We start from the raw sequence: 122,611 nt of genomic DNA, 5'->3' as shown, positions 1-122,611 counted from the left end.
AGTGTGAGAGAGAGAGAGAGAGAGAGAGAGAGAGAGTGAGAGAGAGTGAGAGAGAGTGAGAGAGAGTGAGTGAGAGTGAGAGTGAGAGAGAGTGAGAGAGAGTGAGAGAGAGTGAGTGAGAGTGAGTGAGAGAGCGTGAGAGAGAGTGTGAGAGAGAGAGTGTGAGAGAGAGAGAGTGAGAGAGTGAGAGAGTGAGAGTGAGAGTGAGAGAGTGAGTGTGAGAGTGTGAGAGTGAGTGTGAGAGTGAGAGTGTGAGAGAGTGTGAGAGAGAGTGAGAGAGAGTGAGAGAGAGAGAGCGTGAGAGAGAGCGTGAGAGAGTGAGAGTGTGAGAGAGAGAGTGTGAGAGAGAGAGAGTGAGAGAGAGAGTGAGAGTGAGAGTGAGAGTGTGAGAGTGTGAGAGTGAGTGTGAGAGTGAGAGTGTGAGAGAGAGAGAGAGAGAGTGAGAGAGAGTGAGAGAGAGTGAGAGAGAGTGAGTGTGAGAGAGAGAGAGAGAGAGTGAGAGAGAGTGAGAGAGAGTGAGTGAGAGTGAGAGTGAGAGAGAGTGAGAGAGAGTGAGAGAGAGTGAGTGAGAGTGAGTGAGAGTGAGTGAGAGTGAGTGAGAGAGCGTGAGAGAGAGTGTGAGAGAGAGAGTGTGAGAGAGAGAGTGTGAGAGAGAGAGAGAGTGAGAGAGTGAGAGTGAGAGTGAGAGTGAGAGTGAGAGTGAGAGTGAGAGTGTGAGAGTGTGAGAGTGTGAGAGAGTGTGAGAGAGTGTGAGAGAGAGTGAGAGAGAGTGAGAGAGAGTGAGAGAGAGAGAGTGAGAGAGCGTGAGAGAGTGAGAGTGAGAGTGAGAGTGAGTGTGAGAGTGAGTGTGAGTGTGAGTGTGAGTGTGAGTGAGATGTGAGAGTGAGAGTGGAGAGTGAGAGTGAGGTGAGAGGACTTGCAGCCGTACCCCAGATTCATGGCTTGCAGGCAAGGCAAGGAACGAGAGAGAGGAGAGAAAGAACGACAGAGAGGACAATGAGAGACAAGAGTCGACTCGAGACTGGGAAGGATTTGCTTTATAAGCACGCCCGCACACACAGGCACGCACGCAGAAAGTGCGGAGACAGAGCAGCATAAAACAGGGAATCACGTACAAGAGAGGTCAGATCGACACACACACACACACACAGATCTCCAACGACCGACGGGAATTGGCACGGGAGGGGACACACACACACACACACACACACACACAGATCTCCAACAACCGACGGGAATTGGCATGGGAGGGGACACACACACACACACACGCACGCACAGTAAACACAAGTGTGTGAAACAGAGCACAGAGCCAGCGAGCTCGGACCATCCCAAGCTCCCGGCGGGTTTCCCCGGAGACCGTCTCCCAGCGACAGCCAGTCAGGAGGAAAGGAAGGCGGACCAGAGAACCAAGAGACGGAGCCTGCCCATTCTGCTGCCGACAGACTACGATGCAAAGGAAGACGCGTCTGCCCCCTTCGCCCAAGTCCCCCCCCCCCCAGGCCCACGGGGTTAACGCCCCCCCCCACCCCTCGGTTTTCGGACGAGGGAGACACTTGTGGAGGAAGTGTCACCATTTTACCACTTCTCCCCTTCAGCCTCCCCACCCCCCCAACCCGCATTCGGGGGGAGGGGCACGGGGGGGGGGTGGTTTATGTACCTGCCCCCCGGCCCCCCTCCAGTCGCTGAGGTAGCCCACTCTCGGTGGGGGTCACACAGCTTACTATTCACATGGAATTCCCTCTGCTCCTTCACCACCCCCCCCACCCCCACCAAAGAGCGGCCATTCCCCCCTCTCCACCATCCCCATCAAACACTCCCAGGGCAGGTACAGGGGGTTAGATACAGAGTAAAGCTCCCTCTACACTATCCCATCAAACACTCCCGGGGCAGGTACAGGGGGTTAGATACAGAGTAAAGCTCCCTCTACACTGTCCCATCAAACACTCCCAGGGCAGGTACAGGGGGTTAGATACAGAGTAAAGCTCCCTCTACACTGTCCCATCAAACACTCCCAGGACAGTGACAAGGGGTTAGATACAGAGTAAAGCTCCCTCTACACTGTCCCATCAAACACTCCCAGGGCAGGTACAGGGGGTTAGATACAGAGTAAAGCTCCCTCTACACTGCCCCATCAAACACTCCCAGGGCAGGTACAGCACGGGGTTAGATACAGAGTAAAACTCCCTCTACACTGTCCCATCAAACACTCCCAGGGCAGGTACAGGGGGTTAGATACAGAGTAAAGCTCCCTCTACACTGTCCCCATCAAACACTCCCAGGGCAGGTACAGCACGGGGTTAGATACAGAGTAAAGCTCCCTCTACACTGCCCCATCAAACACTCCCAGGGCAGGTACAGGGTGTTAGATACAGAGCAAAGCTCCCTCTGGGTATGGTGACTGGGAGGAGATGCGCGGTATGTGTGTGTGTGTGTGTGTGTCCTATACACCTCCCCTCCTCTCACACACGCACATGAAAGATTGGCGTCTCTCTGAACATCTTAAACCAGCGTCTACGGAAGCGGTACCCTGTATTAAAATGTGCTTTTATTTCAAATTTCCTTTCTGCAAACACTCGTCTCTCCGCTGGTTGTGGCCGACCGGATGCCTTGAGATTGTGGTCGCCGCAGTCCAGCGAGAGGCATCCGGCAAAAGTCACTAGCTGCCCACCTCCTCTCTCTTGTACCTCAGACAGCAGCACCTCTATTTACAACACACAGATACGTCTCGATACAGGCCAGACAGCAGTGGCGGATTAGCTGGACCTGTCCTTTGAAGAGCGGCGACCTACATTGGCTCCCGGTTAAGCAACGCCTCGATCTCAAAATTCCCCATCCTCGTTTACAAATCCCTCCATGGCTCTCGCCCCTCCCTATCTCTGTAACCCCCTCCATGGCCCTCGCCCCCCCCCATCTCTGTAACCTCCTCCAGCCCCACAACCCCCTGAGATATCTGCACTCCTCTAATTCTGCCCCCCTGACCATCCCCGATTCCCATCGCTCCACCGTCGGTGGCCGTGCCTTCAGCTGCCTGGGCCCCAAGCTCTGGAACTCCCTCCCTAAACCTCTCCGCCTCTCTCTCCTCCTTTAAGACGCTCCTTAAAACCGATCTCTGTGACCCAGATTTTGGTCGCCTGTCCCAATATCTCCTTATGCGGCTTGGTGTGAATTTTTTTTAGCTCATACGGGGCTTGGGACATTAAAGGTGCTATATAAATGTAGTTCTTGTAGTCTCCATGGTCCAAGGTGGCTGTGCTTGGTCGGTGGTCTCTGTGACTACCTTCCGTTACCCGGTTAACCATCCCCTCGTTGAATGCCCTCAGAGGGGGCTTCCACAGTACTGACGGGATACCCCCCCCCCCACCTCCTCTATATCAATCACCGAGGCACAACCTTTGCCTCCAGCACCCTTCCTCCGCCTCGCCTCGTCTCCTCAGGCACTCCCAGGGCCTCGAAACAACGGACGCCTCACCCCTCCGTCCCCACCCCCGAGCAACGGGACTGGCACTTGGGAGCGGAGCGGAGCGGGGCGGGGGTAGATAGAGCCACCAGGTTTGAGGGGGTGATGGATTGCTCTCACGGGACTGAGCCATGGGACAATGGCGGTGGCAAGGACATAGAAACATAGAAAATAGGTGCAGGAGTAGGCCATTCGGCCCTTCGAGCCTGCACCACCATTCAATGAGATCATGGCTGATCATTCCCTCAGTACCCCATTCCTGCTTTCTCTCCATACCCCTTGATCCCTTTAGCCATAAGGACCACATCTAACTCCTTTTTGAATATATTTAGTGAATTGGCCTCAACTACTTTCTGTGGTAGAGAATTCCACAGGTTCACCACTCTCTGGGTGAAGAAGTTTCTCCTCATCTCGGTCCTAAATGGCTTACCCCTTATCCTTAGACTGTGACCCCTGGTTCTGGACTTCCCCAACATCGGGAACATTCTTCCTGCATCTAACCTGTCCAGTCCCGTCAGAATTTTATATGTTTCTATGAGAGCCCCTCTCATTCTTCTAAACTCCAGTGAATATAAGCCTAGTCGATCCAATCTTTCTTGATAGGTCAGTCCTGCCATCCCGGGAATCAGTCTGGTGAACCTTTGCTGCACTCCCTCAATAGCAAGAATGTCCTTCCTCAGATTAGGAGACCAAAACTGAACACAATATTCCAGGTGAGGCCTCACCAAGGCCCTGTACAACTGCAGTAAGACCTCCCTGCTCCTATACTCAAATCCCCTTGCTATGAAGGCCAACATGCCATTTGCCTTCTTCACTGCCTGCTGTACCTGCATGCCAACTTTCAATGACTGATGTACAATGACACCCAGGTCTCGTTGCACTTTCCCTTTTACTAATCTGTCACCATTCAGATAATATTCTGCCTTCCTGTTTTTACCACCAAAGTGGATAACCTCACATTTATCCACATTATACTGCATCTGCCATGCATTTGCCCACTCACCTAACCTGTCTAAGTCACCCTGCAGCCTCTTAGCCTCCTCCTCACAGCTCACACCGCCACCCAGTTTAGTGTCATCTGCAAACTTGGAGATATTACACTCAATTCCTTCATCTAAATCATTAATGTATGTTGTAAATAGCTGGGGTCCCAGCACTGAACCCTGCGGCATCCCACTAGTCACTGCCTGCCACTGTGGGGGGAGTGCAGCATTCCTTCCCATTCCTGCCCCCACCCTCACTGCCTTCCCCCTCCCCCCCCGCCACTGTCAACCCCTCCAGTTGAACCTTGACCCCATTTCCTTTGTCTTTTTCCCTGCCCGTCCCTGGAACGTGACTCCACAAACTCAAATTCCCCTCTGGGTCAACGCACTTCCCCACGGCTGTCCCGAACTCCCTCCGTGTTTGGCTCGTCTCTCCTGGGAATGGGAACCCCTTCGCCTCAGAGAAGAGTCGACTCGCGTCCACTCCCTCCTTCGAACCGTGTCAGGAGGGATTATACTTTGCACCGGAGGCAGTTCCGAGAAGGTTCACTCGGTTGATTCCGGGGATTGAGGGGCTTGACTTATGAGGAAAGGTTGAGGAGGTTGGGCCTCTACTCATTGGAGTTCAGGAGAATGAGAGGTGATCTTATCGAAACGTATCAGATTATGAGGGGGGCTCGACAAGGTGGATGCAGAGAGGATGTTCCCACTGATGGGGGAGACTAGAACTAGGGGGCATGGTCTCAGAATAAGGGGCCGCCCATTTAAAACTGAGATGAGGAGGAATTTCTTCTCTCGGAGGGTTGTAAATCTGTGGAATTCTCTGCCCCAGAGAGCTGTGGGGGCTGGGACATTGAATATATTTAAGGTGGAGATAGACAGATTTGTGAGTGATAAGGGAGTGAAGGGTTATGGGGAGCGGGTGGGGAAGTGGAGCTGAGTCCATGATCGGATCAGCCGCGATCGTATTGAATGGCGGAGCAGGCTCGAGGGGCCGAATGGCCGACTCCTGCTCCTATTTCTTATGTCCTTGTGTAAGGCAGCCTGCTCAAAGTCCCCTCCCTGCCCGAGAATGCCAAACCACTTCCTCCTTTCCAGGATCCTGTGGGCTGCTTCTGCCAAGGGCGGGAATATCCTGGGACCGGATCACTCCGCTACTTTCTGATTGCTTGCATCATCTCTTGTACCCCAACAAGAGTGGGGGGGGGAGCCGGTTGGGTGGGGGGGAAGGTTTGCCCGATGTCCTGGGGGCCAACATTAACTCCTCGACCAACATCGCTGAGAAACAGATGATCTGGGTCATTATCACATCGCTGTGTGTGGGAGCTTGCTGTGCGCAAATTGGCGTTTCCCACATTACAACAGCGACTGCACTTCCAACAAAAGTACTTCATTGGCTGTAAAGCTCGTTGAGATGTCCGGTGATCGCGAAGGTTCGAGTTCATTTCCATCGCTCCACCATCGGTGGCCGTGCCTTCAGCTGCCTGGGGCCCAAGCTCTGGAACTCCCTCCCTAAACCTCTCCGCCTCTCTCTCCTCCTTTAAGATGCTCCTTAAAACCCACCTCTCTGACCCAGCTTTTGGTCGCCTGTCCCCAATATCTCCCGATGTGGCTCGGGGTCAGAGTGCGTCCGATTTACGCTCCCGTGAAGCACCTTGAGACTTTTCACGACTTTAAAGGCGCTATGTAAATGCAGAGTGAGCTTTACACTTTTCTAACTCAAGGGTGCTTTCGCTGGTCAGGAAGGTGTCTCAATACCGCCCTCCGACCGATGTATCAGAACAGGAATAGGGAGCATCGTCCGAGAGAGGGTCAGGGTCACTGGGCAGCTCTGTGATAGCCCCAAAGCAGGATGGGGGACTGTAGTTACGTGGGGAGACCGGAGAAGCCGGGGTTGTTCTCCTCGGAGCAGAGCAGGTTAAGGGGGAGATTTGATCGAGGTGTTCACAATCACGGGGGGGATTTGTTACAGTGAAGAAAGACTTGCATTTATATAGCGCCTTTCACCACCACCAGACGTCCCACAGCGCCTCACAGCCAATGAAGTACTATCGGAGTGCGCTCACTGTTGTAATGTGAGAAACGGCAATTTGCGCACAGCAAGCTCCCACACACAGCAATGTGATAATGACCCAGATCATCTGTTTTAGTGATGTTGGTCGAGGGATAAATATTGGCCCCAGGACACCGGGGAGAACTCCCCCTGCTCTTCTTCCAATAGTGGCCCCGGGATCTTTTACATCCACCCGAGAGGGCAGACGGGGCCTCGGTTTAACGTCTCATCCGACAGTGCGGCGCTCCCTCAGTACCGCCCCTCCGACAGTGCGGCGCTCCCTCAGTACTGCCCCTCCGACAGTGCGGCGCTCCCTCAGTACTGCCCCTCCGACAGTGCGGCGCTCCCTCAGTACTGCCCCTTCGACAGTGCGGCGCTCCCTCAGTACTGCCCCTCCGACAGTGCGGGGCTCCCTCAGTACTGCCCCTCCGACAGTGCGGCGCTCCCTCAGTACTGCCCCTCCGACAGTGCAGTACTCCCTCAGTACTGTCCCTCCGACAGGTCCCTGGAGTGGGAACCTACAACCTTTTGACTCACAGCTGTAAATCAGGAGGGACTGTTCCCGGGGGCAGGAGGGCCGGTAACCAGAGGGACACGGATTGACGATAATCGGCGATGGAACCAGAGGGGGAGACGAGGAGAATGTTTTGACGCAGCGAGTTGTTGTGATCGGGAACGCGCTGCCTGAAAGGGCGGTGGGAGCAGATTCAATCGTGACTTTCGAACCGGGAATTGGATCAATACTGGGACAGGAGAAATGTGCCGGGGCTGTGGGGAAAGAGCAGCGGGGGGAGTGGGACTGATTGGATCGCTCTGTCACAGAGCCGGCACAGCACGGGCTCGAGGGGCCCAATGGGATCTTCCTTTGCTGTGAGAGAGTCTGTGCAGAGGCTGATTAAAGGTGGGGTGGGAGTCGAGGTGTGATTCCTCACTCGATGCAGCGACGCAGCCAATCACAATCCCCGCGTCGTTCAATCTCGCTCACGGCATTGGCACCTGCTCCCCGGAACACAGGTTCAACTCTCGCCTCTCCCCGGGCTGACTCGTCCCGGAGGTTTAACTGAGGGGACAAACGTTCAGCCAGCCAGTGCCCCCTGCCTTCACGGTAAACCCCACGCCCTGCCCCCCCAGACCCCAACACGCTGAGGGGTCCCCTGCTCCGCCCCCCTCCCCCCCCAGGATAGTGAGATCAATCCCCCAATCCCCTCCCAACTATTCCGCAGGAGAGTAATCGCAACCTCAAATAATGTGTTGGCTCTGGGATACAGGGCTTCGATTCAACATCTATAAAGTCCCCAGCCTGTAACTCACTCCCGGGTATCTGTTACTCTATATATAAACCCCCCGAACCCCTCGATTAGATCCCAGCCTGTAACTCACTCCCGGGTATCTGTTATTCTATATATAAACCCCCCGAACCCCTCGATTAGATTCCAGCCTGTAACTCACTCCCGGGTATCTGTTATTCTATATATAAACCCCCTGAACCCCTCGATTAGATTCCAGCCTGTAACTCACTCCCGAGTATCTGTTATTCTATATATAAACCCCCCGAACCCCTCGATTAGATCCCAGCCTGTAACTCACTCCCGGGTATCTGTTATTCTATATATAAACCCCCTGAACCCCTCGATTAGATTCCAGCCTGTAACTCACTCCCGAGTATCTGTTATTCTATATATAAACCCCCCGAACCCCTCGATTAGATCCCAGCCTGTAACTCACTCCCGGGTATCTGTTATTCGATATATAAACCCCCCGAACCCCTCGATTAGATCCCAGCCTGTAACTCACTCCCGGGTATCTGTTATTCTATATATAAACCCCCCGAACCCCTCGATTAGATTCCAGCCTGTAACTCACTCCCGGGTATCTGTTATTCTATATATAAACCCCCCGAGCCCCTCGATTAGATTCCAGCCTGTAACTCACTCCCGGGGTATCTGTTATTCTATATATTTCTTTTGCAACAATGCGATTCTCTTCACACTAAAGCACCGTCAGTTCTGTAAGTACAAGCTTTTCAATCAAAACAATTCAGACACCAGATCGCAAATCGTTACAGTTTTGTTGTTGACACAATGAATACTTAATCAACCCTCAAAACCCCAGCACGGGATTAGATACAGAGTAAAGCTCCCTCTACACTCTCCCATCAAACACTCCCAGGGCAGGTACAGGGGGTTAGATACAGAGTAAAGCTCCCTCTACACTGTCCCATTAAACACTCCCAGGGCAGGTACAGGGGGTTAGATACAGAGTAAAGCTCCCTCTACACTGTCCCATCAAACACTCCCAGGGCAGGTACAGCACGGGGTTAGATGAGGAGATATTTGGACAGGCGACCAAAAGCTGGGTCAGAGAAGTCGGTTTTAAGGAGCGTCTTAAAGGAGGAGAGAGAGGCGGAGAGGTTTAGGGAGGGAGCTCCAGAGCTTGGGGCCCAGGCAGCTGAAGGCACGGCCACCGATGGTGGAGCGATGGGAATCGGGGGATGGGCAAGAGGGTAGAATTGGAGGAGCGCAGAGATCTTGGGGAGGGTTGTAGAAGGTTACAGAGAAAGGGAGGGGTGTAGAGGCTGGAGGAGGTTACAGAGATAGGGAGTGGTGTAGGGGCTGGAGGAGGTTACAGAGATAGGGAGGGGTGTAGGGGCTGGAGGGGGTTACAGAGATAGGGAGGGGTGTAGGGGCTGGAGGAGGTTACAGAGATAGGGAGGGGTGTAGGGGCTGGAGGGGGTTACAGAGATAGGGAGGGGTGTAGGGGCTGGAGGAGGTTACAGAGATAGGGAGGGGTGTAGAGGCTGGAGGAGATTACAGAGATAGGGAGGGGTGTAGGGGCTGGAGGAGGTTAAAAAGATAGGGAGGGGTGTAGGGGCTGGAGGGGGTTACAGAGATAGGGAGGGGTGTAGGGGCTGGAGGGGGTTACAGAGATAGGGAGGGGTGTAGGGGCTGGAGGGGGTTACAGAGATAGGGAGGGGAGGGTGAGGAGGGATTTGAACATGAGGACGTGAATTTTGAAATCGAGGCGTTGCCGGACCGGTTGCCAATGTAGGTCAGTGAGCACAGGGGGTGATGGGTGAGTGGGACTGGGTGCGAGTTAGGACACGGGGCAGTGAGCACAGGGGGTGATGGGTGAGCGGGACTGGGTGTGAGTTAGGACACGGGGCAGCGAGCACAGGGGGTGATGGGTGAGTGGGACTGGGGGCGAGTTAGGACACGGGGCAGTGAGCACAGGGTGTGATGGGTGAGCGGGACTGGGTGCGAGTTAGGACACGGGGCAGTGAGCACAGGGGGTGATGGGTGAGTGGGACTGGGTGCGAGTTAGGACACGGGGCAGCGAGCACAGGGGGTGATGGGTGAGTGGGACTGGGGGCGAGTTAGGACACAGCAGGGGGCACAGGGGGTGATGGGTGAGCGGGGGTGATGGGTGAGTGGGACTGGGGGCGAGTTAGGACACAGCAGGGGGCACAGGGGGTGATGGGTGAGCGGGACTGGGGGCGAGTTAAGACACAGCAGGGGCAGTGGATGTCAGAAATTCCTCCACCCCACCTCGCAACAACCCCACCGACCACGGCTCGCTAACTCTCCCCCGTCGTTCCCTGGACTAATCTTCAAGGCGGAGGTAGACAGATTTTTCAACGATAAGGGAAGTGGACCTGAGTCCATGATCGGATCAGCCATGATGGTTATTAAATGGCGGAGCAGGCTCGAGGGGCCGAATGGCCCACTCCTGCTCCTGTTTCTGATGTTGTGTTCTCCCGGGTAGAAAAATATCGGAGGGTGGTGAAGGTTGGCGGAGGTGCGGGGGAGGGCCAACAAAATGGCCGCTGGACTTGGCGGACAGGAAGCGTCCAACCGGGTGGCAGGAGGAGCCCATCGGCTTCTCCGATTGGGCGAGACCGGACCTTCCCGGGGAAACATCCAATCGGAGTCGGCTGACCCCCAACACGGTTTCCCACCGCCCCCCCCCCCCCCGCCAACCCCCCCGTAACCGTCGCGATTCCTGGGGTTCAGGGGGTGGGGCAGCGAAGAAGCAACCTTAACCCCCAATTTAACCCCCCCCCCTGCCTGTCCTTTACCACACACACACACACACACACACAAGCCACGAGCAGGCCTCCGGGCCTAGCGCGTCAGGAAAAGCCTTCGGCCTAGCATTTAGAGGAGCCGATTGAGAAAACTACAGCCAGACTTCGCGTATTCGGGTCGAAAAGGGGGGAATTATACTCGACACATATGCACACACAGACAGGTACAGAAAGAAAAATATCTCCGTTAAAGACCACAAAAACAGACAACTTAAGCGTTCATAAAAATAACTCAATAAATAACAATAAATTAGACGGGTTGTGGGGGAGCGAGGTGTGGGGCTCGAGAGAGGGAGAGGGAAAGATTTTCCCTCTCTCTTTCCCGGAAAACAATATTTTTAAAAATGCGGGCAAAGGAATAAATAACAGAGAACAACATAAACTGTGTTCAGATACAACAGGTCAAAGGTCAGTCCCTGGGTTTCCCCGCCAACCCTACGGCCTAGCGTTTCAGGCCTTGCGGCTAAGATGTCCGTTTCCAAGGCTCTGCTTCCGTGAATCGGGCCCTGCCCGCCCACCAGAACTGGGCCCAATGTGTGCCACGCATTCGATCACATTCCTCATGTAGAAAGTCAAGTTCGACCCCCGAAACAGTTAAAGTTTACTAAGTGCTATTCTATAATTCATGGCCGTTCATGGGATTCTCCCAAGTAATGATTGAACATTAATATACCATATCGCTCCAGTCACAACCATTTCCCTTCCCTAAAAGCTGTTTCCATCAAAACAACAGAGAGTGCATTATATTCTCCTGTACGTCTCGCTAAGTGTGGGGCTGCTCTTCCTGGGTTAGATACAGAGTAAAGCTCCCTCTACACTGCCCCATCAAACACTCCCAGGGCAGGTACAGGAGGTTAGATACAGAGTAAAGCTCCCTCTACACTGTCCCATCAAACACTCCCAGGGCAGGTACAGCACGGGTTTAGATACAGAGTAAAGCTCCCTCTACACTGTCCCATCAAACACTCCCAGGGCAGGTACAGGGGGTTAGATACAGAGTAAAGCTCCCTCTACACTGTCCCATCAAACACTCCCAGGGCAGGTACAGGGGGTTAGATACAGAGTAAAGCTCCCTCTACACTGTCCCATCAAACACTCCCAGGGCAGGTACAGCACGGGGTTAGATACAGAGTAAAGCTCCCTCTACACTGTCCCATCAAACACTCCCAGGACAGGTACACGGGGTCAGATACAGAGTAAAGCTCCCTCTACACTGTCCCATCACACACTCCCGGGTCAGGTACACGGGGTTAGATACAGAGTAAAGCTCCCTCTGCACTGTCCCATCAAACACTCCCAGGGCAGGTACAGCACGGAGTTAGATACAGAGTAAAGCTCCCTCTACACTGTCCCATCAAACACTCCCAGGGCAGGTACAGCATGGGGTTAGATACAGAGTAAAGCTCCCTCTACACTGTCCCATCAAACACTCCCAGGGCAGGTACACGGGGTTAGATACAGAGTAAAGCTCCCTCTACACTGTCCCATCAAACACTCCCAGGGCAGGTACAGGGGGTTAGATACAGAGTAAAGCTCCCTCTACACTGTCCCATCAAACACTCCCAGGGCAGGTACAGGGGGTTAGATACAGAGTAAAGCTCCCTCTACACTGTCCCATCACACACTCCCAGGGCAGGTACAGCACGGGGTTAGATACAGAGTAAAGCTCCCTCAACACTGTCTAGGCTGGTACAAGCCCATTGCTGCTTCCTGTATCGGACTCTTGGAGACACCCAGCAGGAAGTGAAACTGCAGCTCCCTCTATATAGCTCTCAATATCTTCTAAAAAAAAGTTGACCACTTCTCAACCGTGGTTTGCTCAAACGCCAACGCAGCTTGACGATGACGCAAGGCCCCAGGAGATCCCACAGCCCTCGATTTTGCTCCATTCCGACATCTTAGCGTTGACATCTGTTTAATGGGTTGACATGCATTGTAAACTAAACTGAGTGCCCTTTGGAGGGGGGGAGGGGGTGGCGGGGTGCGGGGGGGGGAGGGGGTGGCGGGGTGGTTCCGCCAAGGGCCTGCGAGTGGCCGCGCAGCCTCAAATCGTAGGCCCGATCTCGCCGGGGTGTCCCCTCTGCCCGACCGTAGACCGCAGAAGACGGGAAGCCATTGAGGGCACTCGGGGCCCTATTTGGTCTGTCGGGCTCGGAGTGGTGGGGGGGGGGGGGTTGTGGGAAGCGGGTGGGGGGGGGGGGTCAACTCCGGGCAGTACAGTAACAGCGTAGGCCGGGGAAAATCTTGCCCCCCCCCCCCCCCCCCTCCTCCACCACCAACACTCAGCAATATCAGCATGCAAACTCAGTCACATTCCGGCTCGGGGATTGTCCTGATGGTTGGCGGGGCGTTGCGGGAGGGGGGGGTCACGAATGTCTCTCTTCCCTCGAGTCCCGCACTTCCGAAACGGGGGTGGGGTGGGGGGCGATGGGTGTGTTCCCCTCTTCTCGAGTCGCCGCGAAGGTGCCGGTCAGAAAACAAGGCCTCAACCAGACCTGCGGGCCACGCCTTCCAGCACCGAATGTTGCCAGCCAGAGGTTCGCGAGAGAAAGAGCAAATCGTTTTCGCCCGGGACACAGTTGCGTGTGTTCAGTGGTCCGAGCGTCCGGCCGACGGAGACGGAGGCGGAGCTGTTGTCGTCACGGGCAACCGAGTCCCAAACCCTCCCCCCTCCAATCATTCCCCCCGCCCTCCTCGCCCACACTCGCCCGAGTCGTTCCCCGCGGCGGCGAGTTGGGGCAAGGTGGCCGCCGCGACCTGCGAACCCGGAGAGTTGAAAGGTCGGCCCCCCCCCCGTCGCCGTAGCGTCCCGGGAGAGCGGCGGGGGCAGGGGGAAAAGAAGCGGGAAATGAGTCCAAAGTCTTCGCCTCCTCGGCCTCGCCCCCGAGTCTTTGAGACGAGGTGGGCCCCGTCGCTCTCCTCCACCGCCATTCTCCGCGGGGAAGCTCGACGGTCAAGTCCGACCGACTCCGGTCACACCCGTTTGACCATTAGGGGGAACCCCCCCCCCCCCTAACCCAATGGTCAATAGTCAAGCCCAACCCCACCACCCCTGTACTTGGAAGTTGGATTAACCCTAGCCTGGGTTTACTGCGGCCATTGAGGCCCCTCCACTTGAAGTGGGGGGGGGGGGGGAAGGGACGGAGGAGTGTACTACTTTTCCAGTGCCGGGATAGGGGGTTGATTTTTTTTTTAAACTTAGGCTTCTATTGACGTAAGGCCTCAAATTACTCGCGAGCTTAGAGGCCTTGGGAGGCATCACAGCTTTGCCCTTTCCCAGTAAGGGGAGGAAGGGCGGGTGGGGGGGGGGGGGGTGGGCGGGCGTCGGTAAAGTGCGATCGGGCTGATGTAACAGCCGCGCTTCCCACCCTGGGGTACTGAGGCCAACTGAGATTGATGTCAGTCAGGGGGGTGGGGTGTATGGGGTGTGTGTGGCAGGGGGGGGGCAGTGGGGTGTGGGGGGCAGGGTGTGTGTGGGGGTGAGGGGTGCGTGTGTGATGGGGGGGGGGTTTGGGGGTGTGTTTGGGGGTCAGGGTGTGTGTGTGTGTGTGGGGGGGGGGAGGGGTTGGGGGTGTGTTTGGGGGGCGAGGGGGCAGGGCGTGTGTGTGTGTGGGGGGGGAGGGGTTGGGGGTGTGTTTGGGGGGCGAGGGGGCAGGGCGTGTGTGTGTGTGTGGGGGGGCGGTTTGGGGGTGTGTTTGGGGGGCGAGGGGGCAGGGCGTGTGTGTGTGTGGGGGGGCGGTTTGGGGGTGTGTTTGGGGGGTGAGGGTATGTGTGGGGGGTGGGTGGGGGGAGGGGTTGGGGGGGTGTTTGGGGGGCGAGGGGGCAGGGCGTGTGTGTGTGTGTGGGGGGGCGGTTTGGGGGTGTTTGGGGGGGTGAGGGTATGTGTGGGGGGTGGGTGGGGGGAGGGGTTGGGGGTGTGTTTGGGGGGTGAGGGGGCAGGGTGTGTGTGTGTGTGGGGGGGGTTGAGATGGGGGTGAGTGGGGCGAGGGGGCAGGGTGTGTGTGTGTGTGGGGGGGGGGTTGAGATGGGGGTGAGTGGGTCGAGGGGGCAGGGTGTGTGTGTGTGTGGGGGGGGCGGTTTGGGGGGTGTTTGGGGGGGTGAGGGTATGTGTGGGGGGTGGGTGGGGGGAGGGGTTGTGGGTGTGTTTGGGGGGTGAGGGGGCAGGGTGTGTGTGTGGGGGGGGTGGGTTTGGGGGGTATGCGTGGGGGATGGGTGGGGGAGGGGTCACTGTCCAGATTTGCTCCCGGTCCGTACGGCTCAGTCACATACCAGGGATCCCGTGGTGTTCATGCATTTATCTGCGGCCTGTTGACGACCGATGGGTGAAGGGTGAGGGGAGCTGGGGGGAGGGGCCGGAGAGCCAGATGCGGGTGATGCATGCAGCGGGTGACGTGGTGGGGCGAGGGGAGGGTGCGTGAGGAGGGGGGAACCTCGCTCCCCGGGGTACGACCTTTGCGCCGGGCCAGAGAATTGGCCTTGTGCCAAACAGCGGTGGGAGGGGTGGGGAGGGGGGGGCCTTCTGGGACACCATGGGGTCTTACGTCTCATGGGCTGGATATCCTCGGCCTATCAGGTAGCCCCACCCTTCCCCCTCCATACCCAAAACCCTTTTGGCAACTGTGGCGTAGGAAGTAAGAAGCAGTCTGAGAATCAGTAGGCTTCAATGAGCCCCATGTGACCAGGCCTCAAAAGCCCCATGTGACCAGGCCTCAAAAGCCCCATGTGACCAGGATTCAAGGAGCCCCATGTGACCAGGCCTCAAAAGCCCCATGTGACCAGGATTCAAAGAGCCCATGTGACCAGGATTCAAGGGACCCATGTGACCAGGATTCAAGGGACCCATGTGACCAGGCTTCAAGGGACCCATGTGACCAGGCTTCAAGGGACCCATGTGACCAGGATTCAAGGAGCACGTGACCAGGATTGAAGGAGCCCATGTGACCGAGCCTCAAAACCCCATGTGACCAGGCCTCAAAGAGCCCCATGTGACCAGGCCTCAAAAAGCCTCATGTGACCAGTCCTCAAAGTGCCCCATGTGACCAGGCCTCAAAGAGCCCCATGCGACCAGGCCTCAAGGAGCCTCATGCGACCAGGCCTCAAGGAGCCCCATGCGACCAGGCCTCAAGGAGCCCCATGCGACCAGGCCTCAAAGAGCCCCATGTGACCAGGCCACCGAGCCCCATGCGCGCGGGCCTCAGAACCCGTGGATGTGACAGTAGGCTTCGAGGGCGGACACCACGACGTACAGAAGCCAGAGGGCCACAAAGAAGAGGGAGGTGATGATCTTGGCTGTCCTCGGGCCTCCTAGCTCGCCGCCAACCTCGGGCCGCCGGCGGTACATCAGGATGGCCACGCAGACGAAGGCGAAGATGGTGAAGAGGGTGACGGAGAAGGCCAGGTTGCCGGGGTTGACGTGGAACTTCTTGCCCTTGCTGGCCCAGTAGATGGCGGCCATGGACCAAGCCAGCCCGATCCCCAGGAACACGTTGACCGCGTTGCTCCCCGTCACGTTGCCGATGGAGGCATCGGCGTATTGGTCCTGGATCGCGGCAACCTTGCTGGCAAATGTGTCTGCCCAGAGAGAGAGGGGGAGAGGGAGAGAGAGAGATTTAGAGCATAACAACACAAGAAATAGGAGCAGGAGTCGGCCATTCGGCCCCTCGAGCCTGCTCCGCCATTTAATACGATCATGGCTGATCCGATCACGGACTCAGCTCCACTTCCCATAACCCTTCACTCCCTTATCGCTCAAAAATCTGTCTATCTCCACCTTAAATATATTCACTGTCCCAGTTTCCACAGCTCTCGGGGGCAGAGAATTCCACAGATTTACAACCCTCAGAGAGAAGGAATTCCTCCTCATCTCAGTTTTAAATGGGCGGCCTCTTATTCTAAGACCATGCCCCCTAGTTCTAGTCTCCCCCATCAGTGGAAACATCCTCTCTGCATCCACCTTGTCAAGCCCCCTCATAATCTGATACGTTTCGATAAGATCACCTCCCATTCTTCTGAATTCCAATGAGTAGAGGCCCGACCTCCTCAACCTTTCCTCATAAGTCAACCCTCTCATCCCCGGAATCAACCGAGTGAACCTTCTCTGAACTGCCTCCGACAGGAGGCCATTCGGCCCATCGAGCCCGTGCCGGCTCTCGACAAGGGAACAGCAGCAGTTCCCACTCCCCTCGCCCGTTCCCCCATGGCCCTGCGAGTTTATTTTCATTCAGGTCCTCATCGAACTCTCTTTGCAAAGCCGCGATTCAATCTGCCTTCCCCCCGCCGCCCCACCCCCCCGCCGGCCCCGGCCTCTCAGGCAGCGCGTTCCCGATATCTTCAGCGAGGGTTGTTCCCCTTCGAGCAGCGAGGGTTGCGGTGGGGGAGAGTGACCAGAACGGTTCCCGGGGGGGATGGGAGACTTCAGTGACGTGGGGAGACTGGACAAGCCGGGTTGTTGTGCTTAAAAAAAAAAGCAAAGACTTGCATTTATATAGCGCCTGTCCCCACCACCTCCTCACGTCCCACAGCGCCTCACAGCCAATGAAGTACTATCGGAGTGCGCTCACTGTTGTAATGTGGGAAACGCCAATTTGCGCACAGCAAGCTCCCACACACAGCGATGTGATAATGACCCAGATCATCTGTTTTAGTGATGTTGGTCGAGGGATAAATATTGGCCCCAGGACACCGGGGAGAACTCCCCCTGCTCTTCTTCCAATAGTGGCCCCGGGATCTTTTACATCCACCCGAGAGGGCAGACGGGGCCTCGGTTTAACGTCTCATCCGAAAGACGGCCCCTCCGACAGTGCGGCACTCCCTCAGTACTGCCCCTCCGACAGTGCGGCGCTCCCTCAGTACTGCCCCTCCGACAGTGCGGCGCTCCCTCAGTACTGCCCCTCCGACAGTGCGGCGCTCCCTCAGTACCGCCCCTCCGACAGTGCGGCGCTCCCTCAGTACTGCCCCTCCGACAGTGCGGCGCTCCCTCAGTACTGCCCCTCCGACAGTGCGCCGCTCCCTCAGTACTGCCCCTCCGACAGTGCGGCGCTCCCTCAGTACTGCACTGGGAGTGTCGGCCTGGAGAGTTTTGCTCGGGTCCCTGGAGTGGGAACCTACAACCTTTTGACTCACAGCTGTAAATGAGGAGAGACTGTTCCCGGGGGGCAGGAGGGCCGGTAACCAGAAGGACACGGATTGACGATAATCGGCGATGGAACCAGAGGGGGAGACGAGGAGAATGTTTTTACGCAGCGAGTTGTTGTGATCGGGAACGCGCTGCCTGAAAGGGCGGTGGGAGCAGATTCAATCGTGATTTTCAAACCGGGAATTGGATCAATACTGGGACAGGAGAAATGTGCCCGGGGCTGTGGGGAAAGAGCAGGGGGGGAGTGGGACTGATTGGATCGCTCTGTCACAGAGCCGGCACAGCACGGGCTCGAGGGGCCCAATGGGATCCTCCTGTGCTGTTTCGACCTTCACAGTTTACGCGTGAAAGTAGCAGAAAGATCGGGATATTTTTATCTCAAAGCGTCAGTGTTTATCTCGTAAACTAGGGCAGAGTGTCCCAGGAAAGGTGTGACTTGCTGAAGGTGCAATTCTCTCCCCCACCTGCGAATGTCCTTCACAATCGCTGCCTCACAGTTCCACAAACCCTTCGTCGCCAGCACGCTCTCTCTCTCTCTCTCTCTCTCTCTCTCTCTCTCTCGCTCTCGATCTCGGAGGCGGTGGCGATCACTGAGGGGGGAGTATGGGTTCCGCACTGTCGGAGGGGCAGTACTGAGGGAGCGCCGCACTGTCGGAGGGGCAGTACTGAGGGAACGCCTCACTGTCGGAGGGGCAGTACTGAGGGAACGCCTCACTGTCGGAGGGGCAGTACTGAGGGAGAGCCGCACTGTCGGAGGGGCAGTACTGAGGGAGCGCCGCACTGTCGGAGGGGCAGTACTGAGGGAGCGCCGCACTGTCGGAGGGGCAGTACTGAGGGAGCGCCGCACTGTCGGAGGGGCAGTACTGAGGGAACGCCGTACTGTCGGAGGGGCAGAACTGAGGGAACGCCGCACTGTCGGAGGGGCAGTACTGAGGGAGTGCCGCACTGTCGGAGGGGCAGTACTGAGGGAGCGCCGCACTGTCGGAGGGGCAGTACTGAGGGAACGCGTCACTGTCGGAGGGGCAGTACTGAGGGAACGCCTCACTGTCGGAGGGGCAGTACTGAGGGAATGCCTCACTGTCGGAGGGGCAGTACTGAGGGAACGCCTCACTGTCGGAGGGGCAGTACTGAGGGAGCGCCGCACTGTCGAGGGGCAGTACTGAGGGAGTGCCGCACTGTCGGAGGGGCAGTACTGAGGGAGTGCCGCACTGTCGGAGGGGCAGTACTGAGGCAGCGGCGCACTGTTGGAGGGGCAGTACTGAGGGAGCGCCGCACTGTCGGAGGGGCAGTATTGAGGGAGTGCCGTATTGTCAGAGGGGCGGTACTGAGGGAGAGCCGCACTGTCGAAGGGGCGGTACTGAGGGAGAGCCGCATTGTCGGAGGGGCAGTACTGAGGGAGTGCTGTACTGTCGGAGGGGCAGTACTGAGGGAGTGTCACACTGTCGGAGGGTCGGTACTGAGGGAGTGTCACACTGTCGGAGGGTCGGTACTGAGGGAGTGTCACACTGTCGGAGGGTCGGTACTGAGGGAGTGCCGCACTGTCGGAGGGTCGGTACTGAGGGAGTGCCGCACTGTCGGAGGGTCGGTACTGAGGGAGTGTCACACTGTCGGAGGGGCAGTACTGAGGGAGAGCCGCACGGTCGGAGGGGCAGTACTGAGGGAGTGTCGCACTGTCGGAGGGGCAGTACTGAGGGAGCGCCGCACTGTCGGAGGGGCGGTACTGAGGGAGAGCCGCACGGTCGGAGGGGCAGTACTGAGGGAGCGCCGCATTGTCGGAGGGGCGGTACTGAGGGAGAGCCGCACGGTCGGAGGGGCAGTACTGAGGGAGTGCCGCACTGTCGGAGGGTCGGTACTGAGGGAACGCCGCACTGTCGGAGGGGCAGTACTGAGGGAGTGCCGCACTGTCGGAGGGTCGGTACTGAGGGAGTGTCGCACTGTCGGAGGGTCGGTACTGAGGGAGCCTCACCTGGTACTGATGTTCCCAGTGCCACGAATACGATGGCAGTGACAGAACTCTTCAGTCCGACCGTACAGCCGAAGTGTGTCGCCAAATCTCCCGTGAGCGCCGTCAGAAGTCCGATTAAGATGATGGACACCACAAAACAGGCCCAGCCATTCCAGTACTCCGTCGGAGGGACAAAGGCGAAGAGAACCTTCCAGAACACCGTGAGGAAGTGCATGATATAATCAAAGCAAGAAGGGAGCCGTTCCTCACTGCTTCCATCCTCATCGTCATCTTCACCTGAGGGACGGAGGGGATAACACGGGGTTAGATACAGAGTAAAGCTCCCTCTACACTGTCCCATCAAACACTCCCAGGGCAGGTACAGGGGGTTAGATACAGAGTAAAGCTCCCTCTACACTGTCCCATCAAACACTCCCAGGGCAGGTACAGGGGGTTAGATACAGAGTAAAGCTCCCTCTACACTGTCCCATCAAACACTCCCAGGGCAGGTACAGGAGGTTAGATACAGAGTAAAGCTCCCTCTACACTGTCCCATCAAACACTCCCAGGGCAGGTACAGCACGGGGTTAGATACAGAGTAAAGCTCCCTCTACACTGTCCCATCAAACACTCCCAGGGCAGGTACAGGGGGTTAGATACAGAGTAAAGCTCCCTCTACACTGTCCCATCAAACACTCCCAGGGCAGGTACAGGGGGTTAGATACAGAGTAAAGCTCCCTCTACACTGTCCCATCAAACACTCCCAGGGCAGGTACAGGGGGTTAGATACAGAGTAAAGCTCCCTCTACACTGTCCCATCAAACACTCCCAGGGCAGGTACAGCACGGGGTTAGATACAGAGTAAAGCTCCCTCTACACTGTCCCATCAAACACTCCCAGGGCAGGTACAGCACGGGGTTAGATACAGAGTTAAGCTCCCTCTACACTGTCCCATCAAACACTCCCAGGGCAGGTACAGCACGAGGTTAGATACAGAGTAAAGCTCCCTCTACACTGTCCCATCAAACACTCCCAGGGCAGTTACAGGGGGTTAGATACAGAGTTAAGCTCCCTCGACACTGTCCCATCAAACACTCCCAGGGCAGGTACAGCACGGGGTTAGATACAGAGTTAAGCTCCCTCTACACTGTCCCATCAAACACTCCCAGGGCAGGTACAGCACGGGGTTAGATACAGAGTAAAGCTCCCTCTACACTGTCCCATCAAACACTCCCAGGGCAGGTACAGCACGGGGTTAGATACAGAGTAAAGCTCCCTCTACACTGTCCCATCAAACACTCCCAGGGCAGGTACAGCACGGGGTTAGATACAGAGTAAAGCTCCCTCTAGACTGTCCCATCAAACACTCCCAGGGCAGGTACAGGGGGTTAGATACAGAGTTAAGCTCCCTCTACACTGTCCCATCAAACACTCCCACGGCAGGTACAGCACGGGGTTAGATACAGAGTAAAGCTCCCTCTACACTGCCCCATCAAACACTCCCAGTGCAGGTACAGGGGGTTAGATACAGAGTAAAGCTCCCTCTACACTGTCCCATCAAACAATCCCAGGGCAGGTACAGCACGGGGTTCGATACAGAGTAAAGCTCCCTCTACACTGTCCCATCAAACACTCCCAGGGCAGGTACAGGGGGTTAGATACAGAGTAAAGCTCCCTCTCCACTCTCCCATCAAACACTCCCAGGGCAGGTACAGCACGGGGTTAGATACAGAGTAAAGCTCCCTCTACAATGTCCCATCAAACACTCCCAGGGCAGGTACAGCACGGGGTTAGATACAGAGTAAAGCTCCCTCTACACTGTCCCATCAAACACTCCCAGGGCAGGTACAGGGGGTTAGATACAGAGTAAAACTCCCTCTAGACTGTCCCATCAAACACTCCCAGGGCAGATACGGCACGGGGTTAGATACAGAGTAAAGCTCCCTCTACACTGTCCCCATCAAACACTCCCAGGGCAGGTACAGGGGGTTAGATACAGAGTAAAGCTCCCTCTACACTGTCCCATCAAACACTCCCAGGGCAGGTACAGCACGGGGAATTGTGTAAGCAAGTGCGGTTAGCCTTTGTGATTGATGGAGTGTGAGGGGTGGGTTATGAGCTGAGGTAGCTGTGATAGGAGCCAGGGATATAAGTGCAGAAATTGCAAGATTGTTTAATTCAAGTGCCCTGACTGTTCAATCCCTCTGTGATCAATTGGCAGTGTAATGTAGCTGTTCAGTAATTATATTAATTTAATTAAGCAAATGTGCAAATGTCCCAGTCGTAAACTGCGTTCCCCAGCTCCCGACTCCCTCCCTCTTCCCAACTCCGGTCTGAGGCCAATCCACAATGTTCGTAACCTGGGCCTCACATTTGGCCCAGAGACGAGATCTCGATCACATCCTCCGCCCCATCGCCACGATCGCCCCATTCCACCCCCGTAACAGCGCCCCGATCCATCACAACCCCGTCCCCCGCCGCAGCTCATCCGCTGCCGGAACCCTCACCCCTGCCTCTCTCCTCCTCCGGACTGTCGACTGTTCCAACCTCCTGATCTCTCACCGCTCCCCCACTCTGTAAACGTCAGCTCATCCCAATCGCCCGCTGCCCCCCGTCATGTCCTAACTCACACCCAGTCCCGCTCACCCATCACCCCCTGTGCTCACTGCCCCGTGTCCTAACTCACACCCAGTCCCGCTCACCCATCACCCCCTGTGCTCACTGCCCCGTGTCCTAACTCGCACCGAGTCCCGCTCACCCATCACCCCCTGTGCCCCGTGTCCTAACTCGCACCGAGTCCCACTCACCCATCACCCCCTGTGCTCACTGCCTCGTGTCCTAACTCACACCCAGTCCCACTCACCCATCACACCCTGTGCTCGCTGCCCCGTGTCCTAACTCACACCCAGTCCCACTCACCCATCACCCCCTGTGCCCCGTGTCCTAACTCGCACCGAGTCCCACTCACCCATCACCCCCTGTGCCCCGTGTCCTAACTCGCACTGAGTCCCACTCACCCATCACCCCCTGTGCTCACTGCCTCGTGTCCTAACTCACACCCAGTCCCACTCACCCATCACCCCCTGTGCTCACTGCCTCGTGTCCTAACTCACACCCAGTCCCACTCACCCATCACCCCCTGTGCTCACTGCCCCATGTCCTAACTCACACCCAGTCCCATTCACCCATCACCCCCTGTGCTCACTGCCCCGTGTCCCAACTCACACCCAGTCCCACTCACCCATCACCCCCTGTGCTCACTGCCTCGTGTCCCAACTCACACCCAGTCCCACTCACCCATCACCCCCTGTGCTCACTGCCCCCATGTCCTAACTCACACCCAGTCCCACTCACCCATCACCCCCTGTGCTCACTGCCCCGTGTCCTAACTCGCACCCAGTCCCGCTCACCCATCACCCCCTGTGCTCACTGCCCCGTGTCCTAACTCGCACCGAGTCCCGCTCACCCATCACCCCCTGTGCTCACTGCCTCGTGTCCTAACTCACACCCAGTCCCGCTCACCCATCACCCCCTGTGCTCGCTGCCCCGTGTCCTAACTCACACCGAGTCCCGCTCACCCATCACCCCCTGTGCTCACTGCCTCGTGTCCTAACTCACACCGAGTCCCACTCACCCATCACCCCCTGTGCTCACTGCCCCGTGTCCTAACTCCCACCGAGTCCCATTCACCCATCACCCCCTGTGCTCACTGCCCCGTGTCCTAACTCGCACCCAGTCCCATTCACCCATCACCCCCTGTGCTCACTGCCCCGTGTCCTAACTCCCACCGAGTCCCATTCACCCATCACCCCCTGTGCTCACTGCCCCGTGTCCTAACTCACACCCAGTCCCACTCACCCATCACCCCCTGTGCTCACTGACCTACATTGGCTCCCAGTTAAGCAACGCCTCAATTTCAAATTTCTCCATCCTCGTGTTCAAATCCCTCCTCACCCCCCTCCCCCTCCTTATCTCTGTAACCCCCTCCAGTCCCACACCACTCCCTATCTCTGTAACCCCCTCCAGCCCCCACACCCCTCCCTATCTCTGTAACCCCCTCCAGCCCCGACACCCCTCCTTATCTCTGTAACCCCCTCCAGCCCCTACACCCCTCCCTATCTCTGTAACCCCCTCCAGCCCCTACACCACTCCCTATCTCTGTAACCCCCTCCAGTCCCCACACCCCTCCCTATCTCTGTAACCTCCTCCAGCCCTACACCCCTCGATATCTCTACTCTCCTCCAATTCTGCCCTCTTGCCCATCCCCCGATTCCCATCACTCCACCATCGGTGGCCTTGCCTTCAGCTGCCTGGGGCCCCAAGCTCTGGAACTCCCTCCCTGAACCTCTCCACCTCTCTCTCCTCCTTTAAGACATTCCCTCATTACTGCCGGTTCAACAGTGCAGCGCTCCCTCAGTATTGCCCCTCCGACAGTGCGGCGCTCCCTCGGTACTGCCCCTCCGACAGCGCAGTGAGGCACTCCCTCAGTACTGCCCCTCCGACAGTGCGGCGCTCCCTCGGTACTGCCCCTCCGACAGTGCAGCACTCCCTCAGTACTGCCCCTCCGACAGTGCGGCGCTCCCTCAGTACTGCCACTCCGACAGCGCAGTGAGGCACTCCCTCAGTACTGCCCCTCCGACAGTGCGGCACTCCCTCAGTACTGCCCCTCCGACAGTGCGGCGCTCCCTCAGTACTGCCCCTCTGACAGTGCGGTGCTCCCTCAGTACTGCCCCTCCGACAGTGCGGCGCTCCCTCAGTACTGCCCCTCCGACAGTGCGGCGCTCCCTCAATACCGCCCCTCCGACAGTGCGGCGCTCCCTCAGTACTGCCCCTCCGACAGTGCGGCACTCCCTCAGTACTGCCCCTCCGACAGCGCGGTGCTCCCTCAGTACTGCACTGGGAGTGTCAGCCTGGATTTTTGTGCTCAAATCCCTGGGGTGGGAATTTAACCCACAACCATCTGTCTCTGTGTCGAGAGAGGGAGCGAGAGGGAGAGAGAGAGACAGAGAGCGAGAGACACAAAGAAAGAGAGAGACAGACAGAGACAGACAGAGAGAGAGAGACAGAGCGAGAGAGAGAGAGAGAGAGCGAGAGAGACAGAGAGGGATAGAGATAGAGAGAGAGAGAGAGAGACAGAGCAAGAGAGAGACAGAGAGCGAGACACAGAGAGAGAGACAGTGAGAGACAGACAGAGAGAGAGAGACAGAGAGAGAGAGAGAGAGAGATAGAGAGAGACAGAGAGAGAGAGAGACAGAGCGAGAGAGAGACAGAAAGAGAGATACAGAGAGCGAGACACAGAGAGAGAGAGACGGAGAGAGACAGAGAGAGAGAGAGAGATGGAGAGAGACAGAGAGAGAGAGACAGAGCGAGAGAGAGACAGAAAGAGAGATACAGAGAGCGAGACACAGAGAGAGAGACGGAGAGAGACAGACAGAGAGAGAGAGACATAGAGAGAGAGACAGAGAGAGAGAGATAGAGAGAGACAGAGAGAGAGAGACATACAGAGAGAGAGAGAGAGAGATACCACAGTGCCAGATCAGAAGCCGACAGTGCCCCTTTAAAGCAGCTGGCATTGTGTCTGTGGGACTGTGTGGTGGGGCCCACCAGACTGTCTTGACGGAAAGGGGAGTCACCCCACTCCATCTGGCCTCCAATAGGCTCCAGCATCACGTGAATCCTCTCACAGATGGGCCAGGCAGCTTCTGTTTGCGGTAACAAGGTGATAAATGCTTCCTCTCCCTCCCACACCGACATTATGCTGAGCGCCATGCTGCGCTATTGGTTTGCAATAATTCCCCTGGCCCCTCCATTCGCTCTCCAGCACATTGGAATACATTCTCCAGCTCACAGTCTGATAAATATTCGAAGAGGAGACACAAGAACATAAGAAACGGGAGCAGGAGTCGGCCATTCGGCCCCTCGAACCTGCTCCACCATTCAATAAGACCATGGCTGATCCGATCATGGACTCAGCTCCACTTCCCCGCCCGCTCCCCATAACCCTTCACTCCCTTATCGCTCAAAAATCCGTCTATCTCCACCTCAAATACATTCAATGTCCCAGCCTCCACAGCTCTCTGGGGCAGAGAATTCCACAGATTTACAACCCTCTGAGAGAAGAAATTCCTCCTCAGCTCAGTTTTAAATGGGCGGCCCCTTATTCTGAAACTATGCCCCCCGAGTTCTAGTCTCCCCCAATGCCCGCCCCCTACAACCCCAGCGGATTTCTGGTGAGGCAGTGCCGCCACCCCAGTTGAATAGCTCACTGAAGCGCGCTGTCTGGGGTGGAGTGGATGGCCTGGTGGGGGGGGGGTGGAGCTTGCCCGTAACGGAATGGGATAGCGGAGGGCAGATGACGCCCGAGGAGGCCCCCGTAACTCCCCCCTCCCCTCCCCCGGACACTTAACAGAGGGCAAGGGGTGAATGGGGGGGGGGTGGGGCATTGGGAAGGTTAATGTACAAGGGACACCCCCCACCCCTAACCCCTCCTCCCACAGCAGAGGGGTTTGGGGAGTGGGGGGGGGGGGTGGTGATCGTCCCCAGTGATTCGCACCCACCAGCACTTTGTATCACCCCCCCCTCCCACATTGCCGGAAAGCAGGCGATTCCCCCTGTGGTGGAATAGCGACCCCATCGTCGCGCGGGATGGAGAGGGGGATTGTTTTGTGGGGGGAGGGGGGGGAGGCGGGGGAAGAGAGAGGGACAAGCGAGAGGTTTGAGCAAAAGTTACCCCGGCACCAACCGGTCATTTAGGGAGAGGAGGGGCGAGTCGGAGTGAGAGCGGAAGGTGTGGTCAATAAATGCTAACTCGGTCCCGAAGCTTTGCTCTCGGGCTTGACCGAGAACCCGTGCACCCATCTCGCTCTCTCTCCCTTCCTCAGCTGGCGTTTAGATGAAGTGCGAAGTGAACCACAACAGCAATTGCCGAGCTTGACGTGTAACAACGCTGCTTGTGGAATTAAACACGGGCCTAGTCGATAATTGGGCCTAAATCGCAGGGCGTGTTATTTTGGGGGTATATTTTACTCCTGGGATGGATCAGGAGGGGCACCAGCGGGAGTAACCGGCCTTGTGTCTGCTAATTTTCCTCCTCGGCCTAGCGCGTCCCTCTGCAGCCTTCCCGCTACCCGCCATGTTACCATGACGACGCAGGTTCCAAATCGGGCCTACCCCGCTCTCCTCGTTCACTCGATGGCTAATTTTAATACTTCCGTTGGTTACAGAAATATCCCGGGCAACTTGCTTCTGATCCAGATTAAATCCAGTGTTTATCTTTAATGAAACAATTTATTTAAGGAGACGGCTGTTTAATGTTCTTGGAGGAACAGGAGGAGGCCCATTCAGCCCCTCGAGCCTGTTACATTAGGAACAGGAGGAGCCCATTCAGCCCCTCGAGCCTGTTACATTAGGAACAGGAGGAGGCCCATTCAGCCCCTCGAGCCTGTTACATTAGGAACAGGAGGAGGCCATTCAGCCCCACGAGCCTGTTACATTAGGAACAGGAGGAGGCCATTCAGCCCCTCGAGCCTGTTACATTAGGAACAGGAGGAGGCCATTCAGCCCCTCGAGCCTGTTACATTAGGAACAGGAGGAGGCCATTCAGCCCCTCGAGGCTGTTACATTAGGAACAGGAGGAGGCCATTCAGCCCCACGAGCCTGTTACATTAGGAACAGGAGGAGGCCATTCAGCCCCACGAGCCTGTTACATTAGGAACAGGAGGAAGCCATTCAGCCCCTTGAGCCTGTTACATTAGGAACAGAAGGAGGCCATTCAGCCCCTCGAGCCTGTTACATGAGGAACAGGAGGAGGCCATTCAGCCCCTTGAGCCTGTTACACAGGAACAGGAGGAGGCCATTCAGCCCCTCGAGCCTGTTACATTAGGAACAGGAGGAAGCCATTCAGCCCCTTGAGCCTGTTACATTAGGAACAGGAGGAGGCCATTCAGCCCCTCGAGCCTGTTACATTAGGAACAGGAGGAGGCCATTCAGCCCCTCGAGCCTGTTACATTAGGAACAGGAGGAGGCCATTCAGCCCCTCGAGCCTGTTACACAGGAACAGGAGGAGGCCCATTCAGCCCCTCGAGCCTGTTACATTAGGAACAGGAGGAGGCCATTCAGCCCCTTGAGCCTGTTACATTAGGAACAGGAGGAGGCCATTCAGCCCCTCGAGCCTGTTACATTAGGAACAGGAGTAGACCATTCAGCCCCTCGAGCCTGTTACATTAGGAACAGGAGTAGACCATTCAGCCCCTCGAGCCTGTTACATTAGGAACAGGAGTAGACCATTCAGCCCCTTGAGCCTGTTACATTAGGAACAGGAGGAGACCATTCAGCCCCTCGAGCCTGTTACATTAGGAACAGGAGGAGGCCATTCAGCCCCTTGAGCCTGTTACATTAGGAACAGGAGGAGACCATTCAGCCCCTTGAGCCTGTTACATTAGGAACAGGAGGAGACCATTCAGCCCCTCGAGCCTGTTACATTAGGAACAGGAGGAGACCATTCAGCCCCTCGAGCCTGTTACATTAGGAACAGGAGGAGGCCCATTCAGCCCCTCGAGCCTGTTACATTAGGAACAGGAGGAGGTCACAGTTCTACCACCCTTTGTGTGAAGACATGTTCCCCAGCTTCTCTCCTGTACGGCCTGGCTCTAATTTGAAGGTGATGTCCCCCTTGTCCGAGTCACCCTCACAGCGGAGAAAGTGTCTCTCTATCCCCCCGATCGATTCCTTTGAAAATCCTAAAAAAAACAATAAAATCACCCCCTTAGCCTGCTATATTCCAGGGGACACAAGCCAGGTTCATCTCTGAGTCAGAAAGTACTGTGTTCGAGACCCTGCTCCAGAGAGTGAGGGAGCCCCACACTGTCGGAGGGGCAGTACTGGGGGAGCCCCGCACTGTCGGAGGGGCGGTACTGAGGGAGCGCCGCACTGTCGGAGGGGCAGTACTGAGGGAGCGCTGCACTGTCGGAGGGGCAGTACTGAGGGAGCACCGCACTGTCGGAGGGGCAGTACTGAGGGAGTGCCGCACTGTCGGAGGGGCGGTGCTGAGGGAGCGCCGCACTGTCGGAGGGGCGGTGCTGAGGGAGTGCCGCACTGTCGGAGGGGCAGTACTGAGGGAGCCCCGCACTGTCGGAGGGGCGGTACTGAGGGAGCTCCGCACTGTCGGAGGGGCAGTACTGAGGGAGTGCCGCACTGTCGGAGGGGCGGTACTGAGGGAGCGCCGCACTGTCGGAGGGGCAGTACTGAGGGAGCGCCGCACTGTCGGAGGGGCAGTACTGAGGGAGCGCCGCACTGTCGGAGGGGCGGTACTGAGGGAGCGCCGTACTGTCGGAGGGGCAGTACTGAGGGAGCGCCGCACTGTCGGAGGGGCAGTACTGAGGGAGCGCCGCACTGTCGGAGGGGCGGTACTGAGGGAGCGCCGCACTGTCGGAGAGGCAGTACTGAGGGAGCGCCGCACTGTCGGAGGGGCAGTACTGAGGGAGCGCCGCACTGTCGGAGAGGCAGTACTGAGGGAGCGCCGCACTGTCGGAGGGGCAGTACTGAGGGAGCGCCGCACTGTCGGAGGGGCGGTACTGAGGGAGCTCCGCACTGTCGGAGGGGCAGTACTGAGGGAGCGCCGCACTGTCGGAGGGGCAGTACTGAGGGAGCGCCGCACTGTCGGAGGGGCAGTACTGAGGGAGCGCCGCACTGTCGGAGAGGCAGTACTGAGGGAGTGCCGCACTGTCGGAGGGGCAGTACTGAGGGAGCGCCGCACTGTCGGAGGGGCAGTACTGAGGGTGCGTCACGCTGTAACCCTGTAACCATGCTCCCCATGTCCGTGCTCTCTTGCGACTTACCCGCACTGACAGTCACGGCGTTGACAAACTGCTCACGCCAACTGCTGCTGCTCACCACGAGAGCCAGGTTGGTCTTCTTAATCAACTTGTCCACTGTGCTCTGCAGGGGCAAAGTGGAGAGCGGGTTAGTTAGTTTTCACCGTGAAAAACACACACAGGAACAGGAGGAGGCCATTCAGCCCCTCGAGCCTGTTACATCATTAACGTGACCTCAACCAAGAGGCCACTTTTCTCGCGGGCTATTCGACTACAGGGGGCGACCTGTGCTAATTATTCCCCCTCCCCCGCCCATCCACCTTTGGCTGAAATTAGCATGCAGCCACATATCTGCAGCATAACTAAACCCGCCTATTTCCACCCCCGTAACATCGCCCGTCACCGCCCCTGCCTCAGCTCATCCGCTGCTGAAGCCCTCATCCGTGCCCTTCTCCCCTCCAGACTTGACTATTTCAACGCAGTCCTGGCCGGCCTCCCACATTCTACCCGACGTAAACTCGAGGTGTTCCAAAACTCGGCTGCTCCCGTGTCCTAACTCGCACCGAGTCCCACTCACCCATCACCCCCTGTGCTCACTGACACCGTGTCCTAACTCACACCCAGTCCCACTCACCCATCACCCCCTGTGCTCACTGCCCCGTGTCCTAACTCGCACCGAGTCCCGCTCACCCATCACCCCCTGTGCTCACTGCCCCGTGTCCTAACTCGCACCGAGTCCCACTCACCCATCACCCCCTGTGCTCGCTGCCCCGTGTCCTAACTCACACCCAGTCCCACTCACCCATCACCCCCTGTGCTCGCTGCCCCGTGTCCTAACTCGCACCGAGTCCCACTCACCCATCACCCCCTGTGCTCACTGCCCCGTGTCCTAACTCGCACCGAGTCCCACTCACCCATCACCCTCTGTGCTCACTGCCCCGTGTCCTAACTCACACCCAGTCCCGCTCACCCATCACCCCCTGTGCTCACTGCCCCGTGTCCTAACTCGCACCCAGTCCCCCTCACCCATCACCCTCTGTGCTCGCTGCCCCCGTGTCCTAACTCACACCCAGTCCCACTCACCCATCACCCCCTGTGCTCACTGCCCCGTGTCCTAACTCACACCCAGTCCCACTCACCCATCACCCCCTGTGCTCACTGCCCCGTGTCCTAACTCGCACCGAGTCCCACTCACCCATCACCCCCTGTGCTCACTGCCCCGTGTCCTAACTCGCACCGAGTCCCACTCACCCATCACTCCCTGTGCTCACTGCCCCGTGTCCTAACTCGCACCGAGTCCCACTCACCCATCACCCCCTGTGCTCACTGACCTACATTGGCTCCCGGTTAAGCAACGCCTCGATTTCAAAATTCTCATCCTTGTTTACAAATCCCTCCATGGCCCTCACCCCTCCCTATCTCTGTAATCTCCTCCAGCCCCACAACCCCCCCTGAGATGTCTGCACTCCTCTAATTCTGCCCTCCTGAGCATCCCTGATTATAATCGCTCCACCATCGGTGGCCGTGCCTTCAGCTGCCTGGGCCCCAAGCTCTGGAACTCCCTCCCTAAACCTCTCCACCTCTCTCTCTCCTCCTTTAAGATGCTCCTTAAAACCCGCCTCTTTGACCCAGCTTTTGCTCACCTGTCCCAATTTCCACTTACACGGCTCAGGGTCAAATTTCTATCGCGTAATACTCCTGTGAACGTTTCTGTAGGTTAACGGCGCTATATAAATATAGGTTGTTGTTGTATACAACAAGCAGTTGCTTACCTTAAACTCGTAGGACTCCTCGATGATGATCTCCAGCGTAGTTTGCTCCCCCAGACACGGACACCCCATCTTGGCGATCTGCTCATCTTCCTCCCAGATTATAGGCTTGTTCTCGTTGGAGTCGTCTGAAGGCAGAGTTCAAGGGTCGCAGGTCAGGGGGCGATAGGCAACAGCAAAGCAGTGGGGGGGGGGGGGGGGGCAAAAAAAAAAGAGGGCCAATTTTTTTTTAAGTGTATTCGCTCTCCAGGCGTTTGTCGCTCCTTTTGAAGATGGGTATGTGGGCCTTATTTCGGAACCGAGAGGTTTGATGTAACCAAGCAAGTTATTATTTAAACGGAGAAAGATTGCAAAGTGCCGCAGTACAGCGGGACCTGGGGGTTACTTGTGCATGAAACACAGAAGGATAGTATGCAGGTACAGCAAGTGATCAGGAAGGCCAATGGTATCTTGGCCTTTATTGCAAAGGGGGATGGAGTATAAAAGCAGGGAAGTCTTGCTGCAGTTATACAGGGTATTGGTGAGGCCACACCTGGAGTACTGCGTGCAGTTTTGGTCTCCGTATTTACGAAAGGATATACTTGCTTTGGAGGCAGTTCAGAGAAGGTTCACTCGGTTGATTCCGGGGATGAGGGGGTTGACTTATGAGGAAAGGTTGAGGAGGTTGGGCCTCTACTCATTGGAATTCTGGAGAATGAGAGGTGATCTTATCGAAACGTATCAGATTACGAGGGGGCTTGACAAGGTGGATGCAGAGAGGATGTTTCCACTGATGGGGGAGACTAGAACTAGGGGGCATGGTCTTAGAATAAGGGGCCGCCCATTTAAAACTGAGATGAGGAGGAATTTCTTCTCTGAGGGTTGTAAATCTGTGGAATTCGCTGCCCCAGAGAGCTGTGGAGGCTGGGACATTGAATATATTTAAGACAGAGATAGACAGTTTCTTAACCGATAAGGGGGCGGGCGGGGAAGTGGAGCTGAGTCCATGATCGTATTAAATGGCGGAGCAGGCTCGAGGGGCCGAATGGCCGACTCCTGCTCCTGTTTCTGATGTTCTTGTGTCTCGCTAGGCCACTGCAGGGGGCAGTAGAGAGTTAAACACTTTGGTGCGTGACTAGAGTCCGATATAGGCCAGACCGGGTTAAAGGCCATAGATTCTCCTCCCGTTAAAAGGGGATGTTAGTGAACCAGTTGGAGTTTTTAAAATGGCAATTTCCATTTTTAGTGGTCCCAGCGTTCTGTTTATTATAACATTTTCACTCTCAAGTTGCCCGCGCTCGGATTTGATCTCACTTTCTCCGGATTACTGACCCACTGCAATGCCGGCATCCCTCACACAGGGCCTTAGCCACGACTCACTCTCCCTCACACTGCCTCTCGAGTCATAGAAACATAGGCAATAGGAGCAGGAGTAGGCCATTCGGCCCCTCGAGCCTGCACCGCCATTCAATACGATCATGGCTGATCCTCTATCCCAACACCATATTCCCGCTTTCTCCCCCATACCTCTTGATGTCTTTTGTGTCTAGAAATCTATCTGTCTCCCTCTTAAATATATTCAGTGACTTGGCCCCACAGCCTTCTGTGGTAGAGAATTCCACAGGTTCACCACCCTCTGAGTGAAGACATTTCTCCTCATCTTGCTTCTAAATTTCCGACCCCGTATCCTGAGACTGTGACCCCTTGTTCTAGACTTCCCAACCAGGGGAAAACATCCTCCCCGCATCCAGTCTGTCCAACCCCGTCAGAATTTTATACCTTTCAATGAGATCCCCTCTCATTCTTCTAACCTCCAGTGAATACAGGCCCAGTCGACCCAATCTCTCCTCATAACAGTCCTGCCCTCCCAGGAATCAGTCTGGTGAACCTTCGCTGCACTCCCTCTACAGCCAGTATATCCTTCCTTAGGTAAGGAGACCAAAACTGCGCACAATACTCCAGGTGTGGTCTCACCAGGGCCCTGTATAACTGGAGTAAGACATCCTTGCTCCTGTACTCAAACCCTCTCACAATGAAGGCCAACATACCATTGGCCTTCCTCACTTCTTGCTGCTCCGGCATGTTTGAAGGGTGTGGGCTTCGAGCACAAATTCCAGGCCAACACTGCCCAGGCTAGTGCTGTGGAGGGGTGCCGCACTGTCGGAGGGGCCGTCTATTGGATGAGACGTTTAACCGAGGCCCTCTGTCTGCCCCCTCAGGTGGATGTAAAAGATCCCGGGGCCACTATTGGAAGAAGAGCAGGGGGAGTGCTCCCCGGTGTCCTGGGGCCAATATTTATCCCTCGACCAACATGACGACCTGGGTCATTACCGCATTGCTGTTTGTGGGAGCTTGCTGTGCAGGAAGGGGCTGCCGCGTTTCCCCACATTACAACAGTGACCACACCACAAAAGTGTGGGGAATTTTGGGATGTCCTAAGAGGTGTTGAAGAAATTAGAGTTCTTTCCTCACCTTAAATCGAGAATTATACCACCACTCCTCTCCTGTGACATGGTATCCAAGGAACTCAAATCTCTTAACCTCTCTGCTTGTTCAATCTCTCCTCCCTTCCTACAGTCTGCAGATTTTGGGACCCCTAACCCCTGATTTACCAAGCACGCTCTCCTACTCTCTCAAAATGGCTGCTTGGTACTGGTGCAGTAAAATGGAGTCTCACCTGGTTTCTTTCCGATCTCGACCAGCGCCGGTTCCCCGAGCTCAATAAAAAAATTCTTGTTCTTCTCGTATTCTTCATCATCAATGACTTCGATCTCGATAAATTTCCTGAAATGGAAAGGGATTTAGAGAGAGAGATCTCAGAACTAATCTTCAATCAGAATGCATCGCATAGCAACAGGGGTTGTGGGTAAGAGACCCCAGTACAACGACTCGAGCCCCATAATCCAGACCGACGCTCCGTGGTGCCAGTGCTGAGGGAGCGCCGCACTGCGCTGTCGGAGGGGCAGTACTGAGGGAGCGCCGCACTGCGCTGTCGGAGGGGCAGTACTGAGGGAGCGCCGCACTGCGCTGTCGGAGGGGCAGTACTGAGGGAGCGCCGTACTGCGCTGTCGGAGGGGCAGTACTGAGGGAGTGCTGCTCTGTCAGAGGGGCAGTACTGAGGGAGCGCCATACTGCGCTGTCGGAGGGGCAGTACTGAGGGAGCGCCATACTGCGCTGTCGGAGGGGCAGTACTGAGGGAGCGCCATACTGCGCTGTCGGAGGGGCAGTACTGAGGGAGCGCCGCACTGTCGGAGGGGCAGTACTGAGGGAGCGCCGTACTGCGCTGTCGGAGGGGCAGTACTGAGGGAGCGCTGTACTGCGCTGTCGGAGGGGCAGTACTGAGGGAGCACCGTACTGTCAGAGGGGCGGTACTGAGGGAGCGCCGCACTGTCGGAGGGGCGTTACTGAGGGAGCGCCGCACTGTTGGAGGGTCAGTACTGAGGGAGCGCTGCACTGTCGGAGGGGCAATAGTGAGTGAACCTTCTCTGAACTGCCTCCAAAGCAAGTATATCCTTTCCGTAAATACGGAAACCAAAACTGCACGCAGTACTCCAGGTGTGGCCTCACCAATACCCTGTATAACTGCAGCAAGACTTCCCTGCTTTTATACTCCATCCCCTTTGCAATAAAGGCCATTGGCCTTCCTGATCACTTGCTGTACCTGCATACTATCCTTTTGTGTTTCATGCACAAGTAACCCCCAGGTCCCGCTGTACTGCGGCACTTTGCAATCTTTCTCCATTTAAATAATAACTTGCTCTTTGATTTTTTTTCTGCCAAAGTGCATGACCTCACACTTTCCAACAGTATGCTCCATCTGCCAACGCACTGAGCCTGTCTGTGTCTTTTTGCAGACTTTGTGTGTCCTCCTCACACATTGCTTTTCCTCCCATCTTTGTATCATCATCAAACTTGGGTCCACCCCCCTCCCCCGCTCCCCCCTTGCTCCCTCTCCGCCCGGCCCTCTCTCCTCCCACCCCCTCCCCCACCACCCCCCCCCCCCCGCCTCCCCTCCCCCCAACGACTGCGCTGTGCTCCAGATTCCCGCGTCATCGTGTTTGTGTCGGCGGTCTCTATCCGTGCGATATCCTGTTCCATGGACACCCGCCGCCCTCCTCTCCCTTGCCCCCAAGTGGCCATTTTACATGCGACAGGGAGCTGGATATTCGGCCATGTGCGGCATCATATTGTCCACTAGTCCTGTCCCAGCACGGGGGAGTTGGGGGGGGGGCGGAGTGCGGACAGTGGGGTGACTGCAGAGATATCAGCAGCTTGAACCCCGGTTGATGTCCCCACCCCCCCACGAACCAGGGGCACTGAGGCCAACTACACCCCTTTCAGCGTGGGATGGGTGATGAATCTTTGGCCCAGCTGGCTCCGTCCCCTTTGCCCTGTAGGGGGAGCTGTCGTGCAGCCGACCAGACCCAGCAAACCAAGGCGTTTCCCCCCTCTCTCTCTCTCTCTCTGTCTCCCTCTCTCTCTCTCTCTCTCTCTCTATCTCTCTCTCTCTCAGTCTCTCTCTCTCTCTCTCTCTCTGTCTCCCTCTCTCTCTGTCTGTATCTCTGTCTCTCTCTCTCTGTCTCTCTCTCTCTGTCTGTCTCTCAGTCTCTCTCTCTCTCTGTCTGTATCTCTCTCTCTCTCTCTCAGTCTCTCTCTCTCTCTCTCTCAGTCTCCCTCTCTCTCTGTCTGTATCTCTGTCTCTCTCTCTCTGTCTGTCTCTCAGTCCCTCTCTCTCTCTGTCTGTATCTCTCTCTCTCACTCTCTGTCTCTCTCTGTCTCTCTCTCTCTCTCTCTCACTCTCTGTCTCTCTCTCTCTCTCTGTCTATCTCTGTCTCTATCTCTCTCTCAGTCTCTCTCTCTCTCTCTCTCTCTGTCTCTGTCTCTCTCTCTCTCTGTCTCTCTCTCTGTCTCAGTCTCCCTCTCTCTCTCAGTCTCTCTCTCTCTCTCAGTCTCTCTCTCTCCCTCTCTCTGCGTTGTTTACCAGTTGCGGCTATTCTCCCGGGAGGTGTGTGCAGGAGCCCTTGGGACCCGTGTGATCCTCACCCGCTGCCCAAACACCATCATATCACAACAACACGAGCGGCAAACCTGAGCCATTGACTATCCTGGACAGTGCGGTGCTCCCTCAGTACTGCCCCTCCGACAGTGCAGCACTCCCTCAGTACTGCTCCTCCGACAGTGCTGCACTCCCTCAGTACTGCCCCTCCGACAGTGCGGCACTCCCTCAGTACTGCCCCTCCGACAGTGCGGCGCTCCCTCTGTACTGCCCCTCCGACAGTGCGGCGCTCCCTCAGTACCGCCCCTCCGACAGTGCGGCACTCCCTCAGTACTGCCGCTCCGACAGTGCGGCACTCCCTCAGTACTGCCGCTCCGACAGTGCGGCACTCCCTCAGTACTGCCCCTCCGACAGTGCGGCGCTCCCTCAGTACCGCCCCTCCGACAGTGCGGCGCTCCCTCAGTACCGCCCCTCCGACAGTGCGGCACTCCCTCAGAACTGCCCCTCGACAGTGCGGCACTCCCTCAGTACTGCCCCTCCGACAGTGCGGCGCTCCCTCAGTACTGCTCCTCCGACAGTGCGGCACTTCCTCAGTACCGCCCCTCCGACAGTGCAGCACTCCCTCAGTGCTGCCCCTCCAACAGTGCGGTGCTCCCTCAGTACTGCCCCTCCGACAGGGCGGCACTCCCTCAGTGCTGCCCCTCCAACAGTGTGTCTGAAATAGGTTATTTGAGATGCCAGGCCACTTGGCATGAAAAGCAAAGGGCACTGTGAACAGCCACACAGCGAACAGGAGCTCCCACTGTCATGAATACAGCCCATTCACTCCCACCGCTAACCCTGAATGGGAAAACCAAACTGCTGAAGACACCAGCCCTTTGCAGCAATCCACTCCCGACTGTTTATCTGTTTAAACCTAAGTGTCTCCAAGAGCAGGTCTGTTTGCTGCTCTGTCTCAGAATCACATCGTGCTCAACACGTGAGAGCGGTCCCTACACCCCTCCCTATCTCTGTAACCTCCAGCCCCTACACACCTCCCTACCTCTGTAACCTCCAGCCCCTACACCCCTCCCTATCTCTGTAACCCCTTCCAGCCCCTACACCCCTCCCTATCTCTGTAACCCCTTCCAGCCCCTACACCCCTCCCTATCTCTGTAATCTCCTCCAGCCCCTACACCCCTCCCTATCTCTGTAACCCCTTCCAGCCCCTACACCCCTCCCTATCTCTGTAACCCCTTCCAGCCCCTACACCCCTCCCTATCTCTGTAACCTCCTCCAGCCCCTACACCCCTCCCTATCTCTGTAACCCCCTCCAGCCACGACAACCCTCCCTATCTCTGTAACCTCCTCCAGCCCCTACACCCCTCCCTATCTCTGTAACCTCCAGCCCCTACACCCCTCCCTATCTCTGTAACCTCCTCCAGCCCCTGCACCCCTCCCTATCTCTGTAACCCCCTGAAGCCCCTACACCCCTCCCTATCCCTGTAACCTCCTCCAGCCCCTACACGCTCCCTATCTCTGTAACCTCCTCCAGCCCCTACACCCCTCCCTATCTCTGTAACCTCCTCCAGCCCTACACGCCTCCCTATCTCTGTAACTTCCTCCAGCCCTACACCCCTCCCTATCTCTGAAACCTCCTCCAGCCCCTACACCCCTCCCTATCTCTGTAGCCTCCTCCAGCCCCTACACCCTCCCTATCTCTGTAACCTCCTCCAACCCCTACACCCCTCCCTATCTCTGTAACCTCCTCCAGCCCCTACACACCTCATTATCTCTGTAACCTCCTCCAACCCATACACCCTCCCTATCTCTGTAACCTCCTCCAGCCCCAGCACACCTCCCTATCTCTGTAACCTCCTACACCCCTCCGGGATCTCTGCGCTCCTCCAATTCTGGCCTCTTGCCCATCCCCCGATTCCCATCGCTCCACCATCGGTGGCCGTGCCTTCAGCTGCCTGGGCCCCAAGCTCTGGAATTCTCATCAGGGACACGTTTTAAAGAGAAAATCAGTTCCTATTTAAAGTTCAGACTTGTTAAAAAATGCAAAATATTTGAGGTCTGCGTGTTTATTTCTACAATCTCTGAAAACGGTTCCGTTTATAAAGTCAACCTCTATTAATATCAGTGAGGAATTAGCTGGGAGTTGTGGAAAACAGGAACCAGGGAGCTGGGGTAGAGGGGTTACTGAGTGACAGTGTGAGGGAGCTGGATTAACATCAGTACAGATACAGTCAGTAACACAGGGTGCTGGGGGAGAGGGGTTACTGAGTGACAGTGTGAGGGAGCTGGATTAACATCAGTACAGATACAGTCAGTAACACAGGGCGCTGGGGGAGAGGGGTTACTGAGTGACAGTGTGAGGGAGCTGGATTAACATCAGTACAGATACAGTCAGTAACACAGGGTGCTGGGGGAGAGGGGTTACTGAGTGACAGTGTGAGGGAGCTGGATTAACATCAGTAGAGATACAGTCAGTAACACAGGGTGCTGGGGGAGAGGGGTTACTGAGTGACAGTGTGAGGGAGCTGGATTAACATCAGTACAGATACAGTCAGTAACACAGGGTGCTGGGGGAGAGGGGTTACTGAGTGACAGTGTGAGGGAGCTGGATTAACATCAGTACAGATAGTCAGTAACACAGGGTGCTGGGGGAGAGGGGTTACTGAGTGACAGTGTGAGGGAGCTGGATTAACATCAGTACAGATACAGTCAGTAACACAGGGTGCTGGGGGAGAGGGGTTACTGAGTGACAGTGTGAGGGAGCTGGATTAACATCAGTACAGATACAGTCAGTAACACGGGGCGCTGGGGGAGAGGGGTTACTGAGTGACAGTGTGAGGGAGCTGGATTAACATCAGTACAGATACAGTCAGTAACACAGGGTGCTGGGGGAGAGGGGTTACTGAGTGACAGTGTGAGGGAGCTGGATTAACATCAGTACAGATACAGTCAGTAACACAGGGTGCTGGGGGAGAGGGGTTACTGAGTGACAGTGTGAGGGAGCTGGATTAACATCAGTACAGTTACAGTCAGTGACACGGTGCTGGGGGAGAGGGGTTATTGAGTGACAGTGTGAGGGAGCTGGATTAACATCAGTACAGATATAGTCAGTAACACAGGGTGCTGGGGGAGAGGGGTTACTGAGTGACAGTGTGAGGGAGCTGGATTAACATCAGTACAGATACAGTCAGTAACACAGGGTGCTGGGGGAGAGGGGTTACTGAGTGACAGTGTGAGGGAGCTGGATTAACATCAGTAGAGATACAGTCAGTGACACAGGGCACTGGGGTAGAGGGGTTACTGAGTGACAGTGTGAGGGAGCTGGATTAACATCAGTACAGATACAGTCAGTAACACAGGGCGCTGGGGGAGAGGGGTTACTGAGTGACAGTGTGAGGGAGCTGGATTAACATCAGTACAGATACAGTCAGTAACACAGGGTGCTGGGGAGAGGGGTTACTGAGTGACAGTGTGAGAGAGCTGGATTAACATCAGTACAGATACAGTCAGTGACACAGGGTGCTGGGGGAGAGGGGTTACTGAGTGACAGTGTGAGGGAGCTGGATTAACATGACACATGAGACAATTAAATACCAAATTCTTCATCCCTGATTTTAATGAAAGTATTACAATTCAATTAACTATTCATAGTATAATATGAATATTACATGTTTAATATTGGAAAATATACGGTATAAATAGAATGAGTGATGGGAATGGTGGAATGTGATTTTGTGACCCGTACCCCAGTGAGAGTCAGTGTGTGTGGGACCCGTACCCCAGTGAGAGTCAGTGTGTGTGGGACCCGTACCCCAGTGAGTGTCAGTGTGTGTGGGACACGTACCCCAGTGAGAGTCAGTGTGTGTGGGACCCGTACCCCAGTGAGAGTCAGTGTGTGTGGGACCCGTACCCCAGTGAGAGTCAGTGTGTGTGGGACTGTACCCCAGTGAGAGTCAGTGTGTGTGTGACCCGTACCCCAGTGAGAGTCAGTGTGTGTGGGACCCGTACCCCAGTGAGAGTCAGTGTGTGTGGGACTGTACCCCAGTGAGAGTCAGTGTGTGTGGGACCCGTACCCCAGTGAGAGTCAGTGTGTGTGGGACTGTACCCCAGTGAGAGTCAGTGTGTGTGGGACCCGTACCCCAGTGAGAGTCAGTGTGTGTGGGACTGTACCCCAGTGAGAGTCAGTGTGTGTGGGACCCGTACCCCAGTGAGAGTCAGTGTGTGTGGGACCCGTACCCCAGTGAGAGTCAGTGTGTGTGGGACTGTACCCCAGTGAGAGTCAGTGTGTGTGGGACTGTACCCCAGTGAGAGTCGGTGTGTGTGGGACTGTACCCCAGTGAGAGTCAGTGTGTGTGGGACTGTACCCCAGTGAGAGTCAGTGTGTGTGGGACTGTACCCCAGTGAGAGTCAGTGTGTGTGGGACCCGTACCCCAGTGAGACTCAGCACGTTGAGGATGAAGAAGGAACAGGAATTACTGTATGAATTTCCCTCAGTGTTGGTTTTACCAGACTGGGTTTCCTGATAGAACGCGATGGAATAAGCAGCGGCCGTTTTTTTTTGTGTTGATTTAATTCCCATCCAGGAGAAATGTGTCTCTACCACCCGCAACACGTAAAATCAATATCAGAGAATTTGAGTTGCGGCCAAGGGAGCTGCAGAATGTTCCGGATGCAAGGGGAAGCTCCTGAAATCGATAAGTGCTGCTGCAGCCCTTTTAATCTGCGCAGCCGATACTCCGGGTTTAACCTTCGCCCTCCCTCTCTCCGCCTCGAGCTGAGGCTTCGAGGAAACACATCCCTCTCGCAGAATGCTGCCAGAGGCAACCTCTATACAACAACCTGCATTTATATAGCGCCTGTAACGTAATGAAACGTTCCCAGGGTGCTTCACAGGAGCGTAAATCAGACACACTCTGATCCCGAGCCACATACGGAGATATTGGGGACAGGCGACCAAAAGCTGGGTCAGAGAGGTCGGTTTTAAGGAGCGTCTTAAAGGAGGAGAGAGAGGCGGAGAGGTTTAGGGAGGGAGTTCCAGAGCTTGGGGCCCAGGCAGCTGAAGGCACGGCCACCGATGGTGGAGCGATGGGAATCGGGGGATGGGCAAGAGGGCAGAATTGGAGGAGAGCAGAGATCTCGGAGGGGTGTAGGGGCTGGAGGGGGTTAGAGAGATAGGGAGGGTTGTAGGGACTGGAGGGGGTTACAGAGATAGGGAGGGGTGTAGCGGCTGGAGGAGGTTACAGAGATAGGGAGGGGTGTAGGGGCTGGAGGAGGTTAAAGCGATAGGGAGGGATATAGGGACTGTAGGAGGTTGCAGAGATAGGGAGGGGTGTAGGGGCTGGAGGAGGTTACAGAGATAGGGAGGGGTATAGGGGCTGGAGGAGGTTACAGAGATAGGGAGGGGTGTAGGGGTTTCAGGAAGTTAGAGAGATAGAGTGGGGTGTAGGGGCTGGAGGTTACAGAGATAGAGAGGTGTGTAGGTATGGAGGAGATTACAGAGATAGGGAGCGGTGTAGGGGCTGGAGGTTACAGAGATAGGGAGGGATGTAGGGGCTGGAGGAGGTTACAGAGATAGGGAGGGGTGTAGGGGCTGGAGGAGATTATAGAGATAGGGAGGGGTGTAGGGGCTGGAGGTTACAGAGATAGGGAGGGGTGTAGGGGCTGGGGGAGGTTACAGGGATAGGGAGGGGTGTAGGGGCTGGGGGAGGTTACAGGGATAGGGAGGGGTATAGGGGCTGTAGGAGGTTACAGAGATAGGGAGGGGTGTAGGGGCTGGAGGAGATTACAGAGATAGGGAGGGGTGTAGGGGCTGGGGGAGGTTACAGAGATAGGGAGGGGCGAGGGGCCATGGAGGAATTTGAAAACAAGAATGAGAATTTTGAAATTGAGGCGTTGCTTAACCAGGAGTCTATGTAGGTCAGCGAGCACAGCGGGTGATGGGTGAGCGGGACTGGGTGCGAGTTAGGACACGGGGCAGTGAGCACAGGGGGTGATGGGTGAGCGGGACTGGGTGCGAGTTAGGACACGGGGCAGTGAACACAGGGGGTGATGGGTGAGCGGGACTGGGTGCGAGTTAGGACACGGGGCAGTGAGCACAGGGAGTGATGGGTGAGTGGGACTGGGTGCGAGTTAGGACACGGGGCAGTGAGCACAGGGGGTGATGGGTGAGTGGGACTGGGTGCGAGTTAGGACACGGGGCAGTGAGCACAGGGGGTGATGGGTGAGCGGGACTGGGTGTGAGTTAGGACACGGGGCAGTGAGCACAGGGGGTGATGGGTGAGCGGGACTGGATGTGAGTTAGGACACGGGGCAGCGAGCACAGGGGGTGATGGGTGAGTGGGACTGGGTGCGAGTTAGGACACGGGGCAGTGAGCACAGGGGGTGATGGGTGAGTGGGACTGGGTGTGAGTTAGGACACGGGGGCAGCGAGCACAGGGGGTGATTGGTGAGCGGGACTGGGTGTGAGTTAGGACACGGGGGCAGCCGAGTTTTGGATCACCTCTAGTTTACGTCGGGTAGAATGTGGGAGGCCGGCCAGGAGTGTGTTGGAATAGTCAAGTCTGGAGGGGAGAGAGGGCAGAGAGCGGTGAGAATGTGGAACTCGCTGCCACAGGGAGGGGTTGAGGTGAATAGTATCGATGTATTTAAGGGGAGGCTGGATAAACACACGGGGGAGAGAGGGATAGAAGGATGGGGTGATGGGGGGAGATGGAGAGGGGTGGGAGGGGCTGGTGTGGAGCATAAACCCCGGCACGGAGCGGTGGGGCATAAACCCTGGCACGGAGCGGTGGGACATAAACCCCGGCACGGAGCGGTGGGACATAAACCCCGGCACGGAGCGGTGGGGCATAAACCCCGGCACGGAGCGGTGGGGCATAAACCCTGGCACGGAGCGGTGGGACATAAACCCTGGCACGGAGCGGTGGGGCATAAACCCCGGCACGGAGCGGTGGGGCATAAACCCTGGCACGGAGCGGTGGGACATAAACCCTGGCACGGAGCGGTGGGACATAAACCCCGGCACGGAGCGGTGGGGCATAAACCCCGGCACGGAGCGGTGGGACATAAACCCCGGTACGGAGCAGTGGGGCATAAACCCCGGCACGGAGCGGTGGGGCATAAACCCCGGCACGGAGCGGTGTATACAATGTAATTCCGTCATTTCGTAAATGCCTGATCTTACTAGGCCTAGGATTGTGGGTTCAAGTCCCACCCCAGGGACTCGAGCACATAAATCCAGGCCGACACTCCCTGTGCTAGTACTGAGGGAGTGCCGCACTGTCGGAAGATCGGTACTGAGGGAGTGCCGCACTGTCGGAAGATCGGTACTGAGGGAGTGCCGCACTGTCGGAGGGGCAGTACTGAGGGAGCACCACACTGTCGGAGGGGCAGTACTGAGGGAGTGCCGCACTGTCGGAAGATCGGTACTGAGGGAGTGCCGCACTGTCGGAGGGGCAGTACTGAGGGAGCACCACACTGTCGGAGGGGCAGTACTGAGGGAGTGCCGCACTGTCGGAGGGGCAGTACTGAGGGAGTGCCGCACTGTCGGAGGGGCAGTACTGAGGGAGCACCACACTGTCGGAGGGGCGGTACTGAGGGAGTGCTGTACTGTCGGAGGGGCGGTACTGAGGGAGTGCTGTACTGTCGGAGGGACGGTACTGAGGGAACGCCGCACTGTCGGAGGGGCTGTACTGAGGGAGTGCCGCACTGTCGGAGGGGCGGTACTGAGGGAGCACCGCACTGTCGGAGGGGCGGTACTGAGGGAGCACCGCACTGTTGGAGGGGCAGTACTGAGGGAGTGCCGCACTGTCGGAGGTGCCATCTTTCGGGTGAGGCGTTAAACCGAGGCCCCGTCTGCCCTCTCGGGTGGATGTAAAAGATCCCGGGGCCACTATTGGAAGAAGAGCAGGGGAGTTCTCCCCGGTGTCCTGGGGCCAATATTTATCCCTCGACCAACATCACTAAAACAGATGATCTGGGTCATTATCACATCGCTGTGTGTGGGAGCTTGCTGTGCGCAAATTGGCGTTTCCCACATTACAACAGTTAGCGCACTCCGATAGTACTTCACTGGCTGTGAGGCGCTGTGGGACGTCCGGTGGTGATAGGCGCTATAGAAATGAACGTCTTTCTTTTAACCGATAATCCATCGAGACTGGGCAGAACTGAGTGCAACGTTCTGTTCTGTACCCTCCCCTCGAAACCTCCCCCGGGAGCTGACCCCTTCACACCGCATCTTGGGGAGGTTAGGTGGGCGTGGAGGGGGAGTATTGGGGCCCGTTGTGTGGGGGAGGGGGAAGGTAGGATGGCCAAGTTCTGCCTACTTTAATTCAGGCTAAAAGTAAGGCCTTTCCCGAAATAAAAACAATCTTGCTTCACCTGCGGAAATTTCCAGATGGACGGAAAAAGGTTCTGATTGAGTTTCAGCCACTTGGCACAATCTTGCTCAAACAGAGTGCTAAATATTTGGGTTACTGTGGCGATAACACTGCATGCTGGGACAACCCAGGCCTTTTGGCCATCTTGCCCCAAAATGGCTGCCATGGGAACCACACAAAGCAAACACAAGTTTTCCGTTGGAAAACATGGAATGTTAACATTAAAGACACAATTTATTGTTCCGGCAGGTCCGCGATAGGTCAAATCGCCTGAGATTGAACAGCCTTAATCCTGTCGTTTGCGTGCAATGCACAAGAACACAAGAATCAGGAGCAGGAGTCGGCCATTCGGCCCCTCGAGCCTGCTCCGCCATCCAATCAGATCGCGGCTGACCTTCGACCTCAACTCCACTTTTCCCGCCCGATCCCTCGATTCCCTTAATATCCAAAAATCTCCCGATCTCGGCCTCGAAGACTGAGCCTCCCACGGCCCTCTGGGGCAGAGAATTCCAAAGATTCACCCCCCTCTGAGTGAAGAAATCCCTCCTCATCTCCGTCCTAAATGGCCGAGCCCTTATCCTGAGACTGTGAGCCCTGGTTCTAGACTCCCCAGCCCCGGGGGAAACACCCTCCCTGCATCTACCCTGTCAAGCCCTGTAAGTATTGTGTGTGTTTCAATGGGATCACCTCTCATTCTTCTAAACTCCAGAGAATATCGGCCCAGTCTGCTCAATCTCTCCTCATAGGACAATCCCCCCATCCCAGGAATCAGTCTGGTGAACCTTCGCTGCACTCCCTCTATGGCAAGTATATCCTTCCTTAGGTAAGGAGACCCAAACTGTGCACAATACTGCAGGTGTGGTCTCACCAGGGCCCTGTATAACTGCAGTAAGACGTCTTTACTCTTATACTCAAACCCTCCTGTAATAGAGGACGAGAGTTTGGGATGAGCTGATGGTTACGGAGGGGGAAGGGCAGGAGAGTGTCAGAGGGACAGTACTGAGGGAGCGCCGCACTGTTGGAGGGGCGGTACTGAGGGAGCGCCGCACTGTCGGAGGGGCAGTAATGAGGGAGTGCCGCACTGTCGGAGGGGCGGTACTGAGGGAGCGCCGCACTGTCGGAGGGGCAATACTGAGGGAGTGCCGCACTGTCGGAGGGGCAGTACTGAGGGAGCGCCACACTGTCGGAGGGGCAGTACTGAGGGAGCGCCGCACTGTCGGAGGGGCAGTACTGAGGGAGTGTCGGAGGGGCAGTACTGAGGGAGCCCCGCACTGTCGGAGGGGCAGTACTGAGGGAGCGCCGCACTGTCGGAGGGGCAGTACTGAGGGAGTGTCAGAGGGGCAGTACTGAGGGAGCCCCGCACTGTCGGAGGGGCAGTACTGAGGGAGCGCCACACTGTCGGAGGGGCAGTACTGAGGGAGCGCCGCACTGTCGGAGGGGCAGTACTGAGGGAGCGCCGCACTGTCGGAGGGGCAGTACTGAGGGAGCGCCGCACTGTCGGAGGGGCAGTGCTGAGGGAGCGCCGCACTGTCGGAGGGACGGTACTGAGGGAGCGCCGCACTGTCAGAGGGGCAGTACTGAGGGAGTGCCGCACTGTCGGAGGGGCAGTACTGAGGGAGTGCCGCACTGTCGGAGGGGCAGTACTGAGGGAGCGCCGCACTGTCGGAGGGGCAGTACTGAGGGAGCGCCGCACTGTCGGAGGGGCAGTGCTGAGGGAGCGCCGCACTGTCAGAGGGGCAGTACTGAGGGAGTGCCGCACTGTCGGAGGGGCAGTACTGAGGGAGTGCCGCACTGAGCAGTCAGCCCCTCAGGACCAGTGTGCCTTCAAAGCTAGTGGTAAGGGTCAGGGCCGGCAGAGATTAAAAATAAAATGGAACAAGTTGCCTACTGTGCCCCAGATTCCGAATGTAACTGAAAGTCGTTTCCTCCTTCCTGTGCCCTTCAAAAGCTTCTCGTGGCGTGTTGGGGCAGAGCGGAGCGGCGCAGTGCCAGGGAGAAGGGGCCAAGATTTAAATCAATCGCTCGCGGGCACAACCTTCCAGCATCAGTGCAAGGTGGGAGATATCCCGGGGCCTCCGCTCACCCACAGGACAGAGAGGGAGCAACTAACAGCCCTGACATCACTCTCCCAACATTTACAACAAAGGCTGTCAGAGTCTGTGGAGGAGGCCATTGGGCCCATCGAGCCCGTACTGTGCTGGCTCTGTGACAGAGCGATCCCATCAAACCCACTCCCCTCCCCGCTCTCTCCACACAGACCCGCAAACATTTAGCTCTTTCAAATATTTGTCAAATTCCCAATTTTGAAGGTTACTATTCAATCTGCTTCCCTCTCTCACACACTCCTGTATCTGGGGAGGTCCCTCTAACCCCCTCTCTCTCACACACTCCTGTATCTGGGGAGGTCCCTCTAACCCCTCTCTCGCTCACACACTCCTGTATCCGGGGAGGTCACTCTAACCCCTCTCTCTCTCTCACACTCCTGTATCTGGGGAGGTCCCTCTAACCCCTCTCTCTCTCTCACACTCCTGTATCTGGGGAGGTCCCTCTAACCCCCTCTCTCTCTCTCAATCCTGTATCTGGGGAGGTCCCTCTAACCCCCCTCTCTCTCTCACACTCCTGTATCTGGGGAGTTCCCTCTAACCCCTCTCTCTCTCTCACACTCCTGTATCTGGGGAGGTCCCTCTAACCTCCCCTCTCTCACACACTCCTGTATCTGGGGAGGTCCCTCTAACCCCCTCTCTCTCACACACTCCTGTATCTGGGGAGGTCCCTCTAACCCCCTCTCACTCACACACTCCTGTATCTGCGGAGGTCCCTCTAACCCCCTCTCTCTCACACACTCCTGTATCTGGGGAGGTCCCTCTAACCTCCTCTCTCTCACACACTCCTGTATCTGGGGAGGTCCCTCTAACCCCCTCTCACTCACACACTCCTGTATCTGCGGAGGTCCCTCTAACCCCCTCTCTCTCACACACTCCTGTATCTGGGGAGGTCCCTCTAACCCCCTCTCACTCACACACTCCTGTATCTGGGGAGGTCCCTCTAACCCCCTCTCCCTCACACACTCCTGTATCTGGGGAGGTCCCTCTAACCTCCTCTCTCTCACACACTCCTGTATCTGGGGAGGTCCCTCTAACCCCCTCTCACTCACACACTCCTGTATCTGCGGAGGTCCCTCTAACCTCCTCTCTCTCACACACTCCTGTATCTGGTGAGGTCCCTCTAACCTCCTCTCTCTCACACACTCCTGTATCTGGGGAGGTCCCTCTAACCCCCCCTCTCTCTCACACTCCTGTATCTGGGGAGGTCCCTCTAACCCCCTCTCTCTCACACTCCTGTATCTGGGGAGTTCCCTCTAACCCCCACTCTCTCACACTCCTGTACCTGGGGAGTTCCCTCTAACCCCCTCTCTCACACACTCCTGTATCTGGGGAGGTCCCTCTAACCCCCTCTCTCACTCACACTCCTGTATCTGGGGAGGTCCCTCTAACCCCCTCTCTCTCACACTCCTGTATCTGGGGAGGTCCCTCTAACCCTCTCTCTGTAACCCCCTCTCGCTCTCACACTCCTGTATCTGGTGTGGTCCCTTGAAGCCCCTCTCTCTCACACTCCTGAATCTGGGGAGGTCCCTCTAACCACCTCTCTCTCACACTCCTGTATCTGGGGAGGTCCCTCTGACTCCCCTCTCTCTCACACTCCTGTATCTGGGGATGTCCCTCTAACCCCCCCTCTCTCTCACACTCCTGTATCTGGTGTGGTCCCTTGAAGCCCCTCTCTCACACACTCCTGTATCTGGGGAAATCCCTCTGACCTATGTCCCTGCACTGTCGGAGGGGCAGTACTGAGGGAGCGCCGCACTGTCGGAGGGGCAGTACTGAGGGAGCACCGCACTGTCGGAGGGGCAGTACTGAGGGAGCGCTGCACTGTCGGAGGGCCAGTACTGAGGGAGCGCCGCACTGTCGGAGGGGCAGTACTGAGGGAGCCCCGCACTGTCGAAGGGGCAGTACTGAGGGAGCGCCGCACTGTCGGAGGGGCAGTACTGAGGGAGTGCCGCACTGTCGGAGGGGCCGTCTTTCGGATGAGACGTTAAACCGAGGCCCCGTCTGCCCTCTCGGGTGGATGTAAAAGATCCCGGGGCCACTATTGGAAGAAGAGCAGGGGGAGTTCTCCCCGGTGTCCTGGGGCCAATATTTATCCCTCGACCAACATCACTAAAACAGATGATCCGGGTCATTATCACATCGCTGTGTGTGGGACGAAATTGTTTGAAATCCCCGTATAAAATTTGAACATCTCTGTCGGCCCTGCCCGGGACTGTATGAGGCAGCCAAGAGGGACATGCAATTAATCTCTGCTTTAAATAAAGATCACAATTTATTGATCTGTGTCAGTATTCCTTCAGGCACTAGCTTTCAACTCAAGTTGCATACAGAGACTAGTGTTTCTAAATTCCACACATTTAGACACAGTTTACCACTCGTCAGAAACAGCGGGCGCGAGATACACACCGACACACCAGGTCACCGTCACTGCCGAACACAATCACAACCCTGCAGAAATATCGCAACTCGAGAATAGCCCTCAACAGTCTTAAGTAGAAGGGGCCGAGTCCTAAATCAAAGCCGGCCCATCAAACACTCCCAGGGCAGGTACAGGGGGTTAGATACAGAGTAAAGCTCCCTCTACACTGTCCCATCAAACACTCCCAGGGCAGGTACAGGGGTTAGATACAGAGTAAAGCTCCCTCTACACTGTCCCATCAAACACTCCCAGGGCAGGTACAGGGGGTTAGATACAGAGTAAAGCTCCCTCTACACTGTCCCATCAAACACTCTCAGGGCAGGTACAGGGGGTAAGATACAGAGTAAAGCTCCCTCTACACTGTCCCATCAAACACTCCCAGGGCAGGTACAGGGGGTTAGATACAGAGTAAAGCTCCCTCTACACTGTCCCATCAAACACTCCCAGGGCAGGTACAGCACGGGGTTAGATACAGAGTAAAGCTCCCTCTACACTGTCCCATCAAACACTCCCAGGGCAGGTACAGCACGGGGTTAGATACAGAGTAAAGCTCCCTCTACACTGTCCCATCAAACACTCCCAGGGCAGGTACAGCACGGGGTTAGATACAGAGTAAAGCTCCCTCTACACTGTCCCATCAAACACTCCCAGGGCAGGTACAGGGGGTTAGATACAGAGTACAGCTCCCTCTCCACGCTGTGTGTGTAGGGAAGGGGAGGATCACAGTAACACACGAGATGTCGAGGGACAGATGGGAACAATCTTTTCCCCTCGATGCCAGCCGTTTATCTGGGTCATGCACTGCCAGTTATTAATGCGGGCGAATTTGATTATTTTAATGTCCGATAATCTGCTGTGATGGCTCACAGTGCGGCTCTGTTAGACACACACATTACATATTTAATGTACACCTCAGCCTTCTCTCTTTGTGTCAGTCGTGTCTCACTGAGTCAGAACGTCTTAGGTTCAAATCCCACTCCAGGGATTTGAGCACATAAAGCAGTGTTCACACTCGCAGTGCAGTACTGTCGGAGGGGCAGTACTGAGGGAGCGCCGCACTGTCGGAGGGGCAGTACTGAGGGAGCGCCACACTGTCGGAGGGGCAGTACTGAGGGAGCGCCACACTGTCGGAGGGGCAGTACTGAGGGAGCGCCGCACTGTCGGAGGGGCAGTACTGAGGGAGCGCCGCACTGTCGGAGGGGCAGTACTGAGGGAGTGCCGCACTGTCGGAGGGGCAGTACTGAGGGAGCGCTGCACTGTCGGAGGGGCAGTACTGAGGGAGCGCTGCACTGTTAGAGGGGCAGTACTGAGGGAGCGCTGCACTGTCGGAGGGGCAGTACTGAGGGAGCGCCGCACTGTTAGAGGGGCAGTACTGAGGCAGCGCCGCACTGTCGGAGGGGCGGTAGTGAGGGAGTGCCGCACTGTCGGAGGGGCAGTACTGACGGAGCGCCGCACTGAGCTACGGCTAACACTGTGGGACTCCCGGGGAGAGTCAGTGTTGTGCGGGAGGGGGTGGAAATCGAGGATAAATATAGCAGGAGTGTTGGGAGTTGGTTGAACCAGTAAACAGGGCCGTGTGTGAGTGGCAGGGAGGTATTGTCAGACCGGTCACGTTTCGCTGCTCACTCAGTGTTCTCGGCTGAAGACTGCAGTGTGTGCAGCCAAGAGGAACAGACCATCTGTGCCGAACAGGTCCTGGAAAGGCAGGGCTGTGGGGCGTTAGAGTGAAGGCCAGGATAGACTGCGCCAACTGACAGCAAAGGGCCTCACTCGATCCAACACTGTCCAAACTCGCACTGCGCCCCTCAAACTCATCCCAATCTCCCACAAACCCCCACTCTCCGTGTCCTAACTCGCACCCAGTCCCACTCACCCATCACCCCCTGTGCTCACTGACTCCGTGTCCTAACTCACACCCAGTCCCACTCACCCATCACCCCCTGTGCTCACTGCCCCGTGTCCTAACTCACACCCAGTCCCACTCACCCATCACCCCCTGTGCTCACTGCCCCGTGTCCTAACTCACACCCAGTCCCACTCACCCATCACCCCCTGTGCTCACTGCTCCGTGTCCTAACTCGCACCCAGTCCCACTCACCCATCACCCCCTGTGCTCACTGCTCCGTGTCCTAACTCGCACCCAGTCCCACTCACCCATCACCCCCTGTGCTCACTGCCCCCGTGTCCTAACTCACACCCAGTCCCACTCACCCATCACCCCCCCTGTGCTCGCTGACCTACATTGGTTCCCGGTCCGGCAAAGCCTCGATTTCAAAATTCTCCATCCTCGTGTTCAAATTCCTCCTCATCCTCCCCTCCCTATCTCTGTAACCTCCTCCAGCCGTACAACCCTCCCTATCTCGGTATCCTCCTCCATCCCCTAAACCTCTCCCTATCTCTGTAACCCCCTCCAGCCCCTACACCCCTCCCTATCTCTGTAACCCCCTCCAGCCCCTACACCCCTCCCTATCTCTGTAACCCCCTCCAGCCCCTACACCCCTCCCTATCTCTGTAATCTCCTCCAGCCCCTATACCCCTCCCTATCTCTGTAACCTCCTCCAGCCCCTACAACCCTCCCTATCTCTGTAACCCCCTCCAACCCCTACACCCCTCCCTATCTCTGTAACCCCCTCCAGCCCCTACACCCCTCCCTATCTCTGTAACCTCCTCCAGCCCCTACACCCCTCCCTATCTCTGTAACCTCCTCCAGCCCCTACACCCCTCCCTATCTCTGTAACCCCCTCCAGCCCCTATACCCCTCCCTATCTCTGTAACCTCCTCCAGCCCCTACAACCCTCCCTATCTCTGTAACCCCCTCCAACCCCTACACCCCTCCCTATCTCTGTAACCCCCTCCAGCCCCTACACCCCTCCCTATCTCTGTAACCTCCTCCAGCCCCTACACCCCTCCCTATCTCTACAACCTCCTCCAGACCCTACACCCCTCCCTATCTCTGTAACCTCCTCCAGCCCCTACACCCCTCCCTATCTCTGTAACCCCCTCCGGCCCCTTCACCCCTCCATATCTCTGTAACCTCCTCCAGCCCTACATCCCTCCCTATCTCTGTAACCCCCTCCAGCCCCTACACCACTCCCTATCTCTGTAACTTCCTCCAGCCCCTACACCCCTCCCTATCTCTGTAACCCCCTCCAGCCCTTACACCCCTCCCTATCTCTGTAACCTCCTCCAGCCCCGACACCCCTCCCTATCTCTGTAACCTCCAGCCCCTACACACCTCCCTATCTCTGTAACCTCCAGCCCCTACACCCCTCCCTATCTCTGTAACCTCCTCCAGCCCCTACAACCCTCCCTATCTCTGTAACCCCCTCCAACCCCTACACCCCTCCCTATCTCTGTAACCCCCTCCAGCCCCTACACCCTTCCCTATCTCTGTAACCTCCTCCAGCCCCTACACCCCTCCCTATCTCTACAACCTCCTCCAGACCCTACACCCCTCCCTATCTCTGTAACCTCCTCCAGCCCCTACACCCCTCCCTATCTCTGTAACCCCCTCCGGCCCCTTCACCCCTCCATATCTCTGTAACCTCCTCCAGCCCTACATCCCTTCCTATCTCTGTAACCCCCTCCAGCCCCTACACCCCTCCCTATCTCTGTAACCCCCTCCAGCCCTTACACCCCTCCCTATCTCTGTAACCTCCTCCAGCCCCGACACCCCTCCCTATCTCTGTAACCCCCTCCAGCCCCTACACCCCTCCCTATCTCTGTAACCCCCTCCAGCCCCTACACCCCTCCCTATCTGTGTAACGTGTGGGAGGTGATGGGTTAACCCGCCCTGCCATATGACGGTGCTCCGTGCTGGTTGCAGTGAGGCTGTCAGGAATGATTTGCTCACTCCGTTTCGCATGCAGTCTCTGATATACGTGTCTCTCTCGACCAACACCTGGAGAGATTCTGAGCAGCCCAGAATCCAATCCGCCTCTCCCTGCTCCGAATAGAAGGAAATAAGGAAGCTTGGAGAGGGAGAGGGAGAGAGAGAGAGAGAGGCAGAGACAGAGAGAGAGAGACAGAGAGACAGAGAGAGAGAGAGACAGAGGGAGGGAGAGAGAGACAGAGTGAGAGAGCGAGAGAGAGAGAGATAGAGACAGAGAGACAGAGACAGAGAGACAGAGAGAGAGAGAGAGAGAGGCAGAGACAGAGAGAGAGAGACAGAGAGACAGAGAGAGAGAGAGACAGAGGGAGGGAGAGAGAGACAGAGAGAGAGAGCGAGAGAGAGAGAGATAGAGACAGAGAGACAGAGACAGAGAGACAGAGAGAGAGAGAGAGAGAGAGAGAGAGGGAGAGAGAGAGACAGAGAGAGAGAGAGAGAGAGAGACAGAGATAGAGAGAGAGACAGAGACAGAGACAGAGACAGCGAGAGCGACACAGAGAGAGAGAGGGAGGGAGATAGAGCGACTGAGAGACAGAGAGAGAGAGAGGGAGGGAGACAGAGAGAGAGAGAGAGAGAGAGAGAGAGGGAGGGAGAGCGACAGACAGAGAGAGAGACATGGAGGGGGCTACAGAGAGACGGAGAGGGAGACAGAGAGATGGAGAGGGAGGGAGAGAGAGAGACAGAGGGAGGGAGATAGAGTGAATGAGAGACAGAGAGAGAGAGAGAGGGAGGGAGACAGAGAGAGAGAGAGAGCGGGATAGAGATATGCTTTGGGCTCTAAGATGTGATAAAATGTGACGCTTTGCTCCATTTCACAGATGAAGCCCCTCCCCTCCTGTCCCCTCCCCCCCCCTCCCCCGATCAAGGACTGACGATACAAGCCGGCTTTAGCCACCTTCGATGTCGATATTATCACAAATCGAGCTTGGGCTGGCTCTCGGGCCTGTCACAGCCCGTGTCATCATCGTCCATTCAAGGTTACAGTGTCAACAGTCACGGTGCAGTTACAGGCCTTGGCCACTCGGGGGCGGTGCGCTGCAGTGACTCCGCCTACTTGGTTGCCACCTTGAATATAACTTAAAAGCGGGTGGGGGAGGGGGGGCGGGAGATTTTTTTTTTTAAACGCAACTAATGTTCATCGTGCAAATTCTTTCAAATAGCAAATCCCGTAGGAACTCACGGAGGAGTACGACGGGAAAGAATTTTGCCCGTAGGTCATAATCCGTGGTATGAGGGCAGATAATCCTGGGAGCCGACTGTCAACAAGAGCAGACATCGACGACAAAGTTCAACACCGCCTCCAGTGCGCCAGTGCAGCCTTCGGCCGACTGAGGAAAAGAGTGTTCGAAGACCAGGCCCTCAAATCCACCCCCAGCTCATGGTCTACAGGGCTGTAGTGATACCCGCCCTCCTGTATGGCTCAGAGACATGGACCATGTACAGTAGGCACCTCACCCCCAGCACCCAGCTCACGGTCTACAGGGCTGTAGTGATACCCGCCCTCCTGTATGGCTCAGAGACATGGACCATGTACAGTAGACACCTCACCCCCAGCACATGGTCTACAGGGCTGTAGTGATACCCGCCCTCCTGTATGGCTCAGAGACATGGACCATGTACAGTAGACACCTCAAGTCGCTGGAGAAATACCACCAACGCTGTCTTCGCAAGATCCTACAAATCCACCGGGAGGACAGACGCACCAACGTTAGCGTCCTCGACCAGGCCCAACATCCCCAGCATCGAAGCACTGACCACACTCGACCAGCTCTGCTGGGCAGGGGGCCACATTGTCCGCATGTCCCCCCAGACACGAGACTCCCCAAAGCAAGCGCTCTACTCGGAACTCCTTCACGGCAAACGAGCCAAAGGTGGGCAGAGGAAACGTTACAAGGGACCCACCCTCAAAGCCCTCCCTGATATAAAGTGCAACATCCCCACCCACACCTGGGAGTCCCTGGGCCCAAAGACCAGTCCGCCCCTAAGTGGAGGGAGTGCATCCGGGAGGGCGCTGAGCACCTCGAGTCTCGTCGCCGAGAGCGTGCAGAAAGCAAGCGCAGGCAGCGGAAGGAGCGTGCGGCAAACCTGTCCCACCCTCCCCTTCCCTCAACCACTGTCTGTCCCACCTGTGACAGGGACTGTGGTTCCCGTATTGGGCTGTTCAGCCACCTAAGGACTCGTGTTAAGAGTGGAAGCAAGTCTTCCTCGATTCCGAAGAAGAGAAGATGTCTAGGAGCGGGGCCCCGAGACCTCCTGTTGCTGAGCCTCGATGAACATAAATGATTTGCAGCCTCTCCATGTGCAGCCATGGCAATTTAGCATCGCATTAGTCAAGGTGACAGAGCGACGGCCCGAGGGGGCGGGCCGGAATAGAATCCTGGCCTACGTCCGCCCCAATTACTTCAGGAGGTCAAGGCCGGCGCCCCGGCAGCCTGGAACCTGAAGTGGCTTCAGTAACCGCACAGGAGTCGGCCATTCGGCCCCTCGGGCCTGCTCCGCCATTCAATGAGATAGCGGCTGATCCGACCTTGGCCTCAGCTCCACTTCCCCGGCCCGTTCCCCGTAACCCTCAGCTGCCATTCTGGGTCCATCTCCCCTGTTCAGTCTCAACCCAACTCCTGGCTCCCAGACCCAGTTGACGGCATTTCCGACGAGAAATTAGGATTCCGCGACGCCTCCCCAGTTCAATAGCCCGCCAACACTCAGTGCTTGGGCTCGCAGATGATGTTTGGGCACGAGGGAGGAACGGGAAATTATGTTCCAACCAACAATTTGCATTTATTCAGCTTCTACACCATAGTGAAATATCCCGTGCTGCTTAAATCAGACACACTCTGACCCAGAGCCACATACGGAGATATTGGGACAGGCGACCAAAAACTGGGTCAAAGAGGTCGGTTTTAAGGAGTGTCTTAAAGGAGGAGAGAGAGGCGGAGAGGTTTAGGGAGGGAGCTCCAGAGCTTGGGGCCCAGACAGCTGAAGGCACGGCCACCGATGGTGGAGCGATTATAATCAGGGATGTTCAGGAGGGCAGAATTAGAGGAGCGCAGACATCTCGGGGGGTTGTGGGGCTGGAGGAGATTACAGAGAAAGGGAGGGGCGAGGGCCATGGAGGGAGCCAATGTAGGTTGGTGAGCACAGGGCGTGATGGGTGAGCGGGACTGGTGCGAGTTAGGACACGGGGCAGCGAGCACAGGGGGTGATGGGTGAGCGGGACTCGGTGTGAGTTAGGACACGGGGCAGTGAGCACAGGGGGTGATGGGTGAGCGGGACTGGGTGCGAGTTAGGACACGGGGCAGTGAGCACAGGGGGTGATGGGTGAGCAGGACTGGGTGCGAGTTAGGACACGGGGCAGTGAGCACAGGGGGTGATGGGTGAGTGGGACTCGGTGAGAGTTAGGACACGGGGGCAGTGAGCACAGCGGGTGATGGGTGAGCGGGACTCGGTGCGAGTTAGGTCACGGGGCAGTGAGCACAGGGGGTGATGGGTGAGCGGGACTGGGTGCGAGTTAGGACACGGGGCAGCCGAGTTTTGGATCACCTCTAGTTTGCGTCGGGGAGAATGTGGGAGGCCGGCCAGGAGTGCGCTGGAATGGTCTGCAGCAACAGGAATGACCTGCATTGGCGTGTTGCCTTTGACATGGTGCGGGGGAAGGGAGCAGCGTCTTGTGGAATGCCCCACTATGGGAAGAGTCACAGGGTCAGGGTGCAAAGGGCCAGTTTAGGACTGGGCCCCCCCAGAGGTCATTCTTTACACCGAGGGGGCAGAAAGCAACAAGGACTTGAATAAATCTCCCTCTCTCCCAAGGGGGTAAGGCAGGAGACTTTCCAGAATATTCTGCGAACGGCTGATGAACAACAGACAGAGGAACTTGCCACACCTGCTCCCGGACTCACATCTCTTGTTTTTCACTCTCCGTAAGGACAGAGTGCCAGTTGAGTTGTCAATAGCTCCTTGCCTCTCTGTACATGCCTCGGGGACTAAGTCCCAACACCATGACACACAGCAGGCAAGCACGGACTGCGAAAAGAACGAGTTATTCTGCGTCGAGTGTCTAACCTCCCGACTCCCCCTCAAAGCCCTTCCACCATCTACAGGACACAAGTCAGGAGCAATATTCCTGATGGAGCACTCCCCGCTTTGCCTGGATGAGTTGCAGCTCCAACACTCGAGAAGCTCGACACCATCCAGGACAAAGCAGCCGGCTTGATCGACACGCTCCCCCCCACCTTCAACACTCACTCCCTCCACCACCTTCAACACTCACTCCCTCCACCACCTTCAACACTCACTCCCTCCACCACCTTCAACACTCACTCCCTCCACCACCTTCAACATTCACTCCCTCCACCACCAGCGCCCCGTGGCTGCAGTGTGTCCCATCTACAAGATGCATCGCGGCAACTCGCCAAGGCTTGTTCGACAGCACCTCCCAAACCCGCGACCTCTACCCGCCTAGAAGGTCAAATAATAACTTCACGGTGGGACGGGCAATAATCAAGGGAATAATGGAGGCATGTGAAAAAGGAACGGCAGTAGTCATGGGGGATTTTAACCTACATATCGATTGGTCAAATCAAATCGCACGGGGTAGCCTGGAGGAGGAATTCATAGAATGCATACGGGATTGTTTCTTAGAACAGTATGTAACAGAGCCTACAAGGGAGCAAGCCATTTTGGATCTGGTCCTGTGTAACGAGACAGGAATAATAAACGATCTCCTCGTAAAAGATCCTCTCGGAATGAGTGATCACAGTATGGTTGAATTTGTAATACAGATTGACGGTGAGGAAGTTGTGTCAGAAACGAGCGTACTATGCTTAAACGAAGGGGACTACAGTGGGATGAGAGCAGAGTTGGCTAAAGTAGACTGGAAACAAGGACTAAACGGTGGCACAATTGAGGAACAGTGGAGGACTTTTAAGGAGCTCTTTCAGAGTGCGCAACAAAAATATATTCCAATGAAAAAGAAGGGCGGTTAGAGAAGGGATAACCAGCCGTGGATAACCAAGGAAATAAAGGAGAGTATCAAATCAAAGACCAATGCGTATAAAGTGGCCAAGGTTAGTGGGAAACTAGAGGATTGGGAAAATTTTAAGCAACAGCAAAGAATGACTAAAAAAGCAATAAAGAAAGGGAAGAGAGATTACGAAGGTAAACTTGCGCAAAACATAAAAACAGATAGTAAAAGTTTTTACAGATATATAAAGCGGAAAAGAGTGACTAAAGTAAATGTTGGTCCCTTAGAAGATGAGAAGGGGGATTTAATAATGGGAAATGTGGAGATGGCTGAGACCTTTAGCAATTATTTTGCTTCCGTCTTCACAGTGGAAGACACAAAAACCATGCCAAAAATTGCTGGTCACAGGAATGTGGGAAGGGAGGACCTCGAGACAATCACTATCACTCGGGAGGTAGTGCTGGACAGACTAATGGGACTCAAGGTAGACAAGTCCCCTGGTCCTGATGAAATGCATCCCAAGGTATTAAAAGAGATGGCGGAAGTTATAGCAGATGCATTGGTTATAATCTACCAAAATTCTCTGGACTCTGGGGAGGTACCAGCGGATTGGAGAGCAGCTAATGTAACGCCTCTGTTTAAAAAAGGGGGCAGGCAAAAGGCAGGTAACTATAGGCCGGTTAGTTTAACATCTGTAGTGGGGAAAATGCTTGAAACTATCATTAAGGAAGAAATAGCGGGACATCTGGATAGGAATAGTGCAATCAAGCAGACGCAGCATGGATTCATGAAGGGGAAATCATGTTTAACTAATTTACTGGAATTCTTTGAGGATATAACAAGCATGGTGGATAGAGGTGTACCGATGGATGTGGTGTATTTAGATTTCCAAAAGGCATTCGATAAGGTGCCACACAAAAGGTTACTGCAGAAGATAAAGGTACGCGGAGTCAGAGGAAATGTATTAGCATGGATTGAGAATTGGCTGGCTAACAGAAAGCAGAGAGTCGGGATAAATGGGTCCTTTTCCGGTTGGAAATCGATGGTTAGTGGTGTGCCACAGGGATCGGTGCTGGGACCACAACTGTTTACAATATACATAGATGACCTGGAAGAGGGGACAGAGTGTAGTGTAACAAAATTTGCAGATGACACTAAGATTAGTGGGAAAGCGGGTTGTGTAGAGGACACAGAGAGGCTGCAAAGAGATTTGGATAGGTTAAGCGAATGGGCTAAGGTTTGGCAGATGGAATACAATGTCGGAAAGTGTGAGGTCATCCACCTTGGGAAAAAAAACAGTAAAAGGGAATATTATTTGAATGGGGAGAAAGTACAACATGCTGAGGTGCAGAGGGACCTGGGGGTCCTTGTGCATGAATCCCAAAAAGTTAGTTTGCAGGTGCAGCAGGTAATCAGGAAGGCGAATGGAATGTTGGCCTTCATTGCGAGAGGGATGGAGTACAAAAGCAGGGAGGTCCTGCTGCAACTGTACAGAGTATTGGTGAGGCCGCACCTGGAGTACTGCGTGCAGTTTTGGTCACCTTACTTAAGGAAGGATATACTGGCTTTGGAGGGGGTACAGAGACGATTCACGAGGCTGATTCCGGAGATGAGGGGGTTACCTTATGATGATAGATTGAGTAGACTGGGTCTTTACTCCTTGGAGTTCAGAAGGATGAGGGGTGATCTTATAGAAACATTTAAAATAATGAAAGGGATAGACAAGATAGAGGCAGAGAGGTTGTTTCCACTGGTCGGGGAGACTAGAACTAGGGGGCACAGCCTCAAAATACGGAGGAGCCAATTTAAAACCGAGTCGAGAAGGAATTTCTTCTCCCAGAGGATTGTGAATCTGTGGAATTCTCTGCCCAAGGAAGCAGTTGAGGCTAGCTCATTGAATGTGTTCAAGTCACAGATAGATAGATTTTTAACCAATAAGGGAATTAAGGGTTACGGGGAGCGGGCGGGTAAGTGGAGCTGAGTCCACGGCCAGATCAGCCATGATCTTGTTGAATGGCGGAGCAGGCTCAAGGGGCTAGATGGCCTACTCCTGTTCCTAATTCTTATGTTCGTATGTTCTTATGACAAGGGCAGCAGGTCCATGGGAACACCAGCACCTCCACGTTCCCCTCCCAGTCACACAACATCCCGACTTGGGAATATATCGGCCGTTCCTGCATCGTCGCTGGGTCACAATCCTGGAACTCCCTCCCTAACAGCACTGTGGGAGCACCTTCACCACACGGACTGCAGCGGTTCAAGAAGGCGGCTCACCACCACCTTCTCAAGGGGCAATTAGGGACGGGCAATAAATGTTGGGCCTGGCCAGCGATGCCCACATCTCATGCACAAAATTTTTTTTAAGTGTAAATGGAGCTTTACTCTGTATCTAACCCCCTGTACCTGCCCTGGGAGTGTTTGATGGGACAGTGTAGAGGGAGCTTTACTCTGTATCTAACCCCCTGTACCTGCCCTGGGAGTGTTTGATGGGACAGTGTAGAGGGAGCTTTACTCTGTATCTAACCACGTGCAGTACCTGCCCTGGGAGTGTTTGATGGACAGTGTAGAGGGAGCTTTACTCTGTATCTAACCCCTGTACCTGCCCTGGGAGTGTTTGATGGGACAGTGTAGAGGGAGCTTTACTCTGTATCTAACCCCATGCTGTACTTGCCCTGGGAGTGTTTGATGGGACAGTGTAGAGGGAGCTTTACTCTGTATCTAACCCCATGCTGTACCTGCCCTGGGAGTGTTTGATGGGACAGTGTAGAGGGAGCTTTACTCTGTATCTAACCCCCTGTACCTGCCCTGGGAGTGTTTGATGGGACAGTGTAGAGGGAGCTTTACTCTGTATCTAACCCCCTGTACCTGCCCTGGGAGTGTTTGATGGGACAGTGTAGAGGGAGCTTTACTCTGTATCTAACCCCGTGCAGTGCTCACCGGCGATGTAGGAGTTACAGGAGAGAGCAGCAGTGATGATAAGTAGGCTATTTCTGTAGCCTATGCAGCAAGCGCCTCGCTGAGAAAAAGATTAGATTCGGGTAGAGCACAGCATTGCACCATCAATGTCCCACTGTGCACAATATCTTCCACATAAAACCATTTCCAGATCCTGACATCTATCAAAGGCTCTTTCATTAATGAAAGGAGGTGACACTGGGCCAGCCCAGAGTGTAATCCCATCCGAATATTCATCTCAACATTCGCAGCTCAGTAACCTCCTCCAGCCCCTACACCCCTCCCTATCTCAGTAACCCCCTCCAGCCCCTACACCCCTCCCTATCTCTGTAACCCCCTCCAGCCCCTACACCCCTCCCTATCTCTGTAACCCCCTCCAGCCCCTGCACCCCTCCCTATCTCAGTAACCCCCTCCAGCCCCTACACCCCTCCCTATCTCTGTAACCTCCTCCAGCCCCTACACCCCTCCCTATCTCTGTAACCCCCTCCAGCCCCTGCACCCCTCCCTATCTCAGTAACCCCCTCCAGCCCCTACACCCCTCCCTATCTCAGTAACCCCCTCCAGCCCCTACACCTCTCCCTATCTCTGTAACCTCCTCCAGCCCCTACACCCCTCCCTATCTCTGTAACCTCCTCCAGCCCCTACACCCCTCCCTATCTCTGTAACCTCCTCCAGCCCCTACACCCCTCCCTATCTCAGTAACCCCCTCCAGCCCCTACACCTCTCCCTATCTCTGTAACCTCCTCCAGCCCCAACACCCCTCCCTATCTCTGTAACCCCCTCCAGCCCCTACACCCCTCCCTATCTCTGTAACCCCCTCCAGCCCCTACACCCCTCCCTATCTCTGTAACCTCCTCCAGTCCCTACACCCCTCCCTATCTCTGTAACCTCCTCCAGCCCCTACACCCCTCCCTATCTCTGTAACCTCCTCCAGCCCCTATACCCCTCCCTATCTCTGTAACCTCCTCCAGCCCCTACACCCCTCCCTATCTCTGTAACCTCCTCCAGCCCCTACACCCCTCCCTATCTCTGTAACCCCCTCCAGCCCCTACACCCCTCCCTATCTCTGTAACCTCCTCCAGCCCCTGCACCCCTCCCTATCTCTGTAACCTCCTCCAGCCCCTACACCCCTCCCTATCTCTGTAACCTCCTCCAGCCCCTGCACCCCTCCCTATCTCTGTAACCTCCTCCAGCCCCAACACCCCTCCCTATCTCTGTAACCTCCTCCAGTCCCTACACCACTCCCTATCTCTGTAACCTCCTCCAGCCCCTACACCCCTCTCTATCTCTGTAACCTCCTCCAGCCCCGACACCCCTCCCTATCTCTGTAACGTCCTCCAGCCCCTATAACCCTCCAGCCCCTACGCCCCTCCCTATCTCTGTAATCTCCTCCAGCCCCTACACCCCTCCCTATCCCTGTAACCTCCTCCAGCCCCTACACCCCTCCCTATCTCTGTAACCTCCTGCAGCCCCTAAGCCCCTCCGTATCTCTGTAACCTCCTCCAGCCCCTACACCCCTCCGTATCTCTGTAACCTCCTCCAGCCCCTACACAACTCCCTATCTCTGTAACATTCTCCAGCCCCTACACCCTCCCTATCCCTGTAACCTCCTCCAGCCCCTACACCCCTCCCTATCTCTGTAACCTCCTCCAGCCCCGACACTCCTCCCTAGCTCTGTAATCTCCTCCAGCCTCTACACCCCTCCCTATCTCTGTAACCCCCTCCAGCCTCTACACCCCTCCCTATCTCTGTAACCTCCTCCAGCCCCTACACCCCTCCCTATCTCTGTAACCCCCTCCAGCCCCTACACCCCTCCCTATCTCTGTAACCCCCTCCAGCCCCTACACCCCCCCCCCGTATCTCTGTAACCTCCTCTAGCCCTACACCCTTCCCTATCTCTGTAACCCCCTCTAGCTCCTACACCCCTCCCTATCTCTGTAAACCCCTCCAGCCCCTACACCCCTCCCCATCTCTGTAACCCCCTCCAGCTCCTACACCCCTCCCTATCTCTGTAACCCCCTCCAGCTCCTACACCCCTCCCTATCTCTGTAACCCCCTCCAGCTCCTACACCCCTCCCTATCTCTGTAACCCCCTCCAGCTCCTACACCCCTCCGTATCTCTGTAACCTTCTCCAGCCGCTACACCCCTCGCTATCTCTGTAACCTCTTCCAGCCCCTACACCCCTCCCTATCACTGTAACCCCCTCCAGCCCCTACACACCTCCCTATCTCTGTAACATTCTCCAGCCCCTACACCCCTTCCTATCCCTGTAACCTCTTCCAGCCCCACACCCCTCCCAATCTCTGTAACCCCCTCCAGCCGCTACACCCCTCCCTATCTCTGTAACCTCCTCCAGCCCCTACACCCCTCCCTATCTCTGTAACCTCCTCCAGCCCGTACACCCCTCCCTATCTCTGTAACTCCCTCCAGCCCCTATCTCTGCACAATTGGCTGATAGTTGAGGGGGTGAGCTGTACCGGGCTGTGGGGAAAGAGCAGGGGGGAGTGAGGGATCGCTCTCTCCCAGATCCAGCACAGCACGGGTTCGATGGGCTGAACGGCCTCCTTTCTGCGCAGTAAGTTTGTCGAAGCAGGAGTCCTGGCCGCTTCTCCCCCGCGCTCTCTCCCTCCCCCTCACTAGCACAATCCATTGATCAATGGAGCTGGGAGTGTCAGGCTGCCTGTGGTAAGACAGAGTGCTGCCCCCGGACAGGCGATCGATGTCTTCATTTAGTTAAAAGCCTTTGTGACTGGGGTTAGGTACTGCCAGCTCAGCTATTCACCGGCCAGGGAGATGACTGCAATCCTGTTCGAGGGAAAGGGCTGATCCGTGGCCAGCCGGTGCATTAAAGCACATCGCAGAGGGCGAGCACAAAGCTGGCAACACACAGAGATGAGGTTCTGCCCCTCAGTCCCCACGGCTCAGGGTGGGGGGGGGGGAGGTGAGGGAGTCACTGCACCTGGACTCAATCCTGCTCCGAGGTCCTGTGAGTGAGTGAGTGAGTGAGAGTGAGTGATTGAGTGATTGAGTGAGTGAGAGAGCGTGAGTGATTGAGTGAGTGAGTGAGAGTGAGTGAGTGAGTGAGTGTGAGTGAGAGTGAGTGATTGAGTGTGAGTGAGTAAGTGAGAGTGAGTGAGTGAGTGAGTGTGAGTGAATGAGTGAGAGAGCGTGAGTGATTGAGTGAGTGAGAGCGAGTGATTGAGTGAGTGAGTGTGAGTGAGAGTGAGTGATTGAGTGTGAGTGAGTGAGTGAGAGTGAGTAAGTGAGTGTGTGAGTGAATGAGTGAGAGAGCATGAGTGATTGAGTGAGTGACTGAGAGTGAGTGATTGAGTGAGTGAGTGTGAGTGAGTGAGAGAGAGAGAGTGAGTGATTGAGTGAGTGAGTGTGTGTAACACACCTGTACCCACCTGTACTGTACCCCAGTGTTATACAGTGACAGACCTGTACCCACCAGTACTGTACCCCAGTGTTATACAGTGACAGACCTGTACCCACCAGTACTGTACCCCAGTGTTATACAGTGACAGACCTGTACCCACCAGTACTGTACCCCAGTGTTATACAGTGACAGACCTGTACCCACCAGTACTGTACCCCAGTGTTATACAGTGATAGACCTGTACCCACCAGTACTGTACCCCAGTGTTATACAGTGACAGACCTGTACCCACCAGTACTGTACCCCAGTGTTATACAGTGACAGACCTGTACCCACCAGTACTGTACCCCAGTGTTATACAGTGACAGACCTGTACCCACCAGTACTGTACCTCAGTGTTATACAGTGACAGACCTGTACCCACCAGTACTGTACCCCAGTGTTATACAGTGACAGACCTGTACCCACCAGTACTGTACCCCAGTGTTATACAGTGACAGACCTGTACCCACCAGTACTGTACCCCAGTGTTATACAGTGACAGACCTGTACCCACCAGTACTGTGTGTCTCTCTCCCTCTCTCTGTCTCTCCGTGTCTCTATCCACCCCAAACTGGTAGATTAAATGGAATGACTTCGGGAGAGGGTGATGGGTGATTGCTGCCGTGAAAAAGAATCGCAAAGTCGGTCGTCTGCGACTTGTGACCAGAAATAAATTGGCCCATTCACTGAGGGCCCGTCAGCCTGGGCCTCGATTTATGCATGGCGTTACGTGCCAGGGCTGCAGGGGAGACCAGCCCGAGGGCCCCAAGGCACCACCCATGTCTCTCTCTGCGTTTGCGAGCGGGTCGGAGAGCTGTGTGCAGTGGTGCTTCACATTGTTCAGGAAGTTCGAGGGCAGAGAGCTCCATAACCCTGGGCAACGGCTGGTGGGGCGCGAGGGAAAAAGGACAGACAGACTTGCATTTATATAGCGCCTGTCCCCACCACCACCGCACGTCCCACAGCGCCTCACAGCCAATGAAGTACTATCGGAGTGCGCTCACTGTTGTAATGTGGGAAACGCCAAGTTAGCGCACAGCAAGCTCCCACACAGCGATGTGGATAATGACCCAGATCATCTGTTTCAGTGATGTTGGTCGAGGGATAAATATTGGCCCCAGGACACCGGGGAGAACTTCCCCCTGCCTTCTTCCAATAGTGGCCCCGGGATCTTTTACATCCACCCGAGAGGGCAGACGGGGCCTCGGTTTAATGTCTCATCGAAAGACGGCCCCTCCGACAGTGCGGCACTCCCTCAGTACTGCCCCTCCGACAGTGCGGCACTCCCTCAGTACCGCCCCTCCAACAGCGCAGTACGGCGCTCCCTCAGTACTGCCCCTCCGACAGTGCGGCGCTCCTCAGTACTGCCCCTCCGACAGTGCGGCACTCCCTCAGTACTGCCCTCCGACAGTGCGGCACTCCTCAGTACTGCCCCTCCGACAGTGCGGCGCTCCTCAGTACCGCCCCTCCGACAGTGCGGCGCTCCTCAGTACCGCCCCTCCGACAGTGCGGCACTCCTCAGTACTGCCCTCCGACGTGCGGCGCTCCCTCAGTACCGGCCCCTCCGACCAGTGCGGCACTCCCTCAGTACCGCCCCTCCGACATGGCGGCACTCCCTTCAGTACCGCCCCTCCGGACAGTGCGGCGCTCCCTCAGTACTGCCCCTCCGGACAGTGCGGCGCTCCCTCAGTACTGCCACCTCGACAGTGCGGCGCTCCCTCAAGTACCCACACAGCCCACGGTTGACACGATCGGTAAGCAGAGGGATTGTGAATAGTATTACTGTGTTTGCTGCTCACTGGGGAGACCGAACACCTCCGTTCAGTCCGTGAGTGTCACCCCCAAGCGTCCGGTCGCCTGTCACTTTAATTCCCCGCTCCACTCCCACTCTGACCCCTCCGTCCTTGGCCTCCTGAACCCCCCAGTACTGAACCCCCTTGTGACTGGGCCTCTGCCATGCAGCGATCCCTGGGGTTGGGCACGGAGGAGGGGCAAATGCTCCCAATACCAGAGATCTGGGCCTTGTAACTTCACACAGTTCAGGGGCTCTGAATAATGGAGGAGGCTTAAAGGGCCTGCAATACACAGCGGCTGAATAATTCATGGTGGGAGAGAGAGAGAAGAGAGAGAGAGAGGGAGAGACAGGGAGAGAGAGAGAGACAAAGAGAGCGAGAGAGACAGACAGAGATAGAGAGAGAGGGGGGAGAGATAGAGAGAGATCGAGAGAGAGAGACAAGAGAGAGAGAGAGAGAGGGGGAGAGAGATAGAGAGAGATCGAGAGAGAGAGAGACAGAGAGAGAGAGAGAGAGACACAGACAGACAGAGATAGAGAGAGAGAGAAAGAGGAGAGAGAGAGAGAAAGAGAGAGGGGGGAGAGAGCCCGGGGGGGAGAGGGGGGAGAGAGGAGAGAGCCCCGGGGAGGTGGGGAGAGAAAGTCTGGGGGGAGGGGGGGAGGAGAGAGCCCGGGGGGGGGGGAGAGAGAGCCCGGGGAGGGGGTGCGGTAAGAGAGCCCGGGGGGGGAGGGGGGAGAGAGCCCGGGGGGGGGAGGGGGGAGAGAGAGCCCGGGGGGGAGAGGAGAGAGCCCGGGGAGGGGGGGGGGAAGAGAGCCCGGGGAGGGGGGAGAGAGAGCCCAGGGAGGGGGGGGGGGGTAAGAGAGCCCGGGGGGGAGGGGGGAGAGAGAGCCCGGGGGGGAGAGGAGAGAGCCCAGGGGAGGGGGGAGAGAGAGCCCGGGGAGGGGGTGCGGTAAGAGAGCCCGGGGGGGGAGGGGGGAGAGAGCCCGGGGGGGGAGAGGGGGGAGAGAGAGCCCGGGGGGAGAGGAGAGAGCCCCGGGGAGGGGGGGGAGAGAGCCCGGGGAGGGGGGAGAGAGAGCCCAGGGAGGGGGGGGGGTAAGAGAGCCCGGGAGGGAGGGGGGAGAGAGAGCCCGGGGGGGAGAGGAGAGAGCCCAGGGGAGGGGGGGAGAGAGTAGAGAGCCCCGGGGAGGGGGGGGAGAGAGAGCCCGGGGGAGGGGGGAGAGAGAGCCCGGGGAGGGGGGGGGGTAAGAGAGCCCGGGGGGGAGGGGAGAGAGAGCCCGGGGGGGGGGGGGGGGGGTGGAGAGAGCCCGGGGGGGGGGGGGGGTGTGGAGAGAGCCCGGGGGAGCGGGGGGGAGGGGGGAGAGAGGAGAGAGCCCCGGGGAGGGGGAGAGAGCCCCGGGGGGGTGGGGGGGAGTGTTCCATTGCTCCCGTGCTGACTGCAATGTTGTAGCCGCAGGCAGGATGCCGACTGCAGGCCGGATAAATCAAAGTTAATGAGGCAAGGAGCTCCGTGCCGGCTGAGATGATCAGCAATTCGAAGGCCTGGCGTCTCCGAACACATCCCCTGTCTCCCCCTTCCCCCCCAGCTCTCCTCCTCCTCTGCCACAGAGCCGCGCTGGGTCCCACTGAAACCGGCCCTCCCCTCCCCCCACCCCGCTATTTGTCCAAGGGGGGCGTCACAACCATAGCCGAAGTCCGTTCCAGGGCCCCGCCCCCAACTCCAGAGTCACCTGACCCGCAGTCTCTGGGGTGGAGAAGGAGCCCCGGGCTGATTCCACCTCCCCCCACCCCCCCACCCCCGCAACTCACGCCCCCCCCCCAGGACTGAGACCCAAGGACCGAGGCTCGCGGCCGGTGTGGCCCCCTGTCAGCGGCTGGGAGGACAGGGTCTCACAGCGAGGAGGCGGAGGGGATACTCCAGGTGTGGTCTCACCAGGGCCCTGTATAATTGCAATAAGACATCCTTACTCTTGTACTGCAACCCGGCATGGGGGCGATGTTTTCCCAGCAGGGAGGGAGCCAGGATCCATCAGCTCCAGAATGTTTCTCCCGATTCCCCCGCCACCCCCAGCGCCGTAACATCGACAGAAATCAGAATCAGCGGCTGGCCACAAACAAGGCCCACGGAGCTCCCGCGACAGGCACGAGGGAATGAGGAGATTATTTGCGGGCCAGCAACAAGTGGCACGCTGCACCTGCAGCCCACAGCACTCGCCCTGCCCCCTGTGTGTGCAGCGCTGCAGCCCTGCCCCAGTGCAACCCTGCGCCCGGCTCCACTGCAACCCCAAACCCTGCTCTCTGCAACCCTGAAACCCTGCCCCACTGCAGCACTGCCCCAGTGCAACCCCGTACCCTGCCCCACTGCAACCCCAACCCCTGCTCTCTGCAACCCTGAAACCCTGCCCCACTGCAGCACTGCCCCAGTGCAACCCCGTACCCTGCCCCACTGCAACCCCTAACCCTGCTCTCTGCAACCCTGATCCCCTGCCCCACTGCAGCACTGCCCCAGTGCAACCCCGTACCCTGCCCCACTGCAACCCCTAACCCTGCTCTCTGCAACTCTGATCCCCTGCCCCACTGCAGCACTGCCCCAGTGCAACCCCGTACCCTGCCCCACTGCAACCCCTAACCCTGCTCTCTGCAACCCTGATCCCTGCCCCACTGCAGCACTGCCCCAGTGCAACCCCGTACCCTGCCCCACTGCAACCCCTAACCCTGCTCCCTGTAACTCTGCAACCCTGATCCCTGCCCCACTGCAACCAGCAACCCTTCTCCCTACACCCTGCAACCCTGCCCCACTGCAACCCTGCCGCCTGCCCCACTGCAACCCTGTACCCTGCCCCACTGCAACACTGCCCCAGTGCAACCCCGTATCCTGCCCCACTGCAACCCCTAACCCTGCTCCCTGTAACTCTGCAACCCTGATCCCTACCCCACTGCCCCACTGCAACCAGCAACCCTTCTCCTTACACCCTGCAACCCTGCCCCACTGCAACCTTGCCGCCTGCCCCACTGCAGCCCCGTACCCTGCCCCATTGCAACCCCACACGATGCCCCAACTGCAACCCTGCCACCTGTCCCACTGCAACCCCATACCCTGCATCACTGCAACCAGTAACCCTGCTCCCTACACCCCTGCACCACTGCAACCCTGCACGACTGCAACCCTGTACACTGCAAACTTGTACCCTGCCCCACTGCAACCAGTAACCCTGCTCCCTACACCCTGCCCCCGACAGTCACACAGCCACCCAGCACAGGAGGATCCCATTGGGGCCCCTCGAGCCCGTGCTGTGCCGGCTCTGTGACAGAGCGATCCAATCAGTCCCACTCCCCCCTCCCCTGCACTATCCCCACAGCCCCGGGCACATTTCTCCTGTCCCAGTATTGATCCAATTCCCGGTTTGAAAGTCACGATTGAATCTGCTCCCACCGCCCTTTCAGGCAGCGCGTTCCCGATCACAACAACTCGCTGCGTCAAAACATTCTCCTCGTCTCCCCCTCTGGTTCCATCGCCGATTATCGTCAATCCGTGTCCCTCTGGTTACCGGCCCTCCTGATTTACTCTGTCAGAACCTCTCGTGATTTTGAACACCTCGATCAAATCTCCCCCTTAACCTTCTCTGCTCCAAGGGGAACAATCCCAGCTTCTCCAGCCTCCCCACCTCACTGAAGTCCCTCATCCCCCTGGGGCCGTTCTGGTCACTCTCCCCCTGGACCCTCTCCAAGGCCTTCACATCCGCGCACTCTCTGGGAGGGAGCTTTACTCTGTATCTAACCCCGTGCTGTACCTGCCCTGGGAGTGTTTGATGGGACAGTGTAGAGGGAGCTTTACTCTGTATCTAACCCCATGCTGTACCTGCCCTGGGAGTGTTTGATGGGACAGTGTAGAGCGAGCTTTACTCTGTATCTAACCCGTGCTGTACCTGCCCTGGGAGTGTTTGATGGGACAGTGTAGAGGGAGCTTTACTCTGTATCTAACCCCATGCTGTACCTGCCCTGGGAGTGTTTGATGGGACAGTGTAGAGGGAGCTTTACTCTGTATCTAACCCCCTGTACCTGCCCTGGGAGTGTTTGATGGGACAGTGTAGAGGGAGCTTTACTCTGTATCTAACCCCCTGTACCTGCCCTGGGAGTGTTTGATGGGACAGTGTAGAGGGAGCTTTACTCTGTATCTAACCCCCTGTACCTGCCCTGGGAGCGTTTGATGGGACAGTGTAGAGGGAGCTTTACTCTGTATCTAACCCCCTGTACCTGCCCTGGGAGTGTTTGATGGGACAGTGTAGAGGGAGCTTTACTCTGTATCTAACCCCGTGCTGTACCTGCCCTGGGAGTGTTTGATGGGACAGTGTAGAGGGAGCTTTACTCTGTATCTAACCCCGTGCTGTACCTGCCCTGGGAGTGTTTGATGGGACAGTGTAGAGGGAGCTTTACTCTGTATCTAACCCCCTGTACCTGCCCTGGGAGTGTTTGATGGGACAGTGTAGAGGGAGCTTTACTCTGTATCTAACCCCCTGTACCTGCCCTGGGAGTGTTTGATGGGACAGTGTAGAGGGAGCTTTACTCTGTATCTAACCCCGTGCTGTATCTGTAATCCTGACTAGTCCACAGAAAATCCCCTTGCAAAGCCTCAGATCTGGTGTAGATAATTTGTGCAGAATCAGAATCGCCTGTTAAGCTCCCTGATCCGTACATTAGATTACACTACCTTTAATCCAGCAAGTTAATGCCGTGTTAACCTTGAATCACTGGGAGCAGTCAGAATCGTGATGGTGTTGCTATGGTTATCATCCAACGCAGTGCCTAATAGCTCGAACTGTCAGTGGTGCATCGGATCAGAACCAGGAGCAGGAGTCGGCCATTCGGCCCCTCGAGCCTGCTCCGCCATCCAATCAGATAGCGGCTGACCTTCGACCTCAACTCCACTTTCCCGCCCGATCCCTCGATTCCCTTAATATCCAAAAATCTCGACCTCGGCCTCGAAGACTGAGCCTCCCACGGCCCTCTGGGGCAGAGAATTCCAAAGATTCACCTCCCTCTGAGTGAAGAAATTCCTCCTCATCTCAGTCCTAAATGACCGAGCCCTTATCCTGAGACTGTGTGAGCCCTGGTTCTAGACTCCCCAGCCCCGGGGGGAAACACCCTCCCTGCATCTACCCTGTCAAGCCCTGTAAGTATTGTGTGTGTTTCAATGGGATCCCCTCTCATTCTTCTAAACTCCAGAGAATATCGGCCCAGTCTGCTCAATCTCTCCTCACAGGACAATCCCCCCATCCCAGGAATCAGTCTGGTGAACCTTCGCTGCACTCCCTCTATGGCCAGTATATCCTTCCTTAGGTAAGGAGACCAAAACTGTGCACAATACTCCAGGTGTGGTCTCACCAGGGCCCTGTATAATTGCAGTAAGACGTCTTTACTCTTATACTCAAACCCTCCTGTAATAAAGGCCAACGTACCATTTGCTTTCTGAATCACTTGCTGTACCTGCAGGTTAACTTTCAGTGATTGGTGTACAAGGACCCCCAGGTCCCTCTGAACACCGTACATTCCCCGATCTCTCAGGGGAGGGGTAAGTCACATTGCGGCCGTAGGCACTGTATGGGTCGTGGGGAATGCAGCACAACAACTAACTGCATTATCGTAGCACCTTTTACCGCAGCAATATGTCCCCAAAGGCACATCACAGGCGTGTAAGTCAGACAACCAACACAGAGCAAGCTGGAGCTCTTCACTCTAACGAAGAGAAGGCCGAGGGGCTGACCTGACGGAAAGAAAGCAAGACCTGCATCTCTGTGGCGCCTTTCACGACCGCCGGACGTCCCAAAGCGACTCACAGCCAATGAAGTGCTTTTGGAGTGTGGTCACTGTTGTAATGTGGGGAATAGAGGTCGCTGGGATTATGAAGGGGTAGACACAGAGAAGGTGACTCCACTTGTGGACGGGAAGACCAGAACTAGGGGGCCCATCAATAATGACATCAGAAACAGGAGCAGGAGTCGGCCATTCGACCCCTCGAGCCTGCTCCGCCATTCAATACGATCGCGGCTGATACGATCATGGACTCAGCTCCACTTCCCCGCCCGCTCCCCAGAACCCTTCACTCACTTATCGCTCAAAAATCTGTCTCCCTCCAAATAAGATGTAAGACTATCATAGAAACATAGAAAATAGGTGCAGGAGCAGACCATTCGGCCCCTCGAGCCTGCACCACCATTCAATATGATCATGGCTGATCATTCATCTCAGTACCCCATTCCTGCTTTCTCTCCATACCCCCTGATCCCTTTAGCCGTAAGGGCCACATCTAACTCCCTCTTGAATATATTTAGTGAATTGGCCTCAACAACTTTCTGTGGTAGAGAATTCCACAGGTTCACCACTCTCTGAGTGAAGAAGTTTCTCCTCATCTTGGTCCTAAATGGCTTACCCCTTATCCTTAGACTGTGACCCCTGGTTCTGAACTTCCCCAACATCGGGAGCATTCTTCCTGCATCTAACCTGTCCAATCCCGTCAGAATTTTATATGTTTCTATGAGATCCCCTCTCATTCTTCGAAATTCCGGTGAATATAAGCCGAGTCGATCCAATCTCTCCTCATATGTCAGTCCTGTCATCCCAGGAATCAGTCTGGTGAACCTTCGCCAGATCAATATCAGACAGTCACTGATAAACCCCAACGGGGAATTCAGGAGAAACTTCTTTACCCCGAGAGCGGTGAGAATGTGGAACTCGCTGCCACAGGGAGGGGTTGAGGTGAATAGTATCGATGTATTTAAGGGGAGGCTGGATAAACACACGGGGGAGAGAGGGATAGAAGGATGGGGTGATGGGGGAAGATGGAGAGGGGTGGGAGGGGCTGGTGTGGGGCATAAACCCCGGCACGGAGCGGTGGGGCATAAACCCCGGCACGGAGCGGTGGGACATAAACCCCGGCACGGAGCAGTGGGACATAAACCCCGGCACGGAGCGGTGGGGCATAAACCCCGGCACGGAGCGGTGGGGCATAAACCCCGGCACGGAGCGGTGGGACATAAACCCCGTCACGGAGCGGTGGGACATAAACCCCGGCACGGAGCAGTGGGACATAAACCCCGGCACGGAGCGGTGGGACATAAACCCCGGCACGGAGCGGTGCGGCATAAACCCCGGCACGGAGCGATGGGGCATAAACCCCGGCACGGAGCGGTGGGCCCAGTGGGCTGTGTCTGCGCACTGAATGAATTGTCTGACACGGAGCCAAAGCACGAGATGTTAGCACAGGTGATCACAAAAACTAGGGCAAAGAAGTAGGTTTCCGATTTTATCATCACCCCCTGTGCTCACTGACCTACATTGGCTCCCGCTCCGGCAACACCTCGATTTCATAATTCTCCATCCTCGTGTTCAAATCCCTCCTCAGCCCCCCACCCCCCCGGTCCTCACCTCCCTATCTCTGTAACCTCCTCCAGCCCCTACACCCCTCCCTATCTCTGTAACCGCCTCCAGCCCCTACACCCCTCCCTATCTCTGTAACCTCCTCCAGCCCCTACACCCCTCCCTATCTCTGTAACCTCCTCCAGCCCCTACACCTCTCCCTATCTCTGTAACCACCTCCAGTCCCTACACCCCTTTCTAGCTCTGTAACCCCCTCCAGCCCCTACACCCCTTTCTAGCTCTGTAACCCCCTCCAGCCCCTACACCCCTCCCTATCTCTGTAACCTCCTCCAGCCCCTACACCCCTCCCTATCTCTGTAACCTCCTCCAGCCCCTACACACCTCCCTATCTCTGTAACCTCCTCCAGCCCCTACACCCCTCCCTAGCTCTGTAACCCCCTCCAGCCCCTACACCCCTCCCTATCTCTGTAACCCCCTCCAGCCCCTACACCCCTCCCTATCTCTGTAACCCCCTCCAGCCCCTACACCCCTCCCTATCTCTGTAACCTCCTCCAGCCCCTACACCCCTTCCTATCTCTGTAACCCCCCCTACAGTCCCTACACCCCTCCCTATCTCTGTCACCTTCGACAACCCTCCCAGATCTCAGCGCTCCTCCAATTCTGCCCTCTTGCCCATCCCCCGATTCCCATCGCTCCACCATCGGTGGCCGTGCCTTCAGCTGCCTGGGCCCCAAGCTCTGGAACTCCCTCCCTAAACCTCTCCGCCTCTCTCTCTCCTCCTTTAAGACGCTCCTTAAAACCGACCTCTCTGACCCAGCTTTTGGTCGCCTGTCCCCAATATCTCCGTATGTGGCTCGGGGTCAGAGTGTGTCTGATTTACGCCCCTTTGAAGCACCTGGGGACATTTCACTATGTTACAGGCGCTATATAAATGCAGGGTGTTTTGCAGTATCCATTGGTGCACGTGGGGAGATGAATTGAGCCAAACCAGCGGTGGAAGCTGAGATCTCGCTGGCCAGTATCGCTCACCATGGGACCCACCAGCACAGCTGTAGTTAAGAGGTTTCACAATTTAACACCAGACTCAATCACAATGTCCCACACCGCTGCCTCTCTAGCTGTGGGCAGTCAGTTTCCCCGGGGTCCACGGGTAAATTACTTACTCATTAACTGTCAGGAGAAGTTGGACCATTTTAATAGCGCGTACAGCAAAAATGCTAATTGAGGCAAAGACACAGAATTATTATCCAATCTCTTCCGCAAACTGTGAGGTATCGCGGAAACCAATGTTCAACAGAATCACCCCATCCAACCCCCGACCTATGACCCCAAATCCAACCCCCGACCCATGACCCCCCACCCCCACTCAACGTAACAGGCCTCCTTCTATTCCTAACGTAACAGGCGCGAGGGGCTGAATGGGCTCCTCCTGTCCCTAATGTAACAGGCTCGAGGGGCTGAATGGCCTCCTCCTGTTCCTATGTAACAGGCTCGAGGGGCTGAATGGCCTCCTCCTGTTCCTAATGTAACAGACTCGAGGGGCTGAATGGCCTCCTCCTGTTCCTGTGTAACAGGCTCGAGGGGCTGAATGGCCTCCTCCTGTTCCTAATGTAACAGGCTCGAGGGGCTGAATGGCCTCCTCCTGTTCCTAATGTAACAGGCTCGAGGGGCTGAATGGCCTCCTCCTGTTCCTAATGTAACATGCTCGAGGGGCTGAATGGCCTCCTCCTGTTCCTAATGTAACAGGCTCGAGGGGCTGAATGGCCTCCTCCTGTTCCTAATGTAACAGGCTCGAGGGGCTGAATGGCCTCCTCCTGTTCCTAATGTAACAGGCTCGAGGGGCTGAATGGCCTCCTCCTGTTCCTGTGTAACAGGCTCGAGGGGCTGAATGGCCTCCTCCTGTTCCTAATGTAACAGGCTCGAGGGGCTGAATGGCCTCCTCCTGTTCCTAATGTAACAGGCTCGAGGGGCTGAATGGCCTCCTCCTGTTCCTAATGTAACAGGCTCGAGGGGCTGAACTGACTCCTCCTGTCCCTAATGTAACAGGCTCGGGGGGCTGAATGGCCTCCTCCTGTTCCTAATGTAACAGGCTCGAGGGGCTGAATGGCCTCCTCCTGTTCCTAATGTAACAGGCTCGAGGGGCTGAACTGACTCCTCCTGTCCCTAATGTAACAGGCTCGGGGGGCTGAATTGCCTCCTCCTGTTCCTAATGTAACAGGCTCGAGGGGCTGAATGGCCTCCTCCTGTTCCTAATGTAACAGGCTCGAGGGGCTGAATGGCCTCCTCCTGTTCCTAATGTAACAGGCTCGAGGGGCTGAATTGACTCCTCCTGTCCCTAATGTAACAGGCTCGGGGGGCTGAATGGCCTCCTCCTGTTCCTAATGTAACAGGCTCGAGGGGCTGAATGGCCTCCTCCTGTTCCTAATGTAACAGGCTCGAGGGGCTGAATGGCCTCCTCCTGTTCCTAATGTAACAGGTTCGAGGGGCTGAATGGCTTCCTCCTGTTCCTAATGTAACAGGCTCGAGGGGCTGAATGGGCCTCCTCCTGTTCCTAATGTAACAGGCTCGAGGGGCTGAATGACCTCCTCCTGTTCCTGTGTAACAGGCTCGAGGGGCTGAATGGGCCTCCTCCTGTTCCTAATGTAACAGGCTCGAGGGGCTGAATGGGCCTCCTCCTGTTCCTAATGTAACAGGCTCGAGGGGCTGAATGGCCTCCTCCTGTTCCTAATGTAACAGGCTCGAGGGGCTGAATGGTCTCCTCCTGTTCCTAATGTAACAGGCTCGGGGGGCTGAATGGCCTCCTCCTGTTCCTAATGTAACAGGCTCGAGGGGCTGAATGGCCTCCTGTTCCTAATGTAACAGGCTCGAGGGGCTGAATGGCCTCCTCCTGTTCCTAATGTAACAGGCTCGAGGGGCTGAACTGACTCCTCCTGTCCCTAATGTAACAGGCTCGGGGGGCTGAATGGCCTCCTCCTGTTCCTAATGTAACAGGCTCGAGGGGCTGAATGGCCTCCTCCTGTTCCTAATGTAACAGGCTCGAGGGGCTGAACTGACTCCTCCTGTCCCTAATGTAACAGGCTCGGGGGGCTGAATAGCCTCCTCCTGTTCCTAATGTAACAGGCTCGAGGGGCTGAATGGCCTCCTCCTGTTCCTAATGTAACAGGCTCGAGGGGCTGAATGGCCTCCTCCTGTTCCTAATGTAACAGGCTCGAGGGGCTGAATTGACTCCTCCTGTCCCTAATGTAACAGGCTCGGGGGGCTGAATGGCCTCCTCCTGTTCCTAATGTAACAGGCTCGAGGGGCTGAATGGCCTCCTCCTGTTCCTAATGTAACAGGCTCGAGGGGCTGAATGGCCTCCTCCCGTTCCTAATGTAACAGGCTCGAGGGGCTGAATGGCTTCCTCCTGTTCCTAATGTAACAGGCTCGAGGGGCTGAATGGCCTCCTCCTGTTCCTAATGTAACAGGCTCGAGGGGCTGAATGGCCTCCTCCTGTTCTGAATGTTTGCAGGTGCAGCAGAATGGTAAAGATGTTTTACTTTTCTCTGTCATCCTACCCCCAGGGACATCACACCGCTGTCCCAGGCCCCCCCCCCAGCCTCGCAACGATTCCACAGTCACATGCCAGTGAGGCTGGCTCAGTTCCAAACGGGAGATCCCACAACCTGCATTTATATAGCGCCTGTAACGTAGTGAAACATTCCCGGGGTGCTTCACAGGGGCGTAAATCAGACACACCCTGACCCCGAGCCACATACGGAGATATTGGGACAAGCGACCAAAAGCTGGGTCAGAGAGGTGGGTTTTAAGGAGCCTTTTAAAGGAGGAGAGAGAGGCGGAGAGGTTTAGGGAGGGAGTTCCAGAGCTTGGGGCCCAGGCAGCTGAAGGCACGGCCACCGATGGTGGAGCGATGGGAATCGGGGGATGGGCAAGAGGGCAGAATTGGAGGAGCTTCCATCTTCTTGACAAATGTTCTGAATATACTCTCCTCGAAAGGCTCTCAATTCACCTTGCTTTGCATCAAAGCTATTTCCATAAGAACATCAGAATCAGGAGCAGGAGTCGGCCATTCGGCCCCTCGAGCCTGCTCCGCCATCCAATCAGATCGCGGCTGACCTTCGACCTGAACCCCACTTTCCCGCCCGATCCCTCGATTCCCTTAATATCCAAAAATCTCCCGATCTCGGCCTCGAAGACTGAGCCTCCCACGGCCCTCTGGGGCAGAGAATTCCAAAGATTCACCCCCCTCTGAGTGAAGAAATCCCTCCTCATCTCCGTCCTAAATGGCCGAGCCCTTATCCTGAGACTGCGTGACCCCCTAGAATGTTTTGACGCAGCGAGTTGTTGCGATCGGGAACGCGCTGCCTGAAAGGGCGGTGGGAGCAGATTCAATCGGGACTTTCGAACCGGGAATTGGATCAATACTGGGACAGGAGAAATGTGCCCGGGGCTGTGGGGAAAGAGCAGGGGGGAGTGGGACTGATTGGATCGCTCTGTCACAGAGCCGGCACAGCACGGGCTCGAGGGGCCCAATGGGATCCTCCTGTGCCGATAAGGACGGACACACTTGCATTGGAGGCAGTTCAGAGAAGGTTCACTCGGTTGATTCCGGAGATGAGGGGGTTGACTTATGAGGAAAGGTTGAGGAGGTTGGGCCTCTACTCATTGGAGTTCAGAAGAATGAGAGGTGATCTTATCGAAACGTATCAGATTATGAGGGGGCTCGACAAGGTGGATGCAGAGAGGATGTTCCCACTGATGGGGGAGACTAGAACTAGGGGGCATGGTCTCAGAATAAGGGGCCGCCCATTTAAAACTGAGATGAGGAGGAATTTCTTCTCTCTGAGGGTTGTAAATCTGTGGAATTCTCTGCCCCAGAGAGCTGTGGGGGCTGGGTCAGTGAATATATTTAAGGTGGAGATAGACAGATATTTGAGCGATAAGGGAGTGAAGGGTTATGGGGAGCGGGCGGGGAAGTGGAGCTGAGTCCATGATCAGATCAGCCGCGATCGTATTAAATGGCGGAGCAGGCTCGAGGGGCCGAATGGCCGACTCCTGCTCCTATTTCTTATGTTCACAAGACTCAATAAAACCCCGGCCAGTTGGGTTCGGGTGGATCCACGATGGGGCAGGTGGTTGTGAGCCTGGTGGATGAACCGGTAATGTGTCGTGCGATTGTTAAACCTTTGCTAATAAACCAACTCGTTCTTAATAGCGACGTGTTGCTATAGATTCTTAAACACAGAGCCCATGAAGCAAATACATTACAATCTTATTGAATGGCGGAGGAGGCTCGAGAGGCTGTGCGACCCCCTCCTGTGCGGTAATAATTCACGTCAAACATCGGTACACAAAACACAAACGCGAGGGTCAGTTTTGGACGCAGCCTGGGGGGGAGGGGGGAGCGGGAGGGGAAGACAGTGGGGGGGGGGGAACAGAGAGGGAGGTGGGGGAAGACACGCAGAGGGAGGGGGAGACAGAGGTGGGGGAGAGACGGAGGGAGGGGAGAGATGGAGGGCGGGGAGAGACGGAGGGAGGGGGAGAGACGGAGGGAGGGGGAGAGACGGAGGGGGAGAGAAGAGACGGAGAGGAGGGAGACAGAGACAGAGAGGGGAGGGGAGGGAGGGACGGAGGGACGGGGGTGGGGGAGATGGAGAGGGGGGGGAGACGGTGGGGGGGGGGGAGACGGAGAGGGGTGGAGACGGAGAGGAGGGGAAAGACAGAGAGGGGGGAGTCGGAGAGGGGGTGAGACGGAGGGAGGAGGGGGAGACGGAGGGAGGGGGAAATGGAGCGGGGGGAGAGACCAGGGGAAGGGGAGAGACAGAGGAGGGGGGGAGATGGAGGGGGAGGGAAGAGATAGAGAGGCGGGAGACAGAGACAGAGAGGGGAGGGGGGAAGGGACGGAGGGGGGGGACGGGGTGGGGGGGAGATAGAGAGGGGGGGGAAGACGGAGAGGGGTGGAGACGGAGGGCGGAGGGGGAGACGGGGGGAGGGAGAGACGGAGAGGGGAGGGGGAGACGGGGGGGGCGGGGGGGGGGAGAGAGAGATGGAGAGGGGGAGAGATGGGGGTGGGGGAGAGACGGAGGGCAGGCAGAGACGGAGAGGGGAGGGGGAGACGGAGAGGAGGGGAGACGGAGGGAGAGGAGAGACGGAGAGGGGAGGGGGAGACGGGGGGCGGGGGGGGGGGGGAGAGATGGAGGGGGTGGGGGAGAGACGGAGGGCGGGCAGAGACGGAGAGGGGTGAGTTGGAGAGGGGGGGAGACGGAGAGGAGGGGAGACGGAGGGGGGGGAGGGACGGAGGGGCGGAGGGGGGGGGAGAGACGGAGGGGGGAGGGGGAGACAGAGAGGGGGAGGGGGAGACGGAGAGGGGGAGGGGGAGAGGGGGAGGGAGAGACGGAGGGGGGGGGAGGGTGTCGCGCTCGAGTAATTGTGCCGCGGGGGGGGGGCAGAGGGGGGGGAGAGACGGAGGGGGGAGGGGGAGACAGAGAGGGGGAGGGGGAGACGGAGAGGGGGAGGGGAGACGGAGAGGGGGAGGGGGAGACGGAGAGGGGGAGGGGGAGACGGAGAGGGGAGAGGGGAGGGGGAGACGGAGAGGGGGAGGGAGAGGGGAGGGGGGAGGGGGAGACAGGGAGGGGGGGGGAGGGTGTCGCGCTCGAGTAATTGTGCCGCGGGGGGGGGGGGGGCAGAGGGGGGGGGAGAGACGGAGAGGGGGAGGGGGAGACGGAGAGGGGGAGGGGGAGACGGAGAGGGGGAGGGGAGACGGAGGAGGGGTGACGGAGGGGGGGGGGGGAGACGGGAGGGGGAGGGAGAGGGGAGGGGGAGGGGGAGACGGAGAAGGGGAGGGGGAGATGGAGGGGGGAGGGGGAGACGGAGAGGGGGAGGGGGAGACGGGAGAGGGGGAGGGGGAGACAGAGGAGGGGTGACGGAGGGGGGGGAGGGAGACGGAGAGGGGGAGGGAGAGACGGAGAGGGGGAGGGAGAGGGGGAGGGGGGAGGGGGAGGGGGGAGGGGGAGACGGAGAGGGAAGGGAGAGGGGGAGGGGGAGGGGGAGACGGAGAAGGGGAGGGGGAGATGGAGGGGGAGGGGGAGACCGAGAGGGGGAGGGGGAGACGGAGAGGGGGAGGGGGAGACAGAGGAGGGGTGACGGAGGGGGGGGGAGGGAGACGGAGAGGGGGAGGGAGAGACGGAGAGGGGAGGGAGAGGGGGAGGGGGATGGGGAGGGGGGAGGGGGAAACGGAGAGGGGGAGGGAGAGGGGGAGGGGGGAGGGGGAGTCGGAGAGGAGGGGTGACGGAGGGGGGGGGGAGGGACGGAGGGTGAGGGGGAGGGTGTCGCGCTCGAGTAATTGTGCCGCGGGGGGGTGCGGGCGGGTTCACTCACAGCGTCTCGTCGTTGTGGAAGACCAGTTTGCCGTTGCCGTGCACGTAGTCCTCGCCGGCCTTGGCCGTGCCCTCGCTCATGCGGTAGGGCACGTGCACCGTGCCCCGGGCCCCCGAGGTGCGCTGGACCCGGGCCCGCATCACCCCCACGCTCTCGCTGACCCGCACCACGTCCTGCTCGAAGGCGAAGATTCCCGCGTGGTCGTCGTCGTAGATGGTGACGGTGGCACAGTCGCAGGGCCCCAGCCGGGCCCCCAGAGGGGCAGGTCCCCCTCCTCCTCCTCCTCCTCCTCCTCCTCCTCCTCCTCCTCCTCCTCCTCCTCCTCCTGCTCCTCCGCCCGCTGCGCTGCCTCCGTCCTCCTGGGCCGGCCGCCCTCCCCTGCTCCCTCCTCCTCCTCCTCCTCCTCCTCTCCTCCTCCTCCTCCTCCTCCTCCTCCTCCTCCTCCGCCGCGCACGTTGCTCAGCCGCACGCGGAAGTACTCGTCCTCCTCGAAGATGTCGTCGTCGATGATGCCCACGGTCAGCTCCCGCCGGGTCTCGCCCGCCTTGAAGACCAGCGTGCCCTCGGCGAACTCGTAGTCCGAGCCGGCGTTTGCCGTGCCGTCCTCGGTGCGGTAGTCCACCTTGACGGCCCGGCCCAGGTTGCCGCCCCGGCGGGTGACAAAGAGCTGCAGCGAGCCGCAGTTCTCGAAGCACTGGTAGTGCGCTTGCTCGAACTCCACCAGCCCCCCGCCGGCCCCGGCCCCGGCCCCGGCCCCGGCCGCCGGCTCCCGCACGTCCTGGCAGCTGAGCGCCCGGCGGGCCTGCTCGGCGGCGTGGCGCTTGAGGATGTTGCCCGCCCCGGTCATGCGGCGGGTGGCCTGGATGCGGTAGAAGGCCCGGCTCTTCTGCTGCTGGGACAGGGCGTGGTAGTTGGCCAGCTCCATCAGCTGCTCCGTGTCCTTCTCCGGGTGCCGCTGGCGCAGCTCCTTCAGCGTGCGCGCCATCGCCCGCCGCGACTCCTCGTCCGGCTCGCCCGCCGGCGGCCCCGCCCCCTCGCCCTCGGCCGGCCCCCGGCAGTGGCCGTCCATCTCGATGTCCAGCTTCTCGGGCGTGCGCTCGCCCGCCGTCTCCACGATCAGGCCCCGCTGCTTGTCGGCCCGGTAGTGCTTGCGCATGTACTTGTAGACCAGCAGCCGGCGGTCAGCGATCCAGGCCAGCAGCACGCAGGCGGGGAAGAAGAGGAATGTCAGCAGCCCCTCCCACACCTCCACCACCCCCGGCGAGATGACGGCCAGGATCAGGTAGAGCCAGATGTAGGCAAAGATGCTCCAGCTGGCGGTGATGAAGAAGACCCGCAGGTGCTTGATGCGGCGCACCTCGCCCTCGGGCACCACGTAGACGCAGATGCCCACGATGACAAACATGTTGAAGGCCGCGCTGCCCACGATGGTGGCCGGGCCCAGCACGCCCGCCTCGAAGTTGTGGCCGCACACCTCGATGACCGACAGCAGGATCTCGGGGGCCGAGGAGCCCAGGGCCATGAGCGTCAGGTTGGACACCGTCTCATTCCACACCCGCACCGTGGTGGTGGTGGTCTCGCCATTGGGCCGCTTCAGCGTGATCTCGCGCTCCTGCGACGTGATGACCTCGATGCTGGCCATGAAGCGGTCAGCGATGATGCTCATGCCCAGGAACATGTAGACCAGCGCCACGAAGTAGACAATGGCCCGGGCCACCTTGTCGCCCACCGAGGGGTCCTGGGGCTGCCAGACAGGCAGCACCACCCCGGGCTCGCAGTCGTACACCCCGCCGCAGCTCTGGTTGTGGGGGCTGGCCGGCGAGGCGGCCAGGCCGCCGGCCGGGTCCCGCTCCCCGGCCTGGCACGGCCGGGCGCCGCCCAGCAGGGCCAGCAGCAAGCCCGCGGCCGGCAACAGGCGCAGCACGCCACGGCCTCTCGCCATCCCCAGGTCGGTCCCGGCGCTCCACCTCCGATACTTCCACCCCGCAGGAACAGAACGGGAGAGGGGGTGGGGGGGGGGGCGGGAGGGCGGGGGGTGGGGGGGGGGGGGAAACAAGGAGGAGAAATTAAACACACGGTTAGTCCGCCGCATTGACCAAACAGCATCGTTCAACACATGACCAATTGTTGCTCCCGCTCGCCCGTGTAACAGGACGGTGCACAGGGAGCTTTACTCTGTATCTAACCCCTTGTCACTGTCCTGGGAGTGTTTGATGGGACAGTGTAGAGCGAGCTTTACTCTGTATCTAACCCCGTGCTGTACCTGCCCTGGGAGTGTTTGATGGGACAGTGTAGAGGGAGCTTTACTCTGTATCTAACCCCGTGCTGTACCTGCCCTGGGTGTGTTTGATGGGACAGTGTAGAGGGAGCTTTACTCTGTATCTAACCCCCTGTACCTGCCCTGGGAGTGTTTGATGGGACAGTGTAGAGGGAGCTTTACTCTGTATCTAACCCCCTGTACCTGCCCTGGGAGTGTTTGATGGGACAGTGTAGAGGGAGCTTTACTCTGTATCTAACCCCCTGTACCTGCCCTGGGAGTGTTTGATGGGACAGTGCAGAGGGAGCTTTACTCTGTATCTAACCCCGTGCTGTACCTGCCCTGGGAGTGTTTGATGGGACAGTGTAGAGGGAGCTTTACTCTGTATCTAACCCCCTGTACCTGCCCTGGGAGTGTTTGATGGGACAGTGCAGAGGGAGCTTTACTCTGTATCTAACCCCGTGCTGTACCTGCCCTGGGAGTGTTTGATGGGACAGTGTAGAGGGAGCTTTACTCTGTATCTAACCCCGTGCTGTACCTGCCCTGGGTGTGTTTGATGGGACAGTGTAGAGGGAGCTTTACTCTGTATCTAACCCCCTGTACCTGCCCTGGGAGTGTTTGATGGGACAGTGTCGAGGGAGCTTTACTCTGTATCTAACCCCCTGTACCTGCCCTGGGAGTGTTTGATGGGACAGTGTAGAGGGAGCTTTACTCTGTATGTAACCCCCTGTACCTGCCCTGGGAGTGTTTGATGGGACAGTGTCGAGGGAGCTTTACTCTGTATCTAACCCCGTGCTGTACCTGCCCTGGGTGTGTTTGATGGGACAGTGTAGAGGGAGCTTTACTCTGTATCTAACCCCCTGTACCTGCCCTGGGAGTGTTTGATACGACAGTGTAGAGGGAGCTTTACTCTCTATCTAACCCCCTGTACCTGCCCTGCCAGTGTTTGATGGGACAGTGTAGAGGGAGCTTTACTCTGTATCTAACCCCCTGTACCTGCCCTGGCAGTGTTTGAAGGGACAGTGTAGAGGGAGCTTCACTCTGTATCTAACCCCGTGCTGTACCTGCCCTGGGAGTGTTTGATGGGACAGTGTAGAGGGAGCTTTACTCTGTATCTAACCCCGTGCTGTACCTGCCCTGGGAGTGTTTGATGGGACAGTGTAGAGGGAGCTTTACTCTGTATCTAACCCGTGCTGTACCTGCCCTGGGAGTGTTTGATGGGACAGTGTAGAGGGAGCTTTACTCTGTATCTAACCCCGTGCTGTACCTGCCCTGGGAGTGTTTGATGGGACAGTGTAGAGGGAGTTTTACTCTGTAGCTAACCTCGTGCTGTATCTTCCCTGGGAGTGTTTGATGGGACAGTGCAGAGGGAGCTTTACTCTGTATCTAACCCACTGTACCTGCCTTGGGAGTGTTTGATGGGACAGTGTAGAGGGAGCTTTACTCTGTATCTAACCCCCTGTACCTGCCCTGGGAGTGTTTGATGGGACAGTGTAGAGGGAGCTTTACTCTGTATCTAACCCCCTGTACCTGCCCTGGGAGTGTTTGATGGGACAGTGTAGAGGGAGCTTTACTCTGTATCTAACCCCCTGTACCTGCCATGTGAGTGTTTAATGGGACAGTGTAGAGGGAGCTTTACTCTGTATCTAACCCCCTGTACCTGCCATGTGAGTGTTTAATGGGACAGTGTAGAGGCTCCCTGTGAGTCATCGGAACACTTTATTGCACAGAAGCACACCAGCACTCTCGCCTCTGCGTCAGTTCGTGGGTTCAAGTCCCGGCCTGGGACTCAAGCACGTAAATCTAGAACGACACTCCCAGTGCAAGAGTGAGGGAGCGCCGTAATGTCGGAGGGGCAGTTGCTGAGTGTGGGAGCTTGTTCTGCGCAAATTGGTGTTTCCCACATTACAACAGTGAACTTCACAGCCTTAGGTTACAGAGATAGGGAGGGGTGTAGGGGCTGGAGGGGGTTACAGAGATAGGGAGGGGTGTAGGGGCTGGAGGAGGTTACAGAGATAGGGAGGGGTGTAGGGGCTGGAGGAGGTTACAGAGATAGGGACGGGTGTAGGGGCTGGAGGAGGTTACAGAGATAGGGAGGGGTGTAGGGGCTTGAGGAGGTTACAGGGATAGGGAGGGGTGTAGGGCTGGAGGAGGTTACAGAGATAGGGAGGGGTGTCGGGGCTGGGGGGGGTTACAGAGATAGGGAGGAGTGTACGAGCTGGAGGAGGTTACTGAGATAGGGAGGGGTGTAGGGCTGGAGGAGATGACAGAGATAGGGAGGGGTGTAGGGGCTGTAGGAGGTTACAGAGATAGGGAGGGGTGAAGGGGCTGGAGGAGGTTTCAGAGAAAAGGAGGGGTGTAGGGCTAGAGGAGGTTACAGAGATAGGGAGGAATGTAGGGGATGGAGGAGGTTACAGAGATAGGGAGGGATGAAGGGGCTGGAGGAGGTTACAGAGATAGGGAGGGGTGTAGGGGCTGGAGGAGGTTAAAGAGATAGGGAGGGGTGTAGGGCTGGAGGAGGTTACAGAGATAGGGAGGGGTGTAGGGGCTGAAGGAGGTTACAGGGATAGGGAGGGTGTAGGGGCTGGAGGAGGTTACAGAGATAGGGAGGGGGTAGGGGATGGAGGAGGTTACAGAGATAGGGAGGGTGTAGCGGCTGGAGGAGGTTACAGAGATAGGGAGGGTGTAGGGGCTGGAGCAGGTTACAGAGATAGGGAGGGTGTAGGGGCTGGAGGGGGTTACAGAGATAGGGAGGGTGTAGCGGCTGGAGGGGGTTACAGAGATCGGGAGGGTGTAGGGGCTGGAGGAGGTTACAGAGATAGGGAGGGGTGTAGGGGCTGGAGGAGGTTACTGAGATAGGGAGGGGTGAAGGGGCTGGAGGAGGTTACAGAGATAGGGAAGGGTGTAGGGGCTGGAGGAGGTTAAAGAGATAGGGGGGGGTGTAGGGCTGGAGGAGGTTACAGGGATAGGGAGGGTGTAGGGGCTGGAGGAGGTTACAGAGATAGTGAGGGGGTAGGGGATGGAGGAGGTTACAGAGATAGGGAGGGTGTAGCGGCTGGAGGAGGTTACAGAGATAGGGAGGGTGTAGTGGCTGGAGCAGGTTACAGAGATAGGGAGGGTGTAGGGGCTGGAGGGGGTTACAGAGATAGGGAGGGTGTAGCGGCTGGAGGGGGTTACAGAGATCGGGAGGGTGTAGGGGCTGGAGCAGGTTACAGAGATAGGGAGGGTGTAGGGGCTGGAGGTGGTTACAGAGATAGGGAGAGTGTAGGGGCTGGAGCAGGTTACAGAGATAGGGAGGGTGTAGGGGCTGGAGGAGGTTACAGAGATAGGGAGGGTGTAGGGGCTGGAGCAGGTTACAGAGATAGGGAGGGTGTAGGGGCTGGAGGGGGTTACAGAGATAGGGAGGGGTGTAGGGGCTGGAGGAGGTTACAGAGCTAGGGAGGGTGTAGGGGCTGGAGCAGGTTACAGAGATAGGGAGGGTGTAGGGGTTGGAGGAGGTTACAGAGATAGGGAGGTTGTAGGGGCAGGAGGAGGTTACAGAGATCGGGAGGGGTGTTGGGTTGGAGGAGGTTTCAGAGATAGGGAGGGGTGTAGAGGGTGGAGGAGATTACAGAGATTGGGAGGAGTGTAGGGCTGGAGGAAGTTACAGAGATAGGGAGGGGTGTAGGGATTGGAGGAGGTTACAGAGATAGAGAGGGGTGTCGGGGCTGGAGGAGATTACAGAGATAGGGAGGGATGTCGGGTTTGGAGGAGGTGACAGAGATAGGGAGGGTGTAGGGGCTGGTGGAAGTTACAGAGATAGGGAGGGGTGTAGCAGCTGGAGGGGGTTACAGAGATAGGGAGGGGTGTTGGGTTGGAGGAGTTTTCAGAGATAGGGAGGTATGTAGGGGCAGGAGGAGGTTACAGAGATAGGGAGGGTTGTCGAGGCTGGAGGAGTTTACAGAGATAGGGAGGGGCGTAGGGAATGGATGTGGTTACAGAGATAGGGAGGGGTGTCGAGGCTGGAGGAGGTTACAGGGATATGTAGGGGTGTAGCGGCTGGAGGGGGTTACAGAGTTAGGGAGGGGTGTAGGTGCTGGAGGAGGTTACAAAGATAGGGAGAGGTGTAGGGCTGGAGGAGTTTACAGAGATAGGGAGGGTGTAGGGGCTGGAGGAGGTTAGAGATATAGGGAGGGATGTAGGGTTTTTAGGAGGTTACAGAGATAGGGAGGGGCGTAGAGGCTGGAGGAGGTTACATAGTTCGGGAGGATGTAGGGGCTGGTGGAGGTTACAGAGATAGGGAGGGCTATAGAGCTGGAGGAAGTTATAGAGATAGGGAGGGGTGTAGGGGCTGGAGGGGGTTACAGAGATAGGGAGGGGTGTCGGGGCTGGAGAGGGTTACAGAGATAGGGAGGGGTGTAGGGCTGGAGGAGATTACAGAGATAGGGAGGGGTGTAGGGGCTGGAGGAGGTTACAGAGATAGGGAGGGGTGAAGGGGCTGGAGCAGGTTACAGAGATAGGGAGGGTGTAGGGGCTGGAGGGGGTTACAGAGATAGGGAGGGTGTAGCGGCTGGAGGGGGTTACTGAGATCGGGAGGGTGTAGGGGCTGGAGCAGGTTACAGAGATAGGGAGGGTGTAGGGGCTGGAGGGGGTTACAGAGATAGGGAGAGTGTAGGGGCTGGAGCAAGTTACAGAGATCGGGAGGGTGTAGGGGCTGGAGCAGGTTACAGAGATAGGGAGGGTGTAGAGGTTGGAGGAGGTTACAGAGATAGGGAGGTTGTAGGGGCTGGAGGAGGTTACAGAGATAGGGAGGGGTGTTGGGTTGGAGGAGGTGTCAGAGATAGGGAGGGGTGTAGAGGCTGGAGGAGATTACAGAGATTGGGAGGACTGTAGGGCTGGAGGAGGTTACAGAGATAGGGAGGGATGCAGGGATTGAAGGAGGTTACAGAGATAGGGAGGGGTGTAGGGGCTGGAGGAGATTACAGAGATAGGGAGGTATGTAGGGTTTGGAGGAGGTGACAGAGATAGGGAGGGTGTAGGGGCTGATGGAGGTTACAGAGATAGGGAGGGGTGTAGCAGCTGGAGGGGGTTACAGAGATAGGGAGGGGTGTTGGGTTGGAGGAGGTTTCAGAGATAGGGAGGTATGTAGGGGCAGGAGGAGGTTACAGAGATAGGGAGGGTTGTCGAGGCTGGTGGAGGTTACAGAGATAGGGAGGAGTGTAGGGCTGGAGGAGGTTACAGAGATAGGGAGGGTGTAGGGGCTGGAGCAGGTTACAGAGATAGGGAGGGGTGTAGGGGCTGGAGGAGGTTACAGAGATAGGGAGGGGTGTAGGGGCTGGAGGAGGTTACAGAGATAGGGAGGGGTGTAGGGGCTGGAGGAGGTTACAGAGATAGGGAGGGGTGTAGGGGCTTGAGGAGGTTACAGGGATAGGGAGGGGTGTAGGGCTGGAGGAGGTTACAGAGATAGGGAGGGGTGTCGGGGCTGGAGGGGATTACAGAGATAGGGAGGGTGTAGGGGCTGGAGGAGGTTACAGAGATAGGGAGGGGTGTAGGGGCTGGAGGAGGTTACAGAGATAGGGAGGAGTGTAGGAGCTGGAGGAGGTTACTGAGATAGGGAGGGGTGTATGGCTGGAGGCGATTACAGAGATAGGGAGGGGTGTAGGGGCTGTAGGAGGTTACAGAGATAGGGAGGGGTGAAGGGGCTGGAGGAGGTTTCAGAGAAAAGGAGGGGTGTAGGGCTAGAGGAGGTTACAGAGATAGGGAGGAGTGTAGGGGATGGAGGAGGTTACAGAGATAGGGAGGGGTGAAGGGGCGGGAGGAGGTTACAGAGATAGGGAGGGGTGTAGGGGCTGGAGGAGGTTAAAGAGATAGGGAGGGGTGTAGTGCTGGAAGAGGTTACAGAGATAGGGAGGGGGTAGGGGATGGAGGAGGTTACAGAGATAGGGAGGGTGTAGCGGCTGGAGGAGGTTACAGAGATAGGGAGGGTGTAGTGGCTGGAGCAGGTTACAGAGATAGGGAGGGTGTAGGGGCTGGAGGGGGTTACAGAGATAGGGAGGGTGTAGCGGCTGGAGGGGGTTACAGAGATCGGGAGGGTGTAGGGGCTGGAGCAGGTTACAGAGATAGGGAGGGGTGTAGAGGCTGGAGGAGGTTACAGAGATAGGGAGAGTGTAGGCTCTGGAGCAGGTTACAGAGATAGGGAGGGGTGTAGGGGCTGGAGGAGGTTACAGAGATAGGGAGGGTGTAGGTGCTGGAGCAGGTTACAGAGATAGGGAGGGTGTAGGGGCTGGAGGGGGTTACAGAGATAGGGAGAGTGTAGGAACTGGAGGAGGTTACAGAGATAGGGAGGGTGTAGGGGCTGGAGAAGGTTACAGAGATAGGGAGGGTGTAGGGGCTGGAACAGGTTACAGAGATAGGGAGGGTGTAGGGGCTGGAGGGGGTTACAGAGATAGGGAGGGGTGTAGGGGCTGGAGGAGGTTACAGAGCTAGGGAGGGTGTAGGGGCTGGAGCAGGTTACAGAGATAGGGAGGGTGCAGGGGTTGGAGGAGGTTACAGAGATAGGGAGGGTGTAGGGGCTGGAGGGGGTTACAGAGATAGGGAGAGTGTAGGTGCTGGAGCAAGTTACAGAGATAGAAACATAGAAACATAGAAAATAGGTGCAGGAGTAGGCCATTCGGCCCTTCTAGCCTGCACCGCCATTCAATGAGTTCATGGCTGAACATTCAACTTCAGTACCCCATTCCTGCTTTCTCGCCATACCCCTTGATCCCCCGAGTAGTAAGGACCTCATCTAACTCCTTTTTGAATATATTTAGTGAATTGGCCTCAACAACTTTCTGTGGTAGAGAATTCCACAGGTTCACCACTCTCTGGGTGAAGAAGTTCCTCCGCATCTCGGTCCTAAATGGCTTACCCCTTATCCTTAGACTGTGACCCCTGGTTCTGGACTTCCCCAACATTGGGAACATTCTTCCTGCATCTAACCTGTCTAACCCCGTCAGAATTTTATATGTTTCTATGAGGTCCCCTCTCATTCTTCTGAACTCCAGTGAATACAAGCCCAGTTGATCTAGTCTTTCTTGATAGGTCAGTCCCGCCATCCCGGGAATCAGTCTGGTGAACCTTCGCTGCACTCCCTCAATAGCAAGAATGTCCTTCCTCAGGTTAGGAGACCAAAACTGTACACAATACTCCAGGTGTGGCCTCACCAATGCCCTGTACAACTGTAGCAACACCTCCCTGCCCCTGTACTCAAATCACCTTGCTATGAAGGCCAACATGCCATTTGCTTTCTTAACCGCCTGCTGCACCTGCATGCCAACCTTCAATGACTGATGTACCATGACACCCAGGTCTCTTTGCACCTCCCCTTTTCCTAATCTGTCACCATTCAGATAATAGTCTGTCTCTCTGTTTTTACCACCAAAGTGGATAACCTCACATTTATCCACATTATACTTCATCTGCCATGCATTTGCCCACTCACCTAACCTATCCAAGTCGCTCTGCAGCCTCACAGCATCCTCCTCGCAGCTCACACTGCCACCCAACTTAGTGTCATCCGCAAATTTGGAGATACTACATTTAATCCCCTCATCTAAATCATTAATGTACAGTGTAAACAGCTGGGGCCCCAGCACAGAACCTTGCGGTACCCCACTAGTCACTGCCTGCCATTCTGAAAAGTACCCATTTACTCCTACTCTTTGCTTCCTGTCTGACAACCAGTTCTCAATCCATGTCAGTACACTACCCCCAATCCCATGTGCTCTAACTTTGCACATCAATCTCTTGTGTGGGACCTTGTCGAAAGCCTTCTGAAAGTCCAAATATACCACATCAACTGGTTCTCCCTTATCCACTCTACTGGAAACATCCTCAAAAAATTCCAGAAGATTTGTCAAGCATGATTTCCCTTTCACAAATCCATGCTGACTTGGATCTATCATGTCACCTCTTTCCAAATGCACTGCTATGACATCCTTAATAATTGATTCCATCATTTTACCCACTACCGATGTCAGGCTGACCGGTCTATAATTCCCTGTTTTCTCTCTCCCTCCTTTTTTAAAAAGTGGGGTTACATTGGCTACCCTCCACTCCATAGGAACTGATCCAGAGTCAATGGAATGTTGGAAAATGACTGTCAACGCATCCACTATTTCCAAGGCCACCTCCTTAAGTACTCTGGGATGCAGTCCATCAGGCCCTGGGGATTTATCGGCCTTCAATCCCATCAATTTCCCCAACACAATTTCCCGACTAATAAGGATTTCCCACAGTTCCTCCTCCTTACTAGACCCCCCGACCCCTTTTATAACCGGAAGGTTGTTCGTGTCCTCCTTCGTGAATACCGAACCAAAGTACTTGTTCAATTGGTCCGCCATTTCTTTGTTCCCCGTTATGACTTCCCCTGATTCTGACTGCAGGGGACCTACGTTTGTCTTTACTAACCTTTTCTCTTTACATATAGGGAGGGTGTAGGGGCTGGAGCAGGTTACAGAGATAGGGAGGGTGTAGGGGTTGGAGGAGGTTACAGAGATAGGGAGGTTGTAGGGGCTGGAGGAGGTTACAGAGATAGGGAGGGGTGTTGGGTTGGAGGAGGTTTCAGAGATAGGGAGGGGTGTAGAGGCTGGAGGAGATTACAGAGTTTGGGAGGACTGTAGGGCTGGAGGAGGTTACAGAGATAGGGAGGGATGTAGGGATTGGAGGAGGTTACAGAGATAGGGAGGGGTGTAGGGGCTGGAGGAGATTACAGAGATAGGGAGGGATGTAGGGCTTGGAGGAGGTGACAGAGATAGGGAGGGTGTAGGGGCTGGTGGAGGTTACAGAGATAGGGAGGGTGTAGCAGCTGGAGGGGGTTACAGAGATAGGGAGGGGTGTTGGGTTGGAGGAGGTTTCAGAGATAGGGAGGTATGTAGGGACAGGAGGAGGTTACAGAGATAGGGAGGGTTGTCGAGGCTGGTGGAGGTTACAGAGATAGGGAGGAGTGTAGGGCTGGAGGAGGTTACAGAGATAGGGAGGGATGTAGGGAGTGGAGGAGGTTACAGAGATAGGGAGGGGTGTAGGGGCTGGAGGAGGTTATAGAGATAGATAGTGGTGTAGGGGCTGGAGGAGGTTACAGAGATAGGGAGGGGTGAAGGGGCTGGAGGAGGTTACAGAGATAGGGAGGGGTGTAGGGGCTGGAGGAGGTTACAGAGATAGGGAGGGGTGTAGCGGCTGGAGGAGGTTACAGGGATAGGGAGGGTGTAGGGGCTGGAGGAGGTTACAGAGATAGGGAGGGTGTAGGGGCTGGAGAAGGTTACAGAGATAGGGAGGGTGTAGTGGCTGGAGGAGGTTACAGAGGTAGGGATGGGTGTAGGGGCTGGAGGGGGTTACAGAAATAGGGAGGGTGTACGGGCTGGAGGGGGTTACAGAGATAGGGAGGGTGTAGCGGCTACAGGGGGTTACAGAGATAGGGAGGGTGTAGGGGCTGGAGCAGGTTACAGAGATAGGGAGGGTGTAGGGGCTGGAGGGGGTTACAGAGATAGGGAGGGGTGTAGGGGCTGGAGGAGGTTACAGAGATACGGAGGGTGTAGGGGCTGGAGCAGGTTACAGAGATAGGGAGGCTGTAGGGGCTGGAGGGGGTTACAGAGATAGGGAGGGTGTAGGGGCTGGAGCAGGTTACAGAGATAGGGAGGATGTAGGGGCTGGAGGAGGTTACAGAGATAGGGAGGGTGTAGGGGCTGGAGCAGGATACAGAGATAGGGAGGGTGTAGGGGCTGGAGGGGGTTACAGAGATAGGGAGGGGTGTAGGGGCTGGAGGAGGTTACAGAGATAGGGAGGGTGTAGGGGCTGGAGCAGGTGACAGAGATAGGGAGGGTGTAGGGGCTGGAGGAGGTTACAGAGATAGGGAGGGTGTAGGGGCTGGAGCAGGTTACAGAGATAGGGAGGGTGTAGGGCCTGGAGGGGGTTACAGAGATAGGGAGGGTGTAGCGGCTGGAGGGGTTTACAGAGATAGGGAGGGTATAGGGGTTTGGAGGAGGTTACAGAGATAGGGAGGAGTGTTGGGTTGGAGGAGGTTTCAGAGACAGGGAGGGGTGTAGGGGCTGGAGGAGATTTTAGTGATAGGGAGGGATGTAGGGTTTGGAGGAGGTTACAGAGATAGCGAGGGTGTAGAGGCTGGTGGATGTTACAGAGATAGGGAGGGGTGTAGCGGCTGGAGGGGGTTTCAGAGATAGGGAGGGGTGTAGGGGCTGGAGGAGATTACAGAGATTGCGAGGAATGTAGGGCTGGAGGAGGTTACAGAGATTGGGAGGGATGTAGGGTTTGGAGGAGGTTACAGAGATAGGGAGGGATGTAGGGTTTGGAGGAGGTTACAGAGATAGGGAGGGGTGTAGCGGCTGGACGGGATTACAGAGATAGGGAGGGGTGTTGGGTTGGAGGAGGTTTCAGAGATAGGGAGGTGTGTAGGGGCAGGAGGAGGTTACAGAGGTAGGGAGGGTTGTCTAGGCTGGAGGAGATTACAGAGATAGGGAGGGGCGTAGGGACTGGAGGAGGTTACAGAGATAGGGAGGGGTGTCGAGGCTGGAGGAGGTTACAGGGATAGGGAAGGGTGTAGGGGCTGAAGGAGGTTACAGAGATTAGGGAGAGGTGTAGGGCTGGAGGAGGTTACAGTGATAGGGAGGGTGTAGGGGCTGGAGGAGGTTAGAGAGATAGGGAGGGATGTAGGGTTTTAAGGAGGTTACAGAGATAGGGACGGGTGTAGCGGCTGGAGGAGGTTACAGAGATCGGGAGGATGTCGGGGCTGGTGGAGGTTACAGAGATAGGGAGGGCTGTAGAGCTGGAGGAGGTTACAGAGACAGGGAGGAGTGTAGGGGCTGGAGGGGGTTACAGAGATAGGGAGGGGTATAGGGCTGGAGTGGGTTACAGAGATAGGGAGGGGTGTAGGGGCTGGAGGAGGTTACAGAGTTAGGGAGGGGTGTAGGGGCTGGAGAAGGTTACAGAGACAGGGAGTGGTCTCGGGGCTGGAGGAGGTTACAGAGACAGGGAGGAGTGTAGGGGCTGGAGGGGGTTACAGAGATAGGGAGGGGTATAGGGCTGGAGTGGGTTACAGAGATAGGGAGGGGTGTAGGGGCTGGAGGAGGTTACAGAGTTAGGGAGGGGTGTAGGGGCTGGAGAAGGTTACAGAGACAGGGAGTGGTCTCGGGGCTAGAGGAGGTTACAGAGTTAGGGAGGGGTGTAGGGGCTGGAGGAGGTTACAGAGATAGGGAGGGGCGTTGGGGCTGGAGGGGGTTACAGTGATAGGGAGGGGTGTAGGGGCTGGAGGAGGTTATAGAGATAGGGAGGGGTGTAGCGGCTGGAGGGTGTTCCAGAGACAGGGAGGGGTGTAGGGGCTGGAGGGAGTTACAGAGATAGGGAGGGGTGTAGGGGCTGGAGGGAGTTACAGAGATAGGGAGGGGTGTAGGGGCTGGAAGGGATTACAGAGATAGGGAGGTGTGTCGGGGCTGGAGGAGGTTACAGAGATAGGGAGGGGTGTAGGGGCTGGAGGGGGTTACAGAGATAGGGAGGTGTGTAGGGGCTGGAGGAGGTTACAGAGATAGGGAGGGGTGTCGAGGCTGGAGGAGGTTACATAGACAGGGACGGGTGTCGAGGCTGGAGGAGGTTACAGAGACAGGGAGGGGTGTAGGGGCTGGAGGGAGTTACAGAGATAGGGAGGGGTGTCGTGGCTGGAGGAGGTTACAGAGAGTGGGAGGGGTGTAGGGGCTGGAGGGAGTTACAGAGATAGGGAGGGGTGTCGAGGCTGGAGGAGGTTACATAGACAGGGACGGGTGTCGAGGCTGGAGGAGGTTACAGAGAGTGGGAGGGGCGAGGGCCGTGGAGCGATTTGAACACAAGGATGAAGAATTTTGAAATCGAGGTGTTGCTCAACCGGGAGCCAATGTCAGTGAGCACAGGGTGTGATGGGTGAGTGGGACTGGGTGCGAGTTAGGACACGGGTCAGTGAGCACAGGGTGTGATGGGTGAGTGGGACTCGGTGCGAGTTAGGACACGGGGGCAGTGAGCACAGGGGGTGATGGGTGAGTGGGACTGGGTGTGAGTTAGGACACGGGGTCAGTGAGCACAGGGGGTGATGGGTGAGTGGGACTGGGTGCGAGTTAGGACACGGGGCAGTGAGCACAGGGGGTGATGGGTGAGTGGGACTGGGTGCGAGTTAGGACACGGGGTCAGTGAGCACAGGGGGTGATGGGTGAGTGGGACTCGGTGCGAGTTAGGACACGGGGGCAGTGAGCACAGGGGGTGATGGGTGAGTGGGACTCGGTGTGAGTTAGGACACGGGGCAGTGAGCACAGGGGGTGATGGGTGAGTGGGACTGGATGCGAGTTAGGACACGGGGTCAGTGAGCACAGGGTGTGATGGGTGAGTGGGACTGGGTGCGAGTTAGGACACGGGGGCAGTGAGCACAGGGTGTGATGGGTGAGTGGGACTGGGTGCGAGTTAGGACACGGGGGCAGTGAGCACAGGGAGTGATGGGTGAGTGGGACTCGGTGTGAGTTAGGACACGGGGCAGTGAGCACAGGGGGTGATGGGTGAGCGGGACTGGGTGCGAGTTAGGACACGGGGCAGTGAGCACAGGGGGTGATGGGTGAACGGGACTGGGTGTGAGTTAGGACACGGGGCAGTGAGCACAGGGGTGATGGGTGAGCGGGACTGGGTGCGAGTTAGGACACGGGGCAGTGAGCACAGGGTGTGATGGGTGAATGGGACTGGGTGCGAGTTAGGACACGGGGCAGTGAGCACAGGGGGTGATGGGTGAGTGGGACTCGGTGTGAGTTAGGACACGGTGCAGTGAGCACAGGGGGTGATGGGTGAGTGGGACTGGGTGTGAGTTAGGACACGGGGCAGCGAGCACAGGGGGTGATGGGTGTGCGGGACTGGGTGCGAGTTAGGACACGGGGGCAGTGAGCACAGGGAGTGATGGGTGAGTGGGACTCGGTGTGAGTTAGGACACGGGGCAGTGAGCACAGGGGGTGATGGGTGAGCGGGACTGGTTGCGAGTTGGGACACGGGGCAGTGAGCACAGGGGGTGATGGGTGAACGGGACTGGGTGTGAGTTAGGACACGGGGCAGTGAGCACAGGGGGTGATGGGTGAGCGGGACTGGGTGCGAGTTAGGACACGGGGCAGTGAGCACAGGGTGTGATGGGTGAGTGGGACTGGGTGCGAGTTAGGACACGGGGGCAGTGAGCACAGGGTGTGATGGGTGAGTGGGACTGGGTGCGAGTTAGGACTTGGGTCAGCGAGCACAGTGGGTGATGGGTGAGTGGGACTGGGTGCGAGTTAGGACACGGGGCAGTGAGCACAGGGGGTGATGGGTGAGTGGGACTGGGTGTGAGTTAGGACACGGGGCAGTGAGCACAGGGGGTGATGGGTGAGTGGGACTGGGTGTGAGTTAGGACACGGGGCAGTGAGCACAGGGGGTGATGGGTGAGTGGGACTGGGTGTGAGTTAGGACACGGGGCAGTGAGCACAGGGGGTGATGGGTGAGTGGGACTCGGTGTGAGTTAGGACACGGGGCAGTGAGCACAGGGGGTGATGGGTGAGCGGGACTGGGTGTGAGTTAGGACACGGGGCAGTGAGCACAGAGGGTGATGGGTGAGTGGGACTCGGTGCGAGTTTGGACACAGGGTGGGGTGGGGGGGGAATTGTGGAGGTAGAGGTTGTCAGGGGAACTGGGGGTTATCTCGATCCAGGAGAGGGAGGGGGTGTGAGGGGGCACTGTCCCACGGGGCAGGTCAGTTCCGGAGGGAAGGTCGGGGGGAGGGAGGGAGGGACGAGGGGAGTGAGGTAGGGAGTGAGGGACGGTAGTAGGGATGGGGGGAGGGAGGTAGGCAGGAAGGGTGTGAGGAACGGAGGTAGGGAGGGAGGGATTGAGGGACGGAGGGTGGGTGGAAGTGAGGGAGGGAGAAAGGGCTGGAGAGTTGGAGGGACGGAGGGAGGGAGGGAGCAACAGAGGGATGGAGGGAGGGAGGGAGGGAGTGTGGGAGAGAGGATGTTGACGGAGAGGGTGAGGACTCTCGGGCGTCAGGGAAGGCACGGTGATCCGTAGGCCCGGTGGCTGAGGGAGGGGGGTGTATCTGACTCGAGCAGATTATTGAGGGTGGGGGCGCGCTGCAGGAGTTCGGAATCAGAGAGTCGCCAGTCCTTTCAGCCAGGAAGGCCAGGTTCAAAGGGGAAAGGTCAAATCCCCCACCACCCCAAACCTCAGAACAACGTGACTGAAGACGGACAACCAATTAGCGCACAGCAAGCTCCCACACACAGCGATGTGATAATGACCCAGATCATCTGTTTTAGTGATGTTGGTCGAGGGATAAATATTGGCCCCAGGACACCGGGGAGAACTCCCCCTGCTCTTCTTCCAATAGTGGCCCCGGGATCTTTTACATCCACCCGAGAGGGCAGACGGGGCCTCGGTTTGATGTCTCATCCGAAAGATGGCCCCTCCGACAGTGCGGCACTCCCTCAGTACTGCCCCTCCGACAGTGCGGCACTCCCTCAGTACTGCCCCTCCGACAGTGCGGCGCTCCCTCAGTACAGCCCCTCCGACAGTGCGGCGCTCCCTCAGTACCGCCCCTCCGACAGTGCGGCGCTCCCTCAGTACTGCCCCTCCGACAGTGCGGCACTCCCTCAGTACAGCCCCTCCGACAGTGCGGCACTCCCTCAGTACAGCACTGTGACAGTGCGGCGCTCCCTCAGTACCGCCCCTCCGACAGTGCGGCGCTCCCTCAGTACTGCCCCTCCGACAGTGCGGCACTCCCTCAGTACAGCACTGTGACAGTGCGGCGCTCCCTCAGTACCGCCCCTCCGACAGTGCGGCACTCCCTCAGTACTGCCCCTCCGACAGTGCAGCGCTCCCTCAGTACTGCCCCTCCGACAGTGCGGCACTCCCTCAGTACAGCACTGCGACAGTGCGGCGCTCCCTCAGTGCTGCCCCTGCGACAGTGCGGCACTCCCTCAGTATTGCCCCTCCGACAGTGCGGCGCTCCCTCAGTACTGCCCCTCCGACAGTGCGGCACTCCCTCAGTACTGCCCCTCCGACATTGCGGCGCTCCCTCAGTGCTGCCCCTGCGACAGTGCGGCGCTCCCTCAGTACTGCCCCTCCGACAGTGCGGCACTCCCTCAGTACTGCCCCTCCGACAGTGCGGCGCTCCCTCAGTACCGCCCCTCCGACAGTGCGGCACTCCCTCAGTACTGCCCCTCCGACAGTGCGGCGCTCCCTCAGTACTGCCCCTCCGACAGTGCGGCACTCCCTCAGTACTGCCCCTCCGACAGTGCGGCGCTCCCTCAGTACTGCCCCTCCGACAGTGCGGCGCTCCCTCAGTACTGCCCCTCCGACAGTGCGGCGCTCCCTCAGTACTGCCCCTCCGACAGTGCGGCGCTCCCTCAGTACTGCCCCTCCGACAGTGCGGCGCTCCCTCAGTGCTGCCCCTCCGACAGTGCGGCGCTCCCTCAGTACTGCCCCTCCGACAGTGCGGCGCTCCCTCAGTACTGCCCCTCCGACAGTGCGGCACTCCCTCAGTACAGCACTGCGAGTGCTGGCCTGCATTATGGGACTCTGGAGCGGAAGCTCGAAAGGTTCTGATTCAGAGGCGAGAGAGGGAGACTAAAGGACTGGAGGAAGTGGCAACTTCCTCATCCTCTGTAGCGACATCTGCTCTGCGTAGAATGTTCCAGAACCTGCACCTTCTCAGAACTGCTGGTTTGCCTCAACCTGGCCACTTTAACCTGCATCAAAACTTCACCGCGAAAATTCGCAACTTCCAAGAGAACTCGAAAATCCCACCCTCCATGTTCCTCCACACTGTCCCATCAAACACTCCCAGGGCAGGTACAGGGGGTTAGATACAGAGTAAAGCTCCCTCTACACTGTCCCATCAAACACTCCCAGGGCAGGTACAGGGGGTTAGATACAGAGTAAAGCTCCCTCTACACTATCCCATCGAACACTCCCAGGGCAGGTACAGGGGGTTAGATACAGAGTAAAGCTCCCTCTACACTGTCCCATCAAACACCCCCAGGGCAGGTACAGGGGGTTAGATACAGAGTAAAGCTCCCTCTACACTGTCCCATCAAACACTCCCAGGGCAGGTACAGGGGGTTAGATACAGAGTAAAGCTCCCTCTACACTGTCTCATCAAACACTCCCAGGGCAGGGACAGCACGGGGTTAGATACAGAGTAAAGCTCCCTCTACACTGTCCCATCAAACACTCCCAGGGCAGGTACAGGGGATTAGATACAGAGTAAAGCTCCCTCAACACTGTCCCATCAAACACTCCCAGGGCAGGTACAGCACGGGGTTAGATACAGAGTAAAGCTCCCTCTACACTGTCCCATCAAACACTCCCAGGGCAGGTACAGCATGGGGTTAGATACAGAGTAAAGCTCCCTCTACACTGTACCATCAAACACTCCCAGGGCAGGTACAGCACGGGGTTAGATATAGAGTAAAGCTCTCTCTACGCTGTCCCATCAAACACTCCCAGGGCAGGTACAGGGGATTAGATACAGAGTAAAGCTCCCTCTACACTGTCCCATCAAACACTCCCAGGGCAGGTACAGGGGGTTAGATACAGAGTAAAGCTCCCTCTACACTGTCCCATCAAACACTCCCAGGGCAGGTACAGCATGGGGTTAGATACAGAGTAAAGCTCCCTCTACACTGTCCCATCACACACTCCAAGGGCAGGTACAGGGGGTTAGATACAGAGTAAAGCTCCCTCTACACTGTCCCATCACACACTCCCAGGGCAGGTACAGCACGGGGTTAGATACAGAGTAAAGCTCCCTCTACACTGTCCCATCAAACACTCCCAGGGCAGGTACAGCACGGGGTTAGATACAAAGTAAAGCTCCCTCTACACTGTCCCATCAAACACTCCCAGGACAGGTACAGCACGGGGTTAGATACAGAGCAAAGCTCCCTCTACACTGTCCCATCAAACACCCACAGGGCAGGTACAGGGCGTTAGATACAGAGTAAAGCTCCCTCTGCACTATCCCATCAAACACTCCCAGGGCAGGTACAGCACGGGGTTAGATACAGAGTAAAACTCCCTCTACACTGTCCCATCAAACACTCCCAGGGCAGGTACAGCACGGGTTAGATACAGAGTAAAGCTCCCTCTACACTGTCCCATCAAACACTCCCAGGGCAGGTACAGGGAGTTAGATACAGAGTAAAGCTCCCTCTACACTGTCCCATCAAACACTCTCAGGGCAGGTACAGCAAGGGGTTAGATACAGAGTAAAGCTCCCTCTACACTGTCCCATCAAACACTCCCAGGGCAGGTACAGCACGGGGTAAGATACAGAGTAAAGCTCCCTCTACACTGTCCCATCAAACACTCCCAGGGCAGGTACAGGGAGTTAGATACAGAGTAAAGCTCCCTCTACACTGTCCCATCAAACACTCCCAGGGCAGGTGCAGGGGGTTAGATACAGAGTAAAGCTCCCTCTACACTGTCCCATCAAACACTCCCAGGGCAGGTACAGCACGGGGTTAGATACAGAGTAAAGCTCCCTCTACACTGTCCCATCAAACACTCCCAGGGCAGGTACAGGGGGTTAGATACAGAGTAAAGCTCCCTCTACACTGTCCCATCAAACACTCCCAGGGCAGGTACAGGGGGTTAGATACAGAGTAAAGCTCCCTCTACACTGTCCCATCAAACACTCCCAGGGCAGGTGCAGCACGGGGTTAGATACAGAGTAAAGCTCCCTCTACACTGTCCCATCAAACACTCCCAGGGCAGGGACAGCACGGGGTTAGATACAGAGTAAAGCTCTCTCTACACTGTCCCATCAAACACTCCCAGGGCAGGTACAGCATGGGGTTAGATACAGAGTAAAGCTCCCTCTACACTGTCCCATCAAACACTCCCAGGGCAGGTACAGCATGGGGTTATATACAGAGTAAAGCTCCCTCTACACTGTCCCATCAAGCACTCCCAGGGCAGCTACAGGGGGTTAGATACAGAGAAAAGCTCCCTCAACACTGTCTCCATCAAACACTCCCAGGGCAGGTACAGCGCGGGTTAGATACAGAGTAAAGCTCCCTCTACACTGTCCCCATCAAACACTCCCAGGGCAGGTACAGGGGGTTAGATACAGAGTAAAGCTCCCTCTACACTGTCCCATCAAACACTCACAGGGCAGGTACAGCACAGGGTTAGATACAGAGTTAAGCTCCCGATATACTGTCCCCATCAAACACTCCCAGGGCAGATACAGCACGGGGTTTGATACAGAGTAAAGCTCCCTATACACTGTCCCATCAAACACTCCCAGGGCAGGTACAGGGGGTTAGATATAGAGTAAAGCTCCCTCTACACTGTCCCATCAAACACTCCCAGAGCAGGTACAGCACGGGGTTAGATACAGAGTAAAGCTCCCTCCACACTGTCCCATCAAACACTCCCAGGGCAGGTACAGGGGGTTAGATATAGAGTAAAGCTCCCTCTACACTGTCCCATCAAACACTCCCAGGGCAGGTACAGCACGGGGTTAGATACAGAGTAAAGCTCTCTCTACGCTGTCCCATCAAACACTCCCAGGGCAGGTACAGGGGATTAGATACAGAGTAAAGCTCCCTCTACACTGTCCCATCAAACACTCCCAGGGCAGGTACAGGGGGTTAGATACAGAGTAAAGCTCCCTCTACACTGTCCCATCAAACACTCCCAGGGCAGGTACAGCATGGGGTTAGATACAGAGTAAAGCTCCCTCTACACTGTCCCATCACACACTCCAAGGGCAGGTACAGGGGGTTAGATACAGAGTAAAGCTCCCTCTACACTGTCCCATCACACACTCCCAGGGCAGGTACAGCACGGGGTTAGATACAGAGTAAAGCTCCCTCTACACTGTCCCATCAAACACTCCCAGGGCAGGTACAGCACGGGGTTAGATACAAAGTAAAGCTCCCTCTACACTGTCCCATCAAACACTCCCAGGACAGGTACAGCACGGGGTTAGATACAGAGCAAAGCTCCCTCTACACTGTCCCATCAAACACCCACAGGGCAGGTACAGGGCGTTAGATACAGAGTAAAGCTCCCTCTGCACTATCCCATCAAACACTCCCAGGGCAGGTACAGCACGGGGTTAGATACAGAGTAAAACTCCCTCTACACTGTCCCATCAAACACTCCCAGGGCAGGTACAGCACGGGTTAGATACAGAGTAAAGCTCCCTCTACACTGTCCCATCAAACACTCCCAGGGCAGGTACAGGGAGTTAGATACAGAGTAAAGCTCCCTCTACACTGTCCCATCAAACACTCTCAGGGCAGGTACAGCAAGGGGTTAGATACAGAGTAAAGCTCCCTCTACACTGTCCCATCAAACACTCCCAGGGCAGGTACAGCACGGGGTAAGATACAGAGTAAAGCTCCCTCTACACTGTCCCATCAAACACTCCCAGGGCAGGTACAGGGAGTTAGATACAGAGTAAAGCTCCCTCTACACTGTCCCATCAAACACTCCCAGGGCAGGTGCAGGGGGTTAGATACAGAGTAAAGCTCCCTCTACACTGTCCCATCAAACACTCCCAGGGCAGGTACAGCACGGGGTTAGATACAGAGTAAAGCTCCCTCTACACTGTCCCATCAAACACTCCCAGGGCAGGTACAGGGGGTTAGATACAGAGTAAAGCTCCCTCTACACTGTCCCATCAAACACTCCCAGGGCAGGTACAGGGGGTTAGATACAGAGTAAAGCTCCCTCTACACTGTCCCATCAAACACTCCCAGGGCAGGTGCAGCACGGGGTTAGATACAGAGTAAAGCTCCCTCTACACTGTCCCATCAAACACTCCCAGGGCAGGGACAGCACGGGGTTAGATACAGAGTAAAGCTCTCTCTACACTGTCCCATCAAACACTCCCAGGGCAGGTACAGCATGGGGTTAGATACAGAGTAAAGCTCCCTCTACACTGTCCCATCAAACACTCCCAGGGCAGGTACAGCATGGGGTTATATACAGAGTAAAGCTCCCTCTACACTGTCCCATCAAGCACTCCCAGGGCAGCTACAGGGGGTTAGATACAGAGAAAAGCTCCCTCAACACTGTCCTCCATCAAACACTCCCAGGGCAGGTACAGCGCGGGTTAGATACAGAGTAAAGCTCCCTCTACACTGTCCCCATCAAACACTCCCAGGGCAGGTACAGGGGGTTAGATACAGAGTAAAGCTCCCTCTACACTGTCCCATCAAACACTCACAGGGCAGGTACAGCACAGGGTTAGATACAGAGTTAAGCTCCCGATATACTGTCCCCATCAAACACTCCCAGGGCAGATACAGCACGGGGTTTGATACAGAGTAAAGCTCCCGATACACTGTCCCATCAAACACTCCCAGGGCAGGTACAGGGGGTTAGATACAGAGTAAAGCTCCCTCTACACTGTCCCATCAAACACTCCCAAAGCAGGTACAGGGGGTTAGATACAGAGTAAAGCTCCCTCTACACTGTCCCATCAAACACTCCCAGGGCAGGTACAGGGGGTTAGATACAGATAAAGCTCCCTCTACACTGTCCCATCAAACACTCCCAGGGCAGGTACAGCATGGGGTTAGATACAGAGTAAAGCTCCCTCTACAATGCCCCATCAAACACTCCCAGGGCAGGTACAGCACGGGGTTAGATACAGAGTAAAGCTCCCTCTACACTGTCCCATCAAACACTCCCAGGGCAGGTACAGCACGGGGTGAGATATAGAGTAAATTCCCTCTACACTGTCCCATCAAACACTCCCAGGGCAGGTACAGGGGGTTAGATACAGAGTAAATCTCCCTCTACACTGTCCCATCAAACACTCCCAGAGCAGGTACAGCACGGGGTTAGATACAGAGTAAAGCTCCCTCTACACTGTCCCATCAAACACTCCCAGGGCAGGTACAGAACGGGGTTAGATACAGAGTAAAGCTCCCTCTACACTGTCCCATCAAACACTTCCAGGGCAGGTACAGCACGGGGTTAGATACAGAGTAAAGTTCCCTCTACACTGTCCCATCAAACACTCCCAGGGCAGGTACAGGGGGTTAGATACAGAGTAAAGCTCCCTCTACGCTGTCCCATCAAACACTCCCAGGGCAGGTACAGCACGGGGTTAGATACAGAGTAAAGCTCCCTCTACACTGTCCCACCAAACACTCCCAGGGCAGGTACAGCACGGGGTTAGATACAGAGTAAAGCTCCCTCTACACTGTCCCATCAAACACTCCCAGAGCAGGTACAGCACGGGGTTAGATACAGAGTAAAGCTCCCTCTACACTGTCCCATCACACACTCCCAGGGCAGGTAATGCATGGGATTAGATACAGAGTAAAGTTCCCTCGACACTGTCCCATCAAACACTCCCAGGGCAGGTACAACATTGGATTAGATACAGAGTAAAGCTCTCTCTGCACTGTCCCATCAAACTCTCCCAGGGCAGGTAATGCATGGGATTAGATACAGAGTAAAGCTCCCTCTACACTGTCCCATCACACACTCCCAGGGCAGGTACAGCACGGGGTTAGATACAGAGTAAAGCTCCCTCGACACTGTCCCATCAAACACTCCCAGGGCAGGTACAGCATGGGGTTAGATACAGAGTAAAGCTCCCTCTACACTGTCCCACCAAAACGCCCAGGGCAGTTACAGCACGGGGTTAGATACAGAATAAAGCTCCCTCTACACTGTCCCATCAAACAATCCCAGGGCAGGTACAGCATGGGGTTAGATACAGAGTAAAGCTCGCTCTACACTGTCCCATCACACACTCCCAGGGCAAGTTCAGCATGGGGTTAGATACAGAGTAAAGCTCCCTCGACACTGTCCCATCACACACTCCCAGGGCAGGTACATCACGGGGTTAGATACAGAGTAAAACTCCCTCTACACTGTCCCATCAAACACTCCCAGGGCAGGTACAGCACAGGTTAGATGCAGAGTAAAGCTCCCTCTACACTATCCCATCAAACACTCCCAGGGCAGGTACAGCACGGGTTTAGATACAGAGTAAAGCTTCCTCTACACTGTCCCATCAAACACTCCCAGGGCAGGTGCAACATTGAATTAGATACAGAGTAAAGCTCCCTCTACACTGTCCCATCAAACTCTCCCAGGGCAGGTAATGGATGGGATTAGATACAGAGTAAAGCTCCCACTACACTGTCCCATCAAACACTCCCAGGGCAGGTACAGGGGGTTAGATACAGAGTAAAGCTCCCTCTACACTGTCCCATCAAACACTCCCAGGGCAGGTACAGGGGGTTAGATACAGAGTAATGCTCCCTCTACACTGTCCCATCAAACACTCCCAGGGCAGGTACAGAGGGGTAGATACAGAGTAAAGCTCCCTCTACACTGTCCCATCCAACACTCCCAGGGCAGGTACAGCATGGGGTTAGATACAGAGTAAAGCTCCCTCTACACTATCCCATCAAACACTCCCAGGGCAGGTACAGCACGGGGTTAGATACAGAGTAAAGCTCCCTCTACACTGTCCCATCAAACACTCCCAGGGCAGGTACAGCACGGGGTTAGATACAGAGTTAAGCTCCCTCTACACTATCCCATCAAACACTCCCAGGGCAGGTACAGGGGGTTTGATACAGAGTAAAGCTCCCTCTACACTGTCCCATCAAACACTCCCACGGCAGGTACAGCACGGGGTTAGATACAGAGTAAAGCTCCCTCTACACTGTCCCATCAAACACTCCCAGGGCAGGTACAGGGGGTTTGATACAGAGTAAAGCTCCCTCTACACTATCCCATCAAACACTCCCAGGGCAGGTACAGGGGGTTTGATACAGAGTGAAGCTCCCTCTACACTGTCCCATCAAACACTCCCAGGGCAGGTACAGGGGGTTAGATACAGAGTATAGCTCCCTCTACACTGTCCCATCAAACACTCCCAGGGCAGGTACAGCACGGGGTTAGATACACACTAAAGCTCCCTTTACACTGTCCCATTAAACACTCCCAGAGCAGGTACAGCACGGGGTTAGATACAGAGTAAAGCTCCCTCTACACTGTCCCATCAAACACTCCCAGGGCAAGTAGAGCATGGGGTTCGATACAGAGTAAAGCTCCCTCTACACTGTCCCATGAAACACTCCCAGGGCAGGTACAGGGGGTTAGATACAGAGTAAAGCTCCCTCTACACTGTCCCATCAAACACTCCCAGGGCAGGTGCAACATTGAATTTGATACAGAGTAAAGCTCGCTCTACACTGTCCCATCAAACACTACCCGGGCAGGTACAGCACGGGGTTAGATACAGAGTAAAGCTCCCTCTACACTATCCCATCAAACACTCCCAGGGCAGGTACAGCACAGGGTTAGATACAGAGTAAAGCTCGCTCTACACTGTCCCATCAAACACTCCCAGGGCAGTTACAGCACGGGGTTAGATACAGAGTAAAGCTCTCTCAACATTGTCCCATCAAACACTCCCAGGGCAGATACAGGGGGTTAGATACAGAGTAAAGCTCCCTCTACACTGTCCCATCAAACACTCCCAGGGCAGGTACAGCACGGGGTTAGATACAGAGTTAAGCTCCCTATACACTGTCCCCATCAAACACTCCCAGGACAGATACAGCACGGGGTTTGATACAGAGTAAAGCTCCCTCTACACTGTCCCATTAAAAACTCCCAGGGCAGGTACAGCATGGGGTTAGATACAGAGTAAATCTCCCTCTACACTGTCCCATCAAACACTCCCAGGGCAGGTGCAACATTGAATTAGATAAAGAGTAAAGCTCGCTCTACACTGTCCCATCAAACACTCCCACGGCAGGTACAGCACGGGGTTAGGTACAGAGTAAAGCTCCCTCTACACTATCCCATCAAACACTCCCAGGGCAGGTACAGCACAGGGTTAGATACAGAGTAAAGCTCGCTCTACACTGTCCCATCAAACACTCCCAGGGCAGTTACAGCACGGGGTTAGATACAGAGTAAAGCTCCCTCTACACTGTCCCATCAAACACTCCCAGGGCAGGTACAGGGGGTTAGCTACAGAGTAATGCTCCCTCTACACTGTCCCATCAAACACTCCCAGGGCAGGTACAGAGGGTTAGATACAGAGTAAAGCTCCCTCTACACTGTCCCATCAAACACTCACAGGGCAGGTACAGCATGGGGTTAGATACAGAGTAAAGCTCCCTCTACACTATCCCATCAAACACTCCCAGGCCAGGTACAGCACGGGGTTAGATATAGAGTAAAGCTCCCTCTACACTGTCCCATCAAACACTCCCAGGGCAGGTACAGCACGGGGTTAGATACAGAGTAAATCTACCTCTACACTGTCCCATCAAACACTCCCAGAGCAGGTACAGCACGGGGTTAGATACAGAGTAAAGCTCCCTTTACACTGTCCCATCAAACACTCCCAGGGCAGGTACAGAACGGGGTTAGATACAGAGTAAAGCTCCCTCTACACTGCCCCATCAAACACTCCCAGGGCAGGTACAGTACGGGGTTAGATATAGAGTAAAGCTCCCTCTACACTGTCCCATCAAACACTCCCAGGGCAGGTAGAGCATGGGGTTCGATACAGAGTAAAGCTCCCTCTACACTGTCCCATCAAACACTCCCAGAGCAGGTACAGGGGGTTAGATACAGAGTAAAGCTCCCTCTACACTGTCCCATCAAACAGTCCCAGAGCAGGTACAGCATGGGGTTAGATACAGAGTAAATCTCCCTCTACACTGTCCCATCAAACACTCCCAGGGCAGGTGCAACATTGAATTAGATACAGAGTAAAGCTCGCTCTACACTGTCCCATCAAACACTCCCAGGGCAGGTACCGCACGGGGTTAGGTACAGAGTAAAGCTCCCTCTACACTATCCCATCAAACACTCCCAGGGCAGGTACAGCACAGGGTTAGATACAGAGTAAAGCTCGCTCTACACTGTCCCATCAAACACTTCCAGGGCAGTTACAGCACGGGGTTAGATACAGAGTAAAGCTCCCTCTACACTGTCCCATCAAATAATCCCAGGGCAGGTACAGCGCGGGTTTGATACAGAGTAAAGCTCCCGCTACACTGTCCCCATCAAACACTCCCAGGGCTGGAACAGCACGGGGTTAGATACAGAGTAAAGCTCCCTCGACACTGTCCCATCAAACACTCCCAGGGCAGGTACAGGGGGTTAGATACAGAGTAAAGCTCCCTCTACACTGTCCCATCAAACACTCCCAGGGCAGGTACAGCATGGGGTTAGATACAGAGTAAAGCTCCCTCTACACTGTCCCATGAAACACTCCCAGGGCAGGTACAACACGGGGTTAGATACAGACTAAAGCTCCCTCTACACTGTCCCATCAAACACTCCCAGGGCAAGTAGAGCATGGGGTTCGATACAGAGTAAAACTCCCTCTACACTGTCCCATCAAACACTCCCAGGGCAGGTACGGGGGGTTAGATACAGAGTAAAGCTCCCTCTACACTGTCCCATCAAACACTCCCAGGGCAGGTGCAACATTGAATTAGATACAGAGTAAAGCTCGCTCTACACTGTCCCATCAAACACTCCCAGGGCAGGTACAGCACGGGGTTAGATACAGAGTAAAGCTCCCTCCACACTATCCCATCAAACACTCCCAGGGCAGGTACAGCACAGGGTTAGATACAGAGTAAATCTCGCTCTACACTGTCCCATCAAACACTCCCAGGGCAGTTACAGCACGGGGTTAGATACAGAGTAAAGCTCTCTCTACACTGTCCCATCAAACACTCCCAGGGCAGGTACAGCAAGGGGTTCGATACAGAGTAAATCTCACTCTACACTGTCCCATCAAACACTCCCAGAGCAGGTACAGCACGGGGTTAGATACAGAGTAAAGCTCCCTCTGCACTGTCCCATCAAACACTCCCAGGGCAGGTACAAAACGGGGTTAGATACAGAGTAAAGCTCCCTCTAGACTGCCCCATCAAACACTCCCAGGGCAGGTACAGTACGGGGTTAGATACAGAGTAAAGCTCCCTCTACACTGTCCCATCAAACACTCCCAGAGCAGGTACAGCACGGGGTTAGATACAGAGTAAATCTCCCTCTACACTGTCCCATCAAACACTCCCAGGGCAGGTGCAACATTGAATTAGATAAAGAGTAAAGCTCGCTCTACACTGTCCCATCAAACACTCCCAGGGCAGGTACAGCACGGGGTTAGGTACAGAGTAAAGCTCCCTCTACACTATCCCATCAAACACTCCCAGGGCAGGTACAGCACGGGGTTAGATACAGAGTAAAGCTCGCTCTACACTGTCCCATCAAACACTCCCAGGGCAGTTACAGCACGGGGTTAGATACAGAGTAAAGCTCCCTCTACACTGTCCCATCAAACACTCCCAGGGCAGGTACAGCACGGGGTTAGGTACAGAGTAAAGCTCCCTCCACACTATCCCATCAAACACTCCCAGGGCAGTTACAGCACGGGGTTAGATACAGAGTAAAGCTCCCTCTACACTGTCCCCATCAAACACTCCCAGGGCAGGTACAGCACGGGGTTAGATACAGTGTAATGCTCCCTCTACACTGTCCCATCAAACATTCCCAGGGCAGGTACAGCACGGGGTTAGATACAGAGTAAAGCTCCCTCTACACTGTCCCATCAAACACTCCCAGGACAGGTACAGCACGGGGTTAGATGTTGAGTAAAGCTCCCTCTGCACTGTCCCCATCAAACACTCCCAGGGCTGGAACAGCACGGGATTAGATACAGAGTAAAGCTCCCTCTATATTGTCCCATCAAACACTCCCAGGGCAGGTACAGCACGGGTTTAGATACAGAGTAAAGCTTCCTCTACACTGTCCCATCAAACACTCCCAGGGCAGGTAATGGATGGGATTAGATATAGAGTAAAGCTACCTCTACACTGTCCCATCAAACACTCCCAGGGCAGGTACAGCACGGGGTTAGAAACAGAGTAAAGCTCCCACTACACTGTCCCATCAAACACTCCCAGGACAGGTACAGCACGGGGTTAGATACAGAGTAAAGCTCCCTCTACACTGTCCCATCAAACACTTCCAGGGCAGGTACAGGGGGTTAGATACAGAGTAATGCTCCCTCTACACTGTCCCATCAAACACTCCCAGGGCAGGTACAGGGGGTTAGATACAGAGTAAAGCTCCCTCTACACTGTCCCATCAAACACTCCCAGGGCAGGTAGAGCATGGGGTTCGATACAGAGTAAAGCTCCCTCTACACTGTCCCATCAAACACTCCCAGGGCAGGTACAGGGGGTTAGATACAGAGAAAAGCTCCCTCTACACTGTCCCATCAAACACTCCCAGAGCAGGTACAGCACGGGGTTAGATACAGAGTAAATCTCCCTCTACACTGTCCCATCAAACACTCCCAGGGCATGTGCAACATTGAATTAGATACAGAGTAAAGCTCGCTCTACACTGTCCCATCAAACACTCCCAGGGCAGGTACAGCACGGGGTTTGGTACAGAGTAAAGCTCCCTCTACACTGTCCCATCAAACACTCCCAGGGCAGGTACAGCACAGGGTTAGATACAGAGTAAAGCTCGCTCTACACTGTCCCATCAAACACTCCCAGGGCAGTTACAGCACGGGGTTAGATACAGAGTAAAGCTCCCTCTACACTGTCCCATCAAACACTCCCAGGGCAGGTACAGGGGGTTAGCTACAGAGTAAAGCTCCCTCTACGCTGTCCCATCAAACACTCCCAGGGCAGGTACAGCACGGGGTTAGATACAGAGTAATGCTCCCTCTACACTGTCCCATCAAACACTCCCAGGGCAGGTACAGGGGGTTAGATACAGAGTAATGCTCCCACTACACTGTCCCATCAAACATTCCCAGGGCAGGTACAGCGCGGATTCGATACAGCGTAAAGCTCCCTCTACACTGTCCCCATCAAACACTCCCAGGGCTGGAACAGCACGGGATTAGATACAGAGTAAAGCTCTCTCTATATTGTCCCATCAAACACTCCCAGGGCAGGTACAGCACGGGTTTAGATACAGAGTAAAGCTTCCTCTACACTGTCCCATCAAACACTCCCAGGGCAGGTAATGGATGGGATTAGATACAGAGTAAAGCTCCCTCTACACTGTCCCATCAAACACTCCCAGGGCAGGTACAGAACGGGGTTAGATACAGAGTAAAGCTCCCTCTACACTATCCCATCAAACACTCCCAGGGCAGGTACAGTACGGGGTTAGATATAGAGTAAAGCTCCCTCTACACTGTCCCATCAAACACTCCCAGGGCAGGTAGAGCATGGGGTTCGATACAGAGTAAAGCTCCCTCTACACTGTCCCATCAAACACTCCCAGGGCAGGTACAGGGGGTTAGATACAGAGTAAAGCTCCCTCTACACTGTCCCATCAAACACTCCCAGGGCAGGTGCAACATTGAATTAGATACAGAGTAAAGCTCGCTCTACACTGTCCCATCAAACACTCCCAGGGCAGGGACAGCACGGGGTTAGATACAGAGTAAAGCTCCCTCTACACTGTCCCATCAAACACTCCCAGGGCAGGTACAGGGGGTTAGCTACAGAGTAAAGCTCCCTCTACGCTGTCCCATCAAACAGTCCCAGGGCTGGTACAGCACGGGGTTCGATAGAGAGTAATGCTCCCTCTACACTGTCCCATCAAATACTCCCAGGGCAGGTACAGGGGGTTAGATACAGAGTAAAGCTCCCTCTACACTGTCGTATCAAACACTCCCAGGACAGGTACATCACGGGGTTCGATACAGAGTAAAGCTCCCTCTACACTGTCCCATCAAACACTCCCAGGGCAGGTATAGCACGAGGTTAGATACAGAGTAAAGCCGCCTGTACACTGTCCCATCAAACACTCCCAGGGCAGTTACAGCACGGGGTTAGATACAGAGTAAAGCTCCCACTACACTGTCCCATCAAACACTCCCAGGACAGGTACAGCACGGGGTTAGATACAGAGTAAAGCTCCCTCGACACTGTCCCATGAAACACTCCCAGGGCAGGTACAGGGGGTTCGATACAGAGTAATGCTCCCTCTACACTGTCCCATCAAACACTCCCAGGGCAGGTACAGGGGGTTAGATACAGAGTAAAGCTCCCTCTACACTGTCCCATCAAACACTCCCAGGGCAGGTACAGTACGGGGTAAGATACAGAGTAAAGCTCCCTCTACACTGTCCCATCAATCACTCCCAGGGCAGGTAGAGCATGGGTTTCGATACAGAGTAAAGCTCCCTCTACACTGTCCCATCAAACACTCCCAGGGCAGGTACAGGGGGTTAGATACAGAGAAAAGCTCCCTCTACACTGTCCCATCAAACACTCCCAGAGCAGGTACAGCACGGGGTTAGATACAGAGTAAATCTCCCTCTACACTGTCCCATCAAACACTCCCAGGGCAGGTGCAACATTGAATTAGATACAGAGTAAAGCTCGCTCTACATTTTCCATCAAACACTCCCAGGGCAGGTACAGCACGGGGTTTCGTACAGAGTAAAGCTCCCTCTACACTGTCCCATCAAACACTCCCAGGGCAGGTACAGCACAGGGTTAGATACAGAGTAAAGCTCGCTCTACACTGTCCCATCAAACACTCCCAGGGCAGTTACAGCACGGGGTTAGATACAGAGTAAAGCTCCCTCTACACTGTCCCATCAAACACTCCCAGGGCAGGTACAGGGGGTTAGCTACAGAGTAAAGCTCCCTCTACGCTGTCCCATCAAACACTCCCAGGGCAGGTACAGCACGGGGTTAGATACAGAGTAATGCTCCCTCTGCACTGTCCCATCAAACACTCCCATTGCAGGTACAGGGGGTTAGATACAGAGTAATTCTCCCACTACACTGTCCCATCAAACATTCCCAGGGCAGGTACAGCGCGGGTTCGATACAGCGTAAAGCTCCCTCTACACTGTCCCCATCAAACACTCCCAGGGCTGGAACAGCACGGGATTAGATACAGAGTAAAGCTCTCTCTATATTGTCCCATCAAACACTCCCAGGGCAGGTACAGCACGGGGTTAGATACAGAGTAAAGCTCCCTCTACACTGTCCCATCAAACACTCCCAGGACAGGTACAGCACGGGGTTAGATACAGAGTAAAGCTCCCTCTACACTGTCCCCATCAAACACTCCCAGGGCTGGAACAGCACGGGATTAGATACAGAGTAAAGCTCTCTCTATATTGTCCCATCAAACACTCCCAGGGCAGGTACAGCACGGGTTTAGATACAGAGTAAAGCTTCCTCTACACTGTCCCATCAAACACTCCCAGGGCAGGTAATGGATGGGATTAGATACAGAGTAAAGCTTCCTCTACACTGTCCCATCAAACACTCCCAGGGCAGGTACAGGGGGTTAGATACAGAGTAAAGCTCCCTCTAGGCTGTCCCATCAAACACTCCCAGGGCAGGTAGAGCATGGGGTTAGATACAGAGTAATGCTCCCTCTACACTGTCCCATCAAACACTCCCAGGGCAGGTACAGGGGGTTAGATACAGAGTAAAGCTCCCTCTACACTGTCCCATCAAACACTCCCAGGGCAGGTATAGCACGAGGTTAGATACAGAGTAAAGCTCCCTCTACACTGTCCCATCAAACACTCCCAGGACAGGTACAGCATGGCTTAAAATGATATGGCTATCCTGTTATGTTATTGATGGACTGCAGTAATGCTTAATCAGTAACCTCCTGAACCCCACGATTAGCTTCCAGCCTGTAACTCACTCCCGGGGTATCTGTTATTCTATATATAAACCCCCCCCGAGCCCCTCGATTAGATCCCAGCCTGTAACTCACTCCCGGGTATCTGTTATTCTATATATAAACCCCCCGAACCCCTCGATTAGATTCCAGCCTGTAACTCACTCCCGGGTATCTGTTATTCTATATATAAACCCCCCCGAACCCCTCGATTAGATTCCAGCCTGTAACTCACTCCCGGGTATCTGTTATTCTATATATAAACCCCCCGAACCTCTCGATTAGATTCCAGCCTGTAACTCACTCCCGGGTATCTGTTATTCTATATATAAACCCCCCGAACCCCTCGATTAGATTCCAGCCTGTAACTCACTCCCGGGTATCTGTTATTCTATATATAAACCCCCCCGAACCCCTCGATTAGATCCCAGCCTGTAACTCACTCCCGGGTATCAGTTATTCTATATATAAACCCCCCGAACCCCTCGATTAGATTCCAGCCTGTAACTCACTCCCGGGTATCTGTTATTCTGTATATAAACCCCCCCGAACCCCTCAATTAGATTCCAGCCTGTAACTCACTCCCGGGTATCTGTTATTCTATATATAAACCCCCCCCGAACCCCTCGATTAGATTCCAGCCTGTAACTCGCTCCCGGGTATCTGTTATTCTATATATAAACCCCCCCGAACCCCTCGATTAGATTCCAGCCTGTAACTCACTCCCGGGTATCTGTTATTCTACATATAAACCCCCCCGAACCCCTCGATTAGATTCCAGCCTGTAACTCACTCCCGGGTATCTGTTATTCTATATATAAACCCCCCCGAACCCCTCGATTAGATTCCAGCCTGTAACTCACTCCCGGGTATCTGTTATTCTATATATAAACCCCCCCGAACCCCTCGATTAGATTCCAGCCTGTAACTCACTCCCGGGTATCTGTTATTCTATATATAAACCCCCCGAACCCCTCGATTAGATTCCAGCCTGTAACTCACTCCCGGGTATCTGTTATTCTATATATAAACCCCCCCCGAACCCCTCGATTAGATTCCAGCCTGTAACTCACTCCCGGGGTATCTGTTATTCTATATATAAACCCCCCGAAACCCTCGATTAGATTCCAGCCTGTAACTCACTCCCAGGTATCTGTTATTCTATATATAAACCCCTCGATTAGATTCCAGCCTGTAACTCACTCCCGGGGTATCTGTTATTCTATATATAAACCCCCCCGAACCCCTCGATTAGATTCCAGCCTGTAACTCACTCCCGGGTATCTGTTATTCTATATATAAACCCCCCGAACCCCTCGATTAGATTCCAGCCTGTAACTCACTCCCGGGTATCTGTTATTCTATATATAAACCCCCCCGAACCCCTCGATTAGATTCCAGCCTGTAACTCACTCCCGGGTGTCTGTTATTCTATAAATTAGTATTTTTTTGAGGTTAATTCCCGCAGTTCCTGGTGATTGCATGCAGAGCGCAGGTATTCTCGGAGGTGAGGATGGTTTATGGGATGTTAGTCGGGAGCAGGAATTTCTCGGTGATAAAATATTGTGTGTTGGATGGGTGCGTGGCAGTGCAGGGAGGGGGTGAGGGGAGAGAGAATTGGAAAAATATAAATTGCTAACGATTTTCAGGCGTGGTTGAAGACGTTAGACGAGGCGAGGTTGGTTTAGCGACTTGGTGATAGGGGGTTTAGTCTGAGAATAAGGGGCCGCCCATTTAAAACTGAGATGAGGAGGAATTCCTTCTCTCAGAGGGTTGTAAATCTGTGGAATTCTCTGCCCCAGAGAGCTGTGGAGGCTGGGACATTGAATATATTTAAGGTGGAGATGGACAGATTTTTTTGAGCGATAAGGGAGTCGAGGGTTACGGGGAGCGGGCGGGGAAGTGGAGCTGAGTCCACGATCGGATCAGCCGTGATTTTATTGAATGGCGGAGCAGGCTCGAGGGGCCGAATGGCCCCGTGTGTCCCGGCCCTCTGTGTCAGGGGTCACAGCTTCCGATAAACCGCAGCCCCCCGCACCCCAAACCGAGGGTCTGACTGAGGTGTGTCCAAGACACCCCCCCCCCCTCCCTCTCTGCTCGCCGCTCCCCCGCCCCCAGAGAAACCTAGAGCGTGTTCCGGGGGATGGGGGCGCGGGTTAGCGAGCCGGCGGTAATCGGAACCCGGGTGAAAGCTCAGAATCCGACCCATGGGTTAAACCGCCCCCTCCCCCCCGGCTTCCTAGCGGGAGGAGGGGGTAAAGACCCCTCTGTGTGGGGGAACACGGGGCGGGAGGGTGCATTGGGGGTAAAGACCCCTCTGTGTGGGGGAACACAGGGCGGGAGGGTGCATTGGGGGTAAAGACCCCTCTGTGGGTGGGGGGAACGGCAACGGGAGGGTGCATTGGGGGTAAAGACCCCTCTGTGTGGGGGAACACAGGGCGGGAGGGTGCATTGGGGGTAAAGACCCCTCTGTGTGGGGGAACGGCAACGGGAGGGTGCATTGGGGGTAAAGACCCCTCTGTGTGGGGAACGCGGGGCAGGAGGGTACATTGGGGGTAAAGACCCCTCTGTGTGGGGAACGCGGGGCAGGAGGGTACATTGGGGGTAAAGACCCCTCTGTGTGGGGAACGCGGGGCAGGAGGGTACATTGGGGGTAAAGACCCCTCTGTGTGGGGAACGCGGGGCAGGAGGGTACATTGGGGGTAAAGACCCCTCTGTGTGGGGGAACACGGGGCAGGAGGGTACATTGGGGGTAAAGACCCCTCTGTGTGGGGAACGCGGGGCAGGAGGGTACATTGGGGGTAAAGACCCCTCTGTGTGGGGAACGCGGGGCAGGAGGGTACATTGGGGGTAAAGACCCCTCTGTGTGGGGAACGCGGGGCAGGAGGGTACATTGGGGGTAAAGACCCCTCTGTGTGGGGGAACGCGGGGCAGGAGGGTACATTGGGGGTAAAGACCCCTCTGTGTGGGGGAACACGGGGCAGGAGGGTACATTGGGGGTAAAGACCCCTCTGTGTGGGGAACGCGGGGCAGGAGGGTACATTGGGGGTAAAGACCCCTCTGTGTGGGGGGGGGGGGGGATCGCGGGGCGGGTGGGGTAACTGCGAATCGCGGGATGAAACGCGTTTTGACCCGGACCGCGACGGAGTGAAGCTTCACAGCTGCGTACCTGTTGCCGTCCGCGACTCTCGAGGGGGTTACACCCCACACTCCTCTCTGCCTCCCTCTCGCTGTGGGGTCCTCGATCCGGTCCTGTTGTGTGTCGGTGGTGGTGGGGGGGGGGAAAGAGGGGGAGGGGGGCGCGCTCTCTGGGAGACGCCGGTTCACATCCCGCGGCGGTGTCTGCGCGGCGGGCACGGGCGGGGGCGATCGTCGAGCGAGCGAGCGGGCGAGAGGGAGAGATCGAGCCGTGTCCTCCTTATCCCAGCGGACAAGGTGCCGATCGCTGCATCCCGGACCCGTCCCTCGCTCAGTGTCTCTGCCCTTCTCCCAGAGCTCCCTCCCGCTCTCGCCCACCTTCAGCCGCTCTCGCTCGCTCCGTCTCCCGTCAGGATTCAAAGCCGTTGGCTGTCGCGAGAGGAGGAGGTTGCTATCGGGGGCGGGGGGAATATAGACGGAGAGCAGAGACAGGGGGGAATATAGACGGAGAGCAGAGACAGGGGGGAATATAGACGGAGAGGAGAGACAGGGGGGAATATAGACGGAGAGCAGAGACAGGGAGGAATATAGACGGAGAGCAGAGACAGGGAGGGTATAGGCGGAGAGCAGAGACAGGGAGGGTATAGGCGGAGAGCAGAGACAGGGGGGAATATAGACGGAGAGCAGAGACACGGGGGAATATAGACGGAGAGGAGAGACACGGGGGAATATAGACGGAGAGGAGAGACACGGGGGAATATAGACGGAGAGCAGAGACAGGGAGGGTATAGGCGGAGAGCAGAGTCAGGGAGGGTATAGGCGGAGAGCAGAGTCAGGGAGGGTATAGGCGGAGAGCAGAGTCAGGGAGGGTATAGGTGGACAGGAGAGACAGGGGGGAATATAGACGGAGAGCAGAGTCAGGGAGGGTATAGGCGGAGAGCAGAGTCAGGGAGGGTATAGGCAGAGAGCAGAGTCAGGGAGGGTATAGGTGGACAGGAGAGACAGGGGGGAATATAGACGGAGAGCAGAGTCAGGGAGGGTATAGGCGGAGAGCAGAGTCAGGGAGGGTATCGGCAGAGAGCAGAGTCAGGGAGGGTATAGGCGGAGAGCAGAGTCAGGGAGGGTATAGGCGGACAGGAGAGACAGGGGAAAATTGCACAGATACAGACACACACACACAGGAGAAAGGATGCTGCTTTTGGAAATAAAGCAAGCAGAGGTCTGTGCAGTAACACACACACACACACACGCTCTCTCCCTCTCTCTCTCTCTCTCTCTCGGTTTAATGCACCTTCTGCAAACGACCGCTGTACATTTTCCCTCTCGTTCCCTCCTGCCTCCCGCAGACTCAGAGTGTCGGCATCGAAGAGACTGCGGACTCTCTCTCTCTCTCTCTCTCTCCCCGCGCGCGCACACACTCACACACCGCGCAGCTCACACTGGAGCGAGAGAGAGAGAGAGAGAGCGACAGAACAAGGCATAGAGAGTGAGAGAGAGAGAGAGAGAGAAAGAGGGAGGGAACGAGAGCATCTTAAAAGGGCAATGTCACAGGTATGTTGAGAGAGAGAGAGAGGGGAACGGGCTGAATCAGGGTGGGGGAGGGAGGGGGAAACAGGCCGACTCAAACCACGCAGGCTCCCCCCCCCCCCGCTCATGCACCTCCGCGATTGCCCCCCCCCCGAGCGATAATTCCCGCACGCGGTTTACGCGTGATGGGGACCACGGGAATTAAACGGGTGTATCGGCGCGACGGCTCGAGGGGGTCGCGGGTGGGGAAGTGGAGTGGGGGGGGGAAATGTGTGCGGGGCTCCGCAACCCCCACCCCCCCCCCGCCTCCCACGCCCGCAAACCGGGAGAGGGGCACTGAGGCCAACTCTTGCCTCTGCAGGCGGGCCCGACGCATAGTTCCGGTCACTCGGCCCCAAATGGAGCCTGAGTGTTTCCTGAACACTGTGGGGCTCGGTGGACGACACAACCCCCCCCCTCCCCCCCCAGGTGCACCGGGCTGCGGAGGGAGCGGGGGAGGGGGAACCAGTGGGATCTTCCTGTGCTGAGGGTAGGGGTCAGGTCGGACCGGGTTTAATTGGGTCAGGGGTTCGCCGGGGAGAATCCGAGGGGGGGGGAGGTACTGAGGGAGCCCCGTACTGTCGGAGGGACAGTGCTGAGGGAGTGCTGCACTGTCGGAGGGGCAGTGCTGAGGGAGTGCCGCACTGTCGGAGGGGCAGTACTGAAGGAGTGCCGCACTGTCGGAGGGGCTGTACTGAGGGAGTGCCGCACTGTCGGAGGGGCAGTACTGAGGGAGCACCGCACTGTCGGAGGGGCAGTACTGAGGGAGCGCTGCACTGTCGGAGGGGCAGTACTGAGGGAGCGCCGCACTGTCGGAGGGGCAGTACTGAGGGAGTGCCGCACTGTCGGAGGGGCAGTGCTGAGGGAGCACCGCACTGTCGGAGGGGCAGTACTGAAGGAGTGCCGCACTGTCGGAGGGGCAGTACTGAGGGAGCGCCGCACTGTCGGAGGGGCTGTACTGAGGGAGTGCCGCACTGTCGGAGGGGCAGTACTGAGGGAGCGCCGCACTGTCGGAGGGGCGGTACTGAGGGAGCGCTGCACTGTCGGAGGGGCGGTACTGAGGGAGCGCCGCACTGTCGGAGGGGCGGTACTGAGGGAGCGCCGCACTGTCGGAGGGGCGGTACTGAGGGAGCGCCGCACTGTCGGAGGGGCAGTACTGAGGGAGTGCCGCACTGTCGGAGGTGCCGTCTTTCGGATGAGACATTAAACCGAGACCCTGTCTGCCCTCTCGGGTGGATGTAAAAGATCCCGGGGCCACTATTGGAAGAAGAGCAGGGGGAGTTCTCCCCGGTGTCCTGGGGCCAATATTTATCCCTCGACCAACATCACTAAAACAGATGATCTGGGAACAGTCCCTCCTGATTCACTCCGTCAGAACCCCCCGTGATTGTGAACACCTCGATCAAATCTCCCCCTTAACCTTCTCTGCTCCACGGGGAACAACCCCGGCTTCTCCAGTCTCCCCACCTCACTGAAGTCCCTCATCCCCCCCGGGACCGCTCTGGTCACTCTCCCCCTGGACCCTCTCCTACCCAAACCCTGGGTGCAATCAGAAATGAGTAGGCTGCGATGCCTCCCCCAGTTCAATAGCCCGCCAACTTTCAGTGTTTCAGCACGAGGGAGGCGGGGAAATTATGTTTTAAAACAACACCTTACATTTATATAGCGTCTGTAACGTAGTGAAACGTTCCCGGGGTGCTTCACAGGGGCGTAAATCAGACACACTCTGACCCCGAGCCACATACGGAGATATTGGGCCAGGCGACCAAAAGCTGGGTCAGAGAGGTCGGTTTTAAGGAGCGTCTTAAAGGAGGAGAGAGAGGCGGAGAGGTTTAGGGAGGGAGTTCCAGAGCTTGGGGCCCAGGCAGCTGAAGGCACGGCCACCGATGGTGGAGCGATGGGAATCGGGGGATGGGCAAGAGGGCAGAATTGGAGGAGTGAGAGATCTCTGAGGGTTGTAGGAGGTTACAGAGATAGGGAGGGGTGTAGGGGCTGGAGGGGGTTACAGAGATAGGGAGGGGTGTAGGGGCTGGAGGGGGTTACAGAGATAGGGAGGGGTGTAGGGGCTGGAGGTGGTTACAGAGATAGGGAGGGGTGTAGGGGCTGGAGGAGGTTACAGTGATAGGGAGGGGTGTAGGGGCTGGAGGAGGTTACAGTGATAGGGAGGGGTGTAGGAGCTGGAGGAGGTTACAGAGATAGGGAGGGGTGTAGGGGCTGGAGGAGGTTACAGTGATAGGGAGGGGTGTAGGGGCTGGAGGAGGTTCCAGAGATAGGGAGGGGTGTAGGGGCTGGAGGAGGTTATAGAGATAGGGAGGGGTGTAGGGGCTGGAGGGGGTTACAGAGATAGGGAGTGGTGTAGGGGCTGGAGGGGATTACAGAGATAGGGAGGGGTGTAGGGACTGGAGGAGGTTACAGAGATAGGGAGGGGTGTAGGGGCTGGAGGGGGTTACAGAGATAGGGAGTGGTGTAGGGGCTGGAGGAGGTTACAGAGATAGGGAGTGGTGTAGGGGCTGGAGGAGGTTACAGAGATAGGGAGTGGTGTAGGGGCTGGAGAAGGTTACAGAGATAGGGAGGGGTGTAGGGGCTGGAGGAGGTTACAGAGATAGGGAGGGGTGTAGGGGCTGGAGGAGGTTACAGAGATAGGGAGGGGTGTAGGGGCTGGAGGGGGTTACAGAGATAGGGAGGGGTATAGGGGCTGGAGGGGGGTTACAGAGATAGGGAGGGGTGTAGGGACTGGAGGAGATTACAGAGATAGGGAGGGGTGTAGGGGCTGGAGGAGGTTACAGAGATAGGGAGGGGTGTAGGGGCTGGAGGAGGTTACAGAGATAGGGAGGGGTGTAGGGGCTGGAGGAGGTTACAGAGATAGGGAGGGGTGTAGGGACTGGAGGAGGTTACAGAGATAGGGAGGGGTGTAGGGGCTGGAGGAGGTTACAGAGATAGGGAGGGGTGTAGGGGCTGGAGGGGGTTACAGAGATAGGGAGGGGTGTAGGGGCTGGAGGAGGTTACAGAGATAGGGAGGGGTGTAGGGGCTGGAGGGGGTTACAGAGATAGGGAGGGGTATAGGGGCTGGAGGGGGGTTACAGAGATAGGGAGGGGTGTAGGGACTGGAGGAGATTACAGAGATAGGGAGGGGTGTAGGGGCTGGAGGAGGTTACAGAGATAGGGAGGGGTGTAGGGGCTGGAGGAGGTTACAGAGATAGGGAGGGGTGTAGGGGCTGGAGGAGGTTACAGAGATAGGGAGGGGTGTAGGGACTGGAGGAGGTTACAGAGATAGGGAGGGGTGTAGGGGCTGGAGGAGGTTACAGAGATAGGGAGGGGTGTAGGGGCTGGAGGGGGTTACAGAGATAGGGAGGGGTGTAGGGGCTGGAGGAGGTTACAGAGATAGGGAGGGGTATAGGGGCTGGTTGAGCAGGAGAGGCGTGATCGGGGTCCAGGAGAGGCGAGGGTCCCAGGGGGCAGCACGGGCCCGGCCCACACTGTGTGCGATATGTTGCGCGCATTAGGTCCGTGCAGCAGAGCAGGTCTCCAGCCGTCCTGGTCAACCCTTGCCCCTGGACCAAGACCTCGCTCTGTCAAGCCCCGTGTGGTGGCTGGTGTACAACGGTCACCCCACGTTAAATAAACCCACCCACAGGCATCTTCCACCCTTCAGGATGTAGTTCGGGATCCGGAATATTAGGTCCTTCACTGAAACACCCGGGAACTCAGCCCTTATTTCGGTGTGGAAGCAAGTCATCCTCGATCCGAGGGACCACCGATGATGATGATGACCATCACGGCGGCAGAGCTGGGATTATTACCAGGCCAGCTCACATTTAATTTAGATGCAGCTGTTTCTGTTCTGCATTTCTCAGGTGCTGAGAGAGGCAGTTGTTTATTTGCAACTCTCCTTCAATGTGGGCTGTCATTCTCCAGTATTTATAGCAAGACTCACAATTCTACAGTTTCACATCCTCAGGATCCTCTCAAAGCCTCACACCCAACACAGTGCTTTTTATCAAAGTGCGCTCACTGTTGTAATGTGGGAAACGCCAATTTGCGCACAGCAAGCTCCCACACACA

At 56.4% G+C, this 122,611-nt stretch overlaps 1 protein-coding gene across 8 annotated transcripts; it reads right to left on the bottom strand.

The window, feature by feature from the left end:
• Nucleotides 1–15,774: 15,774 nt before the first annotated feature.
• On the bottom strand, nucleotides 15,775–82,576 carry LOC139239524 (sodium/calcium exchanger 1-like). 8 transcript variants are annotated; one of them, XM_070868336.1, is made up of 9 exons: nucleotides 81,334–82,576; nucleotides 81,256–81,294; nucleotides 80,884–81,166; nucleotides 33,898–34,004; nucleotides 33,211–33,224; nucleotides 31,245–31,355; nucleotides 29,497–29,596; nucleotides 19,682–19,957; nucleotides 15,775–16,151 (listed from the first exon to the last, which is right to left on the bottom strand). In XM_070868336.1, the coding sequence occupies exons 1-9, from the start codon at nucleotides 82,559–82,561 to the stop codon at nucleotides 15,775–15,777; spliced, it is 2,535 nt and encodes an 844-aa protein (XP_070724437.1). In that variant the 5' UTR covers nucleotides 82,562–82,576. The 8 variants fall into 8 exon arrangements, with proteins under 8 accessions (XP_070724437.1, XP_070724432.1, XP_070724434.1 ...); XM_070868331.1 differs by lacking the exon at nucleotides 33,211–33,224 and adding an exon at nucleotides 33,762–33,791 and having other exon boundaries at nucleotides 31,245–31,369; nucleotides 80,884–81,157; nucleotides 81,256–82,576; XM_070868333.1 differs by lacking the exon at nucleotides 33,211–33,224 and having other exon boundaries at nucleotides 31,245–31,369.
• Between the last annotated feature and the right edge of the window lie 40,035 nt (nucleotides 82,577–122,611).

The sequence above is a fragment of the Pristiophorus japonicus genome, chromosome 27 (genome assembly GCF_044704955.1).
Source record: "Pristiophorus japonicus isolate sPriJap1 chromosome 27, sPriJap1.hap1, whole genome shotgun sequence".
Classification (NCBI taxonomy): domain Eukaryota; kingdom Metazoa; phylum Chordata; class Chondrichthyes; family Pristiophoridae; genus Pristiophorus; species Pristiophorus japonicus.
The sequence above is the reverse complement of the archived record's forward strand: the minus strand, read 5'-3'. Positions and strand labels throughout refer to the sequence as shown.

Bases quoted from the DNA above. Each gene is read 5' to 3' on its own strand.
- LOC139239524 (XM_070868331.1), bottom strand. From the start codon at position 82,561: ATGTTCCTGGGCATGAGCATCATCGCTGACCGCTTCATGGCCAGCATC. The intron at 34,005-80,883 runs GTGAGTGAACCC...TTTCCATTTCAG, and splicing joins TTCCACAACGACGAGACGCT to GAAATTTATCGAGATCGAAG. The intron at 19,958-29,496 runs GTAAGTCGCAAG...TCCGTCCCTCAG, and splicing joins CGCCGTGACTGTCAGTGCGG to GTGAAGATGACGATGAGGAT.